The 144179-nt window shown below is 36.0% G+C and overlaps 4 protein-coding genes across 4 annotated transcripts; all 4 read left to right on the forward strand.

The window, feature by feature from the left end:
- Positions 1 to 9086: 9086 nt before the first annotated feature.
- Positions 9087 to 11358, forward strand: LOC134841813 (membralin-like). The gene is made up of 4 exons (XM_063857850.1): positions 9087 to 9293; positions 10267 to 10495; positions 10757 to 10837; positions 11330 to 11358. Exons 1-4 carry the CDS (start codon positions 9114 to 9116, stop codon positions 11356 to 11358), a joined length of 519 nt encoding a protein of 172 aa, XP_063713920.1. The 5' UTR covers positions 9087 to 9113.
- A 6151-nt stretch (positions 11359 to 17509) lies between these two features.
- On the forward strand, positions 17510 to 35464 carry LOC134842109 (membralin-like). Its single transcript, XM_063858296.1, has 11 exons — positions 17510 to 17716; positions 18671 to 18899; positions 19161 to 19241; positions 23337 to 23402; positions 23694 to 23807; positions 24086 to 24211; positions 27181 to 27281; positions 28388 to 28445; positions 28655 to 28738; positions 31598 to 31830; positions 34394 to 35464. Exons 1-11 carry the CDS (start codon positions 17537 to 17539, stop codon positions 35270 to 35272), a joined length of 2151 nt encoding a protein of 716 aa, XP_063714366.1. The 5' UTR covers positions 17510 to 17536; the 3' UTR covers positions 35273 to 35464.
- A 3301-nt stretch (positions 35465 to 38765) lies between these two features.
- On the forward strand, positions 38766 to 62033 carry LOC134842863 (uncharacterized). The gene is made up of 13 exons (XM_063859366.1): positions 38766 to 38871; positions 42082 to 42199; positions 42543 to 42640; positions 43789 to 43956; positions 44336 to 44466; positions 45186 to 45332; positions 47810 to 47900; positions 50488 to 50541; positions 50615 to 50908; positions 59388 to 59612; positions 59884 to 60168; positions 60422 to 60555; positions 60901 to 62033. The coding sequence occupies exons 1-13, from the start codon at positions 38838 to 38840 to the stop codon at positions 61060 to 61062; spliced, it is 1941 nt and encodes a 646-aa protein (XP_063715436.1). The 5' UTR covers positions 38766 to 38837; the 3' UTR covers positions 61063 to 62033.
- A 200-nt stretch (positions 62034 to 62233) lies between these two features.
- On the forward strand, positions 62234 to 88800 carry LOC134841094 (calpain-9-like). The gene is made up of 17 exons (XM_063856874.1): positions 62234 to 62433; positions 62718 to 62922; positions 63787 to 63907; positions 64237 to 64354; positions 64788 to 64919; positions 66491 to 66576; positions 68346 to 68460; positions 68771 to 68912; positions 71808 to 71971; positions 73548 to 73783; positions 80586 to 80625; positions 84276 to 84344; positions 84813 to 84932; positions 85307 to 85435; positions 85688 to 85823; positions 87795 to 87850; positions 87927 to 88800. The coding sequence occupies exons 1-17, from the start codon at positions 62266 to 62268 to the stop codon at positions 87951 to 87953; spliced, it is 2064 nt and encodes a 687-aa protein (XP_063712944.1). The 5' UTR covers positions 62234 to 62265; the 3' UTR covers positions 87954 to 88800.
- Positions 88801 to 144179: the final 55379 nt, after the last annotated feature.

A 144179-nucleotide genomic window follows, 5' to 3' on the forward strand; every position in this document is an offset into this window, starting at 1 on the left:
GTTAAAGGAATATATGCAATAATTTTTACGTTATACTAGTACCGACTTAGTTTAAAGAGTATTTATGTTTTCAATTGAACGTTAATTCAATGCCAGAAAGCCATTACGATCGTCAAATTGTGTAATTTGAATTGGTGCTGGCACCTCATTATATTTTTGATAGCTGAAACTAATTAAATTTTTCTTTTCAATTATTTTGGCACGTTCAAAAAAATTATGATAAGTAACGTGAGCTGATAAGCTCAAGAAATTGTTCAGTTGTTTATTTTCTAATTTAGAGGACGCTGGGTTTCTGTGAGCATGAGTTCAAAAAAAAATGTTCATTTTTTTGAAATCATATACATCCGCACATAAGCAAAAGCATGTGTTATATTACGAGTTCACGTTTTCAAACCTAAATCACATAAAATTGTAATCAACAAATTAGTCCTCAGTTGCAGCAGCATCTGTTAACTGCTCTAATTGTATTTGACAATTTATTAGCACATGTATCCGCTGTCTTGATGGCCGTCCGTTTTATTGGAAATGAGGAAGCTGATATGGCGCAGTTGTGGAATCATGAAACCCTAAATCAGGATCGTAGGCGCTACTTCGAAATGTTTTTTTTCAAAGTTTTTACGCTCCGTTTCGCGTCTAGATATTTAACTAAGAATTTAACGGAGGATTTTTTGATAGGTCATCCGACAACTCAAGGAGGCCTGCCAGCGTGTTTTTTTTCCTGTTTGCTTGTGTTTATTGGCTCTTTTCCATCTGTTTGTTGGCTAATACTTTTGCGTTGACCAGGTACTAGACTTGATTTTTTTGTTTTAATTGTTTTACTAACATGTTTCGGGGATCCCTTTTGCATAAGTATATAAACCCTTTTTTGTAGATAGAAGTTATTGCCTCAAAATTTTTTGTCACATTTGTTCGTTTTTGTGAAACTTTCTGACAGTTCTCAAAAATCTGGTATTCAGGTTTCTATCGAGAGATAAAAAGGTCGAATATCTTCCCGCATAAGTGGCCGTCCTTTTTTTGCTCAAAAAACATTATGGCCTTCGAATAAGTCTTTTTTTCTTTTGACGGTTTTTTGGAATGACTTGAAAACTACACTGCCAATTCTATCTGAGATTAAGGTTTTTATCTAAATAACAGTTTGCAAGTCCACTTTACTTTTAATTTTCAAAAACCTTCTCGAAAACTGCCTTGCCAATTCTCAGATAAATTGCGTAATCGAAATATTAGGTTTTGGGCTTTTTCGCTGTATAAACTGGTACGCCGTGATTTCGAAAGGAAAAAAGTTTTAGCTTTCGGGAAAATCAATTAGTAAGTTTTTCGACTGTTTTTGGAAATTTTGTGCTTCGCGAAAACTCCTGCCAATACTGAGGCCAATGGTTCAATCATGAGAAATTGTTATGATCATTTTCCTTGCATAAACGGCTAGGCATGATTTAGTGTAGAAGAAAAATTTTGCTTTCGGTTTAATTAGTGTAGAAAAAAAGTTTTTACAGAACAGTGAATCAGTCATGTACTTTTGAGTTGAGCTATTTATGAAATAATTGACGTTTGATAATGACGCATTAATTGCTGAATATCTATGTAATGTTTACCCTTGCGATAAACAAGGGTATTGCGATCTGGCACTAGACTTTTTTCCTTTAAACAATTTTGTCCACAGGACTAATTGGACTCCTGGTGTGGTACCATGGTTCATGATGAATTGAAATTCTGTAGTGTCTCCTGCAAACTTAGCCGGGTGATAACGGTTAGCCTGGGACGGCAAAAGTCCTTGGGTCGGATCTGACCAGGACCAGTGTTTTTCAAACGGTAAATATTTCGGTTCAAAAAATTTATGGTCTATTATTTGTCTGCTCATGTTTTGTCGACTTAGTTGCCACATCTAAGAATCGTTCTTTTTTTTAGATAATAACAATTTTCACTGCAGTTTTTTTACGCATTTTAAAAATCCGGCCGAATCGGAATTAGCTTTTCACATTGGTTGTAATTTCATCAGTTCGGTTAGTTAAATTTTCACCTTCTTTAAATTTTTATCGGCTTAAATATTTTTCGGTATTTAATAGTGTTCATAGTATTAATAGTGTTCATAAGTATCCTGAGCGGCCTGTTTTTGCGTCGTTACGATCAAAAAATGTTTTGTTTTGTGCGTGTGTGTGTGCTCTAAGGGGAAAACGGACTTAACATTTTTTTTATAAGTTAAGAATTTTTTTCCGTTTCGGCATGAAGGGTTTCTGCTTAGGTTTTTTCGGCTTTGTTATCGCTTGTTTATTACACAAGCAAAGCTTGTGTGAAAGTAGGAACTCTTTTTTTTTCCAACCTAAGTCGCAAATTTTAGTGTTAATTGAGAAAGTGTTCATTTTGATCAATAACCAGCTATCAAGTACAGCCATTGCTAAGGATATTAGCAATCTATTAAATTACAAATAGCACGTTAGCTTCAAGGTACCATGGATCTGTAGCTTAGAGGTAGGTTAGGTGACCCACAAAAATTTAAGAGGGTTCGAATCTGGGCAGGGTGGGTTGTTTTTAAAGAACTTTTTCGTATACTAGTTAAATGTGTCCGCTCTATAAATTGAGGCATGTTAGTTGGCAAATTTCTTTTTCTTTTTCAAATTGACTGGTACTGCTAATTGGCTTGCGTCACTTAGCAATTATGTAGACTCATAGTTGGCTTGTGTCACTTAGGAAATTTTGTAGACTCAAACTTTTACTCATTCAGTTTTTCCCAGTAGCGTTATCGGTCATGTTTTTGCTTGTGTATGCATAGTGTCACTTCGCCTGTGTTATAAACTCAAATCCGATCACCCATCCGGTGCATCTGGCGTAGAGATTAAACAACTGCTTGAAATTAAACAACTGCTTGAAATAGCAAAGGCTTGCGGTTCGAATCCTGCCTGGCCCTTCTTTGCAAACTAGAGTTGTTCTTTCTCGGACTGTCGTCCGTCTGTTTATTTTTGTCGGATTGGTTCCTGTAGCTCGATAGTGATAGTTCAGCGTTTTTATCTATGCGATAAAGAAGAGTTTTGCAATCGGGTTCTAGACTTTTTTCCGTTAACAACTTTGTCCACAGGGCTCTTTTCTGGACTGCTTAATTTTTTCGCCCTCTTACTCCTCAACTCCGACTCCTCTCCTAATCTCATTTACAAAATTTAATCATGGTTAAGTACGTTATTTGAAATATCCTTCCTTTTTACAATTTACGTTATATTTTGGTTGTGATTTTTCCAACTCGAATTGTTAACATTTTAAATTTTTGTTTGTGTCTTTTTTCGTGTTTTCAAGTTTTTCATGACAAATTTTTTTTTTCGGCTGGATAAGTTGTGGCCTATGTAATATTGGTTCAGTGACCGCATATTGCACCTTTTGATGGGCGACAAAAAGTCTGTGTGCGCGTGTCTGTGTTTTGAGTGCGAGGGGACTTAATAACTTATTAGTCTTTAAAAAAATTTTCCGGCTCTGAGTTTTTATTCTCCTTTTTTTGTCGGCTTAATAGGTTTCGGCCAATATTATATCCGCATATTGGTCTCATATTTTTTCAATTGACGCGTGATTAAAATTGACGCGTCCGTCTGTTTATTTTTGTCGGATTGGTTCCTGTAGCTCGATAGTGATAGTTCAGCGTTTTTATCTTTGCGATAAAGAAGGGTTTTGCAATCGGGTTCTAGACTTTTTTTCCCGTTATTAACTTTGTCCACAGGGCTCTTTTCTGGACTGCTTAAATATCCTTCCTTATAAACTGGTACGCCGTGATTTCGAAAGGAAAAAAAGTTTTAGCTTTCGGGAAAATCAATTGGTAAGTTTTTCGACTGTTTTTGGAAATTTTGTGCTTCGCGAAAACTCCTGCCAATACTGAGGCCAATGGTTCAATCATGAGAAATTGTTATGATCATTTTCCTTGCATAAACGGCTAGGCATTATTTAGTGTAGAAAAAAAATTTTGCTTTCGGTTTATTTAGTGTAGAAAAAAAGTTTTTACAGAACAGTGAATCAGTCATGTACTTTTGAGTTGAGCTATTTATGAATTAATTGACGTTTGATAATGACGCATTAATTACTGAATATCTATGTAATGTTTACCCTTGCGATAAACAAGGGTATTGCGATCTGGCACTAGACTTTTTTTTCCTTTAAACAATTTTGTCCACAGGGCTCATTGGACTCCTGGTGTGGTACCATGGTTCATGATGAATTGAAATTCTGTAGTGTCTCCTGCAAACTTAGCCGGGTGATAATGGTTAGCCTGGGACGGCAAAAGTCCTTGGGTCGGATCTGACCAGGACCATTGTTTTTCAAACGCTAAATATTTCGGTTCAAAAAATTTTTGGTCTATTATTTGTCTGCTGATGTTTTGTCGACTTAGTTGCCACATCTAAGAATCGTTTTTTTTTAGATAATAACAATTTTCACTGCAGTTGTTTTACGCATTTTAAAAATCCGGCCGAATCGGAATTAGCTTTTCACATTGGTTGTAATTTCATCAGTTCGGTTAGTTAAATTTTCACCTTCTTTAAATTTTTATCGGCTTAAATAGTTTTCGGTATTTAATAGTGTTCATAGTATTAATAGTGTTCATAGTATCCTGAGTGGCCTGTTTTTGCGTCGTTACGATCAAAAAATGTTTTGTTTTGTGCGTGTGTGTGCTCTAAGGGGAAAAGGGACTTAACATTTTTTTTTATAAGTTAAGAATTTTTTTTCGTTTCGGCATGAAGAGTTTCTGCTTAGGTTTTTTCGGCTTTGTTATCGCTTGTTTATTACACAAGCAAAGCTTGTGTGAAAGTAGGAACTCTCTTTTTTCCAACCTAAGTCGCAAATTTTAGTGTTAATTGAGAAAGTGTTCATTTTGATCAATAACCAGCTATCAAGTACAGCCATTGCTAAGGATATTAGCAGTCTATTAAATTACAAATAGCACGTTAGCTTCAAGGTACCATGGATCTGTAGCTTAGAGGTAGGTTAGGTGACCCACAAAAAATTAAGAGGGTTCGAATCTGGGCAGGGTGGGTTGTTTTTAAAGAACTTTTTCGTATACTAGTTAAATGTGTCCGCTCTATAAATTGAGGCATGTTAGTTGGCAAATTTCTTTTTCTTTTTCAAATTGACTGGTACTGCTAATTGGCTTGCGTCACTTAGCAATTATGTAGACTCATAGTTGGCTTGCGTCACTTAGGAAATTTTGTAGACTCAAACTTTTACTCATTCAGTTTTTCCCAGTAGCGTTATCGGTCATGTTTTTGCTTGTGTATGCATAGTGTCACTTCGCCTCTGTGTTATAAACTCAAATACGATCACCCATCCGGTGCATCTGGCGTAGAGATTAAACAACTGCTTGAAATTAAACAACTGCTTGAAATAGCAAAGGCTTGCGGTTCGAATCCTGCCTGGCCCTTCTTTGCAAACTAGAGTTGTTCTGTTTCGGACTGTCGTCCGTCTATTTATTTTTGTCGGATTGGTTCCTGTAGCTCGATAGTGATAGTTCAGCGTTTTTATCTTTGCGATAAAGAAGGGTTTTGCAATCGGGTTCTAGACTTTTTTTCCGTTAACAACTTTGTCCACAGGGCTCTTTTCTGGACTGCTTAATTTTTTCGCCCTCTTACTCCTCAACACCTACTCCTCTCCTAATCTCATTTACAAAATTTAATCATGGTTAAGTACGTTATTTGAAATATCCTTCCTTTTCACAATTTACGTTATATTTTGGTTGTGATTTTTCCAACTCGAACTGTTTACATTTTAAATTTTTGTTTGTGTCTTTTTTCGTGTTTTCAAGTTTTTCATGACAAAATTTTTTTTTTCGGCTGAATAAGTTTTGGCCTATGTAATATTGGTTCAGTGACCGCATATTGCACCTTTCGATAGGCGACAAAAAGTCTGTGTGCGCGTGTCTGTGTTTTGAGTGTGAGGGGACTTAATAACTTATTAGTCTTATAAAAAATTTCCGGCTCTGAGTTTTTATTCTCCTTTTTTTTGTCGGCTTTATAGGTTTCGGCCAATATTATATCCGCATATTGGTCTCATATTTTTTCAATTGACGCGTGATTGAAATTTGTGTGTGTTTGTTATTTTGTTCGTTTAATTGTTTGTTTGAGGGTGTGTTGGACTTGATGTTCAAAAAAATAATTGGCCCAATGGGTATCTGCTAAGGTGTTTCCGGTTTTGTTACCCCTTTTCTTTGGATGCTAGTTTCACATTATATTGTCTGGACTCGTTTTTTTTCCTGCCTCGTTTTTAGCCTCGTTTTTAGATCTACTTTTTTCGAATTTTTTTTTTTGAAATAGCTGCTTATTTGTTTTGTATCGTCGTAATTGGCGCGAAGATCAGCTTCGCCTCTGTGTTCCAAGTTACTGCAACCCCTATGCTTTAGAAGACAAAGCCCGGTAGCTCGATTCCAGTTGACACCTGTTATTCTTGTACATAAAAATTTTGGCGAATTTAAATTAATGTCTGTTCGCTTATTTTTGTCTGCTTAATTTCCCAGGACTTTTTTGAAAACTTGGCTTCTGTATAGTATTCCCAAAGCTTTTTTGTAGAGTTTCGGATGGTGCCGGGAGTTTTGTTCCGGTTATTTTGGGCATTTCTTGTAATTTTTTTTTGAAAAAAAAACTATTTTTGGAAAAAAAAATTTCATTGTTTTTTTTTCTTTTGTTTTTTATCATAGTCATTCATATGTTGATATTTGTATCGCAAGTGGTTCGAAGCTCAGTATAGCTTCTGCTTTAAATATATCAATAGTTTTCCTCCTGATTCACCGGGGTCACTAGTTACCCAATCTGTTTACCCTTGCGATTGGCAAGGGTGTTGCAACCGGGTGTTTTAATTTTTTCACCCATGAACAATTCTGTGCACTAGATGACTGATGTTTTAATTATCTCCAAGGCTATTTTTCTCAATTAAAAGACTAATATTTTGAGCATACCAACTTTTTAAATGCTCGTTCTACTCGAACTTTGTTTTGTAAGTTGGTTGTAAATTTACCAACTCCAATTTCAGTTTTTTTTCTCGTTTTTTTTTCTTTGTTCGGCCATATCGGGCTTAACTCTCTTCTCATGTTGAGAGGCTATCTAGCCTCATGTTGAGAGATTGAATGGGTAAGATATACTCTTTATCTAAATGTTTTAAGGGGGGCAATGTTTTTTATGAAATTATTTTTTCGGCGGAACTGGTGACTGCTCCAGAAGTGTCGGCTTTGTTACCGCTTGGTTATACTGGCGAGCGTTAGTGTCTTAGTAGGAATCTTTTTTTAGTCTAACTCTCAAGTAAATTGTTCATTATAAGTTCACTTATTTGGTGGCACTTTTTTATCACGATCTCCAGGATTGGAAATTTCATAGCGTCTGTTCTCTGCTTCATTTGTGTACGTGGCGAGTGGTTATTGCTTGAGACACATAATCTCAAGGTCAAAGATAGAATCCGAGACATTGCCGAATTGTTACTAATTCAATGCTTATTTCTCTTTTTTCTTTTTGCACTTTCTAGAGCTGCTTTTTGTCGTCTTCTCGATAGCTTTAGCGAAGCACAGCTTCGCCTCTGTGTAAGTTTCGCTTGGAAGCTTTTTAACCTTCGATTGTTTTAGTTGTTGGCATATTTTTTGAAAGAAGTTCAAGACCAATATCAAGACAAATGTAGGAAAATTTCTGCGGCTTTCATCTCAGTTTCCGCCGAACTGTCGCTCAACTATTATGTGCCCGGCACATATGTAAACCTAGTATTTTATTCTTAAGACGGTTTATCCGCAAGGGAAAGGACTAACATACGAGCTATTCGGCTCCTAACGGAGAACCGTTGTTGAATCTCTGTTTAAGATCTACATAAATTTTTTGGTTATTTTTCTGGGCTAATAATGTTACCTCACCCTCAAGCAACGAGCATGGTTGGGCCTCGAACATGCGACATTTCGATTGAGAGGTGGAGACGTAATAATTTTACCAGTAGTCATTCAGTTTTATATCGCTAGTGGTGCGAAGCGTTGCTTCGCCTCGGTGTGAAAGAGTATACTTATCTAGTTATTAAGAATAATGAACGTAGTGAGTACTCTTTTATAGGTCATGCTGATTTTTTTTCACGAAAAAGTCTTAAACTTGTTTACGCTCAGTTTTGATTTTTCGCGGTTTGTCTTGTGATTTCTTTTCAAATTTAGTGCATTTTCATTGTTAAAAGGAAGGCAAACTCTATCGAACAGCAAAAGTGTAAAGGTCACGAAAAACGTGATCGACTTCCTATTTCGAAAATGGAAACTAGTTATCAGATTTCCCATCGAAATAAAAGTTTTACGCATTGATCCAGTTTCTCAAATTGGGTTAATTTTAACAAAAAAGTGTCCATCATAAATTGTTCTACAAATTCGAAGAGCTTTGAAGCCGTCTATTTTTTTCTTCGAAATTCAAAAGTTGAAAGCGCTTGATAAAAACATCTGTTTTTTTTTCAATTTCCTTGCATTCATTGCTCTTTTCCAACTGTTATTTGGCTATGTTTCTAGCCTTTTATTGCTTAGTTCATAAAAAAATCAAAAGCAAGGCGCTTATTCGCGCATGTGGCGTAGACGTTACGCACATGCCTACAAATACAAATTCATTGGTTCCAATTCGACCACGACCTGTTTTGTTCAATTACCGCGCGTCAAAAAATCGTTGTCAGATTTCTGTTTGTCTGCTGGTTTATGTCGGCTTAGTTAATGCAGCATGGAATTTTCCTAAGTTTCTTGAATTTTTTTAAGTAAAATAATTTAAATGTTTGCTTTGGGCAAGTAATTGAGTTCAAATAATTTTTGCCGATTTTCTTTGTTATTTTATGATTTTTTTCACATTGTTTTAATGAATTATATATGCAGTACTACGGCAGTTTTAGAAAATGTCTAGATCATACCTCTTTTTGCAAAACTTCGATTGAAAAATATGAAATATAGTGCTGTTGTTACAGTAAAATTTAACGCCGTAGTTCTGGCATATATTTCTGTTTCGCAAAAGTTGCGAAGCTCCGCTTCGCTTCTGTGTTAAAGGTATCGATTTGTTTTCCTGGAGCGTTTAACTCTGGAAATTAATTAAATTGAGAATTATCTGGAAATTGTTGCAAATCGTTCTCTCTTTTGCAGATGGGTTGAATGGATAAAACATGAGTGCAGCATGTTTCGGCCGGAAGGCATAGAAGACACTGGAATCCCGGGGAGAGCGGCAGCGATGAGGAATTTCTCCCGAATCAGAGACAGACTGTTCTACGCTCTCTTCCACAAACTGTCCCACACTTACGCCAAAGTGTTCCCCCCTGCAGTCAGGCGATGCTTCGAGTTCATTGTCTTCATCAAGGTCCGTAAACACAACACAGACAGAAAAAGATTATTTGATACGAAGTTCGGATATTGTCTATAGTATGTTAAATTGGCGGATTTTCAACATACCGCCATATCTTGAATAACGTTAACAGCCGAAATTACATCAAAGTAACGTCAAATTCGTCACAATCACGTCACAATTGCTTAACATAGTGACAATCTGTCGTTATGCTGCTTAACAATTTTTATGTCTGGCTTGTTTAAGACCATTTATCCACGATGGAATGGACCAAGATACAAGCTTTACAGCGCATCACGGCGAACCGCTGTTGTGTCCCTGCTTAAGAACTACATGCAATTTTTTTGGTTATTTGGAATCGAATTATTCATTTTGGTTTGTTGACCCTTCGGCTTGTTGGACTATCATCTTAAAACTAGTACCAATATAAAAAGGGGCGTCCGTGATCTATACGTATGTGGTACATGGTCGAAGACTTTTTTATCGACATCGGGATATCACAACATATTATAAATCTCTGTTGCGTGCCTGTGTTTGTAATCGCCCTACTCCAGGTTAACGGCTGAACCAGGTCGCAAAGTTATTAAGGTCAAATGTCGTCTGTAGAGAAAAAGGGTGATACAATGGGTTTAGTGAATTCTACTACGTGTGGCAGTTTAGTTCGAATTGGTGATTATAAATACTGTCATTTTTTTTTTGCTATGAGGCTATAATTTGCAGTTTGCTGGGGCTAAAATGGGAAAAACTCAGAGTATGTAAAATTGGTTCTAATCTAAAGTTTTTGGCCAATCAGAATCATGTATTATTAATGAACTGCTTGGTGAAATTTTATTCAAGTTGAGAAGTGTTTGGCTGGCGAAGTGAGTGGGGGGGGGGGGGGGGAGGGTTTGGGTTAAATTGAAAAGACCCTCATCTTATGAGAGCCTTGAAGCGAACAAGTAGCGAGGCAAAGAGAACAAAGCCGTTTGAGAAAAGCATGTTTTTTAAGGCCGTTTGTGCCATTATGTTTCTGATCTACATGCACACAGTCTTTTCAAACTCTCCCCTGAGCTGTTTGGAGCCAGTACAGAACAACTGGCCCAGACATGACGCCATCCTCAGAATAGAAGTGGTATCCAATCTCAGCTTCTCGCCCCAACTGGTCAACGCTCTCTCGGCAGAAGCGCACGAGCGGGACATACAAATAGGAGGACTGGGTAGAAATACGCGCGGAAATGGTAAGTTGAGATTAAGAAGATTTTTTTCTCATCGTTATAAATTATAATTACATCACTTTATGTATCAATAGCATCGTAAATGAAACTTCAGTCGACAGCTGACAAACCCATTAGTTAAATGGGTCCTCCCTTGACTTCTTTTGTACAAAGGAGGCAAAGTAGTTGTTCTTAATAGTAAACATGAATCTCTTGTCTCGAGAAAGTTGGTAAGGTAATCAAAGTGTTAAATGTGTGATTGATTTTCATTTATTTGAATTTCAGGCGACTGGAAATTGGAAAATGCAGACTTTGAGTTCGGAAATGTATCGGAATGTCCGAATATCAACTTCTACAGAAGAAAAGGTGAGTTCATTTTTGACCAGAAAATGTAATAGCTTTCGAGACTTTTTTGAGTACATATCAATTGTCGAGAATTTTGCTGAGCAAGAAGATTACTGTTTTTTTAGTCAATGTTCCAAAAAATATTGCATGCGTTTGGAAGAGCAAGTTGTCTCAAGGTCTAAATGTTTTTATTTCCAAAGGAATTAGGCAAAATTTGTGAGAGGCTGAACTCATTTAATTCTGTAACATTTTAAACGTTATCTCAGCGAATTCTAGAAAACTTTTATTCTAACAGGTTTTCACGTAATTAAGTTGCCCTTTGTACACAAGAAATAGAAAAAAATAGGTTTAAATTCTGAATTGATGATCGGTCTTCTCATCGATCTATATTTTTCAATTGTAATTGCGACACTTCAGCTTAGTTGAAGCTTTTTTTGCCTGTTTTTTTTGTTAAATAGTTGTCCGATTTTTTCTATAATTACTTTAAACATGTGGGTCAACTTGTCAATGTAGCTGCTAGTAATGTAGCTCAACTTGTATGAATTTTTTTGTTCAATAGTGTGATTCATTTAAGAGTTGATGAATGTAGTAAAGACTTATATAAGTCCTGATAATTTTTTTTGTTTGAAAGAATGAAAGAATTGGTTTCTCCATAATTAGAAAGAAAGAAAGAAAAAATTTCCCCATAAAAATATAAGTACAGAAACAACACTTATTTTTAATATGGAAATAAAAAAAACTTCCCGAAAAAAAATAGAAAAAGGGCGATATCTCGATAACAAGAAGGGTTTGGAGGGTCATTTTGTGGACAAGAAACACAACCCTGAAATATTCGTTTGATAGCATTAAGCCAATGGTTCAAAAATATATCTAAAAGGTTAATTATTATTGGAGTGTACTAATTCATTTCCAAGTATAAATTTTTTTTGAAATAGTGAACGCAATTTGTTTCTTCGTTATTGGTCATTTCATCAATTTTCCAGGCAACAGATTGTTATTGCTCATTATAATCAGCAATTTTGTACGTCTATCAGTTTGAGAGCACAATTTTGATTTATTTTTACAAAACAGGGGAACAAATATTAGTTTTTTTAAATTCTGGTTCTGTATGCAATTTTTCTTACAATTTTTTTTAAAACAAATTTGACATTAATAGAAATCACATTGGAACATAATGACGCGTTTTTTTCAGACAATGCCACAATGAAGCCCTAGGTTAAACCCGTATGAAACTCTAACGACAAATTGTTATCCAGTAAAAGACGCAAGTATTTACACGATGGTTATCAAAAGTTATTGAGGTTGTTTTATCTGAGTTGAGTGTTAATTTGTTTGCACATGACCATTTGGAAACATTCGTTAAATCTTTTTGAAATAGATCAGAGCACGAGTTTTTACATACCACATTTGTATCATCAGCAAAAAGAAAGACATTTGAATCAGTGGCTGAGAGATGCAGGTCATTGATGTAAATAAGAAAAAGAAGAGGGCCAAGAACGACGCCCTGCGGTACCTCTGTTTTTTTGGGCAACCAGTCAAAAGTTAGATTATTGACTTGAACGCAATGATATCTTTTGGAAAAATAACTTTTAAGTCATTAATAACAGTTCCCACGAATCCAAAACAATCTAGTTTTCGTGGAAGAGTGTCAAATGCTTTCTTTAAATCAACAAAAAAAACTAGCGTTGATTTTTCCGTTAGTCCCCAAACAAATGCGCTCATATAATTCCGCTAGTACATCGATTGTCCCATATTTTTCGCCGAATCCACACTGACCATCATAGACCAAATCGAATTTTTTTGAAATGTTTGTACAAGCGGATATGCATAATTTTTCCGATCTTTTTGGTACAGCTGTTTAAGAGATATCGGTGGTAATTGTTACTATCGTAATGACTATCAGTTTTATGGAGAGGTTAAGTTTTTGCCAAGCTCAGATTTCGCAGAAATACACCAGAATTGAAAGAAAGGTTTAAATAAGGAGCCAAAATGTAACAGCTTTTTATTAGCAGCAAATTGCTAATTTCATCGATTCCGGAAGTTTGTTTGGGCTTCAAGCTTGTTATAACACTAATGCCCTCTTGGAAGGACCAGTTGAAAAGGTAGATTGATTAAGTATTGTTTTCAATGCCAAAGATTGGTTCTACTTGATATATGGACTTAGCTAACTAAATGTCTGACATTGAGGATGATTCAGACACATTGCTACCATCAACAGATTTTGCTGCAATGCGAGACAACTTGGGATTTCTTCCTGTTTTTTCATTTACAGTATCAAGATAAGCTTGTTGTAGATTGTTGAACTTGAGAGTGTTTATATTAAAATCCCCTGCCAGGGCAATCGGTATTTTATGTCGATAAAGTTTTTCAAGTTTTTTGTCTAACTCTTCAAGAAATCGGATTTTATCATAACGAGGAATGCAAGCTACTAAGATTATGATTTTTAATCCGTTTATGTCTTCAAGTGTTGAAATAGATTCTGGCAAATTGCAATTCAGTTCAATTGATGAAACAACTTCATCATCTAATTGAGTCATAGTACCTCCTCCTTTAGTTATTTCATTTTTTTGCTAGTTTCGTATGGAATCCTTTCAGTTTATACATCAGTTTCGTCAGTTTCATTTGGCTAAGTTGCTGTAAAACATAATATTGACCGAAGATTTGAGATTACTAAGAAGTGCTTCGAAATTTTCATGATGTTTACGCTAAGATCGAACTTTGGATAACAAATTTAAAGAATTAATACAACTGCTTTAATTTTTTTCGGCAATTTAAGTTTTTGCGGATGGTTGTTGGTTTCTAAAAACTCGTTGAAAGCATTTATTCACATCAGAAAAAGACTATTCCATGTATATTCCACCTTCATGCAGCCCATTAACGCGATATACTTTATTGTCACCTTTCCTTTCATTGAAAGTTTACCTCTTTGGTCCAAGCCGAAGTGATATGTTCGTCCGTTTTCATCATTTTTAGAATTTGTAGGCTTGCTGTTCTGGACGGAAGTCGATGAGCAACTGAGATGTCTCTCTCGTCTATCCCAGCTTCCAGAGTGTTAGCCATGTTCATGACTTTTTCGATGCTTTCTTCCATTGATTCCGTTCTATTTCCATTCTCCTCAACTCCAATTGTGCTCAAGTTAGCTCTCCTGTTGAGTGTTTCAAGAAGTTCGGCCTCCGATAACGTTTCAAAGTTGCCCGATATTCTGTTGCTCCTGTTTGTGCTTCCATCTGAATTAATAATCATGGTTAAGTACGTTATTTGAAATATCCTTCCTTTTCACAATTTACGTTATATTTTGGTTGTGATTTTTCCAACTCGAACTGTTTACATTTTAAATTTTTGTTTGTGTCTTTTTTCGTGTTTTCAAGTTTTTCATGACAAAATTTTTTTTTTTCGGCTGAATAAGTTTTGGCCTATGTAATATTGGTTCAGTGACCGCATATTGCACCTTTCGATAGGCGACAAAAAGTCTGTGTGCGCGTGTCTGTGTTTTGAGTGTGAGGGGACTTAATAACTTATTAGTCTTATAAAAAAATTTCCGGCTCTGAGTTTTTATTCTCCTTTTTTTTGTCGGCTTAATAGGTTTCGGCCAAAATTATATCCGCATATTGGTCTCATATTTTTTCAATTGACGCGTGATTGAAATTTGTGTGTGTTTGTTATTTTGTTCGTTTAATTGTTTGTTTGAGGGTGTGTTGGACTTGATGTTCAAAAAAATAATTGGCCCAATGGGTATCTGCTAAGGTGTTTCCGGTTTTGTTACCCCTTTTCTTTGGATGCTAGTTTCACATTATATTGTCTGGACTCGTTTTTTTTCCTGCCTCGTTTTTAGCCTCGTTTTTAGATCTACTTTTTTCGAATTTTTTTTTTTGAAATAGCTGCTTATTTGTTTTGTATCGTCGTAATTGGCGCGAAGATCAGCTCGCCTCTGTGTTCCAAGTTACTGCAACCCCTATGCTTTAGAAGACAAAGCCCGGTAGCTCGATTCCAGTTGACACCTGTTATTCTTGTACATAAAAATTTTGGCGAATTTAAATTAATGTCTGTTCGCTTATTTTTGTCTGCTTAATTTCCCAGGACTTTTTTGAAAACTTGGCTTCTGTATAGTATTCCCAAAGCTTTTTTGTAGAGTTTCGAATGGTGCCGGGAGTTTTGTTCCGGTTATTTTGGGCATTTCTTGTAATTTTTTTTTGAAAAAAAAAAACTATTTTTGGAAAAAAAAATTTCATTGTTTTTTTTTCTTTTGTTTTTTATCATAGTCATTCATATGTTGATATTTGTATCGCAAGTGGTTCGAAGCTCAGTATAGCTTCTGCTTTAAATATATCAATAGTTTTCCTCCTGATTCACCGGGGTCACTAGTTACCCAATCTGTTTACCCTTGCGATTGGCAAGGGTGTTGCAACCGGGTGTTTTAATTTTTTCACCCATGAACAATTCTGCACTAGATGACTGAAGTTTTAATTATCTCCAAGGCTATTTTTCTCAATTAAAAGACTAATATTTTGAGCATACCAACTTTTTAAATGCTCGTTCTACTCGAACTTTGTTTTGTAAGTTGGTTGTAAATTTACCAACTCCAATTTCAGTTTTTTTTCTCGTTTTTTTTTCTTTGTTCGGCCATATCGGGCTTAACTCTCTTCTCATGTTGAGAGGCTATCTAGCCTCATGTTGAGAGATTGAATGGGTAAGATATACTCTTTATCTAAATGTTTTAAGGGGGGCAATGTTTTTTATGAAATTATTTTTTCGGCGGAACTGGTGACTGCTCCAGAAGTGTCGGCTTTGTTACCGCTTGGTTATACTGGCGAGCGTTAGTGTCTTAGTAGGAATCTTTTTTTAGTCTAACTCTCAAGTAAATTGTTCATTATAAGTTCACTTATTTGGTGGCACTTTTTTATCACGATCTCCAGGATTGGAAATTTCATAGCGTCTGTTCTCTGCTTCATTTGTGTACGTGGCGAGTGGTTATTGCTTGAGACACATAATCTCAAGGTCAAAGATAGAATCCGAGACATTGCCGAATTGTTACTAATTCAATGCTTATTTCTCTTTTTTCTTTTTGCACTTTCTAGAGCTGCTTTTTGTCGTCTTCTCGATAGCTTTAGCGAAGCACAGCTTCGCCTCTGTGTAAGTTTCGCTTGGAAGCTTTTTAACCTTCGATTGTTTTAGTTGTTGGCATATTTTTTGAAAGAAGTTCAAGACCAATATCAAGACAAATGTAGGAAAATTTCTGCGGCTTTCATCTCAGTTTCCGCCGAACTGTCGCTCAACTATTATGTGCCCGGCACATATGTAAACCTAGTATTTTATTCTTAAGACGGTTTATCCGCAAGGGAAAGGACTAACATACGAGCTATTCGGCTCTTAACGGAGAACCGTTGTTGAATCTCTGTTTAAGATCTACATGTATTTTTTGGTTATTTTTCTGGGCTAATAATGTTACCTCACCCTCAAGCAACGAGCATGGTTGGGCCTCGAACATGCGACATTTCGATTGAGAGGCGGAGACGTAATAATTTTACCAGTAGTCATTCAGTTTTATATCGCTAGTGTTGCGAAGCGTTGCTTCGCCTCGGTGTGAAAGAGTATACTTATCTAGTTATTAAGAATAATGAACGTAGTGAGTACTCTTTTATAGGTCATGCTGATTTTTTTTCACGAAAAAGTCTTAAACTTGTTTACGCTCAGTTTTGATTTTTCGCGGTTTGTCTTGTGATTTCTTTTCAAATTTAGTGCATTTTCATTGTTAAAAGGAAGGCAAACTCTATCGAACAGCAAAAGTGTAAAGGTCACGAAAAACGTGATCGACTTCCTATTTCGAAAATGGAAACTAGTTATCAGATTTCCCATCGAAATAAAAGTTTTACGCATTGATCCAGTTTCTCAAATTGGGTTAATTTTAACAAAAAAGTGTCCATCATAAATTGTTCTACAAATTCGAAGAGCTTTGAAGCCGTCTATTTTTTTCTTCGAAATTCAAAAGTTGAAAGCGCTTGATAAAAACATCTGTTTTTTTTTTTCAATTTCCTTGCATTCATTGCTCTTTTCCAACTGTTATTTGGCTATGTTTCTAGCCTTTTATTGCTTAGTTCATAAAAAAATCAAAAGCAAGGCGCTTATTCGCGCATGTGGCGTAGACGTTACGCACATGCCTACAAATACAAATTCATTGGTTCCAATTCGACCACGACCTGTTTTGTTCAATTACCGCGCGTCAAAAAATCGTTGTCAGATTTCTGTTTGTCTGCTGGTTTATGTCGGCTTAGTTAATGCAGCATGGAATTTTCCTAAGTTTCTTGAATTTTTTTAAGTAAAATAATTTAAATGTTTGCTTTGGGCAAGTAATTGAGTTCAAATAATTTTTGCCGATTTTCTTTGTTATTTTATGATTTTTTTCACATTGTTTTAATGAATTATATATGCAGTACTACGGCAGTTTTAGAAAATGTCTAGATCATACCTCTTTTTGCAAAACTTCGATTGAAAAATATGAAATATAGTGCTGTTGTTACAGTAAAATTTAACGCCGTAGTTCTGGCATATATTTCTGTTTCGCAAAAGTTGCGAAGCTCCGCTTCGCTTCTGTGTTAAAGGTATCGATTTGTTTTCCTGGAGCGTTTAACTCTGGAAATTAATTAAATTGAGAATTATCTGGAAATTGTTGCAAATCGTTCTCTCTTTTGCAGATGGGTTGAATGGATAAAACATGAGTGCAGCATGTTTCGGCCGGAAGGCATAGAAGACACTGGAATCCCGGGGAGAGCGGCAGCGATGAGGAATTTCTCCCGAATCAGAGACAGACTGTTCTACGCTCTCTTCCACAAACTGTCCCACACTTACGCCAAAGTGTTCCCCCCTGCAGTCAGGCGATGCTTCGAGTTCATCGTCTTCATCAAGGTTATTGCTTCGAGTTCATCGTCTTTATCAAGTTCGGATATTGTCTATAGTATATTAAATTGGCGGATTTTCAACATACCGCCATATCTTGAATAACGTTAACAGCCGAAATTACATCAAAGTAACGTCAAATTCGTCACAATCACGTCACAATTGCTTAACATAGTGACAATCTGTCGTTATGCTGCTTAACAATTTTTATGTCTGGCTTGTTTAAGACCATTTATCCACGATGGAATGGACCAAGATACAAGCTTTACAGCGCATCACGGCGAACCGCTGTTGTGTCCCTGCTTAAGAACTACATGCAATTTTTTTGTTTATTTTTTGGTTATTTGGAATCGAATTATTCATTTTGGTTTGTTGACCCTTCGGCTTGTTGGACTATCATCTTAAAACTAGTACCAATATAAAAAGGGGCGTCCGTGATCTATACGTATGTGGTACATGGTCGAAGACTTTTTTATCGACATCGGGATATCACAACATATTATAAATCTCTGTTGCGTGCCTGTGTTTGTAATCGCCCTACTCCAGGTTAACGGCTGAACCAGGTCGCAAAGTTATTAAGGTCAAATGTCGTCTGTAGAGAAAAAGGGTGATACAATGGGTTTAGTGAATTCTACTACGTGTGGCAGTTTAGTTCGAATTGGTGATTATAAATACTGTCATTTTTTTTGCTATGAGGCTATAATTTGCTGGGGCTAAAATGGGAAAAACTCAGAGTATGTAAAATTGGTTCTAATCTAAAGTTTTTGGCCAATCAGAATCATGTATTATTAATGAACTGCTTGGTGAAATTTTATTCAAGTTGAGAAGTGTTTGGCTGGCGAAGTGAGTGGGGGGGGGGGGTTTGGGTTAAATTGAAAAGACCCTCATCTTATGAGAGCCTTGAAGCGAACAAGTAGGGAGGCAAAGAGAACAAAGCCGTTTGAGAAAAGCATGTTTTTTTAGGCCGTTTGTGCCATTATGTTTCTGATCTACATGCACACAGTCTTTTCAAACTCTCCCCTGAGCTGTTTGGAGCCAGTACAGAACAACTGGCCCAGACATGACGCCATCCTCAGAATAGAAGTGGTATCCAATCTCAGCTTCTCGCCCCAACTGGTCAACGCTCTCTCGGCAGAAGCGCACGAGCGGGACATACAAATAGGAGGACTGGGTAGAAATACGCGCGGAAATGGTAAGTTGAGATTAAGAAGATTTTTTTCTCATCGTTATAAATTATAATTACATCACTTTATGTATCAATAGCATCGTAAATGAAACCTCAGTCGACAGCTGACAAACCCATTAGTTAAATGGGTCCTCCCTTGACTTCTTTTGTACAAAGGAGGCAAAGTAGTTGTTCTTAATAGTAAACATGAATCTCTTGTCTCGAGAAAGTTGGTAAGGTAATCAAAGTGTTAAATGTGTGATTGATTTTCATTTATTTGAATTTCAGGCGACTGGAAATTGGAAAATGCAGACTTTGAGTTCGGAAATGTATCGGAATGTCCGAATATCAACTTCTACAGAAGAAAAGGTGAGTTCATTTTTGACCAGAAAATGTAATAGCTTTCGAGACTTTTTTGAGTACGTATCAATTGTCGAGAATTTTGCTGAGCAAGAAGATTACTGTTTTTTTTAGTCAATGTTCCAAAAAATATTGCATGCGTTTGGAAGAGCAAGTTGTCTCAAGGTCTAAATGTTTTTATTTCCAAAGGAATTAGGCAAAATTTGTGAGAGGCTGAACTCATTTAATTCTGTAACATTTTAAACGTTATCTCAGCGAATTCTAGAAAACTTTTATTCTAACAGGTTTTCACGTAATTAAGTTGCCCTTTGTACACAAGAAATAGAAAAAAAATAGGTTTAAATTCTGAATTGATGATCGGTCTTCTCATCGATCTATATTTTTCAATTGTAATTGCGACACTTCAGCTTAGTTGAAGCTTTTTTTGCCTGTTTTTTTTGTTAAATAGTTGTCCGATTTTTTCTATAATTACTTTAAACATGTGGGTCAACTTGTCAATGTAGCTGCTAGTAATGTAGCTCAACTTGTATGAATTTTTTTGTTCAATAGTGTGATTCATTTAAGAGTTGATGAATGTAGTAAAGACTTATATAAGTCCTGATAATTTTTTTTGTTTGAAAGAATGAAAGAATTGGTTTCTCCATAATTAGAAAGAAAGAAAGAAAAAATTTCCCCATAAAAATATAAGTACAGAAACAACACTTATTTTTAATATGGAAATAAAAAAAACTTCCCGAAAAAAAATAGAAAAAGGGCGATATCTCGATAACAAGAAGGGTTTGGAGGGTCATTTTGTGGACAAGAAACACAACCCTGAAATATTCGTTTGATAGCATTAAGCCAATGGTTCAAAAATATATCTAAAAGGTTAATTATTATTGGAGTGTACTAATTCATTTCCAAGTATAAATTTTTTTTGAAATAGTGAACGCAATTTGTTTCTTCGTTATTGGTCATTTCATCAATTTTCCAGGCAACAGATTGTTATTGCTCATTATAATCAGCAATTTTGTACGTCTATCAGTTTGAGAGCACAATTTTGATTTATTTTTACAAAACAGGGGAACAAATATTAGTTTTTTTAAATTCTGGTTCTGTATGCAATTTTTCTTACAATTTTTTTTAAAACAAATTTGACATTAATAGAAATCACATTGGAACATAATGACGCGTTTTTTTCAGACAATGCCACAATGAAGCCCTAGGTTAAGCCCGTATGAAACTCTAACGACAAATTGTTATCCAGTAAAAGACGCAAGTATTTACACGATGGTTATCAAAAGTTATTGAGGTTGTTTTATCTGAGTTGAGTGTTAATTTGTTTGCACATGACCATTTGGAAACATTCGTTAAATCTTTTTGAAATAGATCAGAGCACGAGTTTTTACATACCACATTTGTATCATCAGCAAAAAGAAAGACATTTGAATCAGTGGCTGAGAGATGCAGGTCATTGATGTAAATAAGAAAAAGAAGAGGGCCAAGAACGACGCCCTGCGGTACCTCTGTTTTTTTGGGCAACCAGTCAAAAGTTAGATTATTGACTTGAACGCAATGATATCTTTTGGAAAAATAACTTTTAAGTCATTAATAACAGTTCCCACGAATCCAAAACAATCTAGTTTTCGTGGAAGAGTGTCAAATGCTTTCTTTAAATCAACAAAAAAAACTAGCGTTGATTTTTCCGTTAGTCCCCAAACAAATGCGCTCATATAATTCCGCTAGTACATCGATTGTCCCATATTTTTCGCCGAATCCACACTGACCATCATAGACCAAATCGAATTTTTTTGAAATGTTTGTACAAGCGGATATGCATAATTTTTCCGATCTTTTTGGTACAGCTGTTTAAGAGATATCGGTGGTAATTGTTACTATCGTAATGACTATCAGTTTTATGGAGAGGTTAAGTTTTTGCCAAGCTCAGATTTCGCAGAAATACACCAGAATTGAAAGAAAGGTTTAAATAAGGAGCCAAAATGTAACAGCTTTTTATTAGCAGCAAATTGCTAATTTCATCGATTCCGGAAGTTTGTTTGGGCTTCAAGCTTGTTATAACACTAATGCCCTCTTGGAAGGACCAGTTGAAAAGGTAGATTGATTAAGTATTGTTTTCAATACCAAAGATTGGTTCTACTTGATATATGGACTTAGCTAACTAAATGTCTGACATTGAGGATGATTCAGACACATTGCTACCATCAACAGATTTTGCTGCAATGCGAGACAACTTGGGATTTCTTCCTGTTTTTTCATTTACAGTATCAAGATAAGCTTGTTGTAGATTGTTGAACTTGAGAGTGTTTATATTAAAATCCCCTGCCAGGGCAATCGGTATTTTATGTCGATAAAGTTTTTCAAGTTTTTTGTCTAACTCTTCAAGAAATTGGATTTTATCATAACGAGGAATGCAAGCTACTAAGATTATGATTTTTAATCCGTTTATGTCTTCAAGTGTTGAAATAGATTCTGGCAAATTGCAATTCAGTTCAATTGATGAAACAACTTCATCATCTAATTGAGTCATAGTACCTCCTCCTTTAGTTATTTCATTTTTTTGCTAGTTTCGTATGGAATCCTTTCAGTTTATACATCAGTTTCGTCAGTTTCATTTGGCTAAGTTGCTGTAAAACATAATATTGACCGAAGACTTGAGATTACTAAGAAGTGCTTCGAAATTTTCATGATGTTTACGCTAAGATCGAACTTTGGATAACAAATTTAAAGAATTAATACAACTGCTTTAATTTTTTTCGGCAATTTAAGTTTTTGCGGATGGTTGTTGGTTTCTAAAAACTCGTTGAAAGCATTTATTCACATCAGAAAAAGACTATTCCATGTATATTCCACCTTCATGCAGCCCATTAACGCGATATACTTTATTGTCACCTTTCCTTTCATTGAAAGTTTACCTCTTTGGTCCAAGCCGAAGTGATATGTTCGTCCGTTTTCATCATTTTTAGAATTTGTAGGCTTGCTGTTCTGGACGGAAGTCGATGAGCAACTGAGATGTCTCTCTCGTCTATCCCAGCTTCCAGAGTGTTAGCCATGTTCATGACTTTTTCGATGCTTTCTTCCATTGATTCCGTTCTATTTCCATTCTCCTCAACTCCAATTGTGCTCAAGTTAGCTCTCCTGTTGAGTGTTTCAAGAAGTTCGGCCTCCGATAACGTTTCAAAGTTGCCCGATATTCTGTTGCTCCTGTTTGTGCTTCCATCTGAATTGATATGTTATCTTTCAATTTGGACATTGCCTCCTCCAGAATAACGTCGATAGCACTCGTTATCTGGGTCTTGATTTGCTACACAAGTTTTGCTTTTAAATTTGTGAGCAAGTTTGATATGATTTTTTCAAAAGTTCTCAACAAAAATCATTTTCTGTTCCCTCTTTCGGATTGGTTGGGCTCAGCACATATCATAATTTTTTATCTGCATTTGTTTTGTGTTGGGTATTGGCGTAACTCCTTGAAACTTCAGTGGCGGAATAATTTTACTTTGCTCGGATTGAAAGTTATTTTCAAGGTCTTTTGAAGTGCCAGTTGTCACTTCCATCTTTTTTTTTCAAGTTTATCGAAACAATTACGCTAATTAATGCTCTAATAACAACATAAGCATTCGTACGTATGTATGCGTTTATGAATTTCCTTAGGTTATGTGCGTTTTTTGAGTTCATTTCGAATTTTATTTGCTAAATAGTAGGCAAAATGATCTATCCAATTACGAAATCTGAAATGGCGAGAAAAAAAGTGATCGATTTCCGAATTTATTTTTTAAATTTCCCATTGGGCTAAAAACTTTACCTAATAATCCGTTTTTCTCAATGTAAATATTTTTTGATATATGTTTTTCGACAGTTGAAGTATTCCAAAAAACAAGTCATTTTTTGTTTACTCGAGCTCATTGACTGTTTTCCAAATGAGAAAAGCAGCCTGGGACAAAAAAATGATTCTGAAATGCTCAGTCGGTTTTTTTTCAATGTTTCTTCATTTCTTTTATTGCTGGAACAGAGCCTTCTTTGTGTTATTCTTTGAAGTAATATTTTTGATTTCAGTGCATATTATTACCAAGGTTGTTGCCTATTCCTACTTGTAATTATCTGCTTCAGGATATATGAAGTCGATGTCTCAGTGGTTTGACGTGTTCATCGACAACTCGGGAACCCGTGAAAAAGGTCAGTATAATGCCAATTAATGATATAATTTTCATACAGGTCAGTTTAATGATGCCATGATATAAATGCAATCGATAATAAGTGTTCCTAGCTCCCTGTTTCATGCAGCATCGTGATTGAAAGAAAATTGAATCGGCGTGGAAACTGATGAGAAAAATTGAAATCTATATTTGAACCCTTCTGCAATGTATTTTGAACACTTTTTTGTAATCGATTTTCGGATCCATAATTCGAGTAAATAAATTTAATAGTAATTTTTGATAATGGCTAGTTATGGTCTTGTGTTATCAGTGCGGGCGGTGGAACCGGAGTTGGTGTTCGAGTATGCTCTGGAGTATGGCTTCCTGCGTCTGTCCAACAGAGTGCGCAACAAACTCGGAATCAAAACAGTCACTCTCAGAATAGGTTAGCCTTGATAAAAAAAAGTGAAAAAACTCCCGCAACGGCACAATCAGAACATTTTCAGAACTGCTGAAATTCTGGTTGAGCGGGTAAGACGCGCGGCCTCTAGCTCAAAAGTCGTGGGTTGGAATCCCGCTTCGGTCATGATTGGAAGGGTCCCAGTGTCATACTATACTAAAACTATGATGGATCATAAATATTTTGATAATGAAACAATTAACAGTGAATAGTTGGATAAAATTACATCAACATGAGAGTTGTTTTTCATCTTGTCGATTTAGATCCAGAGCAGGATGCATGTTTTGGCTCCGGACTCTCCAGGTACATCCGGAGGGAGGTGTTGGGAGTGGAGGATTGGCTGCGCAACTCATTCAAACTACTGGCATTCGAAGAGGACAACAAACAAGGCAAGTCAAACAAGAAAATGACCTTAAAAAATACAAAGAAAAAATTAAACCAAACTGCAGAAATCGGTTCAGCGACTCTTGAGTGAAATGACAAACAAACGAGATGTCCAGCTTTTCACGCAGAACCGATGTTGTGTTCCTGGTTAAGAATTATTTGCAGTTTTTTTGGTTATTGTATGCTGGGTAATGTTGCTCGCCCAAATATGAACGAGCACGAAGGAATGAATCAAAATTCAATCATCACCCCCCTAAAAACGACTTTAAGGGGGATATAATCTTAGAATAGAAATTTTCATATAATCAGAATTGAGTTAGTTAATCAAAGGAAATCAAAATTCAGTTAATCAGACACTAAGCAACTTGGTGTGTCTATTACATGGTGGGTCTGGATTCGTACAAGTAGTTGGTATATTTGGTGGGCTGGATTCGTATCCGATCCAAATAAAGGTTGAGAAGTTTTTTGCTCTCGGTGTATATTGGATATATGTTCGTGCAAATACCTCACAGTTAAAAGATGTTTCAGTCTACAATAAACTGACATTTGAAGCTGTCTTAATTGTCTGACATTATTTTTATAGCAAGCGGTGAATCTCTTTACAATCTTCACTGCCTCTTTTCTGTTTTTCTTATGGAGCTGGATTTAAAAAATCAACCAGCTCCATATTTCAATGATAATTAACTTAAATACATTTCGAAGTATCACAGCCAGAAATTAAAATGGTATGTCTGTGTTTTTATCATTGCGATTAGCAGGTGTTATGAAATCGGTTTGTACAAGACTTTTTCCCCTTTGAACAACTAGTCTCAAAGATCTGGTCTGTACCCATACTCCCAGTTACGGCTGTACAGAAATAAATGCGTGTTTTTTTTGCAAATATTAATTAAATCTCTGTTGTCAAATAGGTTGATTGTATATGTTGCTTTTACTGGAGTCTTGATCGACTGGAGGATCAAAAAAGTGGGACCAACTGTATAAATATGCATTTTGAACAAACGCGCAAATTAAACCGATGGGGATCTTTCAATTTAATGTTTTTAAAAGTTTGTCATAAGTTAAATATAATCATTGAATCGGTTAAGGCCGTCGTCAAAGTTAATGTTGAAAATTCTGTATTCCTCTTTCCCTCAATCGATTTCGGGGTCTATTTTATATTCTTTTGATCAGCATAGCAAGTTACTGTTCCGGTCAGCAAGCTACTGTTCCGGCCAGCAAGCTTTATCAAAGCGGAATATAGACTTTTTCGTGCTAACAACTTGTTTAACAGAATCACTTAAATCATTTGTACCTCTTAGCCTGGAAGTGAAGAATACGCCTGGGACGGCAAAGTTCGTGGGTTCGAATCTGACCAGGAACTTCTTTTTTTTCAACCTGGAAATATTTTTTTTCAAAAAAATGCCGGCATTTTCAATGTAGTTGCTTTTAGTTTTTTGAATTACATCTGTAATTTTTAATTTTACTAGACTTGACTTAGTATATTTTGCAGTTTTTCGCCTAAAAACTATATTCCGCTTAATTGATTTCGGCATATATTTTAATGGCCTAGTGACCTAATTTGAGGTCATTTCAAAGAAAAGCTTCATTCCGGATCGCACAAAACGCTGCAATTCTTATGTTGTATCGGAGGTGGTGCGAAGCTCCACTTCGCCTCTGTATACATATATTTTTATTCGAAACTTGAAGTTTTCAATTATTTTTTTTTTGGTTTTTTTTTTGTTCTCTTACACTTTTTCCACTTTTTGTTGCCAATTTTTGTTTAAGCAAATGCGTGCGTCCTTTGAATTAACCTTTTTTCAGTGCAAATTAACCTTTTTTCAACGCAAATTGTTGTCATGCCTTTTGATAGTTGGTTGCTATTAGAGAATGTGCTAACTAGCAAAGTAGTTAGGGCAACTGGTGCAGCAGCGGAGGCGAGAAACTTCTAATCTCTAGGTCCGTGTGTAGAATCCCGCAGTCGGTAAAACCTTTTGGTTGAATTTTTTGCCAGGATTGTTTCAGCATTTTTACACAAGCCATCAGTGTAGTGTATTACTACGAACCTTCTTTTTTTCTAACCGAACTATTTTGCAAGCTCACTTTTGCTGGTTTTCGCAAATTGCAGCTTCGCCTTTGATTTTGAATTTCTTTTTTGAGAAGCCCTGTAAGATTTTTTTTGATTTGTTTTTTGTTTTTATAGATGTCAAAGATATAGGCCGTTTTTTCAAAAAGATATTTTCTTTTTCGCGCGTGCCTTTTTTGAGTTTGGAAGGTCGATTAATTCAATTCTTGAGTCAATGGGAGCTGAAATTTCTCTCTGCCATTGTAAAAACGAGTATAGTAAATATTTGCTTTGAGTATTGTAAATTACTAGCGAATGCAGGAATATCTTTTGAATCGAGTTTCTCAAAACAGATTGATTTCGGCAACAAAGTATCTATTATAGAACTGAATTGAATAGTAAAATCCAAATTATGATGTAGTTTGTTTATTGAAAATCGATATCTGACACAATCCGTGTTTCATTTGCCGAGCATAGAAAAACATTTTCAATTGTCTGATGATTATGCTCTATGCTATAAAACTTCAACAATTGTTTCAAAAATGTTGTCTCAAAAAGTAAATCATCAGTTAGTCAGATTTTGTGCAAAAGTATAAATCAACAGCATTAGTTAAAAACTCGTCGCATTTTTTGGGAGAGATGCAATTCGTCCCACTTTTCGGCAAGGGATGCAACTCGTACCACTTTTACGGGATATGCAACTCCTCCCACTTCTAGGGGGATGCAATTCGTTCCACTTTTCTGGGGGAGATGCAATTCGTCCCATTTTTAGGGTAGATGCAACTTGTCCCACTTCTAGAAGAGAGATGCAACTCGTCCCATTTTTTTTTTTGGGGGGGGGGGGGGGGGGGGAGAGAACTCACCCCTCTTAATAGGGAAATGCAAATTTTGCTTAATTTTAGGGGGAGGTACTGACTTTGATGGTTTGTTCAGGTTATCTGAGGAATGTGAAGACAGACGAGCACTTCAAGTTCATTAGTGTGCATGCAACCAGGTCCTCCTACATTGCAGCCGCATTTGTAATGGTCCTCTTTGTGAGTACAATTTTATGTCTATCGGAATTGATGATTTTTTGTTTTCGCCTCATTGAAACGTTTAGTTTTGACGGTTTACGCTTGTTATTTATTCGGACTTCTCTTAGGTCCACTATGGGTATTTGCTTTTGTTAATGACCATCAATTTTTCTTTGTTCTTACCATTGAAAATGTAAAAAAACTTTAAGTTTGGCGTTTTTCCTTGGAAAATCAGGTACCAAATAAAATAGTCGATTTGAGTTCAGTGATATCTCATAAAATTGAGTGAGAAAGCTGAAGACCGCATTAAAGTTCCGCCAGAGCGCTTTCTCTTTGTGAGTACAAATTAAGGTCGATCAAAAATTGTTGTTTTTTATTGAAACTGGTTTCAGAAGAAAAGAAACGAGGTTAATCAAGTGATAAAATGAATGAACATTTTTTGACGAACATTTTTCTCTGCAACTAATGCATATTCATGGATGAAAATTTGCCATGTGATGGATGAAATTGTTTATGATCTGATAAAAAACGTAAAAGTTGTTTTCATGGCGTTGTTTGGCCATTTAAATACAGGGCGTCAAAGAGGTGTTCTTAGTGCCAAAAAGTCCCCGTAAACAGTTGAAGCAGTTTGAAGTTTTGGACTTGAAAGTATTCGTTAGAAAGCAAAGATTTAAGCTAGATCCTCATATAAGTTTCAATTCACATAAAAAATGATATAAAAAACTGCTAAACTACGAATAAAAATTGACTCAAATTTTGGCTTTTTACTAAATAAGTTGCTTGAAATTTCGGTCAACTTTGATCAAAGAGCTTAACTAAACTTTCAGTTCCTTTTTATCTGTAATGAAACCTGTATGAGGACCTAGCTTTTATCCTTAGCTTTCCAACGAATATTTTAAGTTCATAATTTGAAACTGCTGTTGTTTACGGGAGTGTTTTCGTATTAACCATGAATCTAGATTTAGAAAAGACAGCAGAAACATGAAAAAATTTTCATTCATTTCATCACTTGAAAACTAAAAGTTGCAATTTTGTCTTGTGACTGTATCTGTTTATGCTTGAAAAAAGCAATTGACCTTAGTGCTAGGCTTTGTTAGAACTTCGTTTTTTTATGGTTTCATTTTCAGACACTGTCGATCTCGATGTTGCTACGGTATTCACACCACCAGATATTCATCTTCATCAGTGAGTAACCAACTGTTGCCTCTATTTGGCTCTTTTTAAAATCGACGGTAATTACCTACATCCAAGCATATTTGGTCTTCAAACACAACCTTGTAAAAGCTCGAATTGAAATCAATAAAATTGATGGTTGTGTGAGGTGGTGGTTTAGTTTCGAAAATTCCAATCATCCTTTTGGTAGTTTTAAGAGAAATATTTTTTGTCTGCTTCAGTCGATGTTCTGCAGATGTTGGAACTGAACATAGGCATGGTGTTCCCGGCAGCACCTCTGCTCACTGTCATACTGGCGCTAGTAGGTAAGTACACACGACTTCGTGTTAACTTTGGTTCTAATAAAACGGTCATCGTTTAAATTAGATAAATAAAATGTCAGAAGCAGCAATGATAGCTCTTGCGATTAACAATCATTATCAAATCGAAATATGGACTTTTTCAGGTTATTAACTTGTTTAACAAAATCATTTGAATCATTGACAGCTTGATTTTAAAATAAATTCAAATATTTTGACTCCCCGGCTCCCGTGCCTAGGGCTAAAGATTACACATGGGATGGCAAAAGCGTTTGTCTGATTGTGTAGTCGGCTTAGTTGCAGAATAGTTTCTGTTGCTGTAAGCAATTTCAAGGTTGATATACTACTATATATTTCAAGTTTTGTAATTTTACACTTGCGAGCACTAGTGTATTGGGTACCACCTTCTTCTTTTTCTTCTAATCTAACTCGCGAATAAAAGTGTTCATTGAAGTTTTTCACTTATTTGATGTCACGTTTGATTTAATCACAATCTGTAGCATTGGAAATTTCATAGCATCTGTTCTCTGCTCTATATTCGCTAGTGTTTGTAAGTTTTAAAGCATCAGTGGATGAGTGGTTAGAGTGTGAGACTCATAATCTTCGCAGATCGAATCCAAGATGTAGCCCAGTTTTTAATTCGAGGCTTATTTGTACTTTTCTTATTGCTCTTTATAGAGCTTCTTTTTGTCGTGTTCTTGCTAGAGTTTGCAAAGCCCAGCTTCGCCTCTGTGTTAAATTTACTAGCCCTGAGTTTCTATTTTTTCTGTTTTGTTTTTCGCTTGAAATTTTTATTCGGTTTATATGATTTCGGCCTGTATTTTATTGGCTTAGTGACCTTAATATGTATCGCTTAAGGGAATATATTTCTTACAACACTTTCTGTGCGGAAATCTAAATTCTTAGAATTTCAGAACTGCATTGCTCAAGTAATCAGAGTCGTCGATAAACGTAGTTCGGAATTAAACGTATTATAGGTCGTCATGATTTTGTTTTGCTTTTTTCCTGGAAAATTTGTTCACTCTCAATTTGAATTTTCGCAGCTTGATTTTGATTTCTGTTTCAGTTCAGTTCATTTTTTTTTGTTAAAAGGAATGCAAACTCCACTATTGATCAGTGAAAGCGTAAAAGTCACGAAAAACATGATCGTCTTCTAGTTTCGAAAGTGGAATTTAATTATCAAATTTCCTAGCGAAAATAACTATTGGTCGAGTTTTCTCAAATTGGGTTAATGTTATCAAAAAGGGGTCATTCATAAATTGCTCAAAGAGCATTAAGTTCATCTATATTTTCTTGAAAGTTTGACAAATTGAGATTTTTTCTAAAAAAAAATCAAAGTCCATATTTTTTTCTGTTTTCTTGCGTTCATTGACTCTTTTCCAACTGTCTGTTGGCTATGTTTTTCTTTGAAATTCGAAAGTTGGCAATGTTTAGATTTTTCAGCGAAAAGAAATTATCTCTTGGTCCAGAGATCTTGATCCATTATCTCTTGAACCAGTGTCATCGGAAATTTCGTATGAAAAAGTGCCAATCTTAATAGATTCTTGAAATTTAAAGAGCTTAAACATGTTCTTCTTTTCTTTGATTTCATCGAACGTTTTCCTACTGTCTGTGGACCATGTTCATTTAAGTTTTTTGCAAAGCCGAGCTTCGCCTCTGTGTTAAGTTTACTAGCCCTGAGTTTCTATATTTTCCTGTTTTGTTTTGTTTTTCGCTTGAAATCTTTATTCGGTTTAAATGATTTCGGCAATGTTTAGATTTTTCAGCAAAAAGAAATTATCGACTCTGATTACGTACTAATTGACTCTGATTACTTGACGTATAAAGCTATGTTCAGTTCAGTTCCTTTTAACAAAAAAATGAACTGAACTGAAACATAAATCAAAATCAAACCGCGAAAATTCAAATCAAGCGTGAACAAATTTTCCAGGAACAAAGTAATACAAAATTATGACTCTATTACGTATTATCGACTCTGATTACTTGAGCTATGCAGTTCTGAATTTCTAAGAATTTTAGATTTCCGCAGAGAAAGTGTGTAAAAACTATATATTCCCTTCAAACGATACATATTTAGGTCACTAAGCCAATAAAATACAGGCCGAAATCATTTAAACCGAATGAAGATTTCAAGCGTAAAACAAAACAGGAAACATAGTCAACAGAATCGCATTGATAGAGTCCTTTCTTGTTATTTGTTAAGTACTTATTCTTTTGCAAATTGTGTTCGAACTGTATGAAGTGTTTGTTAACACTTGCGAAGCGAGTGTATTAGTACGAACCTTCTTTTTTTCCAACCTAAGTCGCAAATATTGGTGCCACTTTTAGGGCACTTCTACAACATTTTCATTCCATGTGCTTTGACATTCGAATAGAAATAAGTTAACAAAGTTGACGAATTTTTAATTCATCAAATGAACCGAAAAAGTTATATTCCAAATTATTACTTGCAAAATTGAGTCTGTTTGTATTTGTTGCTACTTTCGCTTAATCACACTGACAATTTATTAGCATATATAGCTGCTTTATTCGTGACTAGTTGTTTTTCAGTTGTTAAGCTTGCTTGAATGAGTGGATAGTGCGTGAGACTCAAAATCGCTTGATTCGAATCCTAGGTAGTTCTCCCTAGGGAATCCTAGATAGGTCACAGATTCAAATCCTACACGTAGCTGACTTTTTGCTAATTCGAGGCTTGGTTTTATTTTTTTTGTATTTCACTTGATAGAGCTGCTTTTTGGTCGTGTTCTCGCAAGTTTTTGCGAAGCGCAACTTTGCCTCTGTGTTTGTTTTTATGACAGGCCTATGATTTATATTGACTCTATTTTTTTCTGAGTTACTGTACTGAGTTGGGTATGTTCTGTTTAGGTATAGAGGCGATAATGTCGGAGTTCTTCAGTGATTCGACGACAGCATTCTACATCATCATTATAGTGTGGGTGGCGGACCAGTACGAGGCCATCTGTTGTCACACGGCTCTGACCAAGAGGCACTGGCTGCGCTTCTTCTATCTCTACCACTTCGCCTTCTACGCATACCACTACCGCTTCAACGGACAATACAGCGCACTCGCTCTAGTAGCATCGTGGCTCCTCATCCAGGTAAACTACTCATCCGTACTGCGCAGTCCCACCTCATATCTTATATCGTATCCTCGACTTCAACTTTTCGCGAACTGATTTTTCAAACCTATTTACGATGTGGCTTATCTTGAAATTTTTGATGTTGCATTGCTTGAATAGCTTGATCAGAACATCAACTATTTTTTGAGATCCTATTGTTTAATGGAGACGGGATTGCTAGTATATATTTACACATATATTGATGTATTTTAATTTATCAAGTGAACCGAATAAAGCCATTTGTTTCAAACAATTTAACAATAATGAAAACTCAAGTTCAGAAATTTTCTAACGCAATATATCTAGCAATTTTGAAATGCATTATTTATACATAATGTGGCTTTTTGATTTGCGATTTTTTACATGCAAAATTGTATCTTTTTGTATTTTATGTTACTTTTGCTGCATCGAAATGGCAATTTATTAGCATATGTAGCTGCGTTATTGGTGGCTAGTTTTTGGGAATTGTGAGCTTCCGTGACTGAATTGTTAGTGCGTGAGACTCAAATTTGCTAGGTCGCAGTTTTTTTTGCTAATTCGAGTTTTTGCTGAGCCTCGAATTTTTGCAAATTCGAGGCTTTGATACAGCTGCTTTTTGGTCGTGTTCTCGCAAGTGTTTGCAAAGCGCAGCCTCACCTCTGTGTTTAATTTTGTCGAGCGCAACGTTAACAAAGAAAAGCTTAGAATACTTGAAACTAGGGTTGTGCGGACTTACTTATTAGTAAGTAAGTTACTAGTAAAAGTACTAGTAACTTACTAGTAAGCAAAATAAGGCTTATTACTAGTAAGTTGAACCAAAATGAAATTTTTGAAAAAAATGAGTCTCAGTTATCAGTCGAAAGAGCAGATAAACATGTTTTCATATATTGCAACGCTGCTTCACTTGATAATATTGATTCAATGATTATTTAGCGGATTTTGAGTTTGTGTAAAATGAATAGTCTTCAATTTCGGTAGTTTCAAGCAGATTCTGAGTTTTTGAAACTTACTAGTAAGTAAAAGTAACTTACTAGTAAAAAAAGTGGTAACTTACTAGTAACTTACTAGTAAACGAATTTTACTTACTAGTAACTGCACAACCCTACTTGAAACATAAAAATTTTTATTGGCCTTCTTTAACCGTTGAGCCCTTAACTTTTCTTGGTTAACGTTGCGTTCGACAAAATTTGATCGAGTTGATCTTATCTGAAGAAATCACTTTCTAAAACAATTCAACTATATTCCAGACTTCAGAATGCTTGAAACATATAGAAACTTATTGGCCTTCTTTGACCGTTGAGCCCTAAAGTCTGGAATATTGTTGAATTGTTTTAGAAAGTGATTTTTTTTAGATAAAATCAACTCGATTCAGCCTCAAGGCTGGGCAGTATCAGTAACTTTTTGTCCAAATTTTGCGTGCATAGATTCATTTCAGCTTAAAGCGAACTAACTTAGATCAGCAAACTTTTTGCTTGGGCAAACAATCACTTTTTTTGAACCGATTCGCTCCAAGATATAACTGGAAATGTTTCAAAGTGGTATCTTTGAATCGCTTGCTTAACTAACAACATCAATTTTTCGCAAATTGATTCAAGTTCTGAAAACAACTTGAAATGGTTCGAGCTCAATAGCTTGCTTCAAAAAACCTAAGGAAAAATATCAAGCTATGAAAACAAATAGGAAGTGTTCCAGAATTTTGATGCTCAATGGCTTGCTTGAAAATTTTACACTTTTTCGCTAACAGATTCACGCCATGAAAAAACCTGAAATGTTTCAAACTTTTATTGCTCAAAAACGTGGTTAAAATTAAACAAACTATTGCGAATCAATTCAAGCTATTAAACCATCTAACTTTCGCTATAAATTAAGTTGAAAATCATCGCTTGATTGCTTGAATATCTGGCTCAGATAATCTTAAACTTTATGCGAGTTGTGTCACGCTATAACAATTTCAAATTCTTTGAAAGATTCAACGCTTTATTGGTTTGCTGAGAAAACTGAACTTTTGCTAATTTATTTTCGGGAAGCGATTGATTTGCGCTACGAAAATACTTGACAAATTTCAACGAAGTTCCGTTGCGTGAATGGTTTTCTTAGCAAAACTAATTTTTCGAAACAGTTTTACGTATGAGATAACATGAAACATTTCAAAAATTTCATTGATTGAATGGGCTTGCTTAGAAAATCTAACTTTTTGCGAGCCGAATGATTAATGGAGGCGAGCTTACTATTCCACATTCTTTTTAGTGTATCTATTTTTAAATGAAAATGCTTCTCCCACCAATCAGTTGAAAGGAACATCGTAACTGTGGAGCTCATTCCGAAAAAAATAACATGAGTCATTCTTTTTTGGGACTGCATAGAAGTCTGAATACCTTAAGGAGTCCAGAATGAACAACAAATTTAACGCATCATCATCATAACGAGTGTTAGTTTAACATCAATTTCTTGTGCTCAAAGGAGTTTTGCAGTTCAGTTCTTTTAAAAGCACAGCTCATTTTGTATCAGTAATCATTCCATCCTTGGTAAGAAGTCGGCATTGATGTGTTTTTTTTTGTTTTAGCATTCAATGCTGTACTTTTTCCACCACTACGAACTGCCAGCAGTTCTTAACAGGACAGCACTGCTGCAGGCACAGAACCGCAGACTTCAGAACCAGTTCCACCAGCAGCAGAGACTCAGTCAGCCATCAGGTGTCCAATCATCCAGCAGATCCCCTTCCAATATGCAGAACACACCTGCAACCCAAACTGGGGGGCTCCGCCCCAACACAAACACTTTCCACCCCCAAATTATCCCCTCTTTGGTCGACCCAACAAGTCTGGAGTACATCGAGCATCTACTAGAAGAGCTCATTCCGGCACGCAATGGAATCGTGTCTAATCAGAATCATCCGCAGGAGGTTCCGACTAACAGGTCCGAACCGGGTGTGATCAGCCGAACGGAACCGACAGCCGCAATGACTGCTTCAGAAGGCCGCAACAGCTTGCGGGATCTAGGAACTAGGGAAGCTTCGAGGAGCGATTTGCGTGTAAGCGGTCAGACATTTGCGAACAATGTGGCGCTTTACCCGTTTCAGAGTCTCATTGTGTCACTTCTGATACGTCTGCTCAACTTCATTCAAACGGGATCTCCTCGAATCCCAAATATACCGAATGGGCAAATGGCGTCAAATCAGTTCAATGCAAACAACTTATCAACTCTCAATAATGATAATACCTCCGACGACCGCGCGGTACATGGTCAGGAGACTGCGGGAAGCGAGAATGGTCTCTCAGCTGGTCAAGGTCAGATTGGTGCCAGTAGATTCTGTGGAAGCGAGAGAGCAGCGCAACATCACCGTCGAACTCAATCTGCCAATAATATCCGAGGAATCAACGTTGCCGACCAAGCAGCAGGCGGAATCAACGAATCAAATACTACTGAGGGAGTCGCGGCATAAACATGTGCAAATGCTTATATATAAGTTTTATTCGTGTTGGTGTTTAAATAAGTAAGTTAGTTCGGGGCTGGATATATTATTTGTAGTTTCCAGGTCAATTTAGATGCACCTGGCTTGAGGGAACGACTGTTTTGACTACCGGAGTATCATTACAGTACAATTTTTTTGAATGTAATTAATTTTATTCATCGATTGCTTTTGTAGTTTTCCGTTTCATCAGAAAACTATATCGCTCCGATTATGTAGATTAACAAAAAAAATTGAGTTGCTTGATAAGTGCTGAAAAAAATAGTGAGAATAGCAAATGGAATAGCAGAAATTATGAGAACAGTTGAGTATTCAATTATTCATGCTCTTTTTATGGCTGAGATTTTGCGTAAAGGAAATGAATTTTCAGACAAATCAGAAAACACTGGTTAAATATATATTTTTTTTCAATTTCGTAAGCAGTACAAAGACAATTTTTGCATAAAATAACAACTGCACGTAATTATGTGTCAATAAATTTCGTGAAGGCTAGCGTTTTTTTTGAAAGTTGATATTTTTTGCACCTGGAGTTCATTGACCATTTTCCAACTGCTGAATTGTATTTTTTTTGGCGCCAATTCAATTTTCTACACTCTTCAATAATCACAAGTATTTATTTCGTTACGAGTTTAGTTTTTAAATCTAACTCGCGCAAGTTATGTTCATTTTTTTGTTTTATCAGCTTTATTACCGCGCATTGGTAACTGTTTGTTACCAATAAAGTGTGGGCTAACTACTTATCGCTGCAAGGTGGTTTTTGTTGTCCAATCTAGTGGAGGTTCGAATCCTGAAGTTGGCTAATTTTTTATTGGTCAAAGCTTGTTCTTTCCTGACATTGAACTTCTTGTTGCGTGTTTAGCCGAAGATGCTATTCTGGTGACTGCAAAACTGTTTAAAACATGGCGGTGGTTGCGAAAAAAATGAAGATACAGGATGTTTAAAAAAAAAGATGCGCGGAGTTGCAGAGACATTGAATGATACTGCCGCAAAAGGATTCATTTCGGGCTGAGATTAGGTTGCCGATTACATTCAAATTTTTGGGCGATCAGTGCTGATGGTTTTATGTTTGATCATAAGGTTTTCAATAGATTTTTAAACGTTTTCTTTTTCTGCTTTTTATTTGATCATACTGTTTGCAAAATCTATTTAGCATGCTTCGTTGAATGTTATCTGAAAGACTAATTTAACGGATTTTTTCTTCAAGAACAGGCTAACAGGAGTTGATCTACTAGTGTACAAAAAAAAGCTTCTTTTTAACTTTTCGATTATTAAAGCAAACAAAACTGCTCGTATCAGGGCAAAGCGCTGAATGTTCCGACTGCCTTTTCAGGTTTATCTAGCAGCAGTAACATAATAAATTAAATGTAATAGAAAAAAATGAAAAAAAAAATTCTAAAATTTGAAATTTTTTTATGAAATCATCCCCCCACACGCCATATAAAGTTTAAAAGAATAGATTTCGCTCATTGTAACAAAACAATTATAGCAAATAAGCTTCTCTATTTGGAACGATTTCAAAGACGGATTAGGTCTCCGCTTACGCGTTAACAACGCGAAATATATCGCGCGTTAATAGTCCCAAATTCGCCAAAATGGCACTCTTTAAACCCCCATAACTTTACGAAAAATGATCACAGGTGAAATATCTTTTCAAATTTGAGCTCAGGACAACAATACCATTTGAATGATATAAAAAATTCTGTCAAAAATGGCTAGTTAAAAAGTCGAAATTTGTCACCCCCGAGCACAAATATTTCGTCACTTTCGCCCACCCGAGTACAAATATTCCGTCACTTTCGTATCGAAAGTCGGAACAATTAGAGTAGGGTAATTTTTGGAGCACTTATTATTTCACTTGCGAGACCAAGTGACGTGTAATCGCGAGTTCTGGTGGTCGAGTTCCGGCATAGTTTTCTTTTTCGCCATGTATTTATGTTAGTGTATATGTTTACCTTTCTGAATTATTGAACCTCAAAAACTTTCTGCTACCTATTCAGTTGGTCTTGGGGTAAAGCAACCGACTTGGCAATGAATTTCTGGGGTTCGAGACGCGGCCAAACAGATTCTTAAGATCGGTCAGATATTAAGATTGCTTTGTTATTGAACCCAACAGTTGTCAGGTAAAGGAGATCTGAGGTCTAGGTTTTCAGCCCCGGCCAGACCTCGTTCTTCTTCGATGTGTCAAAAAAAATTTTTTTTTTGGGAATGCTTCAAAGCATCTAAACTCTTCTTAAGCAATTTTAACAAAAATAGTCGTTCTGTACTTGCTAAGTTTACGAAAACTAAATGCAGCAAAAAACAAAATAATTAAATAAATTAAGTGTTCGGCCCATGCTATATCGTTTTCGTAAGCTATTTTTGGGCCGCTTAAGGGTAAAATTAGATATTTATGCTCTTTTGTTGTTTCAGTTGGAATGGGGGCCTGAAAACTTCGAATTTAAAAGTTTCACTTTTGTTTTCGGCTCAACCAGCATATGTTGAAGTCAGCTAGTTAGTAGTCGGCTAGTGATAGTGTTTCTTGACATTTTTTTTTCTCAGATTATCAAGTTTTTTTTTCAAATTATCATTTTCTAACTGCCTGGTTTTTGGTCAATATCGAATAGTCTTTTTTGTGTAGAAAGGTTGAAAAGAAAGAATATGGTCTACTTCGAGAACAAATAGATGTCATGAAAGTAACAAAATCAGTTAATGATCAGTTACAGAACAAAGTCGGCTGAAATTGTTTCGGCAAATATGATGTCGTGTCGACTTATTCACCTTTCAATGGGTCGTTTGAAGGATAAAAATAGATTTTTAGGCTTTTGTGCTTCAGGAGAGCTGCGTCGCAAAACTTAAGACCAAATTTTTCCATAATAATTTTAATTTCGGTTCAACGATCGATTACCTAAGCTTTGTTTTGTCGGCTTAGGTAGCGCTCGATAATTTTTTCCGAATGGTAATTTAGCGCTGTGGATAGTTTTTTGCGGAATTTTTCAAGAAATGAACATCATACGAGACAAACAGATGATGTTTTTCAGATATAGTTTTTTTTATGTCGATTTTTTCCGACACTGGCCTCCGCCCCATTTTCGACACTTTTGAGTTGCATCGAAAGTGGTGTGTAAAATTTGTGGTGGGTTCCTATCGCTATCCGCTCCAAAATTTTGAGAGGCTATATTCTATGTGGTTGGAGTCTACGAATCAAGCTATCGTGAGTTTTCGGAATAAATTTTTGCTCAGTTATAATTTCTGAAGTCTGCAGAGAGAGAAATTAGCTAGACAACAACCTCCCTATGGTAATACAACAAAATTACAGCAATGATTATTCGACCATGAAAGGCATTTAAAGATATTTGATTTATGACAGTGATTTAATTGTAGGCTAGTCGGTCTTTCAAAATTGCCGCCGGTCTTTCTAATTTTTTTATGAAATAATTGAATATGTGAAGTAAAGGACTCTTAATGGCTTTTACGTATGGAGTAGTAGCCACATGCTTTATTCAATTTCAGACCGGTCATGTGACAGAACTACGCACCAAATATCACTATTCTATTCACCATGGACCTGGTTCGGCAGTTTCAACAAATCACTGGTTAGTTAGTTCCTAAATCTGATATTCAAGGCGGCTGCTATTCACATGAGCGAAGAACCGAATGCGCGAAAGTTCTCAGCCAATCAACGCCCTGTAAACTGTCCAAAATTGACTGCATTTATCTCGTATTTCGAATTTTTGAGTACTGAGCTCCGATTGCTTGAAAAAATCTTAACGCAGCAATCGGTCCGTCGCGCTGCTTGAATGATTACCAACCCCCCATCTCCTACCCTAACAAGAAAGGATGAAAGTTTTTTGTGGCCAAAAGTTATTCCTATAAAAAAAATTAAATAACTTTCAGAAATTGGTGCTACAAAATTTGTTGACAGTCTTTTCTCTCGAGGATAAATTGTCTTTTACGCTTGCGATTAGCAAGCATTATCAAATCGGAATATAGACTTTTTTTCGGGTTAACAACTAGTTAAACAAAATCAGTTGAATCACTTGTCTTACGTATTTAACTGCACGTATTTCTTACATTGCACCTATATTACTAACTGCATGATATTCTCAAATTATTCAAGCTAACACGCTCTAATTCAAATTAAATGATCTTTAGATGATTTTAGATAGTACTTATTTTTTCAACTATTTTTATTGAAAAAGTGTTGTTTTTTCGAATTTGTGGCTTTCGTCCTAATTTCTGTCGGCAGATTTTTGGTTTTTATTCCAAATGCATTTTATATTATGTGGCACGCTTTTCAAGCAGTTATGCTCCATTGCTTAGTTTTTTTTCATTCAAAATTGTTTTTTTTGAAGTAATCGAAAGTTGTTCTGTAGTTAGTGAAGTTATCAACTCCGACTTTAATTTTTTTTTTCGGTTAAAAGGGTACAGATTATGATATATCGGCTGAGTCAACTTATATTGCGCAGGTTTAAAGGGGATTTTGTAATGCTTTTGCATGTTTCAAGTGGGCTGTAAACATTTTGTTCTAAAATTTTGTAGCTCTAGATAGTTCATGACCTTATGTCGTTTTCGGCTTAACGATGTTCGACCCAATTTTTGTCACCATAGTTGCCACCCGGTCATTGATTCTCAATGATTGCTATGGCTGTTTATGAACATCATTCGAGACGAAGGTAAGAATTTTTTTAAGATGGTGTTGGGTGTTTTTTTTTCGACTTGTTTCTGGTAATTTTCAACTTAGTTTTTCAAAAAAAAAATTGTTATCTTTCTTTAGACTATCGGCTACGATCCCCTTTTTTAAATTATCGGATAAGGGTCTACGCTAGAATCCGGCCAGCACCTGTTTTAATTGAACCTAAAATATTTGAAGTCATTGTCTGCTAATGATTTGTCGACTTGTTGTTGCCAGACTTTTTTACCTTTCTTGTGTTGTATGATATTTTTTGTATATCAAAGTGTTGTCTGATTTTTCGGTGTAGTTTGCAATTCCTATACACTTACGAGAGCAAGTGTCTTGTAGTCAGGAATTAGACTTTTTTCCGTCAAAACTTTTCTTACACACACATTTCTTATTGAAATTGATGTTGCTTTATGATCAAACCTTAGCAGCTTCCAGGCCCAATCGCACTTGGTCTGGAGGAAATGCAGTTGGCTTTGAAAACTTATTCCAGAGGTTTGAGTTTCGGACGGACTTAGTTTTTTTCAGTGTCTGAAATTGATTTTTTGTCGGGAGTAATTGATTAGTCGGATTATTGGTTGTCGGCTTGTTTTGTCGGCTTAGATGCCACCTCACGCTTTTCATGATGTAATCAGTTGTTGTTGTAATCTCAAGTGTCTTTGGTTAACTTCTGTAGTGTTTAAAATTTAGTAAACCTCACTGGTATATTTTCCGTTTTTTAAAGATTTCGTTTTCGCTTAGAAATTAATTCGGCCTAAATGATTTCGGCTTTTGTTTTGTCGGTTCTGTTTAATGATTTTTTTCATCAGTATAAGGATGAAAATTGGTTTTTCATGTTTTTTCAATAAATCAGGTCTGATGGGAGTATAAAAGTTAAAAGTTACGAATTTTGAATCGCTCAAATTTTTTTGATAATTTATTTTGACATTTTTTGTTTTCGGTTTAATTGGCGTCTAACCACGTGTTGTCGGTTTAGTGAACGGTCGAAAATAATGAACGCTTGTTTAATGCTAGTGGCTGCGCGTGTCATCTGTTTTTCAGATATTGAGTTTTGCGTATTTCAATACAAAATAATGAACTTTTAATGAGAACCATTTCCTTCTGTATTTTTGTTTTCGGATCAATTGACGTCTAACCACTTAGCGCTCGCTGAGTGGACAATCGGAAAATACTAGAAGCTGGCTTACTGCTAGTGGTTGCGTTTTTCCTGTTTTTCTGAAATTGAGTTTTGATTTTTTCGTATTTCTAAAAGGTGTTGAGTTTTTTATGAGAACCATTTCTTGTGGTATTTTTGTTTTCAGATCGATTGGACTCTAACCCTGTGTTGTTGTCTTAAAGGAGGCTCGAATTTTTTTTTTAAGCTTGCTTAGTGCTAATGGTTGCATTTCTCGTCTGTTTTTCTGAGATTGAATTTTCGTATTTCTGAAAAAAAATTTGATTTTTTTTATGAGAACCATTTACTTTGGTATTATGTTTTCGGAGCAATTGGCGTCTAACCGCATGTTGTTAGTTGAGTGGTCGCTCGGAGAATACTAAAAGCTTGCTTGATGCTAGTGACTGTGTTTCTCGTCTGAGGTATTTTAATCTCACTGACCATTTAGTATTTTGCAATGGTACGCTTTCGTTGTATCGCAAGTAATGCGAAGCTCCGCTTCGCCTCTGTGGAAAAACTTCGTTGCACCAACTCTTTAATAATTTAATTTGTTTGTATGTAGAAATTTTTGCCATGAAAAATGTTCAAAAATATTCACTTTTCATCTTTTCTTGATATGGGACCTGCTCAGTTCTTTGCAGAAAACCGCTGCTGCGCCCGTGGTCGAAAACTACATGTATTTTTTGGACAGGGTAGTGTTGCGTCACTCTGAAGTATTGAGCATGAATCTTGGCGAGTTTTTACTTTTCTATTGATAGGCGGAGACTTAGCCATTTCACCGCCGCTTCCCATTCGAATATGTAATCGAATGTTCGAATGTACAATCGAGGGGTGTGCATATTTAGTGAAACCAAATTTGCGTCTGACCTCGTTATCGAGCTTATTTAGAACGCCTATTTATGTGATTATTCTAAAACAGCAATAAAATAGCTCTTTCTTCCATGTAACATTCAAATTTGATGCTGTGTCCAGGGTCAGCAGAAAATGTGGCCATAACCAGTCTATCCAGACATAACTACAATCTAGAGAGTGCATTATCCGCCTTCACCGCCGAACACCACTCTGCTGGTTCTCATCAAACCCCCTTCCGGTGATATATTAGCATACGTGGTGGCGTTAAAGCTGTATGTTCAAAGTTATGTATCGATCTCTATAAGCTTTACTATATACGTAGAATTTTTATTGTTGTATACAAAAAACTAATTGGCAAAAAGTGTGATAATTTAAATATACTATTAGAATTCTTTTTAGCAGAGGAAACAAAATTGCAGAAATGGTATCAGTCATGTTTTGTTATTCATAGAAAAAAATGAATTGTATTTTACTATCGCTTGAAGTTAATATTGCTTGAAGTTAAAACATGAGCGATGTTAATGGTTAAAATTTATGCCACGGAAGCTAACATATCACTCTTCTTTTTTCACCAACTGCAGTATGGAGAGATCATCCGCTGGCAATAATGTGGAAGGGTCTTCGTCTGGTAATACAATTGGTGCTGAAATATCACATGCTGTAACTAGTGGCGGCGGAGGTACCATTTGCTTATTTAGTATATATCGCCGAGTTTTAGGCTTTAACGGTTATGACGAGAACAAAAATTAATATACTGAATTGAGTCATAGGATTGGTAAACCATAATTTAGTTATCTGCGTTAATCGCTGAATTTTTTCAATGCGCTTTAGCTTAGAAAAAAATCGAGATGTGTTATTGTTCCGACTTTCGATACGAAAGTAACGAAATATTTGCGCTCGGGGTTGTCTTTTTTTTCTTCAGACAAATTTCGGCTTTTTAACTAGCCATTTTTGACGGAATTGTTTTATATCATTCAAAAGGTATTGTTGTCCTGAGCTCAAATTTGAAAAGATATTTCACCTGTGATCATTTTTCTTAAAGTTACAGCGGTTTAAAGATTGGCATTTGGGACAATTAACGCGCGATATATTTCGCGCTATTAACGCGTAAGCGGAGAGTTAATCCGTATTAGAACTCGTTCCATAATTGATTTGTTACAAGTAGCGAAATCTATCTTTTCGTACTTTATATGGTGTGTGGGGGGATGATTTTCATAAAAAAATTCAAATATTAGAAAAAAAAATTTTATTTTGTTTTATTACTTTTAATTTTTTTTTTGTTATTACTGCTCCATAAAGCTTAATAGGCAGTCGGAACATTCAGGGCTTCGCCCTGATACGAGCAGTCTTGTTGGATTTTGGGCTCAAAGAGGGCTTGGCAATTCCTTATGTTAAGAACCCATCCAGTCATGAATTTACAGTTGGGTGCCGAGAAGCAGCAAGTATCAAACATAGTCCCGCCATTAAGGTGAAAAATGCAAAAACGCTGAGAAAAAAGCAAAAAATTATACTTTCAGGGGTTCAGTGTTTTATGAAGAGCCAACTGTGAAGCGTGTACCACAATGTGTACCGTAAGTTTTACTTGGACATGCTTGTCCAATTTGTTTGAGCCTTATAATTGCGCATGAAGGGCGCAATTTTAATAGGAAAGCAATTTCAGCTGCTCTGTTCTTCTTTTCGAAATTGCCGGTTTGTGCACATGCGCGTTTTTTGTCTGAAACAACGCGAAAATCATAACAAGTTAGGGAGGGTGGGGCGTTTACCTGTACGTTTAGATTTGTTATTTTTGTAGTGTTTCGATACAAATTGCAAAAGACATCATTTCAGGAAATCTGCTGAGCAGTGTCTCACAATCGGCGCCGCTGAGTAGCGTAGACCATATGTCGTCCACTCTGAGTGTGCGAGGCCGTGCAATTCCTCCTCCGTCTTCATCACCCACCTCCTTCTCGTCGCCCTTCTCTCACATAACAGCCGTGTCTAATGCAGTGGGTACAGGTATGAACGATTGTTAACAGGCGACAATTTGTAACGGTAGATCAAGCAGTTAACACTGATTTGCATGCACTCTTTTTATCGTGCCAATGCCTTTTTATGAATTTCCATTGTAGTCCCATTGAGCGAGAGTACCCTAGAACTTAAACTATAGAGAGCTATAGAGAGATTTTTTGAACATGTTGAGGGTCCGTGAAAAAATATCACAAAATGGGAAATAAATGCAAGTTATTTCAAGATATTATTGGCAGAAAACAGTTTTAACCAATCAGCTGCATTCGATTTGAGAAAGTTGAGTCTTGACAAAACTTCATTAAATCAACTTCATTTATCATTCTTTTTGGAATAATCGGTTATCGTACTTGTACGTGCATAATTTCAGATCGCAACACAGCAGTACCAGTGTGGGAAAGGTCTACCATTAGCAGCAGGACAGGTGGAAGCAGTGGCGGTCTGCTGAGCTCTCTCTTCGCGCCTCCATTCGATATCATGTTCACTATGGATTTCTTCTACGTAGGAATCAACTCAAATTTCATGTTCACTTAAGAGCAGGTCGTGGTTATTTTCAGAAAAAGTCGGGCTCAAAATTACTTTTTTTGCGGTTTGATTTTGGTTTCTTTTCTAAGCTCAGTTCTTTTTCTATGCTTACACTTGCAAAGCAATGTGTTATAGTACGAACTTTCTTTTTTTTCAACCTAAGTCGCAAATATTGTTGCGACTAAGTCGCAATTATTGTTGCGAATTAAAGCAACAATATTTGCTGCATCGATTTTGCAATAAGATATATTTTGATATTTTGTTACATTTTTGATATTTAGTTGCACCTTTACAGCTTATTGATTACATGTGCTTTGAGATTCAAATAGTTATAAGTTTACACAGTTGATGTATTTTTAATTCATCAAGTGAACCGAATAAAGCTATTTGTTTCAAAGAACATAACAGAGATCGATTTTTGTTTCGCATTGTTTAGACTTTAGGATATGGCTAAATAATCGAGGATGCTAAATTGCAACACCTCACCCCAAAATGAAATGGACAAAATATTAAAACCAATTCAGAAAAGGATCAATTTTGGCGAATGCACTTGAACTGGCGCATCTTCACTTTTTTTTTCTAGTCTTGAGTAAGCATCAATCATAAGCCAGTTGTTTACACACTTGTTGTAAACGCAGTTCCTATAAAATTGAAAATGAAAGTGAGTTCATGTGATGTTTGTTTTGGTTGTGCAGGCGAAGGACTATGCACGAGAACGAGACCTGTGGCTGCTTGTGGACATCCAAGACAGCACGAACTTCGACTGCCAGTGTCTCAACAGAGATGTATGGTCCAGTCACGAGGTCAAACACATAGTCAGCAGACATTTCCTATTCCTACAGGTCAGTGCAAGAAACACTTTGACGCATCACATGATCATGAGTTTCCTTTTCAGGGGTTCCAGTTTTGATGCCTTCTTACACTTGCAAAAGCAGGTGTCTTGTAATAAGGAATTAAATTTTTTTCCCATGAACAAATTTTCTTACAAATATTCTCTTCTGGTCTTTTTTTCTTTATCACGCTCTTCTTTGTTCTTAATTATTAAACTAGCCAGAAGTGTAATGTATTAGCACGAGCCTTATTTTTAAACCTAAATCGCAAATTAAGGTGTTCATAAAAAGTGTTCACTTTTGGTGGCACTTCAGCTATAATTACGATCTGTAGCATTGAAAATTGCATAGCATCATTTCGCTGCTTTATTTTTGCTAGTGTTTGTAAGTATTAAGCGTCCCTGGTTGAGTGGTTAGTGCGTGAGACTCGTAATCTCTAGGTCGCAGGAGCGAATCCGAGACGTTGCCGATTTTTTTTAGTAATTGGAGGCTTATTTCTTTTTTCTTGTTTCAGAGCTGCTTTTTTGTCGTGTTTTTGCTAGTGTTTGAGATGCACAGCTTCGCCTCTGTGTTGAACTTTGTCGTTTTTCAGGTTCATTCCCACTTCCAGGTTCTCTCATCTTCCAGGTTCCTTCAGTGTGTATACATTTTAAAAAATCAGTAGAAAATGAGTAGTCGGACTTTCGTTTGAGGTCTTGCAAAATCAGAGGTCTTGCAACTTCCATGTAGTTTAAAGTGCAAATTTGTTTATTGTAATTTCAGGGTGGACTTGAAAATTTTTGAAATAATTTGATCATTTTTTCGGCTCAGCTGGTGTCTGCTCAATAATTATCTGCTTAGTTGCTACATCTCAGATTTTTTTTTTGTGCTTTAGTAAACTTCATTGTAGTTGCAAAAGCAAGTATTCATCATGGTAGTTCATGTGCAGGGTTGCTTGATTACACTAGCGTCAGCTTAGTGTATTATTACGAACCTTCTTTTTTTCTAACCTAAGTCGCAAATATTGATGCCCCTTTTGGGGTACCTTTACAGCATTTTGATAGCATGTGCTTTGTCATTCGAATACTAATAAATTAAAACAGTTGATGCATTTTAAATTCATCAATTAAACCGAAAAAAGCTGCTGTTTCAAACAACATGACAATCATAAAAACTCGATTTCAGAAATTTTCTAACTCAATATATCTCGCAATCTTTTGAAATACATAATTTTTACATAATATGGCTTTATGCTTTCCGATTTGTTACATTGTTTGTGTGGATGCCTTCAGTTTGTTATGCTCCAAATTATTATTTGCAAAATTGTGTCTATTTGTATATGGTGACACTTTTACTGAATCGCATTGGCAATTTATTAGCATATCTAGCTGCTTTATTCGTGACTAGTGTTTTTTTGATGATTAAGCGTGCGTGGCGAAGTGGTTAGTGCGTGAGACTCAAAATCTTTATATTGCATTAGGTCGAAGATCGAATCCTAAACCTAGCGAAATTATAATAATTCGAGGCTTAATTCTATCTTAGGGAAAATAGAACTACCATGATGAATACTTGTTTTCGCAACTACAATGGAGTTTCTTCAGACTCTAAGGTAGGGAAAATCAAAGTTTCTCAGTTTGTGGCGTGTTTTTCCTGCCAAATATATTCCAGCTTTTGCCCGCCAGTTTTCCAGCTTACCTTCTGCTTGCATCAAATGAATTTTTCAGACTCTCTCTAAACGAAAACTGAAAGATGATTAACTGTCTCCATAATACCGTTCATTTCAAAAAAAAATTCTGCTACTTATTTTCGTTATTTTTCTAAAGATACTCGGCAGTTTTTGAAAAAAAAATTGCATTTAAATCAAACAAACTGCTTTAAATATTGAAAAAACGGATTCATTTTATTTTTAAAATTTAAATCGGGTTTATAAGCAACCTTGTTCAGGTGGGATTGGAAACTTTTTTCAGGTGGGACTCGAATCGTATTTTTTTTCGGATCAATTTGTGTCTGCTCAAAGATAGTCGGTTTGCTTCCTCTTCATAAGTTTTGTTCCGTTGCTAATTTGAGTATTCAAATGTTTGGCATGTGTGCCTAAAGTTAGCTTCTATCGAGACACAGTAAAGTTTAAACTTCGGTAGACTATTTTTCCCCATTTTTTCGACTTCTTAGGTTTTTTATGTTTGTGTTTTATCGCAAGTGGCGCGAAACTCTTCTTCGCTTCTGAGTGAAAAACCTCTGCCCATCATGTGACAGCTTACATTCAATTTTTCAATATCTGTTAAAGTATAGATTTCATAATATGTTTTCAACAAATGGGGCTGAGTTAATTTAACAATATTACTATGTTTGTTTTCTGCATGAGTTAGAAGATATAATTGCGAAATAAGCTTAAACTGCTAAATAAGAGTTCTTGTTTTGTAGTTTGTTTTGTATTTTAAATTCAATGTACTAGATTGAAAACCGTGATAGAACTGGGATTTGTGCTGTGTTGATGAATGTTTTTTTTTCAGTATCGCATGGACAGTCAAGATGGTAGAAAATTCAGCCAATTCTACAGAGTCAATCACTTCCCATACGTCGCAATCCTTGATCCCAGAACAGGTAGCTTTTCCCCTTTTTCGCTATGTTTTTTGAAAATTTCACCTTTTTTCAGTAATTTTTAAGAGTCAGTGAACGTTGCGAAGACTCTTATTTCGGTCTTGATGATTTTGTTTGTTTGTTTTTCAGTTTGTTCACGCTTTTGATTTGTTTGTTTTTCAGTTCAGTTGTTTTCCTTTGTTAAACTGCAAAAGAACCGCGAAATCACTATTGAACCGCAAAAGTGTTAACGTCACTAAAGTCGATTTAAAGTCTTAGATTTCACAGTAGAATAAAAACTTTACCTATTGATCCAGTTTTCTCAAAAAGGTCAATCATTCATTGGTTTTGATTTTCAAAGAGTTATTTGGGCTTATATTTTTTGTTTGAAGTTCGAACATTGAAGTTTTTCAAAATGAAGTCTATTTCAAGTACGCAAGGAGAAAGAAAATTTTGAAGCAAACTTCATTTTGAAAAAAAAATTTCCTTGCATTCAATTCCAGTCAGTGTTGGCTATAGTTCCAGCTCCGTGTTGGCTATGTTTTCAAATTCAATTCGCTAGTCTGTTTCGGCATTCTTCGCGTCTTTGCTTGAGTCTGCATAGTTTCTATGCCTTTTTTCTAAACTATCTTTTCAAATGGGACCTAGTTTTGTGAGATAGGCTTGGAAAAAATGATTCTTTGGCTGGGAAAATTTGCAAATTTTTTTTGAAAGTTTATGCTGATTAAAGATGGAAAATTTTGTACTGCCAGTGCTTCGAAACGTACTGGTTTTTGAGAACAGATGAAAATTATCAGCCGAAATTTCGCCATTCTAGATATAGACACAAGTGAAGCGTACAGTGAGAAAGATAGCATGAAGCAACTTTTTTCAGCCCTAGTTGCAAATAAAAAGGCTACTTTTGGTGGCATTTTGAATCTAGAGGCTGCATTGGCTTCATAATAGCATGTTTTGAAATTTGATTTGTAATGGGTTAACACAGTTCATGTTTTTAATGCATGAATTGAAGCAGAAAAGCTATTTGTTTCATGCAACGGTACGAAAATATAATATCTTCAGAAATTTTTTGGTATTATCGCGAAACTGTTTGAAATGCATGTTTGACTTTACAGTTTTCTTATTATGGCATGCAAAGTTAAAAAGGAATGCTTCTAATTGAGTTTTTAAAATCCATAATTGTACATGCAAAAATCGTGTTTTTTTTCGCATTTAACCTCTATCCGAATCTTGTGCCACTTTCTCTATAGTGTTTGCGAAGCTTCAGCTTCAGTTTATTTGTTTACTTTGATTCGAAATGAATCACGATTGCGCTTAGTAGTCGTTATCAAATCGGAATCTAACAAATTCCGGCAAAGAAATTGCTTCACAAAATAGTTTGATAGCTTGATTTTTTTTTTAAATATAGTCAGTTTCCTGGACCTGTTCACAACATAGTTTGATAGCTTGGTTTTTTAATATAGTCAATGTTTTGAGCCTGTTAAGGTGCGGTGCTGTGTCCCAAATGGTCTTTACTGAGTTGTTTTATATGTTCCGATCATTGAAAATGGGAAGGAATTTTGTATTGGGGTGTGTTTTAGTTTTTTTGTTTTCGTTTTCCACTCAAAATTAGGTACCACAAATAATCATCGGACTGGGTTGAGTGGTATATCATAATAAAGACCTGTCATTCGTGATTCGAGCCAGTTTAATAAATTCTAAAAAAAATTTTGAAGGTTTGAAATTTTCGATTTTTCGGCAATTTTCGAGCGAGTAAAGCGATCGAGTAACGTTTATATATAAAAATTCAAAATTTAGGTTAAAGAAATTTGATTTTACTAAAAGGATGCCTCATTTAGTTCTTCTATGGCAAAAAAAATAATTTAATGGCAAAAAATTATATAATATTTAAAACTTTTAGTGCAAAAGATGGAAAAAAAATTCGAAAAATTTTCAATGAAGACCATTGGATTCATTTATGCCCAATTTACTTGTTTTCCGCGCGTTTGTATAGTTTTATTATTACAGGACGTATAAAGAAGGCACTAACTTGTAGGAAAAGAACTTTTTTTGAAAACGTGGTGGGAACATTCTGTGCTACTTGCAGTGCAACCGGCTATCCTTGTTTCCTTTTGATTTTTTTTTCGCTAAAACTATTGATTCGGCCTTGAAGGTTTCGGCTCATGTTATATCGACTTAGTTGTCGCAAACTGTGTCGTTTGAGGGGCGATAATAATTTAATAATTTTTTTGTCTGGTTGTATGAAAATCTTGAAAACTTCGAGTCTCGCAATTTTTTTCGGGCATTATTTTTCGGCTCAATGGGTGTCGAACTAAATTATGTCGGCTTAGCACCGATTCACAAATTTTATTTCAATGCTTCCTAACTGCTGTTATTGACTTTCTGATTTTTTTATAGTAAAAATAAACTTCATTCGAATCAAACTTATGATATACTTAGTGTGAGATGTTTTTTTCCTAACAGTTTTTAGCTATTAAGTAGTTTTTGTCTGATTTTTCTGTGTTGGCTATCTTGCCATGCTTTGATTGTGATCTCGCAAGTGGTGCAACGCTTCATTTCGCCTGTGTTAAAATATTGAATAACAGTTTGTGGACTTACATATGAAGTATTTCAGGCGAGCTTCTGCAGAGTTTCAGTGCAATCACTTCTAAAAATGCTGGGCGACTCTGTGAGTGCATTTCTTTGTCGTTCGTTTATTCTAAAAAACTGGCGTAGATTGACGTTAGTTATAATTTCTTCAGTGACGACATTTGTTCGGAAAAATGGCGCTCCAAGTGTGTGTGACCAAATGCGCGACAACATCACTTCAGACCAAGTCGTTGACCTAGAAGACGAGGAAATCGAACCAGCAATTGTCAAAGTGTCGACTGGAAACTCGACTAAAACATACCATCATTCGCTGAATGAAGAAGAGGCCTTGAAAGCGGCAATTGCAGCATCCCTGGACCACCAGAGACGGAATAAGGGAGGTAGAACCCTGGGGTTTGCAGGAAGTTCCACGTGGTCTGCAAATAATGCGCCAAATACTGCAAACAGTGAGTCTATTCTGTCATTCAGTGTATTGACGTACGATTTTAAATGTTAAGAATGCTTGATATATTTCATTGTAAATCTTAAAACGTGTACAAAAAACTGTTGTCATTCATTTTCGATATTTTTGACAAAAAAGTGTAGTGTTTATGCAGCTTTTGCCGTCTTTTTATATTCTTTTACACTTCCGATTTTAAAAAAATTTCCCTTTTTGAAATTTAATAATCGATGATTTTAACTATTCAAAAGCTCAAAATTATTATGCCAAGACTGTAGAGATTTTTGTTTTGTATCTTTTGAGCCTCAGATGTGTGATTTATGGACTTTTATTAGTTCCATTGACCATTTTCTGCATCAATTGGCGAGTGGGCAGTAGTTTTATCGGACTAGTTTTATCTACTACAATTCATGTTCTGTTTACTCAAAAACTAAGCCCTATTGTCGTGTCTGTTTGAACCAATGCTTGGTCGATACTATTCCATCAAGGTTGCTAGTGGTAGAATATGCATGGGAATTTTAGCAGACCAGTTACCTCATTCATACCACATTGATAGCTAGCAGTTGAAAGTTCCACTGAATAAACCAACCGACCATTTGAAGTAAAAGCAACTTTGCAGTGGTGGTGCTGTTTCAAACGAATTGGCTCCATATTTGCTCTTTCTATACTCCCAAATCAGTACTAAGAGGCTCGTGTGTCATATCGCTCACTGTTATTAAATTGTATTACTAGATTATTACTAGATTGTTATTACTAGATTGTGATTCTGTTGAATAGAAAAACATGCCAGAAATAACTTAACGATGCCCTAGTTTGTTGCAATCAAATAATGCAGTATTTGAAACATCAGCTATTTGCGTGTGGGTGTGATTTGTTCTATATGAAATAATAGGATCACTGCAACCTTCGTATGAATGGACATGGTAAGTTGCAACCTGCATAATTTCTGTTCTGGCTTTATTACACTTGCGGAGCTTGCAAATAATGCATTTTAATGTGAGTCCACATTTTTTCAACCAAAATTGAGCGATATTGTTTGTGCAACAAATTTGCTGCGAGTTTCCAAGCAGATTCCAAATTACGCTCTGTATTTACACTTGCCAGCTTGCGAGCGTTGTGTATTAGTACCAACCTTCTTTTTTTTCCAAACGAACTCACAATTAACAGTGCTCATTAGTATCACGATCTGTAGCATTGGAAGTCTCATAGCATCTGTTCTCTGCTTTATTTGTGGCTAATATTTGTGCTCAATCAAATGTCCGTGGCGCAGTTGTTAGTGCTTTAGACTCATTATCTCTAGGTCGGGGTAGCTTTACGGCTTTTCGATAGTGTGTGCTTCGACATTCGATCAATAATGAATTAACACAGCTGATGCCTTTTTAGTCATCAAATGAACCGAAAAAAAGCTATTTTCTTCACACCACAGTACAATGATTACACTAGCCAACTTAAGTGAGCGTTAGTGTTATACTACGACTATTCTTTTTTCTAACCTAAATCACAAAAAGTAGTGCCAGGTTTGGGGCATCTTTACGGCTTTTTGGTAGAATGTGCTTTGACATTCGAATAGTAATAAGTTAACACATAAGATACATTTTGAATTCATCAAATGAACCGAAAAAAGCTATTTGTTCCAAGCCACATAACACTAATAAAAACTCGGTTTCAGAAATAAAGATGCAAAATTAGTGTGAATGCCTTCAGTTTGTTATATTCCAAAGTATTACTTTTAAAATTGTGTCTATTGTATTTGGTGCCTTTTTTGCTGCATAGCATTGGCAATTTGTTAGTATATGTAGCTGCTTTATTTGTGACTAGTGTTTGCTGGTTGTCAAGCGTTGGTCGCCGAGAAAACAGGGCGTGAGACTCCAATTCTCGAGGTCGCAGCTTTGAAGCCCATACGTAACAAAGTTTAACTAAGTCGAGACCTTTTTCGATCTTTATTTTTCACTTTGTGAAGATGCTTTTTTGTCGTGCTTTCGGTCCTAGTTGTACTGTTAAGTAAAGAAATTTACTCGGGTTCATCGAGCCTTCTAAAACATCATAACACTCCTTGACAAATTTTAAAAGCCGATGAACGTTGTTCAGGCTCTTATATAGGCCGTGATGGTTTTTTTGTTTCTTTTTCAAGAAAAAGTCCTAAAATTTGTTCGGGATCAAATTGGATTTTTCGCGGTTTGACTTTCGATTTTTTTACACTTGCTTGAGCAAGTGACTTAGTCGGGAGGTAGACTGTTTTTCCCGTAAACAACTTGTCTTAAAAGACATTCAAAAGAAGACCAGAAAATATCAAGTTATTTATTATTCAAATGACTAATCTCTCAAAAGGATTTAAAACTAAGCAGAATGATAAAATTCTATAGCTAGATGAGAGAGAATTTTCTGAAAAAAATTTGTAAAGAAGTTTGAAGTGTCATACATGTATTTTTTCATATTGTACCATAAATAACATAAATCTATTATATGTTTAAATGCGGGCTTCACTATCTTGCTTAAACTTTTTCAACGTATTATTTTTGCATGTTTAACTAGAGAATTTTTTCACCTCTAAGCTATATCGGATATTGCAATGGTTGAGATTTATTTTTCGATTTTCCTGTTTGAATTCAGTGTTCATTTCACCAAGTTTGAAATTAGCAACCCAATAGTGGGATGCTGTCCGGATGTTGCAATTTTGGCCTCCATATATACATAACCAAATCCTTTTAGATAACGAGATACGGCATTTTTCGAGATTTTTCAAAAATTGCTAGAAAATTTTATCATTAAAAACTTCTGAAAATTTGAATTTCTCAACCCTGCAGTTGAGGGCTGTCAGGGTACTCTCACAAGTTGCAAATCTTGCCTCCAAATCTCTTTTCTCAAATCCTTGTAGTTTTCGAGATATGACGTTTTTTATGATTTTTTCAAACATTTTCAAAAAAACTTAGATTTAAACAATCAAAAACTTTGAAGATCTCATTCCTGTAATGGGAAACTGTGAGGGTATTCTCAGGAGTTGCGAATCTTGTCTCTGAATATGACTGCTCAAATCCTTGTAGTTTTCGAGGTTTGACGTTTTTTAGTAATTTTTCAAGATTTATCAAAGAACTTAGATGGTAAAAAAACTTTCCCAAAAATTGAAGTTCCCATCTCTATAGTGAAGCTCTTTCAGGGTACTCTTAGGAGTTGTGAGTTTTGCCTCAAAATAAGACTGCTCAAATTCTTTTAGTTTCGAGATATGACTTTCATTTTTTGTAATTTTTTCTGTAGTGGGGGCTCTCTGTAGTGGGGACTCTCAGACTAATCTCCGGTTTTTAGGGGCTGCGAATAGTGCCTCCAAAGAAGACTGCTCAAATCTTGTTAGTGTTTTCAGATAGGACGTTTTTTCATTAAACTTAAATTAACTCTTTTTCAAAATTTGAAATTGCTAACCCTGTAGTTGGGGGCTGCCAGAGTACTCTCAGAGGTTGCAAATCTTGCCTCCAAATAAGGCTGGTCAACTCTTTGTAATTTTTAGATATGCTGTTTTTGTTATTTTTTCAAAAAAAAATTCAGAAAACTTAAATCTAACTTTTTTTCTTCAAAATTTGAAATTCTTACCCTTTTAGTTGTGGCTGTCAAAGTACTATCAGGGGTTGCGAACCTTGACTCCAAATAAAATTGCCAAAAATTAAAGTCTTTGAATTTTTCAATATATGAAGTTTCTTAACATTTTTGAATTTTTGTTTTTAGAAAACTTTAATTTGAAAAGTTTATCAATTTGAAATTCCTAGCCCTGTAGTTGGGTTTTGTGACAATAGTCTCACAATACTGTTGTTACAAATCTTGCGTTCAATTGCGACTGCTCTTTGCTCTAAGTTTCCGAAATGTGGCGTTTCTTAGTTCACTCAAAGTTTTTTCAAAGAACTGTATACATTAAACTATATAAGTTTCAGGTTTTTTCAAAATTTGAATTAAAAAAACTTGAATAAAAAACTTTGCAAAATTTGAAACTACCAACCCTGTTATTGGGTGCTCTCGGGGTACACTCAAATAGGATGCAGATCTTACTTTCAATATATGTTACACGCTAGTTATCCTTATTTCTCGAAATCGTTTCTCATTTAGGCTCATAAAAAGCACAAATCGCAAATCAGTTAAGTGTGAAACTAAACTTAATTATTTTCCTGATTCTTGATAATTTGAGTCCGAAAAAGCGTTTTACTCGATAAACGGACAACATCATTTTTCTTCACTAAGGTTACAATTGAATAGGTTAGTTTGAGACACTGATTTGGAAATTTCTCGCGTAAAGGCAGATGTACAAAATCATTTTGACAATTTTATCGGCCTTTTTTCATTACGATTATAATATCAGAAGAGAAATTCTTAGGGTGGTCAAAGATTCAAATTTCAAAAGACAAATTTGAAGTTTTTGACAATGGAAATTGGAGAATTGTTTTTTTGTAAATTAAAGCTAATGGTAAATTGATTTCATTAACTGTTAACAGCGGTTCTTAAGGACGAATTTTTATTAGCTTTAATTTACGAGGAAAAATGTTCTTGAACCACTTATGAAAAGTTCGACAAAATATTAGAGCAACTCTAGTAAAGATAAAGAGCAACCTTGTTTTATCAATTAGCATTTTTTTATTTTGGCGAGATTCGAAAAAACATTTCAAAAAAATTTCAAATTGATCACTTCATTTTAACGCAGTTTTGCTGAAAAAAATGACCATGATTGATTTTGTCTAGCAGGAAATGCGCAATATACTTCTTTTTCATTGAAAAAAAACAGGTGGCTCGTGTGAAGAACCTATTCGAAACATTAAAAACTAGCTAGGCTAGACTTTCGTAGCAAATAGGTTATGTTGAAAGTCAAAACATTGTTCCAATCCTTGAAGAAAGTAACTGATTATCTATGATTTAGGTGGTTTTTTAATCAGAAAAATGTCCAAGATTGAAATCATAATATATAAAACGTATACTTCAGTTGTGATCAAATTTTTTAGTCCAATTATCGTACTCAGTTCGTAAGCACGTATCATTAACACACTCCAAATCGGGCCAAGTAATCCAATTGTTCTCAAGTATCGAATGACCTTCCAATACACCAAAAAAGAAGCCGTGTCAGTCACAATTTTGCCCTTATACAAGCAATCTTGTTGTTCCGATCACTAAAACTGGAGAGCTTTGTCTTTGGTGCGTTTTAGTTTCTTTCCTCCCAAAATCATTACAAAAATTATCGAAATAAGATCAGTAATATATTGGTTTCAGAACTTTTTCGTTTTTAATTTGAACGTTATTAATTGTTTTTGGAAAGTGTTTTCATCGAAAATAACTGGTTTAGTTTTTGTTCCGACCATTGAAAATAGAGAGGAACTTTGTATTCGGGTGTGTTTCAGTTTTTTTTTCAACTTTTATGTTCGGCGCCAAATTAGCTACCACGAATGATCATTGGACGGAAGAAAACTGGTTTGTAAATTTAGATTTTTCGTCTAAATTCGATCGAGTGAGCTGGCTTACCTTAGCTTGATAATAATTATTTTGGTGTTTTTTTTCAGACTATGGTCGGAACATTTTGTGTTAGTTGCACAGTAACGGGCTATCCTTGTTTATCTTTACACTAGCGGTCAGCGTAATAAATTACTATGAACCTTCTTTTTTCTAACGTAAGTCGCAAATAAAATCGTTCATTAAAATTGTTCACTTATTTGGTGGCACTTTTGCTGTAATCACGATCTTTAGCATTGGAAATTTCATAGCATCTGTTCTCTGCTTTATTTGTGGCTAATGTTTGTGCTCAATCAAACGTCCGTGGCGAGTTTGTTAGTGCGTTAGACTCATTATCTCTAGGTCGTGATTTGACGGAGATCGAATCCGAGACGTAGCCGAACATTTATTTATTCGAGGCTTTTTTTTACTTTTTCTTATTGCACTTTGTAGAACTACTATTTGTCGTGTTCTCGTTAGTGTTAGCGAGTGAACCTTCGCTTCTGTGTAAAAACTCGATTTTAGAAGTTAAACAACTCAATATATCGCAATATTTTTGAAATGCATAATGGATACTTTATTTGACTTCATGCTTTCAAATTCATTACATGCAAAGTTAGAGTGGTTACCCAGGTTGTTATATTATAAAAGATTGCATGCAAAATTGTGTCTTTTTGTATTTGGTTCCACTTTCGCTGCATCGGATTGGCAGTTTATTAGCATATGTAGCTGCTTTTTTGTGGCAATTGTTTGCAAATTATCAGGACTCATAATGCAAATGCAAGGACACGGGACTTTAAATCTCCTGGTCGATTCCTCTACAGCCAAAATTTTTTTAAGACATATTTTTATCTTTTTTTCTTAATTCGCTCTATGGCTTTATCTTTTTTCGCTAGTCTTTGTTAAGTTCATTTTCTCTGTATTGTTTTTGATACAGCTCTTAAGAGCGTATGGTCACGATTTAGATGCAAATTGAGATGAAAAGCTTTGTCCAGCATAGTTTTTTTCAGGGTGCGTTCAGTAAACCGAGTAACGTAAAAATTACAATAGGTGTCGAATCATAGATATGAAAAATTGGTTTTCGCTGACCTAGAAAAATCAGTATAAAACATCAGGTTAAGAGTAATTTTATCTTTTTTTTTGGTTTCGCGAAAAAATTTTGTCATACATTTCTCTCAGCTCGTGTGAGTACAATGATTGAATGATGATTTTTTGGTTTGCTTTCCGTCTTTTTTTGTGTTTGCGAAGCTCAGCTCCGCTTGGGTGAAAATTTAATTCAATGTTTCTTGGAAACTGGTTCAAAACGAAATAAAAATTCACTTGTAGGTCGCGTTGTTTCAAAAATTCGTGCTCGATTTCTTTTTCTAATGCTAGTCCGAGATAGAATAACAACTACAGCGTTTGCAAAAAAATCCAGATTTTGTGCAATTCTGAATCTTGAGACTACATGTTTCAGCACCCTGTCAATGCCTATGATTCTCCAAATGATTTTATCACCTTATTTTGCTGATTTTCTCATTTTATTCGAAACTTTCCAGCATCATTTCGGTTTAAAGTTAGCTTGATAGAAAATAATGAAAAATGTACTTTGTTTGGGTTAGATTTGTTGAAGTTTCTGGAAATGCATTCACTGTAACATCTCTCTCTGATATATCTGGTATTTCGGTGGAGTATTGAATACGTGTTAAAAACTTTAGGTCTCAAGCGTCAAGGAACCGAGTGAAGACCATGTTGGAGGTCGTGTAAATTCTTTTCTGAAGTATGTCTTGAAATTGATCACGCTCAAATTTGAAATTTTTGTGGTTTGAATTACGCTCTCTATTTACGAAACTGCAAATAGAGCGAAAAAAACAATGATTGAGATTTCAATAATGGATTTTTTCATTTCCAGCGAAATAATAAACTACATTTCTCTACTAAACTACATAAACTACATAAATAATAAACTACATAAACAAATTGGTTTTTGGTTTGCGATTTGCAAGCGTTATCAAATCGGAACAAGGAATTTTTTTACGAGGTAATCAAGTTCAGAACCGATTCGTTGAATATTGTTTTATCAATTCAATTCGCATGTCTGCTTCGGCGGTCTTGACCTAGCGGTAACTTCTATGCCTGAGAAAGTGACGGTTTTCAGTTGAATTCGTGCAAATTTTCAGTCGAATCCGTTTTAAATATTATTCGATTTATTGTTTCATTTCGATTTATCGTTGTAATTTGTAAATGTACCAACCCAGATTTTTTAATTTAGTTTCGTTGAAAAGGTTCTTTGCTTTATATTTTATCGATTGGTCAGCTAATATTGAGCTAATGCCTGTAGATTTTTTATTTCCCGATGGGAAAGGTAGCTTCAAAACTTCATAGGTCAAAAGGATTGCAGAACATGGTTGGGGTTCTAATGTTGTCTATACCTTATCTGCGGAACACCAGACAAAGGAACAGCTATGAGCCAGTGTTGAGTCGTCACTGGTCATCAGGAGCTTTGGGGACAACAGGTTTTTGGGGACATTGAAAGAGGTGGTTGGTACGGCGCGGGGTGTTAAAGAACTTCGGACTTTCGTTGGGGACACTTGGGTCAAGTCTGTTGAGGTAGGAATCAAGTAGGGTGGGGAGGGGGGATAGAGGGAGCTTAGTTGGAACGGGCATTTCGACTCAGTGAGAATTCAGTTGTTTTCGGTTCAACTGGCATCGGCTAGCTTACAATGTTTTCGTGGTATCACAAATTAAGGCAAGCTCTGTTTCGCCCCTGTGCGAAGAAAGTGTTCAACATAAAAGATTCTTGAAATTAAGTACGGCAACTTCATCACTTATACGGGAACCTGAGATGTATTTCTCCGAATTTCGAATGCTGAAAAATTCGAAAAAGTCTATGATTTTTTCGTTTAAATGAGTTCATTGACTTTTTTCCAAGTACCTGCTGGCTATGTTTTGAAGCGCGTTCTGGCTCAATTACACTTGCGAATGCAAGTGTCTTAATGAATGTTTGGAACAAGAAATCAGTTCTCAACTTGAAAGTATCTCTTTCTGTTTAGTTGTCAATCTGAGCGACGAAGAAGGTTCGGCAGAAGTAGACACGAAAGATGAAAGTCTCCATGCAGACGAGAGCCATACACGTCTGTTGCAGTCGGATGATGACGACGAGGAGGACAGCTTGGACAGCATGGATGACTACAGCAGTCACTCTTCACATGATGACACCAATGAGATATCACTCAACCATGAAGAAGTCACAGATAATAATCTCTCATCACCAACAGGTGTTTTTCAGTTGGAATAAAAATTGATATTATTAAATAAAAAGGAACGATATTTGATGTTACTGTATTTTTTAAATTGAATAAAAGCTTGTGAAAATGTAAGTACTTGAATTGTTTTTTTTTTGCGAAGGATTCGATGTATCTCTAAGACGTAATTGCATCTAAAATAACTGATCTTAAAGATAATAATGTATAGTAGTTCTCATATCATCAAAATTAGGATCCTCTTGGTATATTTCAATTTATGATAGCTTTTTTTGATTTATTTCAGCTCAAGTTAGTCGAAAACGTAGAATAGATCCACGAGACCACTTCTACGCATCGAGTAGTCGTGGACCTCCTCACTTGTATGGAAATCTGAAGAGATTAAAACTTGACAATCTCTCCTCGGACAGGTCTCAAGATGCTCTCTCTGCATCTTCCTCGGGATCCAGAGTCCTGGACCTGCAGGTGCAGAACATCGGACCCCTCATCCCACCGTCGAGGCATGAATCACTCCAGTTCCCTAGTGAAGTGTCTGTTGTAGAGCAGAGTAAAACCGACTTCGCTGCTACAGGTAGTCATTCTGATTTCGTTTTCAAAGAAATCTCTGGTTTCATCAGTGATATTTTTGTATGACGTGGCGTTTTTTTGAATAATTTCTGAGTTTTGACAAGTGTGAAACTTTCTTCAAAAGGCACCTTTGTGTTACGTAGTTCTTTTGGGAAAAGAAGATAAAAGTTTGTAATGACCATTTTTTCTGAAATGGTGTCGGTGATGATTTGGCGAATTAAAATAGGTGAATTGACTGGTTTCTGTCATTTGTTCAGCGTCATCCTCGAGTGGCGGAGGAGAGAGTAAAGGGAATGGAGATCGGGACGAAGTGAAGAGTGTGAAGGTGCTCCTGAAGTGTCCCAATGGAGAGAGGAGGTCCATCAACCTCGCACATTCGTGCACTCTGCATGTTAGTTTATATGGTTTAGTTTAAAACGATTTTTAAGGCATAAGATAAAATTTTCAAAAGCAGCTTGTGCTCAAAATTATTATTCACAATCCAGAACAAAACTGCTCATTGTTAATCGATATTTTAAGCGCAATCTGCTTTTAAAATTGTTAACTAGTGCTTTTACAATCCCGTTGAGACGGATCCCTTATTTAAAACAAATTACCCGAGGAAACACAGGGCGATTGGCAGAATCTGGTTTTTAAGGATATTGTATGCTTTATTTAGGACGATAACGGCAAATTTGGTTTTCAAAATTAGTATGAAATTGATGCATTAAAGTAATGTGAGTGTTGTTGCGTGCAGTCTTTCTTCGCCGGCTGTGGTTCTCTGGGCTTCTCGGATGTGTTGTACGAGTTCACTACCCACTTTCCACGCACACTCCTCAACACACTGGACCGCAAAATCACCCTCTCCCAGGCGGGCATAGCGGCCAACTGTGTGGTCTTTGTCGAGTCCAAAATATGAAACGAAGGTGCAATTGGAAGATCCGAAACGAATATAGTGATCATTTGACGCCGAGACGAAAATATGAATTTTCGTTAAAAAATTTCAGAAAAAAACTTTTTTGTCCAAAAAATGTCACCCGCTCCTTTTCTGATTACCAAATGTAAATGAAAATTTTACTAAAACTACAGCTGTAGTGAAATTTTGCCCAAAAAAACGTCGAGATAAATTCGTCGAATGAATTTTGAATGAGATTTCTCCGCAAGTGGACAGTCGTCTGAATCTTTTACATTTCAAGGTCAAGTACACCTAAAAAGATAAGTGTTTGAAATTGAACCAACAGTTTCTCAGTTGGTTTTATTGGATGGTGCTCCACTCCTAATGCAGTTATGGGTCTAGTATCGTCAAAGTTTAAACTTATGTAGTTGTTAGTTCAATGTAAAGCAAAAAGGTGTCCATGAATTGTGCTAAATTAATCCCATGGATGTGCTTTTGTGTTTTTTGTGTCTAGTGCGAATGAAAATAATGATGCTAAATTTTCAAATTTTATCGTGTTATTTGGAATTAAAATTTATTTGTTTCACAGTTCAATATTTAATTTCATGATATCGGTACCACTAATGTGATACATGAGCCTACCCACACAAAAAGTTGGGTTCCTATTGAAGCAAACAGGAAAACTAACCAACTTTTGATAGATGGTGATATATATTTAAGGCGAGTTTTCAACACAAATGGCATATTTCATCATTGCCAAGTTAGTATTATTTAAACAGCCTGGAGCTGTTTTATCTCCTTAATCAAAAAGCTTTCACAGCTACCTGCATAGCAGCTAGGCAACGATGGCTAAGCGGTTAAGTTGTTTAATTGTAACATTGTTCTTTTTCAATGATTTTTTTCACTCAATATGTATTTTTTTGAAATTTTGTGCATTTTTTGCTCAGGTTTGCCAAGTGCAGTTTCCCTTCCGTATTAAAATACAGATTAATTAACGCTAGCTCGGATTTGATCAGTTGTATTGGTTTTGCTTAATTTACTTAATTTGCTTAATAATATCAATTTTTGTGTGTTCGTCTATCATATTACAGTACCGACATCGTGTGATTTGAAGCGACCAATTCCTTCGACTTGATAATGAGGATATTGCTGATTGTAGTTAAAAGTAGTGCTGTATATATTTTGTTGCGTCATTTTCAGATACTCTGATTTGCAGTAGAAGAAACAATGGCTCCTGCTCATGGTAAAGCGAGTGGCACCTCTCAGTTGGAGGAGATTAGACAGAAGTTCAAGCAGACTGGCGAGTTGTTTGTGGACAAAGACTTCCCTGCCAATGACTCATCCCTCTACTTCGAAGAGAGTCCACCCAAGGAGTTCAAGTGGCTGAGACCCAAAGTTACTACTCACCCAATTTCATTTCGCTTAACCATTCTCTTCAGCAGTTCGTTAAAAAGGATTTAACTTGAAAAAATTTTGTCGATGGAGAAGAGGTTTAACTTTTAGACTACATTATAGCATTATATTCACACTGATGACCAATAAGAAAAGCCTAGAAATATTTAAGGCAGTTAATTTTAGTTAAGGCAGTCAATTATTTGTCAGTTACATTCAGTATGCTCATTGTTGCCGTGTATTGTTTTTCCTTGTTTTGTTTATTAGTTGTTTCTTTTTATTTGCAGGAGATCGCATCCAATCCACAGTTGTTCGACGCAGGAGCAGACAGGAGTGACATTGAACAGGGATACCTGGGCGACTGCTGGCTCCTCGCCTCTCTCTCCTGTCTGTCAATGAGACCACAACTGCTGAAGAGAGTGGTCCCTTCAGATCAGGGCTTCGATGCAGATAACTACTGCGGCGCTTTTCACTTCTACTTCTGGCGAGCAGGTGCTGACATCAGAAAATCACTTGTTTTTTGGGGGGGGGGGGAGGATTTCCAATTTTTTTTGAAAAGTTTCCCGACCTTTTTTTAGGTCGACCTAATTGAGCTTTCGGAACGCTCCCAGAACACTAACAGATCGTATTTTAGCGACAAATTTTGCGCCGCATGTAAATTTTTGAACAAAAGGGGCGCAAAAGCCGTTGTTTGGTACTTTTTTAAAAAAATTTGACTAATTTTCCGGCCACTTAAATCCGCCCCTGGGGGTACCTGTTATGGCTTGTTTGCGTGAACTGAAATTAAAATGCTGAATCCGAACGCTCATGAAAAAACCCTGGCTCTAAATATAAAACATCCATTGATACATTGAGCGCTTGTTTAGAACTATGAGTCACCTCAGTATTGTGATGAGGTTTGTCTTAAACAAATCTGAATACTACAAGTGTATGGTTTTTCTCAATTTTGCAATTGCTAATACACAGCACTCTTTCAAACCTCATTCAATTTGCGTCGTGCATTTTTAGTTTGTACACTTTGTTTGCATTCACATTGTCCTTTTTTCTTTTCTACAACCCCTCCCCCCCCCCCCCCCCACACACACACACACAATACGGACACCCTTGTAATGAATCAAATGGATTGTGTGAGAGATGCTCGTTTTTAAGCATCTGGATGAAGAGCAAATGTATTTGATAGCAGCTAATTCACATGCATGTCAATTTTAATAAGAATAGGAAGCAGCAAAAAGAAGTTTTTCAAGGTCGAAAACCATATTGCGGAATTGAAGAGTACCGCACTGAATGTATCGTTTTGCATCGTTTAATATCAATTTAAGTTCTTGTAATGACGTGTAAAGTATTTTTTTTCTGCAGGTGAATGGAAGGAAATCATAGTGGATGATCAGCTGCCTACCTACGGTGGCAAACTGGTCTTCACCCACAGCAAATCAGAAGACGAGTTCTGGACTGCACTAGTGGAGAAAGCATATGCTAAGTTAGACACTAAAAATAACACAAGGGTGGGGGAGGGGATAGTGAGGTTGAGTGGATTTTAGGTGTAATATAAAACACATAAGCCAGTATATGACTAGGAGTAATGTTAGAGACCTTGAAAGTCTTTCAATAAGAGAGGCCTTCATATCATCAATTCTCTATGTTAGATTTTGGCTCACTTTGATAATTAGTACAAAAATTGAAAGTAATTTCTGTTTAAAATGATAAATTAACTTAGTAGGTGTGAGCGGTTGTGGTTAATGACGAATATGACCTATGTGCGAATACATTTGGATAAATTTTTCTGGTAAAACGTGAGTTTTTTTTCAGGATCTTTGGCACGTTTGAGTCTCTGAAGGGAGGAAATATGGCGGAAGCTATGGAGGACTTCACAGGTGGACTGACTGAGCCCTATGAGCTAAATGCCGCCCCAAAACACCTCTTCAAGGTGTATATCTAATTATATGACCATGAAGTACTAGCTAAATTTGAGGCTTATTGTAGTTAATATTGAGACCATTTATCTCTCGGGGTAACGGCCAACGTTTTGGTATCATATTACTGAAAACAATGTTCTTTCTTGAGTTAGATATGGGGAGTTTCGTTCAGACCATAGCATACCAGCCCCAGAAAAGACGACAAAATTACATGCACATCGGTCAGGCGAACCACGCCGGATCTCCGAAAGAGCTGAACAACTCGTGTAATGGATAGACAGCTCCTGAATAAATTGGGCTTAATCTAAAATGATAGTCATTCGGACAAAGTTTTGGATGGAAACTGAAATGTTTTGACACGTGTAACTCCTCAAAATTTTGCTAATAATTAATGATAGATAGTAAGATGGTATAATGCAGGGATACAATGATTAATTTGTTTAGCTGATGGAGCATGCATTCGAGCGGGACAGTATGATCGGCTGCTCTATTCCGCCCACGCCTGGAATTGTGGAGGCGGAGCTTGACAGTGGACTCATTGCTGGACACGCTTACTCTGTCACTGGCGTCAAAAGGGTGGGTACAAGCAGTGCTGTTCAGTAGTTGCTAGTTACGAAATGAATGATTTTTAATTTTTCCAGCTATTTACACAATCGGAGTGTAATGCGATTGTACGAAGCATTTTTTCTAACCCAAGTAGCAAATAACAGTGCTACTTTTGGTGAAACTTTTGAAAGTGATACTCTTGGTAACTACTTCTGAGTAAACGCAGTTGATACTTTTTAATTACTCAATTGAAGCGAAAAAAGCTGTTTCTTCACTGCAATAGTAAAAACTTATTTTCAGAATTTTCGCAACTCAGTATATTTCACGAATTTTTGAAATGCATCGTTTTCTTACACTTGCGAGCGTTCGTGTAGTAGTACGAACTTTCTTTTTTTCTAACCCGCAAATAAAAGTGTGCATTAAAATTCTTCACTTAATTGTTGACACTTTTGTTATAATCACGATCTGTAGCATTTGAAATTTTATAATATCCTTTCTCTGCTTTATTAGTTGCTAGTGTTTGTGAGATATTAAGTGTCTGTGGCTGAGTGGTTAGTGCCTGAGACTCATTACACTAGACATAAGCGTATTGTATTATTAGGAACCTTCTTTTACTCTAACCTAACTCGCAAATGTTCATCAAATGTGTTCTCTTATTTGGTGGCACTTTAGCTATAATGACGATCTGTGGCATTTGAAATTTCCTAGCATATGGTCTCTCTGCTTTGTTTGTGGCTAGTGTTTTATGATTTATTGAGCATCCGTGGCTGAGTGGTTAGTGTGTTAGACTCATAATCTCTAGCTCGCAGATCGAATCCGATACGTTGCCGAATTAATCTACTTTTTCTTTAGAGCTGATTTATAGAGCTGCTTTTTGTCGTGTTGTCGCTAGTGCTTGCGAAGCTGTCTGCGTCAATCAGATGTTTTTTAATTGATTGCTTATAATTGAACCAAAACTAAGCACAACCGCGATCAGCTAGCGTTATCAAATCGAAATACAGTTGCCACATCTTAGCCACATGAATACAGTAGCTCAGTGCCATTTTTGATTTTTTTTTACTAGAAAATGCTCTAATAACTACAAAAGTGTAAATGGCGCGAAAAAAGTGAACGAATTGTAGTTTCAAGTGGGTTTAGATTTCGCAGCACAAAAAATTTGTCCCAGCGTAATAAAAAAAAATTACCCATTTATCACTCAAAAAATTAGGATCACTCAAAAAATTAGGTTAAATTGTTTGTTATCAATTGAATGAAAAATTTAATTATTGCTTTTTAACCATCGCGCTTTCAAGAAGATTGATTTAATTTCAGTTTTCAAATGAATGTTTGAAGGTTGAAGATAAGTTAATATAGCATTTCTTGACTATAGTTTTTTGCTTTTGAATTGCCTTATGTTAACTTGGGATCAATTCCATTCAATTGAGCTAAAAGTAATTTAATTATGGTTTTTTTACCATCTCGCTTTCAAGAGGTTTGAATTAAATGTTCCGTGCAGTTAGCTAATAACGCTTCTTAAGCGCTGATTTTCATGGCAAATTTTCATGTTTCTTTTTTATTCAAATGCATTGACCATAGCTTTATTTTTTGACCGCTTGTTGCAGGTGACGTTGCGTGGCCAGGAGATGCACATGGTCCGCATCAGGAACCCCTGGGGAAAGAGTGAGTGGAATGGAGCATGGAGCGACGAGTAAGTGTGGCGTATATAAGGCGACACTGCAGAAATCGGTGGTATAAAAACCACCAGAAGTATAAACCAGCTAGATTTTTAGCTGGCTGAAAAAAATTAATAGTTACCTAAACATGTAACAATTTTGCAATCTAATTTTTGCTAGAAATCTCAATGTGGCTGCAAAAATAGAAAGGTTGTCGAAAAAAAGCGGGGTGAAATAGAATGCTTGGGTTATATTGTTTACTTTTTAAAAACCTAATTTGCATAAATTAGTGCTCGAGTTAGCGATTTTAGAATTGAACTTATTTAGCATTCTAGCAATGGCTATTCATTTCCATGTTTTATAGAATTTATTTGGGATGAATACAAAGGCGACATGGCGCAGTTGTCAAGATATTACAGTCTAACTTTGGTGATCGGGTGTTTGAGTCCCATAGACAGCAAATCCTTTTTTGAACTATGACCTAAGAATAAAGTTTTTGAAGACAAAAAGGCTATTTTTTAAAATTGTTTTACGTGTGATTATGGCTAAACGCGTGATTTACGATGTAAGGTATGATGTACAAATCTGTTCACAATATTAGGTTTGTTCGCCATAGTGCAATGTTTCAGTACATTATGTCAATGTTGAAATAGTTTTTCAAAACTAAAATTGAAATGGGGGAAAGTGGAGAAGAGCCCAATAAAAGTATCCGATGAGAAGTATTTTTAGTCCCTGATCCCTAAAGCAAAGCTGTTTTATTACTATCCCGGGCTAGTTCTCTGGAGGGAACATAAGTAAAAATAACTTAGAGACGAGAAAACTAAGAAAGGGGGCCGTAAACCTGACCAAATCTTGAGTATCTCATATGAGATGAGAGAGAGAGAGAGATTCTGAGCTTTTAGTACGGTTTGTGTCTCTAACAGGTGACCTGGTATTCATTACTATGCCCGAACATGGGTCATAACATAAATCAATAAAAATTCATTTGATTTTTAGTTGGTTCGTTGACTTTTGTTAGGTTTTCAATGTTTTTGTTTCGACCATTGAAAATGTGGAAGAACTTTGTATTCAGCTGTGATTTAGTTTTTTTTAGTTCCACACAAAATCAGGTACCTCCAAATAATCATTAGACTGGTTTGAGTGATATATCATATTAAAGCCCTTTTATCCCTGATTCGAACTACATTAAAAAACATTATAAAGTTTTTCCCACTGTCGAGAAAAATTGGTTTGAACTCTTTGATTTTTGGTCTATTTTAGAGCGAGCAAGCAAGCTGATTTTGTACTAACCAAAAACATTTACCATAAGTAATAATCGTAATGGGTGGAGTGATATATCATATTAACGCCCTTTCTGACATGATTCGAGCGACGTTCAAAATTTTTTAAAGTGTTGTCCCAAAGTCGAGAAAAACCCGTTTGAAATTTTTGATTTTGTCTAATTTCGAGCAAAAATGCCAGGGAGCAGGACTTTTTTTAGAAGGATAAGCCTTGAATTTTTAGTTCAGCTCAAGTAAAGCTAATTTTCGAATTTTTTTAAAGCCATTTTCGGAATAAAAAGCAACCGGCAAACTTGTTAATGTTTTTGACACTTGCGTCAAAGTGGCGGTAACAATTACTTTATGGAGCATCAATCGGTTTGGTTCAGCCGTTAACAAGAGTGTTAACGAACGTTACAGATGTATGCACCCACCGAGATTTATAATACAAGCAATTCGACTCGTCTGATTTATCTATACATTATAATTCTGTTGAGCAAATAACTCAATGATCGATGAATGTACTCGATGTGTTTTGTGTTTAGTTCTCCGGAGATGAAGGGACTGTCTGACGATGAGAAGAAGGCACTAGAGCTGAAAAAGGAGGACGACGGGGAGTTCTGGATGGACTTCAAGGACTTCAAACAGCACTACGTCACTGTAAATCAACCACTGCTTTTTTTAGCTACCAATGTGCTTAACTGATTATTCAACATGAGAAGTTTTTGTTGAATTGGATACGTTTTTGTAAGCTTAAGTGCTGGCATACCTGGCAATTACTCAATCTCTTTTTGTGAAATCTGAGCGTGAGAAGTGAACGACTTGTTAACTGAAAAGAGGCGACATGTAGGGCTGGCATTGGCCAGGAACCTTGTCCATTATCAAAACACCCTTATTTGGGTTTTCTACTGCAGATAGTAGGTAAAATTGTGTGTGTGCGTGACTGTGCTTAATGCGGGTCTGTTTTAAGATTGAGATCTGCAACTTGAGTCCGGATGCAGTAGTGACGGACGAGACTGATGCTGATCTGGCCAAGAAGAAGTGGGTGACGACGATGGAGCACAAGGCTTGGATTAAGGGATCCACTGCCGGAGGATGTAGAAACAACAAGGGTCAGTTGAAAGAGTCAACGATTATCGGTTTAATAATAATAGTAAATGGTCTCCAAGTGAGGTCATTATCCAAATAAAGTTAGATATAAGGAGTTCTTCTTCAAAAATGTTACTTGAGAGAGCACCATAAGACTAAAATCTAGCTTGGTTTTATATAATCCTATAATGTATCGTATAAATCTGATCTCACATAATCTTATATCGTAAAAGTTTTTTTTCGTATAATTTGTGTCATTTGTAAAAAAAAAAGGTCAGTTCAATTTAGCATTCTGGGCTTCGGAATGACGTAGTCTTAAAACCACGCTGACTTTCTTGTTATCGAAAGTAGTTTGAAGTCGTTTTAAGGCAAAACACATATTTCTGAAACTGAAAATTACTGAAATTTAATTGTGGATAATGCAGCTAAAAATATTAAGTCAAATTTAACAATGCATGATAGATTTGTAGCGATTTGATGCAGCTGAATTGGAGTCAGAATAGTTTTCATGCAATATTTAACTTTGGTTGGTGATGGCTTTGCTATTCTACTCTGTAAGTTACGTTGAGCTTGTTCATATTGTTTTTTCTTTTCTGAGTGAGTCAAAACTTGAGGTTGAAGCTGGTGTTTACACCGAAGACTTTAGTCAAGGTGTTATGGTATCGTGTAACGGTTTTTTTTTTAATGTTGTCAAGTGTCGACAAATAACGTCCACAGTTATCAATTATCATGTGGGCTGGACTATATCGCGCTATGTCACGTGATTGCGTATGTTTGTTTCTTTATTTGTTCATCTTTATTTATTTAATTATCTGTTCTTCTATTTATTTAATTATGTTTAGTTTGCTTATATTAATACAATTTTTGTGTATACTTGTATTAGGTACACTGTAGTTTCAATCAACTGGTCTGTGTATACTTGTATTAGGTACAGTTTTTTTTCAACTGCTGTGTATACTTGTATTAGGTACACTGTAGTTTCAATCACCTGATCTGTGTATACTTGTATTAGGTACACAGTTATGTTATTTCAACTTTTGTGTATACTTGTATTAGGTACACTGTAGTTTCAATCAACTGGTCTGTGTATACTTGTATTAGGTACACAGTTTTTTTTCAACTGCTGTGTATACTTGTATTAGGTACACAGTTTTTTTTCAACTGCTGTGTATACTTGTATTAGGTACACTGTAGTTTCAATCAACTGATCTGTGTTTACTTGTATTAGGTACACAGTTTTTCTATTTCAACTTTTGTGTATACTTGTATTAGGTACACTGTAGTTTCAATCAACTGGTCTGTGTATACTTGTATTAGGTACAGTTTTTTTTCAACTGCTGTGTATACTTGTATTAGGTACACTGTAGTTTCAATCAACTGATCTGTGTATACTTGTATTAGGTACACAGTTATTCTATTTCAAGTTTTGTGTATACTTGTATTAGGTACACTGTTGTTTCAATCAACTGGTCTGTGTATACTTGTATTAGGTACACAGTTTTTTTTCAACTGCTGTGTATACTTGTATTAGGTACACTGTAGTTTCAATCAACTGATCTGTGTATACTTGTATTAGGTACACAGTTTTTCTATTTCAACTGCTGTGTATACTTGTATTAGGTACACTGTAGTTTCAATCAACTGGTCTGTGTATACTTGTATTAGGTACACAGTTTTTTTTCAACTGCTGTGTATACTTGTATTAGGTACACTGTAGTTTCAATCAACTGGTCTGTGTATACTTGTATTAGGTACACAGTTTTTCTATTTCAACTGCTGTGTATACTTGTATTAGGTACACTGTAGTTTCAATCAACTGATCGTGTATACTTGTATTAGGTGTAAAACAGGAGGCGTTTTGCTACACATACAAACACAATCTTTTGTATTTTATTATAGCTATAGAAATTGATCTACAATGCGTAAGTACGACATTTAGTTCTACGATTGTTATTTCAGGTCCTTTGTCAATATTTCAGGCTCTTTGTCAATATAGCAAAATTTTGGTGTATATATGTGTTAGTAAGATTTTTAGTTCTACAACGTTTATTCAGGCTCTTTGTCGATATAGCAAAATATTGGTGTATACATGTGTTAGTACGATTTTAGCTCTAGAATTGTTATTTCAGGCTCTTCGTCAATATAGCAATATTTTAGCGTATACATGTGTTAGTACCATTTTTAGTTCTCGAACTGTTATTTTATGATCTATGTCAATATATCAAAATTTTAGTGTATACATGTGTTATTACGATTTTTAGTTCTCGAACTGTTATTTCATGATCTTTGTCAATATATCAAAATTTTATTGTATACATGTGTTAGTACCATTTTTAGTTCTCGAACTGTTATTCCATGATCTTTGTCAATATAGCAAAATTTTGGTGTATACATGTGTTAGTACGATTTTTAGCTCTAGAACTGTTATTCCATGATCTTTGTCAATATAGCAAAAATTTGACGTATACATGTGTTAGTACGATTTTTAGCTCTCGAACTGTTATTTCATGATCTTTGCCAATATAGCAAAATTTTGGTGTATACATGTGTTCGTACGATTTTTAGCTCACGAACTGTTATTTCAGGCTCTTTGTCAATATAGTAAAATTTTGGTGTATACATGTGTTAGTACGATTTTTAGTTCTAGAAGTGTTATTTTATGATCTTCGTTGATATATCAAAAATTTAACCTATACATGTGTTAGTACGATTTTTAGTTCTAGAACTGTTATTTCAGGCTCTTTCTCGATATAGCAAAATTTTGGTGTACACATGTATTAGTACGATTTTTTGTTCTAGAACTGTTATTCTTCAATTATTAGTTGTTCAAGTTGTTTGGGTTTTGCTTCAGTTTCTATGCCCTCGGTGTATTGCGCGTAGCGCCTATGTTTTTAATCGTTGTCTCTGTTTGTCTGCAGATACCTTCCACAAGAACCCCCAGGTGTTTGTGCGTCTGGACGAGGCAGATGATGACGACAAAGACGAAGGGTGTACTCTGATAGTGGCCCTGTACCAGAAGGGCACCAGAGTGGGCAGGAGTCTGGGCAAGAAGCCACTCACCATCGGATTCGCCATCTACGAGGCAAGTGGGCTCTTTTCCAACCCCCACCCCCGCCTCACATTTCAATTTTCCATGTTCTTATTTTCTTACATGATATTATGGTTCAATGCGTGATGCTACAATGCAAAGTACGGAGAAAAAAGTGCGTTCACAAGATTAGTTCCAGTTTGATAAAAACAGGTATTATGAAAGTGTATGGGATCGGGTTTTTGATATTTTTTTAAATTTTTTTGAGACGCTGGAAAATTTTTTCATTTTTTCAAAAATTTAGTTTTTCTCAAAAACTACACTACCGATTTTCAAAAAAGCGGTACCAATTTTCAAAAAAGCGGTATCATGTTTGTCGTATCATTTTTGCTTGATACGACAATACTTGAGGTATCAAGTATTGTCGTATCAAGTGATACGACTATACTCACCTAGTCTCTTTTTACCTTACCCCACTTTCTACAGCCTTCGAAAAAGTGTGTGGGGGAATTTTTGACCCAGATTTTTGGATTTTTTTACATTTCCTAGAAAACCACCCTCTCAAATCTGCGATTTTGGTTTAAATGGATAGAACAGGTTGTGGGAAGCTCCCCTGCATTAGAGGCTACGCCCATTTTTTACACTAAGTTATGACCCTCGGAAAAGTCAAATTCACGATTTTTGACTGTTTTCTCGAAAGCTACCCTCCCAAATCTAAGATTCTAGTTTCGATCGAAAGGACGTGTTGTTGATGAGCTTCCCTGCAGAAGCGATTACGTCCAATTTTTTTTTTTAAAGGTTATGACCCTCTGAAAAGTCAGTTTCATTTTTTGGCCGTTTTTGAAACTTTTTGACTTCTCTCGAAAACTTCCCATCCAAATTCAATGAGCAACCCTTTTCCTTCCGAATCAGTTCAAAATATTATCAAACAGGTATTTCCAGTTTTAGCTGGCCTCTAGTTTGTTCATTATGCAGAATTTCATGGAAATTTTGTTTCGAAACTAAAGTCCAAATTGGGGGAATAAACAAGGTTTAGGGTATGCAATTAATTTTTTGTGGCTTTTGACGAATTTTCCCTCTTGCACTACGGGGGAAATAGTTAACAAGATCAGATCCTATGTATCTTGTAAGAGCGCTGTCTGAATGAGCCATCTCATAAGATATTGCAAGAAAAAAGGTTATTCTTAAGTTTTGTAAGATAGTCCACCTTCATCAACGAATGTTAACAAGTGATCATTTGATCAGAAGAGAGCATGAGAAGTTCTTGCCTTCCATCTTTGTCTGATCGTGTAAACTCTAACTTTCTTTAAACTGTGTCAAAAATGTTATTCGCTTGTTTTTGATATTAAATTTTGTTGATTTTTGAACATGTTTGTAAATGGTAAAAATCAGTTATCTTGCGTAAAAGTTAATTGCAACTAGCATTACTCTGAAGGACTGCAGAAACCATATTTTGTCAATTTTTTCTCCTACTTCATGTTTAGACCATCCTCGCAAAGATTATATTTTTATCTTCAAGTTAGTATTTGGATATTTTAGTGATAGTAAAAAATGGGTTTATGGACTGTAAAAATGAGGGCATAAAATTTCAAGAGTGAAACTCCAGATACATTTTATGCAATTGCTCCAGATCTCGGAGGATTACAAGCAGAAGACTGGCTATGTGGCAGGCACAGACATGGACAGGAAGTTCTTCCTCACCCGAAAGATGACTGAGAAAAGTCCGGCATACATCAACAGCAGAGAAGTAGTGGGAAGATACAAGTTGAAGCCAGGAGACTACGTCATAGTTCCCTCCACCTTCCAGGCCAATGAGCAGGGCAACTTCATGCTGCGAATCTACACTGAGAAGAAGATCGAATCCCAGTGAGTCATAGTTACCATACCACAGTGACCATTTTTTCCCCGAGACAGCTTGTCAGGTAGTTTGTTAGCCCGAAACCCATTTGAGAAGCGTTTATTTGAAAGTTTTGAGAAAAAGAAGACAAACAGTTAGTGTAATCGGTTGCCGTGGAAATAACACAAAAAGTTCTGATCAGTCATTTAAAAAATGATTAAATATTTTATTTCAAAAAATGTCGTCTTGTTTAGAGCGTGTTTGATGCTAACAGTTTCCATAACACGTTACTGTAATACCCGATAAGCAAGGGTATTTTAATCGGGTACTAGATTTTTTCCCCGTAAATAACATTGTTCACAGGACTCAAATGAACTTCTGGACTCATCTCTAGTAGTACCCAGTTTACACTAGCCAGCTCGCGAGCGTAAGTGTATTAGTACGAACCTTCTTTTTTTCTAAGCTTGTTCATTAAATGTTCTCTTGATTGGCGGTCCTTCTGCTATATTCACGATCTGTAGCATTGGAAATGTCGTTGCATCTGTTTTCTGCTTGTTTGTGGTTAGTATTTGATTTATTTAGCGTCCGTGGCTGAGTGGTTAGTGCGTGAGACTCGTAATCTCTAGGTCGCAGATCCAATCCGGGATGTTGCCGAATTTTTTATTCGTTCGAGGCTTATTTCTATTTTTTCTTACTGCACTAAAGAGCTGCTTTTGTCGTGTTCCGCTAGTGTATGTGAAGCGCAGCTTCGCCTCTGTGGTCGAATTAAATAAAAAGTTCCCGGCCAGTTAGCCTGGAGGTAACGAATACGCCAGGGACTGCGAAGGGGGCGTGTTCGAATCCGACTACGACCGGTTTTTTTTCTGTTTCAAATAAAATGCTCATCAGCTAGTCATTGTCTACCTATCTTTTGACGGCTTAGTTGCCACTTCTTGGAATCGGTTTTTGTGCTTTGTGCTTTTTTTAATGTTGCTTTTAGTGGTTGATTTATCCTGCATTTGTAGTTTTACTTATCTTGATATCGTATTTCCTTTTTTATTTTTTTCCCCCGAATTTATTCGTTTTAAATTATTTCGGCTTTTTTATCGGCTTAGTGACCTAATTTTGGGTCGTTTCAAGGGAACCATGTTTTTTACGCTTCCCTCCGCTTTTTAGTAAATTGGTTGTTTTCTATTAATCGGTTTGTTGAAATTTCATTTTTATTTTTTGGCTTAACTGGTTTCGGCTTGTTTTATATCATCTTAGTAGCCTCTTTTTGCATCGTTTAATGCGTCAAAAAGTTTTTGTGTGCTTGTGTGTGTGCTTGTGTGTGTGCGATGAGGGGAAGGGAGACCTAAAAATTTTTTAATAAAATAATTTTGGCTTGAAGAGTTTTTTCTCAGGTATTTTCGGCTTTCTCACCGCTTGGTTAATTTGTTTCTGATGCTGAGTCTATTGTTTGGGCATGTTTTTCCACAACTATCTTCATTCGCTTCATTCGTTTTGATAGATCTAGTTGTATCAAAGTGATGGGAAGCTCATCTTCGCCTCTGTGTTTAAAGCATAGAACATGGAGGAAATGAAGGGCTCAATTACACTTCGCCCTTCTAAATTCATGCAAAAGCGAATTCTTATCACCGATAAATTATTTTCTTAATGCTCGCTCACCTATTTTTTATCCCTCTATCAAAAAAAAACCAAGCAAAGTGATATTATATTGTAGCGAAATGTTCAAAGTCGCAACTTGTGCTATTTCATTAATTCATAGATCTTGCGCGAACGCAATTGAAGCTGTGCTCTAAAGAAATGTAAGCTGCGCACTAGCTAGAATACAGACCTCGTGCCTTAGATGACCTCGTGCCTTAGATGACCTCGTGCCTTGCATGATTAGCAGTGCCCTAAATCATACACAACCAGTGTTGTTGCATTTTTAACGCCAAGTCTACTTTGACGTTTGCATTAGCTATTTCTGATTTCAAAACAAAAAGCATCATTTCCTCTTAAGAGCATTTATTACACTAAAATCGACGTCGTTCCAATCCAATTATGGGTGCCGGTGTTTGCTGCAAAGGCTCTGTGAGGTTATCATTTAAGTACCGGTCCAACGATGGCAGTTCCAAAGAAAACATTTCTGACGAAAGACTAGCTGAGGATCGCAAAATAGTGAAGCGACTTTTGAAGGTCGAAAGACCAGGCAACAGAAAGTGGGGAAAACTGTAGCAAAGTTGTGAATAGTCAGTGAAGCATAAGAAGATTTAGACTAAAGTATTTCGTTTGGTCAAATTTAAACAGCTTTTTTTATTTTTTTTTTAACATCTACCCGTGTCAACCATTTTACATGAATAATTGTTGGACAAGTTTTTTTAGTTAAAAAACTCATCTAAGAACAAGTGAAATACTGGTGAATTAAGTTTCAGTTCGCTCGCAAAATTTCTACAATTTTTGAAGTTGGCTCAAAATTTTGCTACGATTTTTATAAAATTTGCTCACAAATTTGCTAAAATGTTTAAAGTTTGCTCACAAATTTGCTACATTTTTGAAAAAACACATTGAAACTATATCTCGGAGATAGAGATTCTCAGTCGTTTCTTGAGTCTTCCGAGGAGCCTTCTCCGTCGCTTGCTTCATTTGACGAATCTCAAATACACGAGACCATTGTTTTCTCAGGGCTGCAGCCCTGGATAAGGTTGTCAGTTTACCCACACCCCTTTTCTGAAATGAAATCAACTGTATTGAAGCGAGACGTCGACATTCCTAATAAAACACTCTTTGCAATCGTTGAATTTAAGATTACCGGCAGAGTATTTATGTAATTGCGGTGTCAGAAGGTTTACTTTGAAGCAATTTGTGAATCAAGTACGATGTATAATGAAGACGATGAAAAAACGAAGGTCAAATGCATGCTCCGAATTTCATTTTGAATGCAAAAAAGTGAACTAAAAAAGTTTTTTTTGCGGCTAGGTAGCATATAAGTACAAGAAGATTACAAATATCGGGCCTTCGAGCACTGGTAATGAAAAATTCTTACGGTTTAGATCGTCATAGTTTGCGTGATTGACTATAGAAGGCAACAATTGTTCATGAATTACCTTTTCTGTTTCTGCAAGCAGGTTATTGGTGTCAGGAGTTGTTCTTGAAATGAAGGTTTATTTATGCTGTACTCCTGCTGTAATTGACTTATACGCATTTTGTGTTGAAGTTTTGGCATGCTTCGATAGTTTCTGCAGTACATTTTTATACCCATAAGCCTTATCCGATAAGAATTTATCGGATTCGGTTATGGAGCCTATAACTGATTCTAGAACACGATGACCAGGTACACCATCTGTATCACAATCTGTAAAAACCTCACGGGCTTTGTTTACTACTTCTGACTTTGCGGTTAATTGACACTTGATCACGTTTTAACGAATGCCGGGTCGTGTATTGTAATTTCGTCGAGTTTTTTTTAGGTTATCAATCGACCCTGCAGCGTTACCATCTTCGGCATACCATTTTTGCATTACATCAATTTCACGTACTCTTTCCATAAGAGGCAATTTTGCGATGCCATACATTTTCATGGCCAGTGGGTCGCTGTGGGTGGTGCCTTCTTGAGATTTGATACATCTGCCATTAATGAATAAGTCAGTAGGTTCCCTATACGAATTCGAGATAGTCATATACAGAGATCGGCACCATTGCTCAATATTCTTAAGGGCGAGATCACGGTTAAGGCTATTGAAGGCTTTCTGAGCGTCTATCAATAAAATAGCGTCGGACCCGCTATCATCATAGGAATCACGCAAGGCGTGGATAGCATGCTCAATTCCACATATCTGAAGACCTAAACATATCTGAAGATTTCCTCCAAGGAGTCGGAGATCCTCCTTGATGCGTGAGTAACTTGTGCGGCCCATAATGCGACGCAATACTTCTTCTATGCCGATTGGTCGGACTCCTGGGCATTTATCTAAGGCGCTCAAGCTACATGCATTATAGGGCAAAATGAAATACAAACGTTCAGTCGCTCTTCGGATGGCAAGATTCGCTACTGTGTTTGAATAGATCACTCGATGACTTTCCGAATGTAGTAAGCAAGCTACGCCGGTCATAGGCGTCTAAACCTGAAGCGCCGTGACTACCATTTGTCTTCATGGCGAATCCTCGAATCGTTGTGCCATTCATCTTTTCAAAAATTGAGTGATGATAAGGCAGAGTCTCTGGATGCTATCTTCAACGATGTATTAGGCTTTTGCTTCTTTTGGCTGAGGGTGTTCTTCTAGAAAAATATCATCCACACTTTTAGTCTTGTCATCCTTTGTTTTTTTTTCATTGAGGGGCATTGCAGTACTCTTCCTTTACTTTCGTCACTGATACATCTGGATATTTTTCCTGCAATCAAACTCCTTATACTCATCCGTTTTCGCTTAGTTTTCATTTTTTGAGCCCTTCTTGTAGGGATGTGGCTTCCTTAGCTTTTCAAAATCACAATCTAGCCACTGGTCAAGTCGCCTTGGATGGTTTTGGAATTTGAGCCATCATTTTCTAATTCGGATCTGGCCACCTAAGATGAGGCATTACCATCGCTGCATTCATCAGGTATTCACGCTTGTCTGACTTAGTGGCGGTAACACTAAGAATTAAGTTCATTGTATCTGCGAATAGAAAGCCAGTCTTGTTCTTATTTAAACCAAAGAAGATGGCTTTTCAGTGGACAACGTTCTCAGATTTTTTTCAGAAGTTGGCCTTTTTCAATAGTGAAGTTCGCTCAGAAGTCCATTGGTTCACGAACGATCGTGGTGGTAGCTACGGGATTGTGTCGTTTGGGAGAGTTGGGTGGTCCGGCTGTTCAAATGTGTTTGGGACTACCGTAGGATCGGATGAAGAGTTATATTCCGGATTATTGGGGGGTTCGGGTGGTGCTGGTTGCACTTCACTACAATATTGGCAGATGAAGCCTTCATAATGATCGGGCAATCCGCTACAGCGAACATGCATGTAGGTGCCACATGTGTTGCACCAAACCCCGACACCTTTTATGTGCCCTTTACCCTTGGAGCCTTGTGTTTGCGCTCTGCTTGTCATAGCTGAGTTTTGGGGATGCTGCACTAATTTACTTAAGAAATTAACGCTTTAGTTTTGTTAAGTTTTAAATTAGAGTATTAACGGTCATTGAAGAAACTGATTAATTTATATAGGTATTGGCCCAAGATATTGTTGCCAAAAACGTAATGTGAACACCATCGTTACAGATCATATTTTTGACGAGAGATAGGGCGAAAAAAATGCTACTGGAGCTAAACTTTTGGAGAAGAGATAATATATGGCAATGTTATGATTGAAAATTTGCTTATTGGTGGTAGAGTTATTTGAGGTGCAAGTTTTTTGGCGCAATTAGCACTGAGGGTTCGAATTTATAATCGATGAGGTCAATCAATGCATTGTAGCAGATAATAAATATTGTAGACGGGTTAGTATTTTAACTTCGAGGGGAGGATATTAAGATACTACTTCAATGAGGTATAAAATAGTAGCTCCTCTGTACGGGTGGACTGTGGTCTGTACGCCAATGTCTTTAATATATTTGGTGCGTGAGGTTCCAATCACTAGAGCTTCACTTCAAATTCCCAAGGCAGCAGTGGGGCTGTCAACCGAGGGGGCATCACCTACAATACAATAGCGAGCAGAAACGAGAAAAGCTCTGTAGGATAAGCATTTACATAGTGAAATGGAGGTTAAAAGCACGGTAAAACAACAGCAAGAAACACAAGTTTGAAAACACAGGTTAAAATCTCCCGGAATGGTACAACCTGGCGGATTTGAAGTTCTGCTTATTGGGTGGCGGGGAACTAGGCCAGCTAGAGGGGAGATAGAACACTGGGGGCGGACAACTAGACCAGCTGGATGAAATGTCAGAAGAGAACCAGGCCAAATAGTTGAAGGATTATCAATATAACACACAACGCTTGTCTCAAAACTCTACATTTAGGTCTTCCCCACGAGGCGGTTCAGAGCATAACATATCTATTTAATATATTTATCACAACAATTAGGCTAATGGTGATCATTGGCAATTAGTTAACTTGCCCTATATATGCTCTATTGTTACATCTGGTGATTACTATCAGATGAGTATATATGGAAGTAGTGGACTAGTAGTTAAGGCAAATGCCTGTTGACCGCGAGTTCCGTTATTCAAATTCCGTAGACTAGAAATCTGTTATCATTTACAATTGGGTTGTGTTTCATGTATGTTCTAGAGCTTTTTCTTCGTTTTTCCAGTTTGTTGGTGATGTAAAGCTTCACTTATGGTGTACCTCTATGATTGTTCTCTTTGAATGTTAATGAACGCTCTCGTATTTTAACTACATTCTTCGAAAACAAAAATGCAAACAGTTGAATTTAGGTTCCAAAAGGGGATTTAAATTTACATTCACCGGCGGAATATTTAAATTACCTATTGGTCTAGCTCTCTCAAATTGATTAAATTTTTTTAGCGGCAAGATCCTTGAAAATCAAAGTTTTAAGGTGATGAATTTTTTCTTTGAAAATTTACTTTTAATTAATCGATATAACGAATGTTGTAGAAAACCCCGTAATAGTAACTGAACACAGAAATAACACAAGTCATCTTTACTTGTCGATCCTGTTTTGATAAGTTTCAGTTGTTTTTTTTTTGGAATCGAACTTTATCGGGAATATTTTTTTTTTTGGTTTTTCTGAGTTCAATAAAATTCCTACGGTCTACTAGCTAGACTTTAAGTATTTAACAAGCTAATTGTACACTAACTCAATAGAAATTTTCGAAGATAAGCTGAATTTAGTCTCATAAGGTCGTAATCTTTCGTCAAAATTGTGGTTGTGTTTCAGGGCACTGGATCAGCAGACTGACTACAAACCAACTGTCAAGGTAATGCTGATTTTCGATAGAAGAGTTCTCACTAAATGAATTGGAAGAAATTATACTAACCTGAGTGAGTGATTTTCAATACAAAGTCTAAATTTCAGTCCAAGGTATGTATTCTATCAAATCAAGTTTCTCCTTGATTGTAATCAAACGAAGAGCAGCTATACTTAAGCCTTGATTAATGTACTAACTAGTTTAGTAGTTACTTCTGCGATGCCAGGGAACGAGGTCCCTGAAATGAGATATACATGTTTTTGCATGAACAAAGCAAAACCCGACGTCGCATCTTGCAAAATGTAAATGTTAGTCCAGTGAACGAGAAAAAGATCCCTCTAATTAAAGTCTCAAACCTGATATTATTATTGAATAGTTATACAATTCGAACATCGACCGAATCATTTGTCCAAACATGTTGTTATCATCTGATAGTTATCATTAAGGTGATAATAAAGTGTTGTTTTGAAATGAGTAAACGATTTTTCCGTTTAGCTCTAATCAGAAAAGAAAACTTAAAAAAATAGGTTGTGCTTGTCTAACAGGGACCCCTTAGGTGTCTAATCAAGTAACCGGGATAATTTTTGGTTGATAATATAAGTAATTAAGTAATTAGGATATAATTTGATTAACTAATTAGGATCTGGTTGATATTATGTGGTAAGATAATTTTAGGTATGATTTTGGCATGATATTGACGGACTAACTCAATGATTAAGCATATGCAAACTTTCTACCTTGTGCGAACTTGTTCCTTGTAACGAATTTCCTCCCCTTGCGCAATAGGTGGGGGGGGGGGGGGGTCTGGTAGTAAACAAGATCAGAGAAATGAAACCTTCATAGATGAAAAAATTCATAAATGATTTCTGTCGACTCCACTAATCAAATAACCAGATCAGTTGGCTAGCGTTCTCAAATGACGAAATCAGACAAACTCATCAATATAAAGCTACTGAAGATCACAAACAATTGACAAACGTTGATCGCACGTCATTTAATAGGACATATGAATTAAAATTGGTATTGATTTTACCAACTACCGGTGTCTCTTGAACTCTTTCAAAACCAAAGTCGAGCCGAAAACATCAGACAGATTGAATCATAATTACGTTAAGCGCTATATATTCTAAAATTAACTCATACTTTTCGCAATAGTTTGATTAGTATGTTATTTATTGCACACCATTTAACTTCGTAGTGACTTATTTTCTGGTCTTTTACTTACGGAACGACGGTCCTCGTTTTTTAAAACTATTTATCTGTAAGAAAAAAAACTGATTTTCTTTTAAAATGTTTATTTGATGCTGAAAGTTATTGGAACTATACTCTTCTCATCGTCTTGTGATTAACAAAACAGTAACTATTGACCTGCACAAACGAGACAACGGTTGAAATTGGAATTCTAATTGTTGAGTGTTATGTGCATTTGAAATGTCTTGAAGTGAAAATCGTCATTAAACTGGATTTAAAATGAACTTGAAAAGTGTTCAACTGGATGAGTTGTTTGCGGAAGTAATCCACCAATACAGCACAGAGACAGGTCTAGTGCGCCAAAGTACAGCGGAAGGGTTTGTCATACGGAGAAAGAACTTCTACGGGAGAGCCCTGATGCGAACACACACTGTAGATGAAGATATGGTCCCCTGGTTAAAGGTACTATCCGTCGGCGGATATCCGTCAGGCCTACATAAATTGAAGACGAAATTTACATCAAAACAAGGATAGCCGGTTATTGCTAGGAGCAGAGAATGTTCCGACCATAGTCTCAAACAGTTCAAAAAGGTTTTTCAAATGTCGTTTTTTCTGCGTGGTTTGATAAAAGGGTTTGAACGAAAAATTAGGCTTTAGGAGTATTCGACTGTCATTAAAAAAAGCAATTTGGAAAACAACTTTGTTGAAATATGACTTGAAAAACAAAAAAAAATTTCCATTATTTCAATTTTTTTTGAAGTTATGATTTTTAAAAAGGCTCTGTAATACTTAGGAAAACTAACTTTAATCGAGTAAAACAAAGTGTTTACGGTTTAAATTATGCTATTGTAAATTTTTAAGCTATTAAAATAAGCTGGTTTTTGTTCGAATTACGACCGAAAAGGCTGTATAATGATATATTACTAACTCCGATGATTATTTGTGGTAGCTGAAAACACACCCGAACACAAAGTTCCACCCCATTTTTCAAAAAGTAGGAACAATTACGTCAAAATTTCATAATAAAAATGAAAAAATGATGTTAATTTTTCGGCTTGTTGGAATAGTTTAATCAATTTTCGGGCTTTTGTCCATAAATTGAAGCCGAAATTACGTGAAAACTGCAAAACAAATTATCAAATGTTATTTAATTTTGGGCATGTTGGAATGGCAAAGGTAGTTGCGGCGTGTTCGGCATACATTCCAGCCAAAATTACGTGAAAACTCAATAACAAAATTATTTTGGTTGATTTTTGGCTTGTTGGAATGGTAATGTTAGTTTTGGCTGGTTGGCCATAAATTGAAACCAAAATTACGTCAATTTCACATAACAACAATGCCAAAATGATATTAATTGATTTTCGGCTTGTTGGCTTTCCACCTATCCGTCAGTAGAATAATGCAGCGAAGACATGAATCTGCGAAAAAAGTGGCAAGCATATACAAAAAAAAACCAAAGACACGTCGGAGCAATAAGGCTTAGAAAAATATGTACTTTTATTCAATTTGTTTTTTTTTCAAGATCTCGTTTGATGTTAGTCGAGTTATGTGAAAATTGCACCGAGTATTGGTGATGAATGTTGTGTGTAATTTTGCAGAGTTTAGCTGCGAAGCTGCCTAAAGTTGAAAAAAGGTCAATGAAAGTGAGTAATGTCTTTTCTCGTTCTTATTCTGTTGAACTATTTTAAGTTTTGTTCTGTTTTAACTCGGGGTTTCGCAAAAAAGTTCATAAATTCATTTGCAGTGAATACTGTGGAGAACGTTATTTTCACCGGTGTAAATCATCTTGTAACTATCGTTTCGGGGGGTTGGGGTCACTCCTCGAACCCTATATTTTACCCTCAAATGAGCCGAGCCGTTTAACACTTCTTGAAGTGTATGGAGCCTAATTATTTTTCTTCAAATGAAAATCGCTTTTATGTCATCAAATCAATTGGTCAGATTCTCGAATCAATTTTTTTCATCACGTGGCTATCTTGATCCAACAATGTTTGATTTTTTGCGTGTCAAGTATATTGAAATATAGATAGCTGACTAGTAGTTTTTTGTAACTGCTTTCTGGTCAGTTTACGAGCATGCCTAAATTTTTGTTATGCTGATAGACGAATAATGCGGGTCATCATTTGAGGATTAAATTTTCTCGAAGCTGGTCTCACTCATGTTAAGATTGAGTAGTGTATGCCCATATATTTCACTTGGCTCAAACTGCATTCAACATATTTTCATGCGACGTTTTAGAGAAATTTCTACTTCAGAAAATTGATCATAAGCAAATTATAAATAAAAAACATATTGTTCCCTTCTTGAAAGCGAATTCAATATAAAATATATAGGCCCTTAACAACTTGATGTTACATGGTTTGGTCGCCCGGTTATCCTAAGCCCCTTGTCTGCGTGGAATCCTCATTTTGTTGAACCAATCAAGAGAATGCTACTGTGACTGTATAAATACATTTGTGTCTTTTTAGCCCCTGACCCCGACAGAGAAGGGACATTACGAGGAGTTGAAGAAGAAGTTTGCCGACATAGCTGGAGAGGTGACTCATTTCATTCGAATTAACTAATGCGAAATTTTAATATATGGTCAAATTTTAATATTAGTCATGCTTTGAGTTAAAATCTACATTTGAAGTTGAGTTAAAATCTACATTTGAAGTCTAGTTTATAGACTCGCTAAGACCAAAATAAACTAATTATAAGTAACGAAAACAAAATCATAGCATGACTTCAAACTTGGCGACCCTGTTCTACGTTTAAAATTTAGGTAGCTGAACAGGTAAAATTGTTTACTAAGCCTAGCATCAGCTAGAAACGCTTGTTTTCCGTTCTTTCTAAGAAAAATTGAAAACTATCAAAATTGATTTGTAAAATGTTTTGATGGTCTGCTGGAAAATTTAAATCAAGTACAAATTAATCTTGCAAAATATAATATTATGAAAAGCATATTGTTAATCAAGTCAGATTTGTTGTATAAATCATATGGGCATTGTGTTGTGGTTGTGTAGGATCTGGAGGTGGATGCATTTGAGCTGCGACAGATGTTGAACGAGAGTGATGCTCTGGCAGAAGTGAAGACTGGCAACTTCTCCATCGACGCCTGCAGGACCATGGTCGCCATCTACGACGTCAGTATACCCCCTTGCCTCCCCCGCCCAAATTCTACCCAAATTTGGCTCTATACTCTTGTTTGGTAGAGCTTAGAGTTTTTAGCTACTGAAGCGGCTTAGAGCGATCATTGAGTCAAAATTTCAACAGAGTTCGCCTTACCTGGTGATAATTGTTGCCAAATTGAATGCTAATTTCAGCCGTGTTTTTTATTACAGACTATGAATTGAGATTGAAATAGGCCGCTTCTTTTTCTGAAAGAGATCGAAACAGTTCTTTGTTCATCTTTTCCGAAATACAAAATATGAGCGAATCATAACTGCATACTTACTATTCGCAAGTACAGACCAGAGGGTGAAGTTTTTATTGTGGAATGCTCTGTTTTTTCTTCTAGGAGGACATGTCTGGCAAGTTAGGCTTTGTGGAGTTCACTGAACTGTGGGTGTACATCTGCATGTGCAAGAAGGTCTTCCTCAACTTCGACGAGGACAAAAGCGGCTCATTCTCCTCCTTCGAAATGCAGGCATGATCTAAATTCAGTCACATTGTTTGCTGGAAACATTGAATAGGAAAAAGAATTGTCTATGAATTACAAGTGACTGACTGCATGCTCTGATTCGCTCTGTATTATTGGTCAATGCTAGAGATACAACGAATTTGTGCCATCTTAGATAAAAAATGTTTGTACCTATTTTAATGAAAACTTAGCTATCACACGTGAATTTTTTGTTAAATTACATTGTGTTGTGTTTGTATTGCAATTAAATTGTGTTAGGATGCTCTGAAGTACTTGGGGTACTCTCTAGACAGGTCCACGTTCTCGTGCATTGTGACCAGATATGCGAACAGACAGAACCAGATAGACTTCAACGACTTCGTCATGATTGCAGGCAAACTCAGATCCACCTTCGGTCAGTTAATCAAGTTATAATGAAATTTTTAAATTAGTAATTAGTTCAAACCCGTTTCAGTCGTTTCAGTTTGTAATTATCTTTTCAAAAAAAATTCTCAATTTTTTTTCGAATTCCTGGTTATCGTCCTAGCTTCTGTCGTTTCAATTTCCGGTTTTTAAAGGCATTTTTTCATCTGATAGTATTTGATTGGCTTACTTTTTAAAGCATGGTTTTTGTTCCAATTTAAAAAGTTTTTACTATAACTGAAACTTCACCTTCACAATTTTGTAAATTTACCATGTCTGATTTTTAGTTTTTCCCATTCTTTTTTTTAATTTTCAAACAATTTCAGTTTATGTTATATGGATTTATTCAACCTATTTTGCGAAGTTTCTGGGGCAAAATAGATCCGTTTCAGATAATGTGTATTAATTTGGATCGGTCGTAAAAACTTTTAAATGTCATGAAATTTTTCATGACAACAGTTTTGTTTTCGGCTCAACAGGTTTCGACCCAAACTTGTTGCCGCTCGGTAAATGATTTCCATTTTTTAAGGGCTGTTTATGAACTTCCTTTGATGCAAATATGAACATTTTTTAGCTGTAATTTTTCAATTTTTGTCAAGTAATTTTTTAGAATTTTTGAAACATGTGTATTTGTTTTTCATTCACTATTTTGTACCGCAATGTGTTTTTTGCATCGCAAGTGATGCAAAGCTCTTAATGTACCTTAAACAAAGTCACAAAATATCTTGGGCCAGAAATTCTACCCACGCTTTTGGTGTTGGTCGAAACAAAAAAACCTAAATCAGTAATCAAATTATGTGAGAAGCATTTTGTCTTCAGGTTTTCGTTTTGATGTTTCTGTTAACCTACTGGCTGAAAATTTCAAAGGATGTTTTTTTTATTTAAATACGCTCACTCAAAAAATTTTTTGATGTAATTAATTTATACGATTATAGTTAACAAATGTTTTGACTCTTTCGCATCTTTCGATGTAACCCCATCAAAAATTGTGAAAATTATGGAATAACAGTAAAAAGTTAATATTTATGGCTACCTATTTTTTAATTTTTTTTAGCCAAGAAAAATAGAAAACCACAAGGAACTAGTTGTATTGATAATTCGTGGTCGAGGCATTTTATTGAACAGTCTTGGCTTTTATTTTTGAAGAATCAATGACCGTAGTGAAGACACTTACTTAGGCCGTGTTGATTTTTTTATGGAAATCGTCTCGAAATTTGTTCACGCTCAAATGTATTTTTTTGCGGTTTGTCTGAGATTTCTTTTCAATTCGACTTCATTTGCTAAAAGGAAGCCAGTTTACGCTCTTCATCAATGAAGTGCAATGGCGCGCAAACTAGATGAAAGAGTTCCAGTATCAAATGAGATGTTCACTTTCAGAGTTTCTGGTGGAATAAAAAATTTAGCCATTGAAGCAGTTATTGGAATTGGTTCATAGTTCATATTTATCAAAAAATCGGCACTTATCCAACTGTCTATTTTTCTTTGTTCAATTCATTTCCTTCGTTAAAAGGAAGGCAAGCTCCACTATCGAGCAGCGAAAGTGTAAAGTTGACATTAACGTGATCTAATTTGTGCAATGGAATTTGATTGCCAGATTTCACAGCGAAATGAAAGTTTTTCTAATGATCCAGTTTTCTGATATTTGGTTAATTTTATCAAAAAAAAAGTGTCAATCATAAATTGTGTTGTAAATTCAAAGAGTTTAAAGGTCATCTATTTTTTCGAAAAATGACAATTTTCAGAAAACAAGAATTTTTTTCTGTTTACGTATAGATTTTCATTAAAAGTTAATTTTTGTTTCGTTCAATTCTACATATCTAGCCAGAATTTATTGAGGAGTTGGGTAACAAATATAGAATACTAGCCACTGAAGTGTGTAGATTGCAACACAATCATTTTTTAAAAAAAAATTTGACAAGTTTCGCAAGGGTGCCTTTAACATATCTTTTTTTTTTCCATGTAGAACGATACGAAGCGCACAAGAATGGACAAGGCAATGCAGAAGTTAGCGTCAAGCAGGTAATTTCAATCAGAAATCAATGCCCAATTTCATAACAATTGCGTAATTTATTAGAAACAACGTCGCTTATTTCAGTGGGTACAAATCAACATGTACAGCTAAATTCCACAATCTGTGCTGCTGTGCACTTGTCTGAGAAGATATCTACCCTATTGCATCAAAATTAAGCTGGAGAAGAAAATTCATCGTAAAGTGGAACAATGAAGCTTAACAACTCGATCAGTTCATAATTCTATAACTTATTTATAACCCAAACTCAAACTTCTGATTAAATCGCTGCCGCTGGCCAGTCAGCCCAAATTAAGTGAATTATTTAACAGAAACAAACTTAATTTAACTTCGCTGGAAAAATAAAACTCGTAATTTAGTACAAGACTGATTGTCAGGTGATAACGAATAAATTAATAATGTATTGATTTGGTAGAATCTTTCGGTAGGTTTCTTATTTGTGTAGAAAATACGCTTAACTTTGCCGACCATCTAAATAACCGACAAAAAAGTCAAAGTGAGGAGTCGCGAAGAAGAATTGAAAATTTTTTGCCCACTTGGTATGGCTTCTGCATCTAAGCGCGTCGGCAGTTGTTACTAAATATTATTATTATAAATTTCGAATTACTCTCAATTAACTATTGAGCTATATTTTGCATGTTTTACACTTCTATGACAGAACATTCCATTATATTCAAAAGTTTTAAAGGTTGAGGTTTTTTATCAGGTTTTTATAACAAAAATGGATTACTTTAGGAAAATGGATTCATTCATATGGTTATCTTCAATTACATTTTGTTTCGAATGAATTTCTCATTTAAGATTGTAAATTGCTGTTTTAAATCTCATGAAAATCTCCAAATTAAGAAACTCATCCTCTTAATGTGCAGTAACTGTTTTCGGGAAATTGCAACGCATGGGTAAATCGACAAATTCAAAACTCAATTTATAATTTATTGAAGCATTTTTAATCTGGGGTTTGCTAATTTTTCAGTTTTGCGTTTTATATTTTTTCAAATATAACTCAAAATTTTATCTACAAAAATTTGAAGCATTACAGTGCTCTTTTTCCTTTTCCCCACCTGTAAATTTTTACAAGTAAAATGCTTCCTCAGATCGTCCAATTATTATGAAAATTGACATGCGGACTAATTAATTATTAGGCCATGGCCAATTTATTTAGTCTTTATAACTAACCTTGTGAAAGCAATATTTACATCATAAAAATGATGCTCGTTTGAGGTGGGAGATTAAAAAAAAAAGAGCCCAGTACACATTTATTCCCAAAACGCAGAATTTAAGAAGCTCAGGAACTTTTTTGAAGAGCAATGCTTGGCAAAATAACAACTTTGCTTATTGATCCAATTTTCTCAAATTGATTAAACAAAAAAACGTAGTGTATTATTGCGAATCAATTTTTTTCTAATTTAAGTCGCAAATAAAAGTGCTCATTTGGTGGCACTTTTGGTATAAATTTTAATTAAATCATATTTTTGAGCATACACAATTGTTTGGCATATGTAACTGCACTGTTTTTGGTTTTGTCAGTTCCTGTTTGAAAAATACATGTATTATGAAAATGTATGGGTTTTTTTGTTTTTCATTGTTTGCGGCGCCTAGGAAAATTTTGCCCTAGTTGCAGAAATTTCAATTTTTCTCAAAACCTACTACCGATTTTCAAAAACATGGTATTAATGGAAATGCCTGCGGCTTTTATTTGCCTGCTTTTTTTGCTAGTCGCCTTTCATTATACCTCACGTTTTACGGGCTTCGAAAGTTTCCACAGGGAGATTTGGCCTGCTCGTTTTTTTTCGTTTTCTCTAAAATTCATTAGACAAATCTGATATGAACTTTTCTAATAAAAGAACAAATTATGTGGATCTCCCCTTCTCAAATGGCTATTCTTTAAGTTCGGTAGAAAAAAAACCATTTTTTGACGTTTTGGTTAATTGTTTTTTCTCAAAATTTTTGGAATTTTCTCAAAAATTACTCTGACAAATCGGAGATTAAGGGTGCATACTTGCGCAAGAAGCTATGACCTGCGTTTTTGAAAAAAAAATTGGCCTAAGAAAATGTCCAATTTTCGGAAATTTTGACCGTTTTTTGGAAAGTTTTTTTTTCATCAGGAGCTTACCAGCTGATTGTGAACTTAATAGTTCACTAAAACTAGCATAGTGCTTTGATTTTCACTGCGTAATGATAACACTGTTGTTTGCCGAAAAGCGCATATAGATTTCGGAAAAAAAACTTTTCAGATGTTAACGTTTGCTTTTAGAAATTTTGTCACTATTCTTAAAAACTACTAGCTTAATCCGACATTAAGAGTTCAATCTAAAACATCAAGTTACCGAAATTTGCGATCTACAAATCATGGTGCGGAAAGCACGAGCTATTCCCATGCCTAACTAGAGAAATTTGTGGATTTAGGAAAATCAAAACTTTGAAATTTTGATCGATTTGTGGAATCTTTCACTTTTTGGAAACTGCGCAGCAAAATCTGAATTTAGGACTTCAATTGAAAGAACAAGTAGTAGTTTTCTCCTTTAAATAAGAATTTAATCCTCTATTTCTGAGGAGAAACACTAGGGCTTAGCGTAAAGACCATTTTTGAAGCTTATGCATTTCCATAACAGTACAAGATGTCAATAAAAATATTTGGCCAATAGTTTACTTCCAAGTCACCGTGGCGTAGATGCGAGCACGTGATAATCCTAATCAGCAGGTTGGTTATTCAAATCCTTAACATGTAGTTAGTTCAACTTTTTAATCGAGTTTTTAATGCATAACATTGGCAGTTTGATAGAAACTGTAGCTGCTTTTTTGGTGTTAGGTTGATGTTTACACTGGTGTCAGTAAACTTACACGCAATCGTGGAGCGGATGTGAGAACGTGATAGTCCTAACCTCGATTTTTTTCAAGTTGTATTTTTAATTTTTTCTTGATTTCACTTTGCTTTGTTTGGTTAGAGCTCTTTCTTGCATTTTGCTCGCTTGTGTTTGCGAAGTGCAGCTTCACCTGTGTTTAATAGCTCTGAAAAAGAGTCAATCATAACTTGTTTTCGAATCTCAAAGGGCTGTAAAGCCATACATTTTTTTTTCTTTGAAATAGTAAAAATGAAGTTTTTTTTAAAAAAAAAAGTCAAAATTTGTTTTCTGTTTCCTTGCGTTCATTGAATCTTTTCCAACTGTCTGTTGGCTGTGTCTAAATTATAGATTGCCCAAAAAAGTTAGAAAAAAAAATTAGTCATTGCTGATAAATTCAAAGCTGATCACGTTAAATTCAAGTTCAATTGCGGAGTAGACCGCAACTAGTTAAGACATTTTTACTTACTTACATATTGTTGCTTCCTTCGTTGGCACAAAACGTTGGAGAAAACAATCCCAAGACTGATTTGACTTCTACCTTGTGTGCAGCATATTCCGCTAGTCTCTTTTTACCGTACTTCTCGGAAGGGGGAATTTATTACTCATATTTGTAAAAAAAAATGTCAAAAAAGAATTACGGCCGTGGTAAATCTACAAATTTAAGAATTTTGATCTTTTCTCGAATTTTTTTCTTTACTGTAAGACCCGGCCAACAATCCTAAAAATCCCTTTTGTAATCACAGCGGCCTATTTTTTGCAATAAAATTAAACAAAAAAATCAACCAATTTTAAAGTTCATGATATATTTGTTTTATTTTGATATATTTTGATTGTTTCTAATTTATCATGCCAAGTCTGAGACGTCGTTCGAATTGAACAAGGTAACTGAAGGAGTGCCCATTTAAAATTTTAAGAACTTAAAAGGGTTTTGTACAAACTAAAATCAAAAACAAAAAAGAAATGAAAGAACTCTCATCATTGAACCCACTACCCACAGTCTCAAAATTGTTGGTCACCAGGAAAAGTTGCGCATAGTTTGATTTCATAATTGATTAAAGTCAAAGGTTCAGTTCTGGCTCAGCAAAAAAAATTCCAGGGGTTTCTTTTTCTTTATTTTGCTCTATCTTCCACTTTTTAGAGCAACTTTCTGCCGTTTGTCAATAACTAATTTGAAAAAGTTGCGTTGAAAAATTGAATGAAATTTTTAGGTTCAAGAGTGAGCGGCGAAATTTGATTTTCCCTGCGAAATACAAAAATAAAAGTTCGATCCTGTTTCCTCAAATTGGAAGAAAATTTATCTACAAAATATCTATCATAATACGTTTCCAATTTTCAAAAAAAAACATGTTTTTTACTCGAAATTGTTTCAAAAAGAATCAATTGTTTTTTGATCCCGTTTTAGGTTTAACTAATTCTGTTGGCTGTGTTTTTAATAGTTGGTGAGTTAAATTTGTACATAAATAGTTAGTACTCATATGAAAAGGATCTACTCAAAATTTTCTATTCAATACTTGGTTTATATCTTGGTTTCATAATTTTTTATTCGAGGAATGTTGACTTGAATAACTAAAAAAAACGTTTTGAACAAAATTGATATAAATATTTTTATTATGCAAAAAAACTATATCCAAGATTTTTAACAGTTCTCGATTCCATTCTATGTACCTTTGGACTGTAATGGCCTTAACCGCATGAAAAGATACCAAGATTTAATGCACTCTATGTACAACCAATTCGTTTTTAAAGCAACCACAAAAATGTAGCCAAGATGCACGCTACAAAAAGTGCCTAATAGATTATCAGCACACAGCAACCCCAAAACGGGGTAAAGCAAATTGTAAAAAAAGTCAGGAAAAATGTAAAAAAGCAGCACGTCAAGACTCCTGATTTCTCAAACAGAGAAACAGGCGATCATTGTAGGAGATAAATAGATCAACATAACTCTTGAAATCAGGAAACCTTGAAAATCAGCCATGCTCAAGTAAATCAGAAGAAACTTTCTTCCCAAAATTTGCAGAGTAAATGTGGGCCTTCCAATTAAACAAACATTATCATAAAATTCAATTGTTTTTTTTATCATTTTATAATAGACAATCGCCACGCACTCACTAATGATATTTAAATTTTAATATAAAGAAAAACGGAAAGGAGAAAGTCAGTCTATCTAAACAACATCCGCTAAAAATTGAAGCATTAGGGCAATAGGACATTGATTGGACTTCTAGAAAGAATCTTTCTTGCATACTTGACTTGATCATTGCGCAAAAAGATATGTTTCAGAAAAAGTAAACCTGAAGAAGCTATGGCAATAAGTGATGGCAAATATTGCTACATTGGTATAGTAGTTCATTAAAAGGACCAAATCAATATCAATTTTTTTGCGATAACTGTGAACGAAAAAATTATTCAAGTGTACGCGTAATTAAACTTTGATAATTATCTTTGGCAACATTTTTTTCCATCAAATTAGCATCCCTATTGTTTTGATTGTTATAAATTTACAGCTAAAAGCTGAAGGGGAATGACGATCCCTGAGTTTAACAGAGGAAACAGAGTTTTCGTTCTTCAGTCTATAAGTGTCGCATAGAAACATATATCTCCATGAACAAATAGATTCTTCACGCTAAAATCACCAAATGCGTCCCATAGGTGTGGCAACACGTTTACTTTGAGTCCCATCGGCTGAAGAAAATCAACACTGGAAATCGGTTTGTTTATAAGCTTTGAAGTTCTTACTTCGAAGAAGAACTTCGACCCGTATTTTAGGTGCCATAAAGATATTTTCAGTACGTTGTGCACACGGGCTCAAAGAATGAGATAGATACTTTCGCCACTCAATACCGGTGCTTCCTGCTATCATTTTGGATAGAAGAATGTTGCATTTTCGTTCGGGATAATTGAAGTCGACCTAACCACAAGTCCATTTAGTAACACGGCGTTGAAAATTTCAAAAAGACTGATGTCTCTGACTTTGAAGGGTACCAGGCAGCACTAGCATCGGAAATAATAGGCAAAACTAGGGTTTTGTAAGTGTTTAAACGAGTTGCTTCGGAAATAACTGGAGATAGATTCCGTTTGAACATCATGAAAGTACTATTTGCTTTCCTGATCAAGCGGGTCGCATTTGAAAACGGAAAACTCACTGATATAAAGGTTAAACAATCTAAAATAGATACAAAGATAGTCGGCTGCTGTGTAACTAGCACAGATTAGTCCGACCACAATCTCAGAAATTTTGTTTTCAAGTTAGTGTATTTTTTATACGTCGTGTGACTATAGAGCTTTACAAACGCGTAGAAATTTAGTAAACTAGACGTAAGCACCACAGTTGTCTTCAAAAACATTCATTTTTCAAATATTTTCGAAAACTTTTTTTATAGCTAATCAAATGGCTAAAATCACTCCAAAATCACTCTTCTTCCCAAAATTTGCTAGAGTAAATGTGACCCTTCCAATTGTACAAACTGGAAGGGTACATTTCATAATAGACAATCGCCACGCACTCACTAATGATATTTAAATTTTAATATAAGGATAAATGGAAAGGATAAAGATAGTCTATCTAAACAACATCCGCTAGAAATTGAAGCAATAGGGCAATAGGAAATGGCAAATCGATTGGACTTCTAGAAAGAATCTTTCTTCTATACTTGACTTGATCATTGCGCAAAAAGATATGTTTCAGAAAAAGTAAACCTGAAGAAGCTATGTCAATAAGTGATGGCAAATACTGCTTCATTGGTATAGTAGTTCAATAAAAAGGGCCAAATCAATATTAATTTTTTTGCAAAAATTGTGAACGAAAAAATTATTCAAATGTACGCGTAATTAGGCTTTAATAATTTCTGTGGCAAAATTTGTTTCACTCAAATTAGCTTCCCTATTGTTATTATTGTTATAATTTTACAGCTAAAAGTTGAAGGGGAATGACGATCCCCTGAGTTTAACAGAGGAAACAGAATTTTCGTTCTTCAGTCTATGAGTGTCGCATAGAAACATGTATCTCCATGAACAAATAGATTCTTCACGCTAAAATCATCCAAATGCGTCCCATAGGTGTGGCAATACACTTACTTTGAGTCCCATCGGCTGAAGAAAATGAACACTGGAAAGCAGTTTGTTTATAAGCTTTGAAGTTCTGTAACAGAATTTTGAGCGACATGCTTCGACCCCTATTTTAGGTGCCATAAAGATATTTTCAGTACGCTGTGCACACGGGCTCAAAGAATGAGATAGATACTTTCGCCACTCAATACCGGTGCTTCCTGCTATCATTTTGGATAGAAGAATGTTGCTTTTTCGTTCGGGATAATTGAAGTTGACTTAACAACAAATCCATTTAGTAACACGGCGTTGAAAATTTCAAAAAGACTGATGTCTCTGACTTTGAAGGGTACCAGGCAGCACTAGCATCGGAAATAATAGGCAAAACTAGGGTTTTGTAAGTGTTTAAACGAGTTGCTTCGTAAATAACTGGAGATAGATTCCGTTTGAACATCATGAAAGTACTATTTGCTTTCCTGATCACGCGGGTCGCATATGAAATCGAAACACTCACTGATATAAAGGTTAAACAATCTAAAATAGATACAAGGATAGCCGGCTGCTGTGTAACTAGCACAGATTAGTCCGACCACAATCTCAGAATTTTTATTTTCAAGTTAGTGTGACTATAGAGCTTTACAAACGCGTAGACATTTAGTGAACTAGACGTACGCACTACAATTGTCTTCAAAAAAAATAAAAAAACATGAAGATTTGAAAAATTTGAAGAACAATTTTTTTTTCCTTTTTCAAATATTTTCGAAAACTTTTTTTAGCTAATCAAATAGCTAAAATCACTCCAAAATAAAAAAGAAAACATACCAGTCTGGAAATTATCAAATTGATTGACTTTTCTGTCTTCTCGATTTGTTTGAAATAACCTATAAAGTGAACCTCATATAAGCCGAAAAAGTTATGCACCATAAGGTTATTCTTTGTTTCAGAGCGGTGATGGCCCCGTGATTGTATGGCCTCGCAATAAAAAGGGATGAAATTAGGCGTTGAAAGAATTGAATTGAGAGGGACAAAAAATCCTATGAGAAAGTTTGGGCTGATGACTTTGCAAAATTTGCCTACCTAAATCAGGGCAAATCGTTTTTAGGTAACAAAAAAGAGGCATGCTGTTATCATCAGCTCAGTGGATGAAACTTTTGGTAGTGGAACCTGATCTAAACTACATTTTATGATTGGATAAATTAGATATTTTACCAATGTAAAGTATTTAATATTAACCAATCATGATCCATCTAACTAACAATCCACTTATTTGTAAGTGCTGAAATTACTTGTAATTTCAGCACCAGAGAGATTTGAATTTAACTTAGAAATTAGTTGAACTCTCCCGAGTACTTCAGCAGCCGCAATAAACCAGTATACCCTAGATCTATTGAGCCTAGCAGAGACTAGTTAAACAACCTGAGACTAGATAGTATAAGAGTAAGATTAGGATTGGTATTAGACTAAGAAGTTGCACGAATCTATCCGGCCGAAAATAAGATAGCGTGACGAGCAGACGGTGTACCCTATCCGAAATTACTCTATGAGTTATACCCATCGGTCCTAACTCATCTGGTGCGACCATAAGTCTCGAACAAGACCTTAATAGCTTAGAATTAACCAATAATAGATTAGAATTTAGACAAAACATTTACAAAATGTTATACGACAATAATTTAATCGAAATGTCTCTACGACTCAATAGATCAGAGCCAATATTCCGAACGATAACAGAACTACCCGGAATTGGAAGAAGACCTCGAACCAGAGACGACATACGACAAAGCAGAAACTTACCATATAGTTATATGATAGTTCGGCAAAAGCCAGAACAAACTTTTGTATTTAGAATACTACTAGCAATGAATTTAGATTTTCATTTGCAAACATAAAATTTTGAAGTCAATCTTCAAAATCATTTCAGGCGCTAAACAAAATTATTAATATACAATAACGATTGATAAAAAGATCTCAGATCGTTTTCCTAAATTCTGCAGTAATATACAAAACATGTTTGAAAAATATTTATTGAAAAATCAAAATAAAAATTAGTAGCATGACAATAAACGGTTAGTAATTATAAATCATCCTGTTGTTCCAGCTTCATCGCCTAAACATAACAGCATTCATAAGCTCACTAATATCATAAAAATACTAAATCTATTCTTTACACAAATTTAAAACATTTTAAACTTAAATTCACTTAATTTTAAAATCAGATCATCAAGGCCTATCCTTGGATCAAAAAGAACAACTTTGTTCTCCCCCACCCACTTAACTAGTGTCTAACGACCTCAAACATCGATTCACTATCCAACCCTTTCTAAAAACCCAGGATTAATAGAAATTTTTGAACAAAACTAATCATTCAAATTAGGATAAACAGTGAAGAACTTCGGTTATTCATCCTTCACTTGATCCCCCCTCTTACCAGACCCAGGATAAATCTTAAACTTAGTAAGTTTAAAATAGTATCTAACGAACTACTCGCGTTCTAATTATACCTGAACCTTGTGGATCGATTTACTATTCTCCAACCCTGAACACAATCACTACCCTTAAGTAAGATTAAGTAAGTTAACACCTTAGCTTATACTATCCACGAGAAAGTATAAAATCATTCTTCGGAATCGATATACTTTTCTCCCCAACCCTGAACAAATAGACCCAGGTTAGGCTAACAAAAAAATCGTAAGGACTAACAGTTTAAGCAAATAGAAATCATTTAACAACCTTTTGCATCCGTCATCCTAAACCTTATGTCATTTAAAAACCTAGGAAATAAACAAACAATCGTTTTACACAATTGTGAAATAGATAATAAAAAATACGACCTTGTAATCACACCTCATACACAAACAGTTGGAACAAAACGACAAACATTAAAGAGAAAAATAATAACTAAACAAAGACAAATAACACGAAAAAGATTTTCAAAAAATCGAAACGCATTTTCAGAATCAGAAACCAACAGTTTAGACGAACTTTATAAACTAAAAGAATCAATAGATAAAAATTGCCCAATTCACGATCAATTATATTTCTCTGACTCAGAAACAACTTCAAATTCATCAAAAAGAGGAAAAAGAAGAATTAAAAAGCAGTATAAACACAAACCAGTACATTTATACAATTGGAATCAACCAATTAGACACATTGATAATTACATATTAACAGTCATCGAACAAAAAAATGAGCTCAACGCACACCCCAGGTGAAGAAAGTCCAGATGATGATGATATTTTCCCCTTTATCGTAGATGCAACCACTGATAGAGGACAGCATATATTCTGCAAAAATTTACTCTTAAATTTGTTTGAACCCGGAATCAGTCCATGTAAAACAGAGTTCCCAGATGTAAAAATCAAAAGACAAATTATCGATCACTATCTAAAAGATATTTGTAACCTAACACAACAATACGGAATCTACTCCATAGAATTCAGCTCACCAAACCAGAATCACAGTAAATATATAATTCAAACAGACGACCTTGATTTAGAATTCTCAAAAGTATTCTCAGAATATATAAAAAGCATCCAATATCATAACTCACAAAGAGCAAACTCCATATTCACCAATGAAGTTTTTGCGATAATATATAGTTATATCTCGATATTAGAAAACGAAATCCAGATACCAAATGTCTCACCGACAGAAACATCTAAACATATAAGAGTACGACATGAAATCACACTACTCTCTAGTTTTCTAAATATAATTAAAGAAAATTTCACGAAAGATGAAGTTTCACAACATACAAAACACGACTTACAAAAAATCTAGGCATGGTTCATAATAGATTATTTCACACATAATATTGATTTAATTTCACAAGCAAGAAAAAATTTTAGACCCCAAAACTCAAACGATGATACTGCCATCACAGAACAATCAGACTATGTTTGGGACCCCGAATGGTCTCATCCCGCATCCATAAACTTCCCACAATCAATCTCAAGTCAAGCAATAAGTACGATATCTTATGTAAGAGATTATGTACGAGTAATACCATTAACCATTGATGCAACACCATTAAACTATAATACATTTTTACCCGATATGCAAAATAATAGTTTAAACTCTACAGTCATACACAATGAAAACCTCAATGGAACTAGGAATCTTACTCAACAAGATATCCAGACACCATCACACTTCATAAATGAAGAAATCGTACACACAACAACTACACAACAAAGTATTTCACCAATACGTCCAAACTTAACAACACCAAGAAATACAAATCCTTCACAAACACAGGTAACATTACAATCAACCGTTAAACCTTCGGTTGCCCCAAAATATTCACACATGGATTACCAAACATACAGACCCATGACAATACCGCCAAAAACACGCAAAACGTTCACTAGAAACAACTTTGCAGACCATAATTATAATTACACACATCCATCAAAAACAAATTATTAACCACGAAAAATTTTTAGTAATTATACAAGATCTCGAAACTGGGATAACCCAATGGCACCACCTAATTCAGTAAATTTCCAAACAAATTTACATCCTCCACAGGATCGTAGTGAAAACTATCCATTTTTTCAACAAAATAAAAATAAAAAACAAACATCTTATCAAATGGATTACTTATCCTCAGATGATGATTTCTTACAACCAGATATATTTACACCCTATAATCAAGAATATCGTGGACAAGGAATACAGAAATCACATACATATAATAGAATTTTTTCTCCACAACCAATAGATACACAAAACCAACAACCAATTCAACAACAAAACCCAATTAATACACAATCTTTTCAACCAATTCAGCAACAAAACCCAATGATTGCAAACTCGTACCAACCAGCACAAATGCAAAATGAAATACCACGCCCATATTATCTTCAACAACACGAAATAACAAGAAATCAACTTTCAAATTTTTCTCAAATGCCAAATGCAGCAGAATCATTACAAATGACGATGAATCCATACCTTATGGGTGGATCATCAATAACATCAAATAAACCTTTAATGGTATTCACAGGAACAGACCCTGAATATTCTGTAGAAGACTATTTAAATGCAGTCACAGCAAATTTGATTTTAAATATAGGACCTGAACCAATTAATACGCCACTACATCAAAACTGGATACATCGACGCACAGCGTTAATACAAACAACTCTAGATGGCGCAGCCCAAAAATGGTTTTCAGTATTGCCTATAGAAATAAAATCAAATTGGAAAAGGTTTACACAAGAATTTTCAAAAATGTTTGACTCCGAAAGAAACAAACAACAACAAAGAGTTTTATGTAATGAAATACGCAGATTACCAAACGAAACCATCAAGCAATTAGCAGTACGAATCGAAACACTAGTTCGAAAAGCATATTCATTAAATACACATGACTATAAAAACACAAAGATGACAGAAATCTTAATGATGACCTTAACACCACAATTAAGGAAAATAGCAATAAAAAAGAGAGCATCCCATCCTTCGTCAATTCGAGAACCCGATTTAGATTTTCGAAAACTAGTAGACAAACTAGAACAAGCAGAAATCACAATGAAACTCGAAGAAACGGAAAATCTGAAATTACAATACGTTAACAGAATTGAAACAGCTTCCACAAATATAAACAATATACAGGAATCAGATACAGACCTCGTTGAAAAAATCACTGAAATACTCAATATTTACGAAAAACACCCAAACTTTAAAGGCAAACCATCTTTCAAAAAATGGTGTAATTATTGCCGACGATACGGACATAGTATTTCTGAATGTAGACAAAAACAGCAAGACAATCAAAATAAACCTCAAAAATATAAAGAACCAAATAAATCATTCTACCAATACATGAAAAAAGATCAAAATCTACCGAACAAAACAGTCTACAGCAACAACAGTTCAGGAAAACCACTCCCGAACAATACAAATTATACAAGAAATCAATCACCATATAACTCAAGTTATAGAGGAAGATCACCAGAACGAAGAAACACGCAAAATTCATCACAAAATCACTACAATAGACCAAATAGTCGAAATAACTATTCCAGATCAAATTCAAATACACAACGATTTGTTTCTAGATCTAATTCCCAATCAAGAAATAATTACTACCCAAACAATCAATCACGAAATTCATCATACAATAGGAATAGAAACTACTCCAATAATCGGAATAGAAGTTATTCAAACAACCGAAACCAGAATTACCCGAACAATCAATCAAGGAATAACTCATATAATAGATCAAACTATAACAGACCAAACAATAATTACCAAAACAGATCGCGAAATAATTCACAAAATCGACATTCAAGTTATAATAATCGTTATAGAAATTATTCCCAATCACCACACCGGAATAATAATAACTATAATAATTCTAATAATCGCCACAGAAGTAGTACACCTAAACATCAAAGACATATTAATCAAGTACAATCTAATCCAGAAACAACATCAGACTCTCCAGGTATTGATGACACAGTAACTGATACGTTACAACTCAATCAAATAAACTGTGGATCATCAGATTCAGAAAGCGATGCAGAAAACACTCTCTCCATCAATATGATAAAAGTCGAAAATGACTATGAACCTGTTATATATGAACAACCTTTTTCATCACACATATATGAGAATCAATCAGAACTCCTTCACAATTATTATATTGAACCCGTCCATTCCACACCGACGACACAAAAAACTAATGAAATTAACACTACAAATCAACCCAATGAGAACGAAAAAACAAAATGCTTGAATACAAATCACATCTATCAAAACATACAAAAAGAACAACCCAAAGAAAAAATTTGGACTATACCATTTCTTTTAGAAAGTCCAAGAAGCAAAGAATTTCAACCACCAGATCTTGAAATTGATTTTTTAATTGATTCAGGAGCAGAATCAAATATAATAAACATTCCCACATGGAATGAAATAAAAACCTTACACCCAAAGCTAACACCTCTTGAAACCTCCAGCAAACTAGCAACAGCACAAGGATCAACATTAATAAACTACGGAAAAATTCAATTATTTCTTCTCCCCACAAGAACAATGGAGCAAAACAAAATTTTAACCAAACCATTTAAACAAATATTCCATATCACTGATATTAAACACAATATCATTGGAATACCATTTATCTCTAAATATATACCAACAATCAACATCTTGAATAGTAAAATATTAATCAAAGATAAATATACAAAAACAAAAGACACATCCCTAACATTTTTTCAAAGATTAAATAAACAACCACCATTCTTTTCAAAATTCTATCCAATATATAACCAACAAAGAAAACACTTGAAACCACTATCAGGAAACATATACAATTTTTCAATAAAGCAAGTTCACCAATATGATAAAAAACAAAACAAACAAAAATTTTATATGTCAGATTTTGAATTCAAACCTATTCATAAATTTTTCAAAATCACAATCTCATCAATAAAATATTTGAAAAACTCGAATTCAGATATTATTTCCTTACATGTATACAACAATACACCTTACCAAGTAACATTACCCTTAGGACTTTTAGGCTATTGCGAAACCAACGCTACAATATCACCAATACACGAAAAAGCATATCGTGTAAATAATATACTCCAATTACTAGATATTTGCCAATCCACAATTCTTAATGAAGAATTATCTATAAATAGTATAATAAGTAACTAAAACAGAAATACGGATTATTTAACAAAAACCCCATATTTCAAACCTACATTCAACATAAGTAACTACACAGAGAGTCAACAGAAATTTTTAACAATGTTTAATTTCCAACATTCACAAATAACACAAGACGAATTTGAAAAACTAGCAAAACAGCTAATTAAATATTCATCAGTCTATGCAACATCCAAATTTGATGTTGGCAAAATCAGCTCATCACTACATCTCCCATTAAAACCAGACGCAGTTTTCAAAAAACAAAGAGCAAGTAAAGTACCAATTCACTTACACGATAAAGTGAACAGATTACTCGACATTTTAGAACAATACAACATTATATCACCAGTAAACAAAGAGGAACAACCAAAAGGCAACACATTTATCAACCCTGTTATCATTCTAGCCAAAGGAGAATCATTAAAAATTGTTCTCGATGCTAGATACATCAACTCACTAATAGATGAATCAAAGTGTAATTGGCCCATTGAACCAATACAAGTTATTTTAACAAAAATAAACGGAAAATACTTTACCACCGCCGATATGAATAGTGCATATAATCAAATGCCATTAGATGAACAATCACGACGCTTAACACAATTTGTTATTGGAAACCAACAATACGAATTCAACCGCTTATTCTATGGAATATCCATAGGACCAGCAGCATTTTCAGCTTTTATGAGCAAAATTTTTCGACCACTAATACTCAAGAAAAATGCAATCACCTATTTAGACGATGTTTTTATGCAATCACAGACAAAAGAGGAAATGTTCAATGTTTTAGAACAATATCACCAAATACTTCAGAACGAAAATCTGAAGGCCGCCCCCGATAAATCACACTTCTTTTTGACAAAAGTTAAATTCTTAGGACATAATATAGAAAGAAAAACAATCACTCCATTGAAATCACGTATAGACGCTATTCAAAAACTCCAACCACCAACAAATAAAAAGAAAATCCAAGAATTCCTTGGAATGTTGAACTTTTTAAGCAAATATGTTTATAAAATGCAATTATATCTACGACCATTCTATAACATACTTAGACAACAAAATAATTTTGAATGGAATACAGAACATCAAGCACGATTTGAAGAAATTAAAAAACTTCTAACTGAACAAATTTCAAACACAATTCCAGATTCAAATCAACGATTTTATGCAATGTGCGATGCTTCGAACTTTGGCATCGGCGCAGCATTATTACAATCACATAATAGTACAAATAAAATGAACCTCATATCAGCAATTTCTCGATTATTCACTCAAGCAGAGCTAAGACTCTCAACTCTAATGAGAGAATGTACAGCCATAATATATACACTAACAGAATATGAATTTCTGATACTTGGATCAAAACATCCCACAGTTCTATTCACAGACCATAAGCCAATCATCTTTCTTTTTACACAAAAGTCTAATCCAAACCACCGAATTTATAGATTTCAACTCATTTTAATGAAATTCCCAAACTTACATATAGTTTGGACCGCAGGAAAAAATCTTGCATTACCAGACACCTTAAGTCGAAATACGCCACCTGAATTACTTACACGTAAAACCACAGTCGAAATACCCAAAAACATAAAATTCTATCTTGCAGAAAATGAAACATCACCCCGATTGGAATGCAAATATGCAGTAAAAACTGACGTTGAACAATCACAAATAAATAATTTACAACATTTCCCACTTTATTTAGATTGTCAAAATAATCACTATGAAGTTGATCTACTTGGAACATCAACTTTTAAACCAATCCCATATTCACAATGGATAAAAAATAACACCCAACAAAAAAGAATAAAACAACACCCGCCTAAAAAAGACCATTTTCCACTAATTGAAAAAGAAAATTTAACTGATAAAATAAACTTATCAGGACCACAAACAAACGATTCAAAATACACAATAAATCAAGTTTTTGACCTCCATGACCCACTTGACACAATACCCTTATCTAAATTAGAAATTGAAATCATTTTTCTCCCCCCAACAGAAACAATTACAATTTCAACACTGAAACAATATCAAAACCTTGACCCAGTAATTCGACAACTGAAATCATGGCACAAATATAAAACTAAACCTATCAAAGCAGATTCAACTATTCTAGGAAACAAAACACTCCTCCGATATTTTCGAAAATTCAATAATACAACAATTAACGAAAACACAGACCTTCTAGAATACAAACTAAATGAATCTACAGTTCCCTGTCTCCCTTTAAGTATGATTCTTATAGCTTTTAATATTTCACATACACAAAATATTAAAGGACACTCTGGATCAGAAAAAACATATTCAAATTTTGTACAAAACTTTTTATTTCCCAAATGCACCAATTTGGATAAAAGTACTATGCAATGACTGTATAGTATGTCAACTAAATAAACCTTACCCAAATCAAAAACAAATAGCACAAAAACAAGATTTTAAAGGACAAAGTTTGTACTTTAATCATCGTATCTCATTTGATACCAAAGGACCAATTTCACCCTCATCCGAAGGAAACTCCTACATTATGGTAATTGTTGACGCATTTACACATTATGTAGCACTTAACCCAGTACCACATTGTAACGCTTATTACGCTTACACAACACTCTATGAACACTGGATAGCAAAATTCGGACTACCAGAAATTTTAGTTACAGACAACGGTACAGAATTCATAAATAATGAAATCATCACACTATGTCATTTATATAACATTAAACACAAACCACGTACATCTCACGCACCTTGGACAAACGGCTTAGTCGAAGGTATGAACCGTTCATTACAAGAATATCTCAGATGTATCATCAATGGAAATGATACAAGATATACCGAATGGTCAGCAGATGTAAAACTATTTCCCTTAGCATATAATTCACAAATCACGACAACTTTAGGAATGTCACCATATGAAATGGTTTTTAACCAAAAGCCACGCAAACCAATAATGTTTACAGCAAACTCTCATAAAAACGCACAAGGTTATTGTCAACCAAATAAAGACTCAATTTCTTATAACCTACCATTACATACACACGATGAAGATCATTTTCATCACCCACAAATTCTTAAATTAGCCTCCGGTACACACACCGAATGGATTTTAAACAGAGATAAAAAACACAATGAAATTTACCAAAAGGTAACAAAAAAGTTGTTACAAAGGCAAAATATTAATGAACAAATAAATTCACGCTTTACACCAGCCTCCGATTTAAAAATTGGAACATTTGTTTTAATACCCAATTTTAATACTCAAAAAGGAATTTCAAAAAAGTTACAACCCCTTCGTAAAGGACCATACCAAATAATTGCAAAACCCACTGATGTCACATATAAAATCACCGACTCAGATAAAAAAGAAATCGTTCAACACCGAAATAACCTATTACCTTATTATCCAAAAGAATACGCACTCCGCGAACTAACTCAATTATATTCTTTTACAGGTTTAAAAGTTATTCAAAATGACCCACATACGGACAACATAACAAAGGAACAAAATGATATTCACCTCGGAAATCAAAATACAAAATCAAACACCACAAAAAACAATACAAAAAATCTCGATCAAAATACATCTCAAAAAGAAAGAAAAAATAGAAAAATGACAGAACAAATAATACCCCAAGAACACAAATCGACAAATCAGAACATAGAGAGTCTTCACGACTTAGAAATCAACCACGTAAAAATTATAAAGTATTCATCCCACAATCTAAAATATTAAAGAAAGTTGAATTTCAAAAACAACCTTAATTCTACATTTAATAATCTTTGCACCTCTGAAACATTTTACACTTTCAATTTTCAAGATAACATGCTGACAAACACGCAGCGATTCTAGTTCAAAATTAGCCAATAGGATTCATCCAATCCGTCACCTTCTATAACTTTAACACAAACCAACTAGACGAAAAATATTAAACTCCAGGCATATCTATAACTATAACTCTACGACCTCCAGGTCAAAAATAAGCAAACCACTCCAACTTGACAACTAAAATAAATATCACCATAATATCATAACCCTCCCTTATCTAATAAACCAAAGATCAACAATATTTCCCCAACTCAGACCTGAAATATCCCCCAAACAAATATGTTAAATTAGCCTAAAGTAAAAGAACGACCATTTTATTTAGCCTAAAGTATAAAAATCTCAAAAATACCCCAGATCATTTGACAAATGAAAATAAAGACAAAGAAGACCTCCCGATCACCATAAAAATTGCCCCCAACAATTTTTTACAAAACTCAACCCACTTGTCAAAAAACTAATAAATAATCCGACCACACTTGAAAATTGCCCCAAACAACAAAAAATATTCGATCACGAAGCCATTTCTTAAATGCTCTTCTATCAAACAGTCACTAAAATTATCACAAACCTCAAACAATTTTTTAAGATACTTGAAACTTTCATAATATTTCTTTTTGATATCCTTGAATCTTTTCTAATACTCTTAATCGTTTTTTGTAATATTTTTTTAATTTTCTACACTATATTCGAACTATTTCTCCAACTTTCAAAACCCTTGATTATATCCACAGGTACGATTTATAAAACTTGTCTAAATGATACGAACTATTTTCAGTAGAACTGATATTTTTCTACTATTTGTAATTTTCATAACATTTCTATCATCCCTCATTTTGACCATATGCAAATGTATAAAGAAAGCAGTCATCACATTTGCTCTAGCAACAATCCTCCTAATTCTTTTCTTAGAAGAATACTATAATAAACATTAACTTTTTCACTAAAAGAATAGACCAAAAAGCTATCAAAAATTGCTACCCAAAAGTCACAAAGTCAGTCTTCACCGACATCATCCCAAGATAACCCAACAACACCTTCAACTACCCATAATCCTCAAACATCTACACGAATTTCCTTTCAAGATAATCCATACACTTTTGAAGAACGACACGCTCGTTTATCAGAACCACTAGAACCAGTTCAACGACAAGCACCTCTAAGCGAACCAACATATAACTTATACCCAACACTACCACAAGAATTAAGTAGAATAAGAAATCCTAGTCAAAACCAAAATACAGTCGAAATAAATAGACAAATTATACATCCTCGACGAAACAGAAATTTTCAAACTCCCCGAGTTCATTTTGACATACCTCAATCCCCATCACAAAACACTCCAGAAAACCCCATTGGTACATTACCAGAAACCCCTACGCTTCTTTCACAACGTAGCACCTCAAGCCTACCATCAGATTACTTAGGTTCAACACCAACATCTGAACAAATACGTGAAAATCCCTTTAACCCCCCAAACCAGGCATCACGACTACCATATTGGACAACACATTCATTTACACAAGGTGAATTAAATTTAGTCAATGATCCAATAGATATTTCTACGGATACAACAACATCCTCATCACTACCAGAAACATTATCACTACCATCAACACCATCAATAAGCCAGATTTCACCACCACCTTTTAACTTAAATTTTCCAAATAATCTCGACGCCAGATATCGAGAACAATCATCAACAAATATCCCTTTAAGACTAGATTGGAATACATTTACAGCCCCTCCACCATTATTTGGACAACATCTAGAAAGTAATCGCCTTCACAACTGGGCACTTAATAGATTACAATACCGACAAGACATTCACGACGATATCCGTGATCACAATATCCAAATACTCCAACAAAACAGTTTACAATTAAAGTTTGAAATCACAGTTAAATTAAACAACATTACTCAACATCCCTACCCATTAAACCCACCAAACATAACAGCCCAATCATTACCACCACCATTTATAACCACTGAAGTAATATATAAATACGACAGATATACCAAAAAGACAATTGGTTACATCACATTTTAGAACCCATACTCAGGATTATCATACACATGTATATTCTAAAATTATTAATTTTTCTCCAACTCCTTTCTAGTAATCTCAAATCAAAACATAAACCCTTCTCCCCGCACAGGACCCCAAGATTTATTAGTAACACATTACGATTGTGAAGAAAACGAACAAAAAAAACTACACAAGTATGCAATAAATCAAGTATCACAGTGCGAAACAGAACCCCAAGCCATAGAAACTACAAATGTAATAGCAACACTTTATTCAAAAGCCCGAGCAACTACAGTTATAGGATATAAATTCACAGCAACATTTTCTGAAAAGAAAGTACATTGTTCACAAGTCTCAAACGGAAATAAAAACCGACTTGACCATGAATCATTCTACCAGAGTAATATAGAACGACTTTTACATCTCAATCCCGAAGATTGTAAAAACGAGTTGCTCCGACTAAACATCACAAAAAATAAAAACACAGATAGAAATTTAGTATATTTCCAAGTTTTTTCAGATTCTGTACATCAAGCAGAACTTGAAAGATATCAAGGACATATAAAATTAGATGAAAAATACCCATACAACGGCGCACACGGACGATTAACCTATGACATGCACGATAAACACTGGATACCACACATTGGTATAAATGACCCATCAAACTGCAAAGCAGACACAAAAAATAAAGGATACCAAGAAATAATGTTTTTCGATTGGAAAATACAACTCGAAAAAATACAACTCACACGAGATTTATCAGACAACACAATGATTTATCAAGGAATTAGATTACCTTGTAAAAACGACCAAGGTTATTGCGACCCTACAACCAGAACACAAGCAACAATTGTTTGGTTCCCCGAAGACACATGTACAACATTTCAAGTAGCAAAAATACACGCTCGTATGATAAAATTTCACGAAAAATATTTTATACAATCAATACCATATGAACAAGTAAATCCATTACGAAAAATAAGTTCTAATTTTCGAAACATTCATAATATAGAAAATAAATTAACACGTTTTCAAATATATCAAGAAACAGAACTTGCATGTAAATACAGAAACCCACTTCACAAAACACAATACTCTGAAATATTAGTTGAATACGAAAATGGATTCGACATGACCACTGGAAAAATAAAAGTCGACCCATACGCCACAAGTCATCCCCTAAACGAAGGAACATCATATATACCAATTAATTTTCAAAAGAATACAGGTCAACCTGGTGGACATTTAAAGCCCCAAGACGATCAAAGCACACGTTTACAAGAACTATCACTAATGAATAGTACATATTTTGGTAATATCCACTATGATATTTACTTAGATATGAAACTAGACTACACGATTAGCCGAATTTTTCAAGAAATGTCACTCTCCGAATGAGAAACATTACACCAACTATGCGAATTAGAAAAAACACAAATATTACAATCACTTGCACTAGCAGTATTAAAAATACCCTACGCAGGATATTTACTATCAGGAAATAGATCAAATTTGTTAGACTATGAAGGAAACATCTTATGGTTTTATACTTGTACTAAAAAAGTATCACCACTATACGTTTTTGAAGATAAACGATGCTATAAAAGAATCCCTATCTTTTATAAGAATAAAGTACATTTCGTTGACACACTTTCACGAAGAACCTATTTCTGGGATACCGCAGTTCCATGTGGATCAGAAAATAGCCACAACGTAGTACAACTAAACCCTGATGAAGATAAATATTACCTTCTCACCCCATATCCCACATTAATGCAATCACTCAAAAAATTTTCACCAGAAAGCATTCGCGCTATCGCTCGAAACCCAAATATAGACTTACAATCAATAGGAATATACTCAAAATCAGATATTCAACATCACATTAGAACACAACAATTCCAAGAATTATTAACACAAATGGACACAATACAAAGACAATCAATTGACCAAAACTTACGCAAACTTGCCGAAACCGCAGGATTTGCAGACATCTATACGCAAGACTATAGCGGATATTTTAAGGACATTAAAGATTATATATATCTAAACGGTGAAAAATACCGTCCCCAAGATATATCACCTATCAATATTTTTAGCTTTGTTACACTTAAGAATGAAATTCTTGATTTTCTAGGATGGCCCTACTACATCTTAGAAAAACTGACTATTTTATACGCAATGTTTAACTTTATTGGATTTCTTTTTTCACTCTTAAAAGGAATCTATAACACATGTGCTATACACACACAAGTCAATAGACAAGCAAGTGTAGCACGCATACTATTTGCAGGATTTTTTGGAATATTTTCTACATCTATAAACAAAATTCTTTTAGACGCACAAATAAAAGAATATAACACAAAAATAGCAACAAGACAGAACACATACGACGAAGAACATAACAATGCAGACACAACACCAACAGCACCACAGTTACCACCCCTACCACATAACCATCCATTATCCCTAGTCCCACGTAATTTTCGAAATTTAGCCATAACACATAATAATTTTAGACCAACCATATCACAAAGTCCCATCCAACATATAATGCCACACCACTCACAAGATGAAAATACTTATGAACAAATTATAGAACAACCCCATACCACCGCTTTTCAGTCTCAAAATAATAATTTTTTTAGCCCACGATGAGCCGACAACTTGGATCCCTACACCGATCAAATTCCCACCCAACCAACCTCACCACTCCAATCCCAATAATACCACTTTTTGCTTTTCCGCCACCCGATTTCCCATCCAGTAATGTAACATCCGGCATGAATTCCGATACTAATTCACACATCTCAGTTTTATACTCCATCTCACAACTCAATAACCCGAATATTGAAACCCCCGATGAATTTGCCGACTCTGAACCATCTCCATCAAATAATTTTCACACCAAATCCTTAAATTTTTCCCAACCCCCTTTTCAACCCATACTACCAAATAACCCTGACCCAACCAATTCTACACCCTCTTATGCTTCCCAAGTCACTCCAACCTACTCCTCACTTCACTCAGACCAATCATCTCATTCTCCAGACACCCCCCGAATCTCCCCAGAACTAGATAATTTCATTACCCTACAACAACAACCCTATCACCTTGACACCCCAACCATAAACCAAATCTCATCCACAATAGATTCATCCAACCCTCCTACCCCTACACCCTCTTCAATTTATACTGAATCATTAGCACCATCATCCACAACTACTGAATCTTCACTCAGCACTAATAGAGCTTACCGCACTTTTAAAAGGAAGTTCCCCAACCATCCTTTCCCAGCGAAACCAGGAACAGCCCGTGAATATATCAACCATCCACAACACACTAACACAAAAGAATTTTTAGCTATCACCTTACCCTCATTTCCACAATACACCTTAAACACCCCTCATGACACTAACGAGACACGTAACTTTGTAGACGAATACGTTTTAATGCCTACCCTTCCTTGGACCTCATATTATCATTTTACAAATCCCCTTTGCTTACCTTTATCTAACACTCATATCGATATAGAACGAAATAAGGACATGCTATATCGACTCACTACAACACTAACACCTAGACAATTTACTTACATTGGATATAAAAAATCACTAAAAACACACACTGCACCCCGAGCTAATGAATATACACTAGAATATTACGATCATAACATCATCAGAACTAACCAAGATCAATTCTTAGATGACGATCGCTTCGCTAACCCACAAATCACCGAGAAATTTTTCATTAAAACACCATATGTATTTACACTAAATATCTTTGATCGCAAGTTTGACCACATTATTTCAGAAGCACTAACAGACACGCAAGCCTACGAAAGTTTTAAAGAACGCTTCCAAATATTTTCACTAACCTTTCATTTCCTTGCACCACATGAAAGAGATTTGCACTGCTCACACGATATTATGTTGCGCACTAAACAAACACACACATATACTTATTATCGTTTCATCCAAAATCACTTTGACCTACACACTCCCTCCAGACAACCACACCATCGTTTTCAATTCATCAATTCCAAATACACCTCACCATTCATTCTTAACTTCACATATTGCATTAAAGATACTAACCTTCATGGTATTCTTCGAAATTATGATCCCATAACCCAAATGTATATCTTTTGTCCCATCACCAAGACCTTCAACGCAGAAGAATCCCGACCCTTCCTCATCCCACACGAGTTTGTACAACCTATAGAAATCCCCATTTTAGAATTCATCCATAACACTAAATTCAACCACAAATTATATAATCTAATCCAAAACACACCTTATGAATTTGCAGTTGGCACTGAAGAACTAACCACCATTAAGGCACTTCAATTGCTTTGGCCACTGCTTCAAACTAAAAATATCATCCGCATCTTAGCCAAATTACTAACAACTTCAGATCTCATCCACGACATCTTCCCCCACGGTTTCTTCCCCGACGACTAACAGGTAAGTATGAATTATACATATTACTAACTAATTTAAATATTGGAAACTCACCATTCTTTATCCATGTTTTCTTTAGAATTTTAGCCTTCATCCTAGATCATCTGAAAAATTCACAAAAGAAAAATAAAAAATAGCAAACTTCTTCAAAACTGTTTAAAACCCTATTAAATTTTTGCACCAACAATTAAATAAATATAATACCAATGCAGTAAATTAATTTATAAATTTTTCCCCCACAAGCAGTAAATCTAATAATGATGAAAATTTGTAACTTAATTTTCCCCAACAACTAGCAGTAAAGATAAAATTCTATGTAGTAAATTAATAAGAAGCAAATACAGTACTAACCTTTTGCTATTTTCATTCACTCGCACAAGAATTCTATCCAAACTCGCACAGCTCGCCCACGAAGAATTGTTTAAAATAATGAATTTCAGTTTCAAGCTTTCACACTCAATAACTCTAACACAAGATAACACGTTTCAAACTTTCCTTTAACCCGGTTGGAAAGGAATTATATACTAAACAAAACTAACCAATGCAGCTTACTAAACACCACAACACATAGCATAACAGCATGACTAAGAAAAAGAAACCAACGGTACCCAAACCGGATTAACCCAGTTTAAAACTGGATAATTTATTCTTTTGAAGACTATTATAAAGTCTAAGAAAGAAATAATAAAACACAAAAAAGTCGAAAGACAAACCCATACCACAAACAATTTGATTTTTGAAAAAAGGACACAACCAACAAAACATAAGAAAAACCACAACAAACCCAACATAAAACGTTGTCACATAACAGGACCTCTCACAAAAACCGCATGCAATCATACTCCCACTCCTGGCCTAACCCACCAGGAAGGACGTCCTGAGCATGCTCTATAGCCGGCCTAACCCACCGCGCTACATCCACGCTTTGTGACCATACTCCTATTTTTAATAAGAGCTACTCAAGGGTGAGTAACTCTTCAAAATAACTGAACTAAAACAAAAAGCTTTTGTGAAAACAACTAACTAAAATCATAATTAAAAAATATTAAACTAATAAAAGTTTTATAAAATGTAAATTACATTATGCAATACATAGATCAGAATACAACACCAAGGACGAACATCCAAAGACAAAACGACCCTACTACACTCGAGAAAGAATGGCCAACTACAATCAATATGCCGCCCACAATCACAACTCAAAGGATTTAGAGTACGACTTGACTTCGCAGAAAAGGACTTCATTGAACTAGACCAATGACCACCTCGATGTTCAAGTATACGTACAGATCCGAGTAACCAGGCATCCCCTCCACGCACAATCTCCACGCCATTCCCAGACAAGGTCAAACACAAAGAAGTTCTCACCAATGAAACAGAAAAACCTGACATAGCCAACCATTCTGAAATCAGATTTGAATTTGTTGCGAAAACCCAGTCGTTGTCTTGAGAAGACACAACGATTGAATCTGGGACTTCTCTAATAAGAAAACCCAGAAGAAATAAGATGTTCGCCAAATACCAACGTCCATCATCCATCTTTTGAATTGCAGAAAGACTAATCTAAAAAACTCTGTAAAACCCGGATGGGTGGAACCTGATCTAAACTACATTTTATGATTGGATAAATTAGATATTTTACCAATGTAAAGTATTTAATATTAACCAATCATGATTCATCTAACTAACAATCCACTTATTTGTAAGTGCTGAAATTACTTGTAATTTCAGCACCAGAGAGATTTGAATTTAACTTAGAAATTAGTTGAACTCTCCCGAGTACTTCAGCAGCCGCAATAAACCAGTATACCCTAGATCTATTGAGCCTAGCAGAGACTAGTTAAACAACCTGAGACTAGCTAGTATAAGAGTAAGATTAGGATTGGTATTAGACTAAGAAGTTGCACGAATCTATCCGGCCGAAAATAAGATAGCGTGACGAGCAGACGGTGTACCCTATCCGAAATTACTCTATGAGTTATACCCATCGGTCCTAACTCAGTAGCTTAATATTTTAATAACTTTTGTAAATGTTACATAATTGCTACATAACTATTATAGAAAAAAAAATTTACGTATTTTCGGCTGGTTGATACTTTGGCTGATTTTTATTACAGCTAGTTTGTATACCACAGGAAAAAGAGAGTAATCAAACCAGCCGAAGTTTAAAGCAACCAAAAATGCGCAGAGCCAGCCGAAAAATTACATCAAATGAGCATCATTTTTGTAACTGTTACATGACGACTGTTACATAATTTCTAAGTAAACATATTGCTTTTGGCTGGTTGATAAGTCGGCTGCTTTTTTTCACTGGTTATATTATGTTCTACCGTGGAAATTACGAGCAGTCACTTGAGCAAGGAAGGGCCAACACGGACAGTCAAAGTGGAATGGAAGGTTCATGGGAGATTTAGTTATTTATGTGGGTACACAGGCATCACAACCACAAGTCTTAAAAAAACACGTAGGAGCAAAATCCACTTCACGGTTTTAAACGTTGTTTAATTAATGCTACTAAGCAAAAATTTTTAATAAGTATATTCAAAGCTGGACTGATTTTGAACTGTATGATTTGTGATTGTTTTTGATTTCAAAAAACTACAAGATTTCTCGTATCAGGGCAAAGCCCTGAATGTTCCGACTGCCTTTTAACGTATATGGAGCAGTAATAACATTTAAAAAAATTAAATGAAATAAAACAAAATGAAAAAAAAAAATTCTAAAATTTGAATTTTTTTTGAAAATCATCACCCCACACGCCATATAAACTACAAAAGGATAGAATTCGCTCCTTGTAACAAATCAATTATGGCAAATAAGCGTCTTTAAACCAATTTGGAACGATTTCTAAGACGGATTAAATCTCGCTTACGCGTTAATAGCGCGAATTATATCGCGTGTTAATTGTCCCAAATTGGCCAAAATGGCAATCTTTAAACCCCCGTAACTTTACAAAAAATGGTCACAGGTGAAATATATTTTTTAATTTGAGCTCAAAACAACAATACCTTTCGAATGATATAAAAAAATTCCGTCAAAAATGGCTAGTTAAAAAGTCGAAATTTGTCTGAAGAAAAAAAACCCACCCCGAGCACAAATATTCCCTTACTTTCTTATCGAAAGTCGGAACAAAAATTAATTTAACAAGAAATTTTAAGGGGCGTAAAAAGCCGGACACAATCTTTTGCGGATTGTTGCAATTCTTGAGTTGATGTACAGCTATTAAATAAAACTTTAAAAGGTTGTGATTTATTGTAGGATTTTTCAAATGAACCTAGCACTGTACCTGAATAGTCGAGTACGACAATTTATTTTGCAATACTGGATGGGTTCTTCAATCCTGAGTCCAAAATTTTGATTGATTATTTCTAAAATCTTAAATTACAATTTTACCGGATAAAGGAAATTGAACGGTAACTGATTTTAGTGTAAATTAGTCAGAAAACGTCAGGAAAATAGTAAATGTGATGGCACGGTATAAAACATCCCAACAAGTGATTGAGGAAATTGCCATTTGGAAATTGTTTTAATGTTTAAATTCACAGTGACGATGGATTTGGACACTATTTTAAAATTGCAAGAGTTTTCCTAGACCCCAACTTAACACAATTGCAAGATGCGAAAATTCGACAACCAAAGTTCTGAGTAACTGAGGCGCCTTGTCAGCTACGGGTTCCAAAAATCAATTTGAACTAACAAAAAGGTTCAAAATAATTTGTATAACACTACTGCAGCATATTCCTTTCAAGAGTTAGCCGAGACGTTATACAGTTATGTTGTTGAGATAAGGCGAGTCACAGTACGATAATCCAAAATGGATCTAAGACATACTTCGACCCGTATTTTAGGTGCTATAAAGATATTTTCAGTACGCTGTGCACACGGGCTCAAGGAATGAGATAGATACTTTCGCCACTCAATACCGGTGCTTCCTGCTATCATTTTGGATAGAAGAATGTTGCATTTTCGTTCGGGATAATTGAAGTCGACCTAACCACAAATCCATTTGGTAACACGGCGTTGAAAATTTCAAAAAGACTGATGTCTCTGACTTTGAAGAGTACCAGGCAGCACTAGCATCGGAAATAATAGGCAAAACTAGGGTTTTGTAAGTGTTTGAACGAGTTGCTTCGTAAATAACTGGAGATAGATTCCGTTTGAGCATCATGAAAGTACTATTTGCTTTCCTGATCAAGCGGGTCGCATATGACAACGAAACACTCACTGAACAATCTAAAAAAGAAACAAGGATAGTCGGCTGCTGTGTAACTAGCACAGATTAGTCCGACCAGAATCTCAGAATTTTTGTTTTCAAGTTAATGTATTTTTTATACGTCGTGTGACTATAGAGCTTTACAAACGCGTAGAAATTTAGTGAACTAGACGTAAGCACTTCAATTGTCTTCAAAAAAAATAAATTAACATAAAGAGTTGAAAAATTTGAAGAACAATTTTTTTTTCCATTTTTCAAATATTTTCGAAAACTTTGTTTATAGTTAAGTATAGTTAATCAAATGGCTAAAATCATTCCAAAATCACTTTTTTTCCCAAAAATTGCTAGAGTAAGGGTGAGCCTTCCAATTGTACAAACATTATCATGAAATTCAATTTTTTTTATCATTTTATAATAGACAATCGCCACGCACTCACTAATGATATTTAATTTTCAATATAAGAAAAAATGGAAAGGAGAAAGCACTGTACCTGAATAGTCGAGTACGACAATTTATTTTGCAATACTGGATGGGTTCTTCAATCCTGAGTCCAAAATTTTGACTGATTATTTCTAAAATCTTAAATTACAATTTTACCGGATAAAGGAAATTGAAAGGTAGCTGATTTTAGTGTAAATTAGTCAGAAAACGTCAGGAAAATAGTAAATGTGATGGCACGGTATAAAACATCCCAACAAGTGATTGAGGAAATTGCCATTTGGAAATTGTTTTAATGTTTAAATTCACAGTGACGATGGATTTGGACACTATTTTAAAATTGCAAGAGTTTTCCTAGACCCCAACTTAACACAATTGCGAGATGCGAAAATTCGACAACCAAAGTTCTGAGTAACCGAGGCGCCTTGTCAGCTACGGGTTCCAAAAATCAATTTGAACTAACAAAAAGGTTCAAAATAATTTGTATAACACTACTGGTGCATTATTCGTTTCAAGAGTTAGCCGAGTTGTTATACAGTTATGTTGTTGAGATAAGGCGAGTCACAGTACGATGATCCAAAATGGATCCAGCCCACATTGTCTAATAAAAAGTAGTTATTATTAAGTTTCCGAATCTTGATTTAAATGCCATTTGAGCGTATTTGGGTACTTCGAGATTCAGCTCGAATGGGTTATTCAATTCTGCACACGTGGGAGCTTTATTTTGGTAGTACCTACAAGCATTAACAACTACAACGTTACGCCCTATCGACTGAAATGTTGGCTCCGACTGAAAAACATACAAAGAATATGTTTGCAAAATGATAGCTATGAACTTGATGTACGTTTTAGACACGCAATTTTGCTTGGTATCTTACTCATGTTACTGATCATAAAAAGTTTATAAAAAGGATTCTTTAAGCTTCATATCAGCTGTTAAATTGCTGCCTTGAGATTCCTTTACATGGGTTAGAATGATCTTCACTACAAATAGAAAAGAAATTTTCCTGTAATTAAAATTCATATTTTTATAGTTCAAGCTGGTGTTACCTATATTTGCATGTGCACGTTTAAATTGGCTCCAAACCATGTTTTTTGGTATTCTGACTGCTATTTTTTTCTTCGTAAAACTATTTTTATACGTCTTTTGTTCTCATTGATTGGGTTGTTTTCCTCCTTTATTCTTTTGTATGCTGGTATACTTATATATCCCAGATATCGTTCAATATAAAAAAAATAGTGAAAGTGAAGGATATTACATTTCAATTTGGGATCAAACCTTCTCAATTTGAAAAAAGATGTCAAACCTTCCTCTGTATCAGCAGGTCCTAATTACCTGGCTTAGTTTCTACAATATTTTCCCAAGAAAAAACAATTTGACATCCGGGCAAATTGAACGTTATTTACAGCGAAGTGCCCTTTAAGCCGACACTCCTTTCGAACAATCCGAAATGGATCCAGGACACACTGTCATAGTGACCTTGGGATGAGCAAGGGTTTTGCAATCGGGTTCAAGACTTTTTTTGCGTTTATTCCGTTTCAAAAAAGTTGACGGCTTATTATTTATCTGCTAATTTTTTGTCGTATTAGTTGCCACCTCGTAGAATTGCTGTTTTTTTTTTGCTGTATTTTGTAGTGTTTTGGTTCAATTTTGCTGTTTTTCATTATACTAACTTTGACTTCGTATACTTTTTTGTTTTAATCCTTAAAAAAGAAAAAATTGATCTTTGTAATTTTTCGAACGGCGACAAATTTAAACGTGAAATCAAGAAAACTGAAATGAATTGTCAAATTATTTTGTTCCGGGGCCGGAGCTCCTGACGTTTATTGAAAATGAAGAAACGGAATTCCAGTGCTACATGATGTGAAAAGCCTTTTTTCTAAGCGAAAGCAGAAGAAAAAAGACCCAGTGAAGAAACATTGCAAACTTCATCTTGTTATTTTCTGGAAATTGAAACTTTATTTTCTGTCAAAAAAATGATGGAAAACTGCAAAAAATATATTTGGAAATTTGCAAAAGAAGAACTATGTATCGCTAAAAACCAGCTAAATCATAACAAACTGAGGTTTTTAAAGTTTTGTGAAAGTCCTAGTGATTAAGTTACTTGGTCGGGATTAAATTTTGAAGAAGCTTCATAGTCACACTTTTCAATAAAAACCAGTCAGCTTCAAATTAAAATAAATTTTGTAAAAATTTATGATGTTCTCAGTGGTAACTTCCTTGGTCCAGATCAAACCATAAGCAAGTCTCGTAGTCAGGAATGTTAAGAATTGTATCATTGGTAAAAATCGCAAAAATTGTAAGAAACCCATTATTCCAAACGACAAAAATTACACATGCGTTGCATGCAATTGTAACATTCAATAGTTTACATTTGCTGTTTTTCATTGTACTAACTTTAATTTCGTATATAGTTTTTTGTTTTATTCCTAAAAAAGATAAATTGATTCCTGTAAACTTTCAAACGGCGACAAATGGAAACGTGAAATCAAAAAATTGAACTGAAATGTCAAATTTTTTTTTGTCCCGGGGCCGGAGCTCCTGACCTTTATCGAAAAGGGAATTCCAATGATACATCATGTCAAAAACTTTTTTTCTTAGCAAAAGCAGCAGGACAAAGACCCTGTGAAGACACATTGCAAATTTCATCATGGTACTTTCTAGAAATTGAAACTTTTGTTGTCAATAAAAACGATGGAAAACTGCAAAAAAAATATTAGGGAAAAAAATAGCAAACCCCAAGGACAGCAAAAGAAGAACTTCGTATCGCCAAAAATAACCAACCAGCTAAATCATAACAAACTGAGGTTTTTAAAGATTTGTAGAAAAAACCAGTGATTAAGTTTCTTGGTCCGGATCAAAATTTAAAGAATCTCCATAGTCACACTTTTCAATAAAAACCAGTCAGCTTCAAATCAAAATAAAGTTTGTAAGAAATTATGATGTTCTCAGTAGTAACTTCCTTGGTTCAGATCAAACCATAAGCAAGTCTCGTAGTCACGAATGTTTAGAATTGCATCATTGGTAAAAATCGCAAAAAAATGTTTAAAAAAACCCATTAATCCAAACGACAAAGCTTACACATGCGTTGCATGCAATTGTAACATAAATCTGTCATCCGTGCATACAGCTGCAATCAAGGCCATAAAAGTACTTGGAACCAATTTGATGCTTTTGTGCAATAGTTGAGTTGACAAACGCGAAAGGGAGAATTTTGTCCACTGCTCAACTCTGGCAAGTTTTGCTGAAAATACTGAAAAATTGAGCATCGAAGAAAAAACCAAAAAAAACACTTATAATCATGGAGAAGTAGAGGTATTATATGAAAAGATTGGAACTGCTTTTAAACCTATTTGCCAATAAGTGGGGAAAATGATTGCTGCTTTTTGCTGAGCAAACTTCTCGAGATAAATTGTACGGTGTCAAAAAAATTAGTTTCTCAATAAGTCAAAAAATCAATAAAAATTCAGAACACCAGGAATCCCGAAGGATCCAAACAAATTAAACGTGGGAATTTGGTCTCAATGAATGATGAAGTGAAAGACAATCTCAATTTCATTGGAGCTAACGCTCATGTAACTCATCTCTAGTGACTCGGAAAGTTTAATTAGAAAAAAATAGATAAAAAGTTGTGTTTTATACTGATCTTAAAAAATCAAATCTAACGGCCATATTTGGAGCGTTCACCTTGAGGAAAAAATGAGGAAGACGAACAACGTTTTGTATCTCTTTAAGCAAAAAATCTCGTTTAAGGTCAGGAAACTTGTAAAGCTGGATCTGTTTAGTCTTTGGTTGTTATTTTTGCATTGTTTCACCTGTGCAGGGGCGGATCTAGGGTTTTCTCGAGATGCGGGTGGATTTTCAAAAAATTTTTGTAAAAAAAAAAACTTGTTAACTCTAAAAAGATAATGCACCTCAGGCTCACATATATCCTTGTCTCCCAAATTTTCTTCAAATAAAGGACATCTTTTTGTTACAAAAGAAAAAAATAAAACAGCAGCTGTAATCAGTTGCCAGATCAGCAGGACAACAAATTTTTTAAAATAGTTGAATAAGCAAACCGAAAAAGTAGAAAACGAATAAGTGTTCAAAATAAGTCGAATCTTATATCTGTTGGGACTTTTTCTCAAAAAAAGAACAAACGATGACCTCATTAAACCCCTCAGCATTGCTGCAAATTCTTAACAACAACAACAAAGCTTTGATTCTACAACAACAGCAGCAAATCTTAAATGCTCAAGATTTTTTTAACAGTTTCTTGTGGCATTTGTTTTGTTTTCGGCTCAATTGGTGTCTACTAGTTCTACTGATGCATTTATTGTCCGTTTTTGTATTGTGGCAGGATTGGACATACAATTGGCGTTTAACCACTTGTTATCGTCATAGCAGCCGCTCTGTAAAAACAAGAAGCTGTGTTGTCTTTTCAGCTGTTTTTTTTTGTGAAATTATCTTTATTTTCTCCCATTTTTTTCCCAATGTTATTTCCATCTCACTTTCTATTCGCTACCTGGTAATGCTGCGTCTGCGTTGAGTCGAAAGTGATGCGAAGCTCACTTTGATTTTGTTGGCAATAACAATATCAACAAGATAACCGACTGGATGATTAACAAAAAACATCTTACATTCTTAAAAAGCACATGGATAAAAAAAAAGAAATTTCAAACACACGTTTGACTTAAAAATTTTATTTCAATTTGAATTTCAAATTATTTTTCGAAGTAAATTCGTTCTTAAAATTGAATATTTTTGACAGTCTCTTAATTATTGATCTATAAAACTCGTTTTATCCGCTTATCATGTGTTTCTTCAGTCCCCTAAATTCCAGTCAAAATCTTCTGTCTTACCCTTACGCTGCGTCAAGATGAAGAAAAAAAATGTACAAGCAAATATTGGTGAAAACCTTCCGGACTGATAAATTGGATGTTATGTGCTTGTTGATCTAGTTAGTATCACATCAGCTGTACGAATAGTTCTCTTAGCGACTCTAAGAAAGTCCAATGGTTCAATGTCTTTTATGCGTTGGCGTAATATCTTTTCATAGTGCAATAAAAAGTAAACATTTAAAGCTAGACAATTTTGATAATCTTGCCATCTGAAATGGCCGAGTACTCAAGAGAGTACCAAAAACTCGCCTGTTCCCTTGGCGGAAAGTATCTCGGACAAAATGAAAATGAATCACATCTTCTATATTGTAGAGGATGTTACAAAATGGTTAATTTTTTAATGTTTCTTCTTGTTTGTATTGGAGCAGCAGAAGAGAAGTGGACGCAAACAAACCACAAGCATAAGTTCTTCGATAAACTAAAAAAAGTCGAACGAAAGTCCCATAACTTCCAAATCCCTATCCCCAACTTGCAAACCTGTGCCTCTGCAGAGAAAAAAGCTAAGAAGAAGTAAACTCGATGAAAGAAACATAAAAGGCGGGATAAGACTTGTGGCTTTGGAAGTCCAAATTTCTCCTTTTTCAACTGAAAACTATCAAAAGTTGCTGTCTAAGCACCCTCAGCGAGCCAAATTTGTAGCTCCGAATCCAGAAAATTTAGAAAAACTTTTCCTAAATGAATTTGATCAATGCAAGTTGATAATGTCTTTCCCAAACGGATTAGGAGCAGTTCGGTTAAATATTTCCTCATATTCATAAAGATCTTGGTAGTAAGTCGAATGGCAAGGCAGGACTTAATTTTCTGAGATTGCTTATTAAGCTGATAAAGTTCATTGGAGATGGCGAAATAACCGAATACCGAAGGCCTTTTATGGGCGCAAAGCTTATCTCGCGTTTTAAGATACACGCGCGGTTGAGACCAATTGACATCGGCAACTTGGTAAAATGTATCGCCTCTAAATCAGCCGAAAGCAAGGCCCTCCCCGAGTGACAATTTTCTTTCTGAAACCTAATGGTCGGGTGCGGCGCTGAACGAGAAGCAAAAATATTTACACCATCTTTTCGATATCTAATTAACTGCGATAATTACCAAAATGCACTGTTTTTTCTAAAAAAAAAAACTAGACTTCAAGATTACCTTCAACTCTCTAAAAAAAGAAACAAAGCTGAAACAGATTTTCTCAACTCAAGAATTCTATAAATACACCCATTGCACATACAGTAACCCTAATTAATTTTCACGGGAGCTCTATCATAACGTCAGGGGATGCAAATCGACAAAGCGATCTTGAACCCACAACTATTTGCAGAAAGAATTCAGATATTTGTCAAAAAGCTAGAACCAAAAATTAACATCTGGTAATTTGATGATGGAATTTGAACTGACGACTAAAAAGTAGTACTCCGGGACCTTAAAAACTATCTAAAAACGAAAACGATTTACGAGCTGAGCTTGAACACTACACTGAGAAGAGCGAACTTTGTTTTTTCTCTGACCGCCCATGTGTACACAATACAATTCAGTTTTAGCTCAATTTCGGTAATATTCCCAAGATAAAAATAAACACAGAAGAAGAACTTCTTATCCTAGGATCACCAATCGGCGAACTTTATCGCAAAGAATTGCTCGACAAAAAAATAAGGAGCTTGAAAAAGTTTCGGATGTCATAACAAACTAGACACCCATTACGTTTTTACCTCCTGAAAATTTGCCTCATCTTGCCAAAATTCTCATTTTTTTTAGTACGAGCCCTGGATTTTTATAAAACGATTTTGTGGAAGGCTACAACATAGTTTTAAGAAACTCGTTATGCAAGGCAACTAATGGGAAAATGAACGATAACCAGTTTTTTCAAGCAGCTCTCCCTGCAGCCAAAGATGGCTTGGGCGTTTCTTCCGCTTTTCTACTAGCTTTATTCGCTTTCTTAGCCTCAGCAGTAGAAGCAAAGAAATGCCTTAAACGAGGTTTTTTGGTTTTCAGCATGTGGATCAAAACTATAAGGATTAGCTTAAAAGCTAGTTTGAACTTGGAAAAATTGACATGACTCCGGAAACTGAAAACCATAAAAACTAAAAACAGCCAACTTTTGATAGCGAAGTTGCGATTTTTATTTCTTAATTTTAACAATTCAAAATGTTAGAAGCTGAATATAGCTCCTGAGGGTTGAACGGCGTCCCGTCTTGAAAACAAACCAACGACTCATCATCGCATAGGACTTCGATTTGGCTGTAAAGTCTGCTAACGTCATAATTGCGTGTGCGGAAAAAAAGTTACCGAAGATGGTTGGCATGGTCTTTCTTCCATAAAATATGCATTGAGGTTCTCGAGGCTTTCAAACCTGAATGGCTTATAAAGTTTATCTTCTACTCAAGTTCTTTCTGTTTTAGAGCCATGACTATTCTAGAGTACCGCACGGTTCCACGCTCGTTCCATGGGATGTTGGTAAACAGCTCTTGCGTGATATAACGGTATTAGGCTCCGTAACTCCCAATAGGATTAGTGCGGTGTCGGTTTGTAACCCTGGTACTGCTGCCGCTGAAGCCGAGGAGCGTGAAAAAGACAAGTATGAAGACTTAGTAGATGATGAATACCTTTTTCAACCGCTAAATTTTGAGATATAGGGCACCGCGGGCCCCAGCACCGAAGTTCTATAGAGCAAGCGTCATGAGAACTTAAGCATATTCACCGAAGAAGGCAGATCAGGCAGCTTTTTAAAACAGGGAATTGGTCTGAGAATGCAGATTGCGAACGCCGCTTGCGTGATTGGTTCAATAAATGACAAATCAGCTCTCGACGAAAATTTTGATTCGTAATACAATATGAGTATAGTTATTCTAGAGTTGATTTGCGGGTTCGTTTTAAAAACATTGAACGTAGTGAAGACTTTTTAATAGATTTTACTGATTTTTTTGTTTTTTTTCCAGGAAAAGTTTGAAAATTCTCTAATAATTACAGATGTGTATCCAAGCATATATATGAAAATTTTTAGTTATATATATAAAGCTTTTTTGAGTTCAATTGAAAATCATCTGCTGAAAGTGACGTAAATAGCATTGTTCAAACAAGACGACCGTGGAAAGGCGTGAAAAAACCTTAACGACTTCTAGTTTCGAAACTGGAATTAAATTTTTAGATAAGAGATTTACCTATTGTTCCATTTTTCTCTAGTTCGGTTTATGATATCAAAAAAGAGTCAATCATAAACTGTTTTAGAAATTCACGGACCTTAAAAAGTATCTATTTTTTGAAATTCGAAATTTGAGGTTTCAGTAAAATCAGTTTTTTTATATCAGAAAAAAAACAAAGAATGAGTTTTTCGTTAGTGAGTTATAATTATACAACTGACAAAAAAATAAGGCAGTGTATAATTTTAGTTTACTTTATAATAAGTATTAGCGAATTTGTACGTATATTAGATAAACCTAAATTTTTTCCAAAAAAGTTTACGACAAGTAACTTGGCCTGGGTCCTCCTTAAATTGATCAAGAGAAAATTTTTCGTAACATATTTTAGTGGTTGTTGTTTTTTCCTAGTATCAATATCGCGTACGTATTTGAATGGGATAGTGTTGTGTAGCAGAATGCTTTTCCTAATAACACTTAGACCAATTAACCTTGAAATCTCTAACTGTGAGAGCGTTTGATGCAGAAGAGCTTCTCGGTTCGAGAATGGTAATAAAATTCCGAGTTTGATATGCTTGGACCTTTTGTCGACTTGAAATCGGGTTTCTGCTGAGAAAAAAAAATGTTTACTTTATGCTGATATCATGTAGTCGAGAAAAAATCTAATTAGTAATTCGCCAATATTCGCCTTTAGATCAGCAGAGGAATCAAATTTCCGTTTATAAAAGCTGGCTTTGACGGCCTAACTTAGTTGCTTTTCATATTGCCTCGTGTTGGGACGAGATTTCGATCTATTGTCGCAAGAATCACCCCCGAATGTTGTAGATGACTTAAGAGCAGGCCTTGATTAGCATGGTTCTCATTTTGTTGGGTATACAGCCTCTGACAGTGTAAAGAGATTGAATACCCTGTATAACTTTCAAGAGTAATTATTTGACATGTTCCTAATATGTCAGATTGTTGTCAATAATAATAACCCATTATTTTCTTTCTTTTTTTTCCATTAGCTGACCATCAAAATGGAGCTCACTTTTTTGAGTTTTTTTTGTTACCAAAAACAATGAATTGAGTTTTGTCTAAGTTAGTTTTCAGATCATGAAAACGAAATTAATCGAGTAAATTCCTAGCTGAGTTTTCAAGTTTTATAATGCATAGATTTAAAACTTTTACACTCGAGAGTTAAACTGTACCATCTGTGTTTTGTATAATCAGCCAATCTGAGGTGGTTTTCATGTCAATAACAACTAGGTTAAAAAAGAGGCCCTAGAATGGTTCTTGAGGCACGCTTCTACTTACTGCAATCCAAGCGGATTCAGCATCTGTTAGCACAACCTTTTGATGCCCATTAGTTCATTAGCTATTTAAAAGATCAAGTGAAGACCTTTCGAAACCTATAAGTGTAGTTTTTTAATTAAAAATTGATGATCGATTAAATGAAAGGCTTTCGATTGTGTCTAGTAGTGCGGCTGTTACAAACTCATCTTCTTCAACATAAGCTCGAACTGTTTCAGTCAAACATATTATAGCATCCATGGTTAGAATATTAGAATATTAGTTAATGGTGGTATTCCGTAATTTGAATTACTATTAGTTTTTCAGATACTTTCAACTGGACCAGAGTAATTGATATTGGTCTGTATTTTAGTGGATCATAAGAATATTCCTTTTTATGAAAAGAGGTAATGTTTGCCAGCTTAAGCTTTTGTTGAAACACTTTTGCCTTTATGCATTTATTGATTAAAGAAATAATTGACTGCGATAGCTCATAAGCGGCATCTTTGAGTGTCTAAGCTGATGTAACGAAACGGAAAGAAAAAGAATTTTTTAACTTTACCGGGGTAGGGGAAAATGTTATAAGAACTTAGCGGGAAAACGAAATCGCCAAGTTTATTGAATTTATAAGTGAGCAGGTTCGCAATTGCTCAGGCTCAACTACGATATCATTAAAACAACTCCTGGGACATCTTGTATTGCTTGATGTTCTTTTTGTTGTTTCTTATTTCATTGCCTAGACCTGGCTGGGAGAGGCAGCTCTCCAGGCTGGTACATCCTTGTGGTACCCACATCTGGTTCGTGCGCCGTCCCTTCCCGAGACAGCTCCATTTCTCCAACGCATAACACGCAGACTCGGGCGGTCCAGCACTCCTTGCTCGCCCCAAGCCGCCATCAGCAAGACTTTCTACCTTTGGGACAGGTTATTCCAATCAAAAACGAACAATTTTTTTGTTCACATTCTCTCTGTATTTCTTGTGAGAGTATTGCGTTTTATCAAAAACAATTTTTATCTTGGTTTTCTGTTTTTTATTTAAATGTGTACGAAAAATTGCAAAAGTGTGGAAATGGTCACTTTATATTGGGCAATCGGAGACATGAAAAGACAGTAAGGGTAAATTTTTATCAGCTATAACGTAGTCAATTAGACTGATGTTGTTGTCGCAGTAGCAAGTAGGAATCGACTTATTGAGTATTTCAACACTGTAAGGGCATAAAATGGTATCAAAATTTGTTTCTCTGATTTGGTTAAATAATTCAATTTAATGTCTCCCATTAGGATTATTTTTGATTTGAAAATTGATGCCTTGTCAATCATTTTTGCAAAATCTTGCAAAAAGGAAATGTACATCTGTTTATGCGGACAGTATGATAAGTTAAATAAGAGGGGCTTTTTGATCAAATTGTGGCTTACTAAGATCCGTAAAAATTCGAATTTGGAGTTCATTGGGATTAGTTCATCTCTTACTCTCACTTTGAAAGTATTCGGAACTAGAAATAGAAGGCCCTCACTTTTCGATGTTTTTTTATCTCGTGGTACTATCTCAAAACAGTTTTCATCAGGATTTAAACAAATTTGAAATTTCCATATCAATTGGTCAGGTTTCGGTTTAACCGTATTTACAATTTTTCTCAAAATCATTGGCTTGGGTTTTGAACTGATGTTGTTTATTCGCAAATTTTCCGCAAACTAAATGAAATAGTTTTGGATTTTTATCCAAGACAAAACATCGTTCATGATTTTTCCAATATGTATCGGGACCGGGATTACGTTCTATGTCACCTGATAGAAGTAATAAAGAAGAAAGTAAAAAGTTAATCAGTCCTCCAAAAAGAAAATTTGATTTGCATTTAGGGCTAACTCTTATTCTAAAGTTCTTCCTGCTTTGAGACCTAAACTGTACTACCATCACTGAAATCGAGACCAATGCCGTGAGAAAAATTAAGGCCATTGTTATTCCGATAACAGACAGTACAAAAAACAAACATGGAATTAACGTAATTTAAAAAATAGATAGCAAAAATAGAGGGTAACTTTCACGAAACAGTCTCAGTAGTAGCTTTGGTAGTTGCGATTATTGGGAAGATGACTAAAGTTTGAAATATGGTTGTTATTAGAAGTGTGAGGTTTTTGTTGGGCACTGTATTTATTGGTTTTTAATGGGCAAGGTTTTTGTTGGGCTCACCTTCAAATCGACACTGGTAGAGATGAAGTTTTTGTTTAAATTTCATTGAAGCCTTTGATGCATATGTGAACCCATATGAGGTTTTCAACAGGACCGATAGAAGGGCAGTTCAAAGTGTTGGCAACTCAGTTATATAATTTGGATGTAAATTGTCATGATACAGTTGGTTGTAGTGCTTCATTCGGAAAAAATTAGGAGCATTGCGAATAATAGTATTTAGTTCCAACACGACAAATTTCCCGTCTTTAGTGCCATATTTACAACTGATGAGTTTATTGAGTTCATTGATTATTTTGAATTTAGTTTTATTATTTGCGCTTTCGCGAATTGGTATCTTTTCACATTTAAGGAAAACATCGGGATGGAAAAGATCGTCACACTTGTTAACCAGAGCCACATATTCTGCCAAATTTTCATTCATTGTTCTTTTTTATTTCATAATACTATTGGTACCATCAAGCAGAACAAAAGTCTGAATTTATCTGCTTTCTTATTTTTCCAATACTTTTTTTTTCGTGGTAGATCCACGACAAGCATGAATTGCACAATCAAGGGGAATGGTGTCATCCAAAATTAAATGTATCTACAAAACTGCTACGCAAAACCAAAATTTTTTGACTTTCACTGAATACAAATGCAGGAAACTCTCTCAACTTTTCAACCCGAAAACCATTAGATGAAGACGAGATTTCCACCGAAGGCGCACGTGATCCATCTTTGCACATCACCGTGTCTAACTTGTAACTGAGCTTGCTGACCACCTCTTGGATAAAAGTGACCTTTTCTGTGACCTTCTGATGGAAATCGACGTTGATTCTTTACTCATTGCTTTCCAATCATCAATTGAATAAGATGAGGCAGATAGGCGAAGTTGATGGCTGTTGTTTTCAGGAGCTCATGAGACTAATGTTATGAATGGGAATAAAATGGTCGTCTTCACCCGTCAAAGCTAGGAACGACTGGGCTTTGCAATGAGTAAAGAATTGGCCTACAAACCCTACGTCGCCTTTTGAATAAATTTAGTGTTATGTTCCTTGCTCAAATGTCTGAAATTAGACAGGAAGTAATTATGTTCAAGGAATATTTTAAAAGTTTAACAAAACAATTAGGCTAGTTCCATTTTTTATGAGTTCCAATTTATTATCATATATATATTCTTTTGCGTTCAATCCTTTTTTCATTGCAAATTTCGATTGGCGTTGTATGAAGGAAAGTAACCAGTATCGAGTTTAATTTTATGTGAATCAACGTTGATCATCTTCTTAAAGAAGATGATTTACAACAGAAATCCTGTCAGAAATTGTCTCTTTATTTCACAAAACTCAACACCTCGAAAACTGAGTTGATAGATATTAGCAAAAAAAAACATCAAGGCAGAAATCACAATTCAAAGTTAAGTATAATGTTGGATGATAACTAAACAGGAGAAATGCCACAAGTTAAAAATTTCGGGGTAATTCTAGATCAATTTCTACCTTTCAGGGAGAAATTGAAAATATATTAAGAAAAACGGCTTGCGGCATCAAAACTTTACAATCGATAAAAGAACCACTGGCAATGAAAACCGGTTACTTTTATTGAACGCTTTAGTCATAAGCCATTTGCACTACCCAGCAAAATTATAAAGCAGTTTAACAGCTTTAAAGCAGTTTCAAGCAGTTTAAAAGCTAATCTAATAAAATTGCATGAAAAACAACTGAGTTGGACAATAAAGACCTGCTGTGGCAGAAAAAATTTTGGTTCATCATCCGACCTTAAGTTGGATTACAAGATACTTCTGGTTTTCTTGTTTCTCGGTTGGAAAATAATTTGCCCTCTATAGAAAATCAAACATAAACAACTACCGGCATGTACAAAAACCAATTACGTGAACAACATAATTGATGAGAAACAAAGAAAAAAAACTAGACTTCCAACTGATTCAGAAGTCATTATATCGAAATTTTGTTTTTCAGAAAATCAGTTCTTATTTGGAACCAAATTCAAAATGCAAACTCAAACATAAACAGCAGCAGTTCGACTTGCAAGACTATGAATTTTAAGTTAAAGGATTTTTGTTTGTCTATTTTTTGTCAAGATCCTTCTATGACATCCTATGGAAAAACATGGAAACAATTCGAATTTATTTTATAAAAAAAATTCTAACCATTATTTTATCATAGTTTAAATAAACATATAACCAAGAAAAATTGCGTGCCCTATACTTGCTTAAAATGTGCATGGTTGTACGAATATGCCAAGAAGCATATGTCGAAGCACAGCAGAGTGTACAGTGCGTATCAGCTGGACATTGGAGCAGGAGTTTTCAAGCGAGCTTTTGTAACTCATCGGAATGCAGTGACCACCGCAGTGAAGAGGACGTCTAGAACAAGTGAGTGTGATGGGAGAGAAAGAGAAGAAATGTTGAAGGAAGACTTGGAGATAAACGTGACGGTGTGCCTCCACAAAAGCTTCTGCCGAAACAGGGAAACTAACGTAGATCCTCTACCTTGTTGCAAACAAAGGGTAGAAGAGCAGAATTGTTGGAGGACTGCCTCCAACAGCGTCAGAAAAGCTACCGACGTGTTGCAAGACACTGAGACTAAAAGTGCGAAGTCAATGTCGCAGGATGAGGAGATGGAACCTTGACAAATAGCCGAAAAACAAGACGCAAAAAGAAGAAAAATTAGAAGAATTTAGAAGATTTAGAACTTCTAAACGACAAAAACAAAGAGTGAACAAGGAAGTACACAAAAAAGCAACAAAGGAGAAGATGTTAAAACTCAAAATTGTTTATGTGAGAAACACTCAAATGAAAAACGAAGCAACTAAGTTTGCAAGTGAAACTGAAGAGAAAACTTTTAGTTGAATTTTGAAGATTAAAGAGTTTGTTGAATTTATAAATTTGCGTTGTGATTTTATTTAGGGGCTTTAGAGATACTTTCTATTTATTTAGAAAGGCTTGAGTGGAGAATATATTAAAAATTCCAGCCTGCGTGACTGTTTTTGATCAACTAAGACGACTGATCACTTTGTGGTGATTTGAAAGGCTTGGGTAATCTCTTGAAGTGGGAGATTATTTCATTGTTCCTTCTAACCACCGAGTTTCTTAATTTTAACATTCAGGAACAATAACAACTAAATTTCCGAAGGGAAGAAGTTTAATAGGATAGTCCTGCCTCCCAACACTGCGTCCCAACACTTTTTAAACCAAGGAGAAAAAGTTTTAAATCGGGAGATAGACATTAGAAGTCAGAAATTTTTTTTTATCTTAAGTTATATCCTCGAAATTCCAGATTAGCGAAAGAATTTGGAGGGCTATAATCGTGTAGTATGATGCCATTTGTATTTTGCGGTGAGTCGATGTGACGTGGATAAAAGTGATTTCATGCATTTTGTAAATTCTGTTCGATGGCACTGTACCATTTTGATTAAGACTACGAGACTTAATGAGGACATTGACTGGGCTGTCCGGGGATTATGTGACCTTCGACCAGAATGTATCAAAATGTAAGTTTGAACTCGAATTTTTATTGTGACATCGGAGTGGGAAGATTAACGGTTTTAACGAATTAGTGGTGTTAATTGTTCATTTTGATGAAAGCGGAAGGGTTAATTTGGACTGAAATGTTAATTTTCAAAAATTCGTTCGAAAAGAAAAACGTCGAAATTTCGCGCCAACTGAAAACTGCGAAAAGAAACAAAACAACAGAATTCGTGAAGAAAAACGGTGAACGGCAGTTGTGAGAGACAGATCGAAATTGGAATAGAAAACGACGATCAGACCATTCCGAGTTGTAACGATTGTGCCGCTACAAAAGTTACAAAACGAATCCCGAGAATCAGGAAGGGTATTGGGACGACGTGTCCAGCCTTCCGAGAAGAAACAAGAGCGTTATTTGCCCGGATTCCAGAATCCGGAGGGGTCTCGGAAAAAAAATTTAACTCTCCATTTTATGAACTTTTCACTTCTGGTCATGTCCTGAATTGAATTAAGAACATCTAAATTGGTTTTTAGATTATGGGAAGCTGGGAGTTAAGGGAAAGAGTTGATCCGTTTTCGATGGGGATGATGATTTTTATCTACTGAACAAAAACAATAGTAATATAATGAATAAGCAGTAGCCCTGTTTTTAGGAGTGACCTCGTGGTCTGGGGATACTAAGACCCAGCCATGAGCTCACTATTTCTGCATGTAATTAAGTTAATAAGAGCGTTCTGAGCGAAGCCGGAAACAGTAACGTTTTTTGACGACCCGATGTTTGAAAGACCACCAAAAGAACTGGCTTTGGCAGAGACGTTGAAAAACATGTAGAGCTGTGTTTAGACGCTGGCCTGTCGTTTTAGAATCTAGCTTTATTTTCCGTCGATATGTACTTCCGGGCGAATGTTACAATAAAGTTAACTATCATTTGGCAATTAAAGTGTTCAATTTTTTATCATTATCACTTCCATGTCTAGAAAATGCCAAGGATTTTGACTGGAATATGTGATGAAGGGATTCCTGATTGTAACTTCGGTTTTTCTGGTACTTATTACAAACACAAGACTAACAGCAACATCGAAATAGTTACAACATTATCATACTTCCTGAATTCTATAAGTGACATTTGATTTGCTGAGCCGCAAGGTTCTAAAAGTGGCGTTTAATTTGCAGAGTCTGTTGAAAGTTTTCTTTTTCAGAAATATGCAGAGCTTACAAGAAAGAATCAAAAAAGAAAGCGAATTTTATTCGAAGAATCAAAAGGAGATGCAAAAGCTATTAGAAAACAGACAGAAGCTTGATGCACAAATTAGTGATAATAATCTTGTGAAATCAGTGCTTGATGACTTAGAGCTATTAAGTTTTTTTATAATTTTTACAGACGTGCACATTTTTTTGGCAATTTTATTTATAAAAAGTTTCTATGATGTGCCATTCTGCCAGATTGGCACAGCGCAACCTTCCGGCGAAACACGAAAAAACGATTAAAGGCCTTAACGACGAAAAAGTGCTGCGAAGGAGGGTAAAAAAATTCTAGAACATTCTATTTTTCAAAATATCGATTGTCGAATAAATATTTCTCAGAAACACGAAAAACGGCCATTTTGACCGAAAAAGGTAACAACAGCAAATATAGTGAAAAGCAGTCGCACGAGAACGATAAAAACACGAAGCATCTTATCGTGACAATCACGCACGATAAGACCCTTAGCAGAAGAAAATGGTGAGAAGGGAGGCTTCAGTGGGGAAGTAGTGGAGACCAGTACCCTCCCGTGCCACGAATTGAGAGTAATAACGACGTTGTTACAAGAAAAACACGGAAGCGGAGGCTCGGCCCCCCAGAGACAGTATATGGTGAAGGACTATAATAAACTGACTTTTTAGCTAATCTGATGCCATAGAACTTTGAATTAACACCGGTATTGTTTGAAGTTTTAGAATATGAGTAGCTAGGAAGAGGAAAGGGTCAATCCATCTCCAATGGATTTGATATAGAACTGTCACCAAAAACATAGTAAAATAGGTTATTCGAGCCGTTTTTTTAATAGCAATCACGTAGTTTGAGGATCTGAGACCCAGCTATGTGGTTGTGTTCGCATGTACACGAAAGCTGATCAAAAGTCGTTTGACTGATGGCCTAAAAATAGTACATTTTTACTTAGCCCTAAACAGACCAGAAAATCAACTGGCAAGGTCGAGACGGTGAAAAACGAGTAGAATTAAGGTAACTGACGCCTGCCAGTCGTTAATAGGTACTTTTTCTACGTTCTGTCACTGTGTAGTATTTGGGCGAATGTTACATAGACGTCTTTATGGCGCTCCTGGGTGGGCCTGTTAAAGGCATGAGACCATCATGATCAGCAAACGTTTCAGCGACGAACCCTCCGCTTCGGGCGTATGCCCGAGTTAGAGGCCTTAGTGACCTTTATTGTACTAGGGGGAAGGTGTGTACCCTCCGCCTAATACTATTTAGCTTTTTAACCTAGTTAACACCGAAAATTCCGGAGGCCGGAGGGTTAGGTGGGAAGTCATGAGCCCGCTTGCCCCAAGGTCTCGGGACCAAAAACAATTGAAGAGAAAGCGTAAAATCAAACAAAAATAGTGTATAACCAAGAAAAAGCCAAAAACAAAATTATTTGAAAACAAAAAAAGTACAAAAAACAGTAAAAAATCCAAAAAAGACCAAAAATAATAAAAAATCTAAAGTGACAGCTTAGATGTTATACCCGGACGAGATGTGATCTGACCTTCCTATTTGTTGTTGTTTCAGATTGATTTAGATCATTTCTGATAGAAAGATTGTGGGTTTTGGTGACGGGTTGGGTACGCTCCCTTGAGTGTAATTTGAGTATTTAAGGACGTTAATGGTGATTTTGCCGGTGACCGGATGGTAGAGTGGCAAGTTGACCGACGTGTTCCACACTCAACAGGGGCATCAGGGACAAAATCCACAACGACTGTTGGGTATCGTTGAAACAATTTTAGTATGGTATTTTGGTGCAAAGGAGGGTAGAGTAATATTCATTAACGACTACAAATAGATTATTTTCCTTACGATATATTACTTATCTCCTATTTAGACCCGCGAAACACCCCAATTTTGTCGAAAATTACCGATTTTCGACCTAGCTGTTGACCCCCAAAATTTTGGATATCCGAGCTTTTCCGAACAGCAAGAAGCTTTTACACAAGGAGTTACTACGTAGTTCGATCCCCCTGACTAAAGAAACCGCTTGAGAAAAGACTCAGTAGAAGTAAGAAAAAACTAAATTTTTTCGATCAAAATTTTGATAATTTCCCGAATTTTGTCAATTTGTTTTGGGGATCGAGTTTTTGAATTTTTAGAGTTAGAGCAATAAACGTTTTTGCCTCAGGATTATATTATCATAACGTGCTCGGTTACTAGAGAAATTTTTGAGTAACCCTCCGATTAGTTCCGTGGACAGAGCTAACGACTTAAAGATTGGAAAAGGAAGGAATCGGAGGGTCCAAATTTGATAGTTATTGGCCTAATTTTTGTTTCCAAACCAATTTTGGTCCGATTTCTTGCATTGTTCCAGTGCCGTACGGGGCTACTTTGCTCGTTTCAATTTTTTTTAGGCACTTTCAATATGAATTGCGGAAAAAGTCTTTCAGAACCTATATAGGTGGTGAAAAAAGGCCATTTTGACCAACGCGTTTTTGGCGAATTCTCAAAGACTAGCCAACCGATCGGGATAATTTTGGTACCATAAGTCGACATTTTTAACCAATTTGCGGACTGCAGTTTTTTTTGGGTTGATAATCTCGGAAAAGAAAATTTTTTTTAGAATTTGTTAGTTCGAAGGGTCCAAATTTAGGGAACCCTCCGAGCGGCAGAAAATTTTATTAGATCATCTTTTTATCCTACTGGGTAAGTTGACCCGAGAGGGTGGGTAAATTTTCCACGAGACCCTGCGAAGAAGTTAAAACACCCCCCCCCCCCACAGAGAATTTAGCTTGTTTTGACACCTTCTGAGACTACTCCGAGACCCTTCCAAGTGAGATTCGAAAAACTTGAAATTTTGAAGGAACCCTCCGAAGTAACCCTCCGGAGCGTATTAAGCCTCTTATTAACCCTCCTTAGTGAGTTCAAGGGGACCCTCCGAAGTAACTCGGGTGATTTAGGTACCCTCCGAAGTAACCCTCCGAGGTAAGCTAAGTGTCTTGACAACCCTCCGAAGTAACCTCTGGAGTGACTTAAGCCTCTTAACAACCCTCCTTATTGAAAATTTAGGGGTGCCTTCTGGGGCAATTTGAGCAACTAAAATATCCATTTAGAATCGGAATAAAAGGTCAACTACCAACGGGCGTGCATATTAGGATCACAGGAGCCCATTTGACCCGGAGATTTGTGATCAACTTTGAATTCTAGATCTGGTCTGACGGAAGTACCCGAACCAAGATTTTTTTTATTGTTATTTTGGTTGTGTGGTTGCCTTGAGCTACTTAATAGGAAAGCTCGGGCAATCCGGGAACACATAAAAGAAGAGCTCGGTGAGTGTATTAGGCAACTACACACTCACTTGAGAAGAAAAGTTGTCCCCTGCTCTCGTGCACTTGGGGCGTCCCGGGTGTGGGGGAGCTTTTTCATAGACTTTGGAGATTTTCGATCAGAAGTTGCCTTGAGCTACTTAGTAGGACAGCTCGGGCAATCGCAGGACACCTAAAAGAAGACCTCGGTGAGTGTATTAGGCAAATGCACATTCATTTGAGAAGACAGTGTTCGTTCTTTTGGAGTGTTCTGATCGAGGGCAGTCTTTTTCTTTAAGATTAAGTTTTATTTATCTATTCCTGAATCATCACTGTTGTTTTTCAAAAAATTGTTTGAGATTAACAAAGCAGTGATTTGATACGAGTGTGGCGATAAAATTGATACTGACGAAAGGTCGCTGTCACCTGTAGGATATTCTTATCTGATTATCAGTTGAGTTTTGTGTATTGACTATATCTTCTGAAAATTTTGTGATACTGCTATAATAGGCAACTGGGTGGAGTTAGCATTATCTTAATACTAAGCAAGCCCTATGTGTAACCTTAGCTGAGTCATTAATTTCACCACTAAGAAATCTAGGGAACATTCTTGATATTGAAGGAGTCGAGTAGGCAGCGTTAAGTAAATTATTTTAAACTTGTTCGCGGTACGTGTGCATTACCATTAATTGGTACGAATATCACTATTCATTACAAAATATGCAGCGTAGAGACTCGTTAGGATCGAATTCTAAGATTCCAACGCTGAGCAAGGGGAGCACGCGAAAATTTAAATCTAGGCGTAGCCAATCTTCGTTTAGCAGCGCTTCCGACGTTTTTGCTGACGACGAATCGACTAAAGGTCAAGCTGATCTTTCAGTGAACGGAATGAAACCAAGAAGCGAGATGAACCTGGTGGGCGAAGTGCCGAGGTCGTACCGTTGAGCGAGGCGCTTGTGGACTCCTTTGAAGAAGGGGAACAAACGCTCATCCGACCCGACTTTGAGCCAGGTGAGGACCTCGAACGGGAAGAAATCGAAAGAACGGAAGAGGCCTCGGAGTTATTCAAGGGAATGTCAAAATCGGAGACTAAGACTCATAAGTGGAGAAAAGAACAATCATCTCTGGTCAAGCAGAGTAAAAATGCGATGATGTCGAGTATAAGTCCAAGTGAAGAACAAACGGGTTCGAAAGCCAAGAAGAGCTGGAAGTCTTTGTACGATGAGCGCAAGGCTTCACTACGAACTGAAGGTCTATCTTCCAGTTATGATCATCCGGAGGTAACCCATCCGGATGTAGATTTCACGCCGTGCCCAAGGAACGAATTGAGCAGGAAGGCTTTGTCCGCCTCGCCGACCAGGCCCATGTCTGATGGGATAACGATGGGAGCGTCCTCAACGTTCGATAGGTTGATGATGTCGATGGACAAGCAAAAGGGCGGCGCGTCATCAAGTGCCAGGCTGCAAACGCAGTTGACCTCATCTTCTCTGGGTCTAACCCCGGCGTTGGGGGCGGTTGGCGATATAAGTGACATGTTTGCTGGCGTAATGACAGGCCTGGAAGAACTGCGACAGGACATGACTAAGAGAATAGATCGAGTCGAGGAGAGAGCTCACCAGGGTCAAGAGAAATTGCGAGATGAACTGACACACGTAAAGTCGCAGGCGAGAGTCGATCAGGCTCAATTGATTCGCAACACCGATCAATGCCTGGCGGAGAGTTTGGCTCAGGCGAACAAGGAGTCAAAAGAAAGAGAAATTAGGATGACGAGAGAGATCGAGCAGTTTTTGAACGATCACGACATTACCTATGCTCACACGATGACTAGCCTGAAAACAAGGTTAGATGCCAAAACTGACCTGATGATGCGGAAGCTTTACGAAATCTTAAGCGGGAGCAATCGGGAGGAGCGTTCCGCCCCAAGGGAGCGTTCACGCCAGGAAAATGATGGAGATGGAGCTCGCAGCTATGCCGGGGCACAGCAAAGTTCGAAATCGAATTACAAATCTAAGCAAAGGGAGCGGCCCAGGGCAGCCCCATCGAGGCCAGGTTGGACAAACCCGATCCCGCCGGAGGCGGATGCCATCCCGGAGACAAGATTGCCCACTTTGCCACAAGTCAGATCAGTGCCAGATCTGACTACGGTCTCACAGGACACAACAATGTATGCTTCGATGTTTGAGCCTCTGAATAGATCGCTCGAAACATTCATCACCAAGCTCTCGAAGTCAACCGAGAGATGAGAGAGGTCAAGAAGGACACTTAAAAAGCCGAAATCATACAAGGACGAGTCAGACGGTTGCATCGATACTTGGATAGAGGTGATGAAATTGCACTTTGAAGAAGAGAATCTCTCAAAGAAACAGTAATGCAACGCACTGACAAGCAACTTGAAGGGTACCGCCCTAAATTGTGTGATAGCGAAGAGGGCCAATGAACGAGACAGTGCTCGCAAGATATTCGACATCCTGCTGAACCGTTTCGGCTCTGGAGTACAAGGGCATCAGGCTATGGTGAAGTTCGAGAAGAGGCGTCGAAGAGATGACGAATCCATAGACAAGTTTTTGGACGACCTTGAATTACTCAGAGGAGAAGCAATCCCGATGAGAGAATATCGGAGCGGAACTTAGCGATTGCCTCGAAGTTCATGGATGGAGTAAACAGTGACGAGCTGAAAACCATGCTAGCCACACACTTCACCCTGTCGCTTGACCAGGTACCCACGCCCGATGATTTGCGTATGAAGTCGCGTGAGTACTTGCTCATAAAAGCGAGGGCGGAAAACCATTACAGCAATTATGGCAACTACAGCGGAACAAACACTGGCGCGAACTCCAGTTGGTACAAACCTCGTGACGACATGGATAAGAGGAGGTCATGTGCGAATTGTGACTTGATGGAACACCATGTTTCCGCATGTTCTGCTTACAAACAGAACATGAAGGCGATAGGCTACTTTCTCGACGACGTTGATGCGACCGACGAGGACCACGAAGAGTACGTTAGAGGACTCATTATGAAGTATGGACCGAGGTGCTTCTTCTGTAATTTGTAGGGACACTTCAAGTCGGACTGCACTCAATTTTGGGATGCAGTGGCGGACGCGAAACACCCCCGCCATGAAGAGGCGCTTTTGGGTGTAAAAACCAGTCGAGCACGTCTGATGAACCAGGCTGAGTCTCGAAGAAAAGAGACGACACCAAGCAATTTTACGACTAAGAAGGTGAAGACCTTGCCTGACGAGGTGTTAGCCTCGAGCCTGGAGGCAGAGTCGGCCGGCCCGCTCAAGGTGGATTATGGTTTGGCGGTAAGGGCAGCGTTGCAGAATGTCCAACAGGAGCTAGCCACGAAGGAAGTTGAGCAATGGGTAAGGTCGGAACTGGAGAGCACAGATCTTCGGGAACAATTTGACATTTTGAGTAAAACAACGAAAGAGGACAATTAGGAACCCAGAAAGCAGGGACTAAAGCTAAATGTCATATCGGGCAGAACTTTCGGCATGACGAAAGAAGGGACGAAGATAATGTCCATTATCTCAGTCGCAGGACACCAGGTGGTCAAGAACTTGAGTGAACCGTCCGAGATTACGCTGGTCCACCTGGACATTTATGCAGACTACCTGAGGGAGAAGGATACCAAGCTGGACTCCAGGGCAGTGCGTGCGCTACTCACGACAGGAGGTCCGAGGCTGATGAGAATGGATGGAAATCACATAGAAGTACATGGCCCATATCCGATTCTGATGAATGTGGACGGCATCAATATCTACACAAAAGCTCACGTAACTGATGCGAGTGATCAGGTAGGCCGAATATACATTGGTCAAGAAGAGCTGAAGGTGCGACGAATCGGACATAATGCCATGCTCGAACAGTATGCGGTCCACATAGGTTGCGAAGCCGATCTGACCGCACACGTGCTGGATTTGCAGGGCAGACAACTTTCAGTGAAAGGATTGTTTGACACGGGAGCAGTGGTCAGCGTCATGCCGGTCAAGACCTGGACTGACATGGACTTCGACAGATCGGATCTGATACCGACAAACATCAGACTGGCAGCTGCCAATCAGGGAGCAATCTATGTGACTGGACGGACCCCAATCATATCACTACAGCTTGGAGGAAGACATCTTTGGATGAGCTTCCTGGTAGTGGAAAACTTGGACGAATCCGATCAATTCATCCTGGGGAGGGACTTCGTACGCAACTTTGATGTCATAATCGACCTCAATGACGGGTTGATTAGGATCAAAGATCCTGAGAGAAAGTATGAAAAGAAACATCTTAATAAGATCTTAATTAACCAGGCAAAGGTGCCGATTTTTTTGGATCGAAAGGTTAGACTGAAGCCAAACCAAGCCGCAGTAGCGACGTTTAGGATGAGCAACTTGAGTGAACTCAGTAATGACAGACAAGTGTGTCTGGTACCAAATCCAAACAGTAAAAGCTCGGCTGTTTTAGGAAGAAGCTTCTCACTCACTCAGAGCGGACTGTGTGTGAGTGTGTTGTTGAACACAGAAGCAAAAACAGTGACAATACAGAGGGAAAAAAAACTTGGCTACGCATTGCCTCTGAACACAGACTTTCAGAGTGTGAAGAACTTGAAAAATTTTGATGTAACTAAAGGTCCCTTGCATGCGAACCAAGAATGTATACTGAAGAGAGTAAATGAATTGAAATCTTCTAGGAAATTGTTTTCAATGAAGTCGGAAACAGATGATGGGTTGTCTAGTTGTTCGAATTTTCCTGAGAGACCGACAGGAGCAGAGTTAGCAGCAAATAAATTGGTCCCACCCGAGATAGAACATTTGAAGGGTAAAAAATCAGACAAGGAACTAGATTCGCTTAGGGCGGTGCTAAGTCAGAATGCAGACGTTTTTTCGAAACATAAGGCCGACATAGGTTGCTGTAATTTTGTAGAACACGAAATTGAGATAAAAGAGGGCTCGGTACCTCATAGGTAAGGGGCGAGGAGAATGACCCCACATAAATCGGAGGCGTGCAGGAAAGAAATCGGAGCCGAGATGTTAATGGAGTACGACATAATCGGGCCGTCGAAGTCCCCGTGGGCTTGTGGCGTGGTAATGGCCAAGAAAAAAAGAGGGCAACTCAGGTTTTGTTGTGACTTCCATTACTTGAACGCAGTGACGATAAAGGAAGCATACCCGATTCCCCGCATTGATGAGAGCTTTTCCAAGCTGGGGGACGCGAAGTTCTTCAAGACGTTGGATTTGGGCTCCGCGTTCTGGCAAGTGCCACTCAGATAACAAGATCGGGAGAAAACGGGCTTCGCGTGCGAGCTGGGATTGTTCCAGTGGAAGTGGATGCCGTTCGGATTGTGCAACGCGACGGCCACATTCCAGCAACTAATGGCCCAGGCACTCACGAGTGTGACAAAGAAATATGGGAATCTCATCATGTGTTACGTCGATGATGTCGTGATTGCAACGCCAACCCTAGAGGATCACATAGAGAGGTTGGATGAGGTGTTTACTTGCATGAAGCACGCGGGACTGAAGTGTAAGCCCTCAAAGTGTGAAATCCTCAGAGACTCCATAAAGTATCTGGGCCGCCTGGTGGATAAGCATGGAGTGAGACCAGATCCCGAAGCCGTCGAAGCGGTTTTGACCTGGAAAGCACCTAAAACAGATACACAGCTGATGAGCTTTTTGTGGTTTGCTAATTTTTATCGAGAATTCATCAAGGGATACGCCGACAAAATATACCCCATGCAGCAGTTGATGAGAAATAAGGGCAAAAGATTCACTTGGACTGATGAGACACAAATTTCATTTGAGAACGTTAAACGTGAACTTTGCGAGGCACCGGTCCTCGGCATGCCAACAGAGAAGGGGATGTTTGTATTAGACACGGATGCATCAGTGGTTGCGATATCGGGCATACTTCACCAGGAGCAAGTGTGGAATCGGAGAACGGTTCTCCGTCCGATAGCCTACGGAAGTAAGGTCCTGAGCGATACTGAGATGAAGTACTGCGCACCAAAAGCGGAGATGTTCGCGGTGATCACTTTCGTGGAGAAATACAGGGCTTACTTGGGGAGTGCTCCCTTCAAGTTGCGTGTGGATTATCGTGCCCTTGCCTGGCTGAAAACCTATTCGATGGACCAAAGTTATATTGGTCGTTGGATCGTGCGCCTAGATGGAAACCGCATGATCATAGAGCACAGTACCCGTGACAAGCACCAGAATGCTGATAGCCTCAGTAAAAAGACAAAAGTTCTATGAGCGCCTCGAGGAGAAGCAGGCTAACCAAGCGGAGATCAAAGACGGATTTTCATTCCTAGACAAGGAGACCTCAGACAAACTACCACTCACTAGGTGACTGGATAAGCCAGGGCACCCTATACCACGACACACTGAACTTCCAGTGGAGACGGCCGCCGAAATAAAGGTATTGGCCAGGAGTGATCCTGTCCCATTGGACCTGCTAGTCCGATCCAATCTGGTGCAGCAAGAGCTTACCAGGCTGGGTATAAACAGCATAGCCCTGCTATATAGGACAGTGAACGTGGCGCCGGTCGTCATGGGGAAGCTCCGTGACTTGCTGGATAGAGGAGTCGACGGACATGATCGTGAGCGGATGAAGACCGTTCAACGGTTGAGCGTCACTGAGAGAACGGAGATGTGGAACGGGATTGCCGGTCGATAGTGAACCAGCTGGTGACCTCAATGCCGAAGGATATCTTGTTGAGGACTTCGTTCACAGAACGTGGGAAATCGACACCGGTCCAAGCCACTGAAGAAGTCAGGGTCAAGTCGCATTCCAGCTTCACGAGAAAAGTACGATTTACGGATGCAAGGGAAGAGTACGAACCGGGCTTGAATTGTTCATCCGGGGACAAGACAATGTCCGGGGAGTCAGGCACTTTCGAGCCTGCACAGGACGATTTGTCCGGGGAGACAAGGTTGAGGCAACCAAAGGACAGAATGTTGTCCGGGGAGCCGGGTTCAAGGCGACCAAGGGACAGAGTTTTTTTGGGGAGCCGAGAAACGTCACAGACAGATCGTAATCCATCGGCCCGAGTGATGTGCCCCCATACACTCGGGGTCCCGGTCGTGGGAAAACACATCGGAGACTACTTCCAATTCGGATGTTTCGGAGATTGCAATTCATTCCTTGTTGGTGGAATGGAAACAGCGCGGGCTGGACCGGGAAATGCATCAGGATCCAGACAGAGACAAGTATACCTCTGATGAGGAGGGCACTGTAGTGGACAAGGCCGCAGAGGAGCCTGAACTGATAGATGTGTCGAAACGTCCCACCAGATTACTGCCACATGGTACGGTCGTCCGTACCAATCTGGAGCCATCTGTGCAGGAAGCAACACCTTTGATGAAGATATGGTGT

This window comes from Symsagittifera roscoffensis, chromosome 3 (genome assembly GCF_963678635.1).
Source record: "Symsagittifera roscoffensis chromosome 3, txSymRosc1.1, whole genome shotgun sequence".
NCBI classification, from domain to species: Eukaryota; Metazoa; Xenacoelomorpha; order Acoela; family Convolutidae; genus Symsagittifera; species Symsagittifera roscoffensis.

Coding starts and splice junctions, on each gene's coding strand:
- LOC134841813 (XM_063857850.1), top strand. CDS start 9,114: ATGTTTCGGCCGGAAGGCATAGAAGACACTGGAATCCCGGGGAGAGCG. Junction 9,294..10,266: donor AGTTCATTGTCTTCATCAAG/GTCCGTAAACAC, acceptor ATGTTTTTTAAG/GCCGTTTGTGCCATTATGTT. Junction 10,496..10,756: donor TAGAAATACGCGCGGAAATG/GTAAGTTGAGAT, acceptor TTTGAATTTCAG/GCGACTGGAAATTGGAAAAT.
- LOC134842109 (XM_063858296.1), top strand. CDS start 17,537: ATGTTTCGGCCGGAAGGCATAGAAGACACTGGAATCCCGGGGAGAGCG. Junction 23,403..23,693: donor CTCGGGAACCCGTGAAAAAG/GTCAGTATAATG, acceptor TTGTGTTATCAG/TGCGGGCGGTGGAACCGGAG. Junction 31,831..34,393: donor CATCGTGGCTCCTCATCCAG/GTAAACTACTCA, acceptor TTTTTGTTTTAG/CATTCAATGCTGTACTTTTT.
- LOC134842863 (XM_063859366.1), top strand. CDS start 38,838: ATGGACCTGGTTCGGCAGTTTCAACAAATCACTG. Junction 47,901..50,487: donor AATCCTTGATCCCAGAACAG/GTAGCTTTTCCC, acceptor GAAGTATTTCAG/GCGAGCTTCTGCAGAGTTTC. Junction 59,613..59,883: donor TAATCTCTCATCACCAACAG/GTGTTTTTCAGT, acceptor GATTTATTTCAG/CTCAAGTTAGTCGAAAACGT.
- LOC134841094 (XM_063856874.1), top strand. CDS start 62,266: ATGGCTCCTGCTCATGGTAAAGCGAGTGGCACCTCTCAGTTGGAGGAG. Junction 62,434..62,717: donor TCAAGTGGCTGAGACCCAAA/GTTACTACTCAC, acceptor TTTTATTTGCAG/GAGATCGCATCCAATCCACA. Junction 68,461..68,770: donor TCAAACAGCACTACGTCACT/GTAAATCAACCA, acceptor GTCTGTTTTAAG/ATTGAGATCTGCAACTTGAG.